At 41.9% G+C, this 128,082-nt stretch overlaps 4 protein-coding genes, 1 long non-coding RNA gene and 2 other non-coding genes across 12 annotated transcripts; 2 read left to right on the plus strand and 5 right to left on the minus strand.

Moving 5' to 3' along the window:
• The first annotated feature begins 17,599 nt into the window (after positions 1-17,599).
• LOC106571619 (caspase recruitment domain-containing protein 8) lies at positions 17,600-32,875 on the plus strand. 5 transcript variants are annotated; one of them, XM_014144930.2, is made up of 13 exons: positions 17,600-17,752; positions 23,866-24,400; positions 25,243-25,716; positions 28,343-28,585; positions 28,719-28,977; positions 29,313-29,491; positions 29,591-29,646; positions 29,765-29,979; positions 30,128-30,384; positions 30,519-30,653; positions 30,738-30,885; positions 31,021-31,047; positions 31,272-32,875. In XM_014144930.2, exons 4-13 carry the CDS (start codon positions 28,580-28,582, stop codon positions 31,586-31,588), a joined length of 1,599 nt encoding a protein of 532 aa, XP_014000405.2. In that variant the 5' UTR covers positions 17,600-17,752; positions 23,866-24,400; positions 25,243-25,716; positions 28,343-28,579; the 3' UTR covers positions 31,589-32,875. The 5 variants fall into 5 exon arrangements, with proteins under 5 accessions (XP_014000405.2, XP_014000395.2, XP_014000410.2 ...); XM_014144920.2 differs by having other exon boundaries at positions 28,343-28,510; XM_014144935.2 differs by lacking the exons at positions 23,866-24,400; positions 25,243-25,716 and having other exon boundaries at positions 17,612-17,752.
• Positions 32,876-38,868: 5,993 nt separating this feature from the next.
• chd1 (chromodomain helicase DNA binding protein 1) lies at positions 38,869-79,271 on the minus strand. Its single transcript, XM_045693707.1, has 37 exons — positions 78,935-79,271; positions 77,207-77,341; positions 70,341-70,524; positions 69,843-69,950; positions 69,523-69,575; positions 69,146-69,292; positions 68,315-68,589; positions 67,399-67,624; positions 67,123-67,223; positions 66,730-66,908; positions 65,457-65,581; positions 64,860-65,076; positions 61,714-61,803; positions 60,676-60,866; positions 58,396-58,584; positions 55,720-55,882; positions 54,528-54,680; positions 53,966-54,037; positions 53,592-53,741; positions 52,615-52,763; positions 51,471-51,567; positions 50,814-50,909; positions 50,370-50,546; positions 49,932-50,092; positions 49,674-49,715; positions 49,446-49,579; positions 48,918-49,056; positions 47,036-47,186; positions 46,606-46,728; positions 44,739-44,876; positions 44,053-44,304; positions 43,136-43,264; positions 42,812-42,990; positions 41,540-41,639; positions 41,315-41,366; positions 40,923-41,163; positions 38,869-40,684 (listed from the first exon to the last, which is right to left on the minus strand). The coding sequence occupies exons 2-37, from the start codon at positions 77,257-77,259 to the stop codon at positions 40,318-40,320; spliced, it is 5,403 nt and encodes a 1,800-aa protein (XP_045549663.1). The 5' UTR covers positions 77,260-77,341; positions 78,935-79,271; the 3' UTR covers positions 38,869-40,317.
• Positions 44,380-44,507, minus strand: LOC123726835 (small nucleolar RNA ACA64). Its single transcript, XR_006758990.1, has one exon. It is a non-coding gene; the product is annotated as a small nucleolar RNA ACA64 (small nucleolar RNA).
• Positions 56,406-56,639, minus strand: LOC123726830 (small nucleolar RNA SNORA53). Its single transcript, XR_006758985.1, has one exon. It is a non-coding gene; the product is annotated as a small nucleolar RNA SNORA53 (small nucleolar RNA).
• Positions 79,272-84,412: 5,141 nt separating the features above from the next.
• On the minus strand, positions 84,413-86,277 carry LOC106571679 (transmembrane protein 217). Of its 2 annotated transcripts, XM_014145034.2 has the most exons (3): positions 86,048-86,277; positions 84,671-85,543; positions 84,413-84,572 (listed from the first exon to the last, which is right to left on the minus strand). In XM_014145034.2, the coding sequence occupies exon 2, from the start codon at positions 85,252-85,254 to the stop codon at positions 84,694-84,696; it is 561 nt and encodes a 186-aa protein (XP_014000509.1). In that variant the 5' UTR covers positions 85,255-85,543; positions 86,048-86,277; the 3' UTR covers positions 84,413-84,572; positions 84,671-84,693. The 2 variants fall into 2 exon arrangements, with proteins under 2 accessions (XP_014000509.1, XP_014000499.1); XM_014145024.2 differs by having other exon boundaries at positions 84,413-85,543; positions 86,048-86,276.
• A 5,907-nt stretch (positions 86,278-92,184) lies between these two features.
• Positions 92,185-111,050, minus strand: st8sia4 (ST8 alpha-N-acetyl-neuraminide alpha-2,8-sialyltransferase 4). Its single transcript, XM_014144958.2, has 5 exons — positions 110,788-111,050; positions 105,540-105,671; positions 101,640-101,897; positions 99,802-100,095; positions 92,185-96,474 (listed from the first exon to the last, which is right to left on the minus strand). Exons 1-5 carry the CDS (start codon positions 110,898-110,900, stop codon positions 96,195-96,197), a joined length of 1,077 nt encoding a protein of 358 aa, XP_014000433.1. The 5' UTR covers positions 110,901-111,050; the 3' UTR covers positions 92,185-96,194.
• On the plus strand, positions 101,745-104,994 carry LOC123726604 (uncharacterized). Its single transcript, XR_006758671.1, has 2 exons — positions 101,745-101,934; positions 103,710-104,994. It is a non-coding gene; the product is annotated as an uncharacterized lncRNA (long non-coding RNA).
• Positions 111,051-128,082: the final 17,032 nt, after the last annotated feature.

Consider the following 128,082-nt stretch of genomic DNA (forward strand, 5'->3'; position numbering starts at 1 on the left):
ATGTAGTGAAAGTAAAAGTTGCAAAAATATAAATAGTAAAGATATCTAAAAAAAAAAAAAATACTGAAGTACTACTTAAGTATTTTTACTTAAGTACTTTACACCACTGAGAATATTGAGTGTTCTCTCCCTCCCTCCACTTTATTTCACACGTACCTGAAGGCCTGGCGCTGTGTTCAATGATTGTCAACAAGAAACCATTACCAGGTAACCAGTATCATATTCGGGAAATATTTTTTACAGCATGATATCAGTGCAACATTGCAGATGTCCTGGTTGTGCATGAAATGAAGGGTGAAAGGAAGCCTACTCGGTGTTGGGGACCGTGGGAGGGGTCATTGTAACGTGGTGCATTGGTGTGAGCAGCAGCACCTATCTCCATGGTTACTGATAGAGGCGTGATGAAGTCAGTGGTTTTCTCTCTCGCTTGACGTGCAACCTGACTTGTCATTTTTCTGTGCCTTGTTGGGAATTGTATGCAGATAGTATTAATCCTTTACCATCTGAGAACTGCTCTAACGCAATCAACCAGTGTATGAATTGGATCGTGTTCCTGTCCTGCTAATCATTCACATGTAATGGGTACTTTTGAGTGTCAGGGAAAATGCGGATCTAGTGTAGCTGTAGCAGTTAAACTTTAGTACGCTGCTTTCCATCTTGTCGACACGAACACACTTTTCAGAATGTAACTATACTTTTTCAAATGTTATCCTCGTCGCCATTGTTCAAACCTACACTTACAACTTGTGCTAAATTAGGATATTATACTCTATTGAATAAACCGGACTCGGGTACATTTCAACACGTCTTTACTCCATGACTGTGTAACGGTGTAACAAGATCCTAGCATTATTTCCAAAAGAAAAAAAGCATGCATCATAAATTAGAAATTACATTTATTTGATGTAACTTCTAATTGTGCTTATCGTACATCATTTTCTGCTTGGTTTCAAGAGAAATGCATTGAAAGAGAGAAATGAAACTACCAAGGTCTAATACATGTAACTTCTACTTTCTGATGTTTTCTAATGTTTTCTAATTTATGATGCATGTATTTTTTTTATTCGGAAAATAATGCTGGGTTCTTTTTACACCGTTACACAGTCATGGAGTAAAGACGTGTTGAAATGTACATCGTAGCCAGACAAATACAGAAACACAATGCTTACGAACTGCATCTCCGAAATACTGTCACATGTGTATTTTATTTGCATCTTGGAACATATTGTACAATAAGCTATAACGTTTTTACCAGGCTATCCATTTATCCCGTTCGCGAATCACAACACACATATAACTTTGATACGCTCGGGGGAATGTATACTGCAAACTTTCACCCAATGACCTTTTGCTAAGCCCCCGTTTTGGGAAACCAGTTGCAGTGCTCCAGTGGATAGCAGCTGTCTTCCAGTCCGACACGTTGGACAAGCTCACGTTTAAAACGCATGAGAGCTAATGAAGGCTGTGGCAAAAACTGCGTTTTCTTCAAAAAAAAAGTACGTTTAAATGGATAAATAATTGAACAATGCATCATGATAATTTGCTACTGTGATTCCTGAACTGCAAAGCCTGTTGGGAGTATTTTTCCAATCCAAAATGTTACTTAAGTAACATTGTTTGCTAGCTCAGCTGGTTAGCTAGCTCTCGGTCTCATTGATCACCAAACGTTGCTAACGCCTGTTATCTACCAGGGATGTGCTTCTCTCCCTTCATGAACAATTCGATACCCATCAAGATGAGCTCTGATACTTGTTAGATTTTTTTTTTTTTGTTGCATGAACATTCATTTTCCATTTTAAATACTGCTGATGGAAGCTCAGGAGCTGGGCCTCTGAGCTGGATCTGTCTGAGATGACTTCTCTAAGCGGTGGCCCTCTGTGTGTGTGTGTGTGTGTGGGCACCTGAGCTGAGCCAGTGGGCTGACAGCACCTACCACCCCATTATCAGATTAGGGGTGGGGGAAATGTATGCCCCCCCCCACACTTTTTTATCTGAAATCACCATTACCCACTGATTAATTTATCCTTTTTGCAGATTGAAAATGTTTTGAGCAAGTACTATGTCAATATTTACACTGCATTTGGAAAGTATTCAGACCCCTTTACTTTTTCCACATTTTGTTACGTTACAGCCTTATTCTAAAATTGATTAAACATTTTTTTCCCCTCATCAACCTACACACGGTTGTCAATAATGACAAAGCAAAAACAGGTTTTTAGAAATGTTTGCAACTTTATATAATAAAAAACCTGAAACATCACATTTACATAAGTATTCAGACCCTTTACTCAGTACTTTGTTGAAGCACCCTTGGCAGCTATTTCAGCATCAAGTCTTCTTGATTATGAAGCTATAAGCATGTCACACCTGTATTTGGGGAGTTTCTCTCATTCTTCTCAGCAGATCATCTCAAACTCGGTCAGGTTGGATGGGGAGTGTCGCTGCACAGCTATTTGCAGGTCTCTCCAGAGATATTCGATCTGGTTCAAGTCCGGGCTCTGGCTGGGCCACTCAAGGACATTCAGAGACTTGTATTGAAGCAACTCCTGCGTTGTTTTGACTGTGTATTTAGGGTTGTTGTCCTGTTGGAAGGTGAACCTTCGCCCCAGTCAGGTCCTGAGCGATCTGGAGCAGGTTTTCATCAAGGATCTCTCTGTACTTTGCTCCGTTCATCTTTCTCTTGATCTTGACTAGTCACCCAGTGCCTGCCACTGAAAAACATCCCCACAGCACAATGCTGCCACCACCATGCTTCACCGTAGGGATGGTGCCAAGTTTCCTCCAGACGTGACGCTTGGCATTCAGGCCAAGGAATTCAAACTTGGTTTCATCAGACCAGAGAATCTTGTTTCTCCTGGTCTGAGAGTCCTTTAGGTGCCTTTTGGCAAACTCCAAGCGGGCTATCATTTGCCTTTTACTGAGGAGTGGCTTTCGTCTGGCCACTACCATAAAGGCCTGATTGGTGGAGCGCAGCAGAGATGGTTGCCCTTCTGGAAGGTTCTCCCATCTTCACAGAGGAACTCTGGAGCTCTGTCAGAGTGACCATTGGGTTCTTGGTCATCTCCCTGACCAAGGCCCTTCTCCCCCGATTGCTCAGTTTGGCCGGGCGGCCAACTCTAGGAAGAGTCTTGATGGTTCCAAACTTCTTCCATTTAAGAATGATGGAGGCCACTGTGTTCTTCGGGACCTTCAATGCTGCAAACATTTTTTGGTACCCTTCCCCAGACACAATCCTGTCTCTGAGCTCTACGGACAATTCCTTCGACCTCATGGCTTGGTATTTGCTCTGACATGCACAGGCAACTGTGGGACCTTTTATAGACAGGTGTTTGTCTTTCCAAATCATGTCCAATCAATTGAATTTACTACAGGTGGACTCCAATCAAGTTGTAGAAACATCAAGGATGATCAATGGAGACAGGATGCACCTGAGTTAAATTTCGAGTCTCATAGCAAAGAGTCTGAATACTTGTAAATAAGGTATCTGTTTTTTATTTTTAATACATTTGCAAACATTTCAAAAAACTGTTTTTGCTTTGTCATTATGGGGTATTGTGTGTAGATTGATGAGAAAAAATGTAATCCCTTTTAGAATAAGGCTGTAACGTAACAAAATGTGGAAAAAGTCAAGGGGTGTGAATGCACTGTATATTTAGAAATTAAACTTTATTTGTCACATGCGCCGAATACAACAAGTGTAGACCTTACCGTGAAATGCTTACTTACAAGCCCTTAACCAACAGTGCAGTTCAGGAAGAGTTAAGAAAATATTTACGAAATAAACAAAAATAAATAGAAAATTAGCACAATAACGAGGCTATATACAGGGGGTACCGGTACCGAGTCAGTGTACGTGGGTACAGGTTAGTTGAGGTAATTTGTACATGTAGGTAGGGGTGAAGTGACTATGCATAGATAATAAACCACGAGTAGCAGCAGTGTACAAAACAAATGGAGGGGGGGGGGGGGGGGTCAATGTAATAGTCCGGTGGCCATTTGATTATTTGTTCAGCAGTCTTATGGCTTGGGGGTAGAAGCTGTTAAGGAGCCTTTTGGTCCTAGACTTGGCGCTCCGGGACCGCTTGTCGTGCGGTAGTAGTCTATAACTTGGGTGACTGGGGTCTCTGACAATTTTATGGGTTTTCCTCTGACACCGCCTATTATATAGGTCCTGGAATGCAGGAAGCTTGGCCCCAGTGATGTACTGGGCCGTACGCACTTAGCATGGCATTTAGACAATTAATATAATGCAGCTTTGAATGTTTACCCTTCTCTCGAAAGTGAATAGTTTATACGTTTGGAATTTTACAGAGAGCTTCTCCTGCTCTGACCAATGAATGCTAAATGATTGCAGTCCTTTATGAAATTACCATGTTCATGTAAACATGACCAAATAGAGTGGTGAGGAGAAGCTCAGTGGACCCTTTGTGTCCAGAAGTAATTTAGCCATTTATTGTAGTCATTGCGATCTGTCGAGTTTAATAAAGTCCAGATAACCCTACGTCAATGATGCCGGTGGATCTCAAAACTGAACTTGGATCCGCATTAAGTAGCAATGATATCCTTCGCCACCTCCATTTTACGGCAGATATATTGTGAGAGCTCCAATCGGGTTTATTTGCTTGGCACTGTCTCAGGATATCAGCCATGTGAACCCATTCTGCAGCTTATCATAATGGCATGCATTACCAATACAGCCATAGACCTACAATATGATGGCATTACTGGCCTAATGGGCATATGCAATCAATGTGCACCTGTAAGTGTTGTTACATAGATGCTGTGTTCACGATGCATGATTAATTCATAATTCATGGTTTATTTGATGTAGTAAATAAATAAATTATTTAGTGATGTATAGATAAGAATTTAAATGTGATGTAACAGGTAAATTAACGTTAGGCCATTGTTTGTGTTTTTATGTTCCATCCCGGAACTAACGTTCTCTGTTGTGTTACTGCTACGGAATTTGTTAATTGACTGTGTGCAATCTAACTTAAGCAGATCTTAGACTAGTCTGAGTCATAATTGTTGATGGCAGAGGCTAAGAAAGACAGTAAAGGGACTTTCAAGGGACTTCAAGGATTCAATAACGTTTTTTTCAGGACAAGCAGCCAACGAGGTATTTTGTTCAACCTATAGAACTTTGTTTATAGTCCCGCCAAGTGCCATTTGTATTGTTGCGCCGAGCGCCATTTTTATTTCTTTGTTTCAGTACTGTATAATTGATCAACGTTACTGTGTTCATTCAAACATAGTTCTCACGGCGTGACGTGGATGCATCGGAGAAAAAGACGTGCAAGGGAATAAACGCCCGTTTCAAGGAACCAACCTGTGTCTTGTCGTGAAGAGAGCTACATGCCCCTTGTCATTGTACATCTGAAGCAGAGAATAGCTGAACTCACAAATCATCTCCATATTGTTGAGATAGCTATATGTTCTCAATTGTAAATGCCAAGAGTGTGCAAATCTGTCATCAAGGCAAATGGTGGCTACTTTGAAGAATCTCAAATATAAAATATATTTAGATTTGTTTAACACTTTGATTACTACATGATTCCATACGTGTTATTTCATAGTTTGTCTTCACTATTATTCTACAATGTAGAAAAATAGTAAAAATAAAGAAAAAAAACTTGAATGAGTATGTGTGTCCAAACTCTTGACTGGTACTGTGTATATATACATATATATACACCCACACACACAGTGGCAAGAAAAAGTATGTGAACCCTTTTGGAATTACCTGGATTTCTGCATAAATTGGTCATAAAATTTGACCTGATCTTCATCTAAGTCACAACAATAGACAAGCAGTCTGCTTAAACTAATAACACACAATGTGTTTTCATGTCTTTATTGAACACACCGTGTAAACATTCACTGTAGGGTGGAAAAAGTATGTGAACCCTTGGATTTAATAACTGGTTGACCCTCCTTTGGCAGCAATAACCTCAACCAAATGTTTTCTGTAGTTGCGGATCAGACATGCACAGCGGTCAGGAGGAATTTTGGACCATTCATCTTTACAGAACTGTTTCAGTTCAGCAATATTCTTAGGATGTCTGGTGTGAATTGCTCGAGGTCATACCACAGCATTTTAAATTGGGATGAGGTCAGGACTCTGACTGGGCCTCTCCAGAAGGTGTATTTTCTTCTGTTGAAGCCATTCTGTTGTTGATTTACTTCTGTGTTTTGGGTCGTGGTCCTGTTGCATCACCCAACTTCTGTTGAGCTTCAATTGGCGGACAGATAGCCTTACCTTCTCCTACAAAATGTCTTGATAAACTTGGGAATTCATTTTCCGTCCATGATAGCAAGCTGTCCAGGCCCTGAGGCAGCAAAGCAGCCCCAAACCAAAATGCTCCCTCCACCATACTTTACAGTTGGGATTAGCATGTTCCAGAGATTTCTGTAAGTCTTTAGCTGACACTCTAGGAATCTTCTTAACCTCATTGAGCATTCTGCACTGTGCTCTTGCAGTCATCTTTGCTGGACGGCCACTCCTAGGGAGAGTAGCAACAGTGCTGAACTTTCTCCATTTATAGACAATTTGTCTTACTGCAGACTGACGAACATCAAGGTTTTTAGAGATACTTTTGTAACCCTTTCCAGCTTTATATAAGTTAACAATTATTAGGTCTTCTGCGCTCTCTTTTGTTTGAGGCATGGTTCACATCAGGCAATGCTTCTTGTGAATAGAAAACTCCAATTTTGTGAGTGTTTTTTATAGGGCAGGGCAGCTCTAACCAACATCTCCAATCTCATCTCATTGATTGGACTCAGGTTAGCTGAATCCTGACTCCAATTAGCTTTTGGAAAAGTCATTAGCCTAGGGGTTCACATACCTTTTCCAACCTACACTGTGAATGTTTAAATGATGTATTCAATACAGACAAGAAAAATACAACAATTGGTGTGTTATTAGTTTAAGCACACTGTGTTTGTCTATTGCTGTGACTAAGATCAGATCAAATTTGATAACTAATTTATGCAGAAATCCAGGTAATTCCAAAGAGTTCACATACTTTTTTCCCCCACTGTATATGTACGCATGATCACGCAGCATCCGGTCAAAAGGGTTGTTAAACCTTGATGGAGATTGCATGGTGGGTTTGCAGTTTACACAGTGTTGTGTATGTATTTGCAGAATAAACTGTGAAAGAGAACAGCACCCTGTCCTTTGTCGATGAGCCATATGAGAGCGGTTACACAGAGATGTTGGTGTTGATGGTGGGGGAAGAGAGATTTGCAAGTCAAAACCACAATTTCCTTTACCCATGTACCATTCATTGCTGAGAGAATGAACTGAGCTATAATCAATGTCATGACACAGGTACACTATATATATATATATATATATATATATACTGCTCAAAAAAATAAAGGGAACACTTAAACAACACAATGTAACTCCAAGTCAATCACACTTCTGTGAAATCAAACTGTCCACTTAGGAAGCAACACTGATTGACAATAAATGTCACATGCTGTTGTGCAAATGGAATAGACAACAGGTGGAAATTATAGGCAATTAGCAAGACACCCCCAATAAAGGAGTGGTTCTGCAGGTGGGGACCACAGACCACTTCTCAGTTCCTATGTTTCCTGGCTGATGTTTTGGTCACTTTTGAATGCTGGTGGTGCTTTCACTCTAGTGGTAGCATGAGACGGAGCCTACAACCCACACAAGTGGCTCAGGTAGTGCAGCTCATCCAGGATGGCACATCAATGCGAGCTATGGCAAGAAGGTTTGCTGTGTCTGTCAGCGTAGTGTCCAGAGCATGGAGGCGCTACCAGGAGACAGGCCAGTATATCAGGAGACGTGGAGGAGGCCGTAGGAGGGCAACAACCCAGCAGCAGGACCGCTACCTCCGCCTTTGTGCAAGGAGGAGCAGGAGCAGCACTGCCAGAGCCCTGCAAAATGACCTCCAGCAGGCCACAAATGTGCATGTGTCTGCTCAAACGGTCAGAAACAGACTCCATGAGGGTGGTATGAGGGCCCGACTTCCACAGGTGGGGGTTGTGCTTACAGCCCAACACCGTGCAGGACGTTTGGCATTTGCCAGAGAACACCAAGATTGTCAAATTCGCCACTGGCGCCCTGTGCTCTTCACAGATGAAAGCAGGTACACACTGAGCACGTGACAGACGTGACAGAGTCTGGAGACGCCGTGGAGAACGTTCTGCTGCCTGCAACATCCTCCAGCATGACCGGTTTGGCGGTGGGTCAGTCATGGTGTGGGGTGGCATTTCTTTGGGGGGCCGCACAGCCCTCCATGTGCTCGCCAGAGGTCGCCTGACTGCCATTAGGTACCGAGATGAGATCCTCAGACCCCTTGTGAGACCATATGCTGGTGCGGTTGGCCCAGGGTTCCTCCTAATGCAAGACAATGCTAGACCTCATGTGGCTGGAGTGTGTCAGCAGTTCCTGCAAGAGGAAGGCATTGATGCTATGGACTGGCCCGCCCGTTCCCCAGACCTGAATCCATTTGAGCACATCTGGGACATCATGTCTCGCTCCATCCACCAACGCCACGTTGCACCACAGACTGTCCAGGAGTTGGCGGATGCTTTAGTCCAGGTCTGGGAGGAGATCCCTCAGGAGACCATCCCCCACCTCATCAGGAGCATGCCCAGGTGTTGTAGGGAGGTCATACAGGCACGTGGAGGCCACACACACTACTGAGCCTCATTTTGACTTGTTTTAAGGACATTACATCAAAGTTGGATCAGCCTGTAGTGTGGTTTTCCACTTTAATTTTGAGTGTGACTCCAAATCCAGACCTCCATGGGTTGATAAATTGGATTTCCATTGATTATTTTTGTGTGATTTTGTTGTCATCACATTCAACTATGTAAAGAAAAAAGTATTTAATAAGATTATTTCTTTCATTCAGATCTAGGATGTGTTGTTTAAGTGTTCCCTTTATTTTTTTGAGCAGTATATATATATATATATATATACAAAAGTATGTGGACACCCCTTCAAATTAGAGGATTTGTCTGTTTCAGCCACACCTGTTGCTGACAGGTGTATACAATCAAGCACACAGCCATGCAATCTCCATAGACAGACATTGACTGGGGCTGTTTTCATGGTTCGGGTTAGGCCCCTTAGTTCCGGTGAAGGGAAATATTAACACTACAGCATACAATCACATTCTAGACAATTCTGTGCTTCCAACTTTGTGGCAACAGTTTGGGGAAGGCCCTTTCCCGTTTCAGCATGACAAAGCGAGGTCCATACAGAAATGGTTTGTTGAGATTGGTGTGGAAGAACATGACTGGTCTGCACCGTGCCCTGATCTCAACGCCATCAAACACCTTTGGGATAAATTGGAACGCCGACGGCGAGCCAGGCCTAATCACCCAACATCAGTGCCCAACCTCACTAATGTTCTTGCGGCTGAATGGAAGTAAGTCTCCACAGCAATGTTCCAACATCTAATGGAAAGCCTTCCCATGAGAGTGGAGGCTGTTATAGCAGCAAAGGGGGGGACCAACACCATATTGATGCCTATGATTTTGGAATGTCCACATTCTTTTGGTCATGTGTAATACATTATTTGTTGTTCATTGTCTACTTCTTAGGTGCATATAATGTCCAAGGCATAACCCACCCCCTGATCGCTGTGTTCACCATTCTATTTCACTTCACATTTGATGATATCTGAAGTGAGATAGAAAGTGAATGTAGCAAATCAGGTTGGTTCCACCAAGCTAATCATAATATTGATACATTGATAATGTAGTCAATGCTCTCTCTCTCTGTGTGACCAACAAGTATCTTTGTTGAGGGGCCAGAGGTGATCTACGTTGCCATGCCCATCAATGGGGCTCTGGCAAAGACCTCACCTCCAGCCTCACCTCTTGCCTGTTCACCAACAGTCGTCGATGGGGAGAACAGAATTTAGTCTGGTTTAGCCTAACTTGTTAAAACTTCAACATAGTATATGTTTGTGTCCCTAACTTCCATTGGTGATATAATATTGACTGTGTGTGTGTGTGTGTGTGTGTGTTTCAGACAGCAGCCTCAGTCATTTGATGGGGAAACCATAATTGGGTAGGTTTTATCTGACCTGTTCAAACTTAAACATAGGATAGGTAATATCTGACACAAAACAGGTACTAACTGCCTTTGGTAACAGAACATGGAGCCAGCACATGGAGACTTGAAAGATGTGATTAAGTCCAGACTGACAGACGGGCTTGATATTGAGGTCTGAATGGAGAGAGACCTGGCACTCAGCATAAACATTTGACTAGACACAACTTTTACTTGTATTGTCTTTTAATTGAATTGAATAGTACAGTATTAGTCAACATGGGGAGGTAGAAACCCTAGCTGTGTTCTAATACTCATACTAACCGAGCTATTTGTGACGTGATTTGAGTATATAGTATGCGTATTGGTCATAGTATGGATATATAGTTAGTATGCCAAAAGTTCCCGGATGTCGTACTAAACCGACAAAATATGAAGTATACACGCAGTGGACACTATTTCCGTACTTTAGGGCCCATAATGCAAATCTTCAGAAAATTGGCGTGGCTTCATTCACATCGTTTCCAGATTTGAAGAAAATATTTGCCAGTATATTAACTATAGGCTAACTGACTACCCAACGTTTATTAACTTGATTATTCACGTCATTCTTCGCTAAATGGTATAACTTTGTCGTGAGTTCTCAATGTACATTCGGGTGCTTTCGTAAATTTGCTCTGGCTATCTACTCCGATTTCAGAGCGCAGAATAATGAATTTACTAGTACTCAACACTCGTTGAATATGGCCGTGTCAGTAAACGTCGCAACAACAAAAAACAACGTAATTAAACGGCTAGGGCGAGTAAAATGGTCAGAGTGGTCTAATTTATGTCTGGAAGTAGCTAGCCAACGTTAGCTTGGGTGCTTGACTGCAGTTGTTAAGGTCAGAACGCTCAAACCAACCGTAAATTACTCCTCGTTCCGAGAGCGAAACGCGGTGAATTTACAAACGGACCATCTGACAACACACTGAATTTACGAGCGCCACTCCATATTGAATTTGAAAACACACCCGAGGTCGTAACATGTCTAACTAGTAAATTTGTTACGCACAGCATCAACTTCCGGTAGACATGCGAAGAGCTAGTACGCTCAACTGAAAGCATACTGTTCGTATACTAAAATGAACTAATAGTATGTAGTATATACTCATTAAGTATGTAGTATACAGTATGAGTATTAGAACACAGTTCCTGTGTATTCTGCACCAGGATCAGGGAACTCCTGTTAAATATGGGACATTCTATTGGCAGAACACTGTTTCTACGGTATCATGTAAAGAGATGTTTATTCTACATTGACCTGATACTACATTTAAAAGTGATCAAAACACTTAGTTTAGAATATCATGTTAAATGTTAGTCAATGTGAATTCATTCCTTGTGTTATTATTTTTCTTTGCATTGTTAGGAATGGCCCATAAGCAAGAATTTCACTGTTAGTGTACACTTGTTGTTTACAAAGCATGTGACAAAAATGTTTTTTTTAAATTTGATCTACATTAATTCATCAATTGCATTCTTCTCATATTACTCTGTAGGCTACTGACCTTCAAAGCTTCCTCCAGCATCTCACCATACATGTGCCTGTAGTTATTGAACACAACCTTGTTTGTTGTGATTGAGCTGGGTGAAACCACACCCTCATGCCAACTCACATTTGGCTTCTGTCATGGCCGCCAGCATTTCTTGTGGAGCAAGATAAAAAAACGAGGCAAAATCAGCAGATGCAGTTCCCCTTTATAATGTTGGTTTTGTCTGTGGTCTTGTGTTACATTTTCACATCAAGCCAATTTGAAAACCTTAAAAAGGACATGGGTAGAAATAAATTAATCCACAGATACGAACATCATTTGATGTACACTACCGTTCAAAAGTTTGGGGTCACTTAGAAATGTCCTTGTTTTTGAAAGAAATGGACAAAACATTGCTTTAAAATAACATCAAATTGATCAGAAATACAGTGTAGATGTTGTTAATGTTGTAAATGACTATTGTAGCTGGAAACGGCTGATTTTTAATGTAATATCTACATAGGCGTACAGAGGCCCATTATCAGCAACCATCACTCCTGTGTTCCAATGGCATGTTGTGTTAGCTAATCCAAGTTTATAATTTTAAAAAGGCTAATTGATCATTAAGAAACCCTTTTGCAATTATGTTAGCACAGCTGAAAACTGTTGTCCTGATTAAAGAAGCAATAAAACTGGCCTTCTTTAGACTAGTTGAGTATCTGGAGCATCAGCGTTTGTGGGTTCGATCACAGGCTCAAAATGGCCAGAAACAAAGGCTTTCTTCTGAAACTCGTCAGTCTATTCTTCTTTTGAGAAATGAAGGCTATTCCATGTGAGAAATTGCCAAGAAACTGAAGATCTCGTACAACGCTGTGTGCTACTCCCTTCACAGAACAGCGCAAACTGTCTCTAAGCAGAATAGAAAGAGTGGGAGGCCCCGGGGCACAACTGAGCAAGAGGACAAGTACATTAGAGTGTCTAGTTTGAGAAACAGACGCCTCACAAGTCCTCAACTGGCAGCTTCATTAAATAGTACCCGCAAAACACCAGTCTCAACGTCAACAGTGAAGAGGCAACTCCGGGATGCTGGCCTTCTAGGCAGAGTTGCAAAGAAAAAGCCATATCTCAGACTGGCCAACAAAAAGAAAAGATTAAGATGGGCAAAAGAACACAGACACTGGACAGAGGAAGATTGGAAAAAAGTGTTATGGACAGACAAATCTAAGTTTGAGGTGTTCAGATCACAAAGAAGAACATTAGTGAGATGCAGAAAAAATGAAAATATGCTGGAGGAGTGCTTGACGCCATCTGTCAAGCATGGTGGAGGCAATGTGATGGTCTGGGGGTGCTTTGGTGGTGGTAAAGTGGGAGATTTGTACAGAGTAAAATATTCTTCAGGGAAGGCTATCACTCCATTTTGCAATGTCATGCCATACCCTGTGGACGGCGCTTAAATGTAGCCAATTTCCTCCTACAACAGGACAATGACCCAAAGCACAGCTCCAAACTATGCAATAACTATTTAGGGAAGAAGCAGTCAGCTGGTATTGTCTATAATGGAGTGGCCAGCACAGTAACCGGATCTCAACCCTATTGAGCAGCTTGACCGTATACACCTGATGTAACAGCGGGGACTGTGAAGCAACACAAACATAGGCACAGACACATGCATTCACACACACACAAAAACATATGCACTATACATACACGTGGATTTAGTACTGTAGATACGTGGTAGTGGTGGAGTAGGGGCCTGAGGGCACACAGTGTGTTGTGAAATCTGTGAATGTATTGTATATTTTAAAAATTGTATAAACTGCCTTAATTTTGCTGGACCTCAGGAAGAGTAGCTGCTGCTAGCAGCTAATGGGGATCCATAATAAATACAAATACAGTCAAGGTCAGCCAACAATGATGAAAAAATATTTTGGATTTCAATGTTTTACAATAACCTTCACAAGTATAAAATGTATCAGTTTATTTCATTAGTAGTCAAATGCCAAGGCACTACATTTTATTTTAAAGCTAGTCTGAAATTTGGGAAGCTGTTACATGGTACATGTTATTTCAGTTCCTGCCTCATGCGCTCAGTTGTCCATCTTCATCATAACCCGAAATATACGTTTTTAATATCCTGTTGTTTACAAATTACAAGAATGCAAACATCACAAAAATTATTGGATGCAGTCTATCACAGTGCTATCCGTTTTGTCACCAAAGCCCCATATACTACCCACCACTGCGACCTGTACAGTGGGGGAAAAAAGTATTTGATCCCCTGCTGATTTTGTACGTTTGCCCACTGACAAAGAAATGATCAGTCTATCATTTTAATGGTAGGTTTATTTGAACAGTGAGAGACAGAATAACAACAAAAATATCCAGAAAAACGCATGTCAAAAATGTTATAAATTGATTTGCATTTTAATGAGGGAAATAAGTATTTGACCCCTCTCAATCAGAAAGATTTCTGGCTCCCAGGTGTCTTTTATACAGGTAACGAGCTGAGATTAGGAGCACACTCTTAAAGGGAGTGCTCCTAACCGCAGCTTGTTACCTGTATAAAAGACACCTGTCCACAGAAGCAATCAATCAGATTCCAAACTCTCCACCATGGCCAAGACCAAAGAGCTCTCCAAGAATGTCAGGGACAAGATTTTAGACCTACACAAGGCTGGAATGGGCTACGAGACCATCGCCAAGCAGCTTGGTGAGAAGGTGACAACATTTGGTGCGATTATTTGCAAATGGAAGAAACACAAAAGAACTGTCAATATCCCTCGGCCTGGGGCTCCATGCAAGATCTCACCTCGTGGAGATGCAATGATCATGAGAACGGTGAGGAATCAGCCCAGAACTACACGGGAAGATCTTGTCGATGATCTCAAGGCAGCTGGGACCATAGTCACCAAGAAAACAATTGGTAACACACTACGCCGTGAAGGACTGAAATCCTGCAGCGCCCGCAAGGTCCCCCTGCTCAAAAATACATATACATGCCCGTCTGAAGTTTGCCAGTGAACATCTGAATGATTCAGAGGACAACTGGTGAAAGTGTTGTGGTCAGATGAGACCAAAATGGAGCTCTTTGGCATCAACTCAACTCGCCGTGTTTGGAGGAGGAGGAATGCTGCGTATGACCACAAGAACACAATCTCCACCGTCAAACATGGAGGTGGAAAAATTATGTTTTGGGGGTGTTTTTCTGCTAAGGGGACAGGACAACTTAATCGCATCAAAGGGACGATGGACGGGGCCATGTACCGTCAAATCTTGGGTGAGAGCCTCCTTCCCTCAGCCAGGTCATTGAAAATGGGTCGTGGATGGGTATTCCAGCATGACAATGACCCAAAACACACGGCCAAGGCAACAAAGGAGTGGCTCAAGAAGAAGCACATTAAGGTCCTGGAGTGGCCTAGCCAGTCTCCAGACCTTAATCCCATAGAAAATCTGTTGAGGGAGCTGAAGGTTCGAGTTGCTAAACGTCAGCCTCGAAACCTTAATGACTTGGAGAAGATCTGCAAAGAGGAGTGGGACAAAATCCCTCCTGAGATGTATGCAAACCTGGTGGCCAACTACAAGAAACGTTTGACCTCTGTGATTGCCAACAAGGGTTTTGCCACCAAGTACTAAGTCATGTTTTGCAGAGGGGTCAAATACTTATTTCCCTCATTAAAATGCAAATCATTTTATAACATTTTTGACTTGCGTTTTTCTGGATTTTTTTGTTGTTATTCTGTCTCTCACTGTTCAAATAAACCTACCATTAAAATTATAGACGGATCATTTCTTTGTAAGTGGGAAAACGTACAATATCAGCAGGGTATCAAATACTTTTTTCCCCCACTGTATGCTCTTGTTGGCTGGTCCTCGCCACATATTCTTCGCAAAACCCATTGGCTCCAGGTCATCTATAAGTCTTTGCTAGGTAAAGCTCCGCCTTATCTCAGCTCACTGGTCACCCTAGCAACACCCACCCGTAGCACGCACTCAATCAGGTATATTTCACTGGTCATCCCCAAAGCCAATTCCTCCTTTGGCCACCTTTCCTTCCAGTTCTCTGCTGCCTATGACTGGAATGAATTGCAAAAATCACTGAAGTTGGAAACATATCTCCCTCACTAACTTTAAGCATCAGCTGTCAGAGCAGCTTACCGATCGCTGCAGCTGTACACAGCTCATCTGTAAATAGCCCATCTAACCAACTACCTACCTCATCCCCATATTTGTTTGTGCTTTTCTGCTCTTTTGCACACCAGTATTTCTACTTGCACATCCTCATCTGCACATATATCACTCCAGTGTAAATTCCCAAATTGTAATTACTTCGCCACTATTGGCCTATTTATTGCCTTACCTCCTTACTTCATTTGCACACACTGCATACCGATTTTTCTATTGTGTTATTGACTGTACGTTTGTTTATCCTATGTGTAACTCTGTGTTGTTTTTGTCGCACTGCTTTGCTTTATTTTGGCCAGGTCGCAGTTGTAAATGAGAACTTGTTCTCAACTGGCCTACCTGGTTAAATAAAGGTGAAATAAAATGTAAAAAAGTGTGGTGCATCGATGGTGCCAGAAGCCTTGCTTTGTTATGATTCTGAACAGTCAGACAGCTAGCAATAATGACAAGAAGCTGCCATGTGGGGAATCGTTGGTGGCTTGTTTCAGCTAGTTGTATCTTGTTATTGATACCCATGTTTTGTTTTGATGTGTTTTGACTGATTTCATGTGAAATGCAAATATGGCTAAAATTAGCCAGCTAGCTAACCAACAGCCGCAACGGTGTGTTTGTGCAAATGTATGTTTTCAATAAACATTTGGAGACGATATAGTTTATATTTGTCAACAACCTAATAAGCCAACCCCATCTATTTTGTCCCATAGTTGCAGGTGTCAGTTTTGTTGCCTAACAATCAACCCCTCTATGCCTTCAAAATATGGTTATAACTATTTATTCAATATCAAAGGTTGTCAGTCCTTGCATCTAGAGCACTGTCTTTGAATTTAAGAGGGGTAACATTTCCCTAGTCTGGAGAACACCGACTTACATACATAATAGAGAATCATTGTAAGATACAATCTAAACATCTGTGAAATAGCTTTAAAATAACCAAATAGCGTGTGCTCAGCTGTTTAAAAAACTTATTCGGGATCAGTGTCCTGTCCATTGGACGGTTGAGCTAACGTAGGCTAATGCGATTAGCATGAGGTTGTAAGTAACAAGAACATTTCCCAGGACATAGACATATCTGATATGGGTAGAAAGCTTAAATTCTTGTTAATCTAACTGCACTGTCCAGTTTACAGTGGCTATTACAGTGAAATAATACAATTTTATTGTTTGAGGAGAGTGCACAATGTTGAACATGAAAAGTTATTAATAAACAAATTAGGCACATTTGGGCAGTCTTGATACAACATTTTGAACATAAATAAAATGGTTCATTGGATCAGTCAAAAACGTTGTACATATGTAACAGTTCTGTCCCTCTCTTCGCCCCAACCTGGGCTCGAACCAGGGACCCTTGCACACATCAACAACTGACACCCCACGAAGCATTGTTACCCATCGCGCCACAAAAGCCGCGGCCCTTGCAACGCAAGGGGAACAACCACTTCAGGTCTCAGAGCGAGTGACGTCACTGATTGAAACGCTATTAGCACGCACAACCGCTAACTAACTAGCCATTTCACATCGGTTACACATACACTGCTGCCATCTAGTGGCCAAAATATAAATTGCACCTGGGCTGGAATAACACATTATGGCCTTTCTCTTGCATTTCAAAGATGATGGCACAAAAAAAATACAAAAGAACAGTTGGATTTTCCTTTGTATTATATTTTACCAGATCTATTGTGTTATATTCTCCTACATTCCTTTCACATTTCCACAAACTTCAAAGTGTTTCCTTTCAATTGGTATAAATAATATGCATATCCTTGCTTCAGGGCCTGAGCTACAGGCAGTTAGATTTGGGTATGTCATTTTAGGCGAAAATTGAAAAAAAGGGGCGGATCCTTAAATAGGTTGGTGGTGTACAAAACCAAAAGTAAAAAGACGCAAAAACAAATCTTGAACACCCACACGAGCAGAAATCCACTTTTTCCGATCTGAAAGACATGGTTAGAGCTAACCCATGATGTTCAACTGGAAGGTTGCTGGACCTAATCCCCGAGCTGACAAGGTAAAATCTATCCCACTGTTCCTAGGCCGTCATTGTAAATACGAATTTGTTCTTAACTGACTTGTGTAGTTAAATAAAGGTTGCACAACGATGTAACTCAAAGTATGATCATATTTAGGACTGCAAATTCGTGGCAATGACATGTAAATTATTTTTGGCCTACGTTTCGTTTCAGGGCTGGGTTTTGGTACCACACACCAGCATGGCATTGTTTATTAATCAAATACACCAGCGAATCGCGCCTGGACTGGGCAATATAATATATCATTTTGGCCACCGCAAAGATGGTCGATAAATTAAGATAGTTCACTCAGGCGTTTTATCATAGAGGAAAAAAATGGTTCCGGTCTACATTTGTGTCTCCCATAGACATAAATGCAATAAAAGCTGGGTTTAGTCTACCTAGTTAATTGAACCTAAAAAAAACAGCGAATGGGGTTTCCTCTTCCGTCTCTGGCTGCTTGAGCCATGGAGCAAATTAAAATATATTTTATTACTTGGCCCCATTGTTTCAATACCTCGTTTTCCTCAACACATATTGGCTCTTTTGTCTACTTTGACCTGTATTTATGGCATTTATCCGACTCATAATTCTACTATTTGTATTAATTTGCATCACAGTCAATTACATACTTTTATTTTGAAGGCAAACTGCAAATTCCACTATTGTGTCTAATCATCTAATTGTGGCTAGCTTCACAACACATAACCCGGTCCGGTCGAGCATCAATAGCCAGATGAAGCTAGCTGCCTGCTTATAACGTTAGCTTTGGGCAACAGGGTTAAGTAGCTGGCTAGCTATTTATTTTCACGAACTGAAGTTCAATTTCAATAGGCGAACAACAAGTGGCAACCTAGCTAATACTTACTCACAAGGATTCCTAAATCATTGTTAAGAATAATGAAAATGACTGCAGTTTCTACTGGTCATTGTTTTCAGGCTGGTGCTAGCTAGATACCAAGCTAAAGCTAGCTACCCCAGAAGTTGCGGTCTGACAAATGATGCTTTATTACCAACGCGGTATTGTAAACACATCGTTCATAGCCTGTGTTGGCTTGTTTGCAGACTTTTTATGTACAGCTTTGACAGTGCTACTGTATCATTTTTGACACGCAAAGACCATAACTGCGTTCCATAGTATGTATGTCGTGAAGCTAATAGCAGTGACGCTATTACTGTGTAACTCTGGTAGGGCAACATCTGAAAAATAGTGCACTTGGTAGTGTGTACTGGTGCTCGACCAGTCGCGAAAGCCAACATCACCCACGACAGAGAACGGTTGATTGTCAGGGGCAATGAATTCCATTATCTTGGCGTTAATGGACTTCGCCTTTGAGTTCTCTCACTGAAATGTTCTTACTCTTTCAAATGACTGCTCAACTTGTTGACTGCTCGATCCACACAGCAGACATTGTGGGCTAGGTTAGGAATGCTGTGTAGCACGTGTAGCGCAAAATGTTACGTGGCGTCATTACGTCATGTACCTACGTTATAGCACGTCAGCTTTGACATCGGTTTTGCACAAAGGGCGTTAAACTAGACATTGGGCCGATACCGATGTTGGTATTTTTAGCTAATATCGTGCATCCCTACTAAGAACACCATTGGACCGTATGATACTCTGAGTCACCTATCTAGCATGACACATTTGTATTGCTCTTTCTAGTGTCAATTCATTCTCGCCAACTAACTTTTCTCAGTCCCTTGTCTCTCACCCCCATGACAATTCTATCTCGTGTCAGCGAGTGTGAAATTTGACTGAAATTACACAACTGACATTTCAGTTTCAAGTCCATAATAAATTCCACAACAGTCTACTGTTGAAAACATACCTCTCAAATGTCTCATTTCTTCTGGGAGTACAAAAATACTGATATTTGGCTAATACTAGTTCATAATCTGCTTGCTCTTCATCCGTTTGCTGAAAGTTGTTGTAGACATAAATGGCGTCCGAGCCAGCTCCTGTGAGAAACAGTGCGACCTTGTGTGCATCGTCTTCTTCAGCCGCTCCTATCGCCGTCAGATAGAGAGTGAAATGCTGCTTGAACTGCTTCCATTGCTCTTCAACGTTGCCGATAAGTTTCAGTTCTTTTGGAGGCTTTAGCTGCTCCATGTCGTTAGCCATCTAGCACTCCAAACGACTAGCTACATGCACTGCATGCTCCGTTAGCTCCGGAGTGGTTATCTTTACCCCAGTCTCGTTAGCCCAGTGGCTAGTTAGCTAAATAGCTAGTTGACATGAAGCCTCTTGGCGCCTTTCAGCATTTTCGACCAAAACTCGATGATGGGTGAGTCAAAGGCGAGTAGTGTCACTCCTGGTACCATGTTGTATCTTCTTGTCTAAAAAAATACTAAAGAAAACAACTGTTCTTTAAAACATAAGTTCCTCTTTATTCAAGTTAACCGGAGCCGTACCAGCATTGTGGCTCGCAGTCGGCGGTCCAATTTAGGTGTTCGATGGGGTTGAGGTCAGGGGTTTGTGCAGGCCAGTCAAGTTCTTCCACACCGATCTTGACAAACTATTTTTGTATGGACCTCGCTTTGTGCACGGGGGCATTGTCATGCTGAAACAGGAAAGGGACTTCCCCAAACTGTTGCCACAACATTGGAAGCACAGAATCGTCTAGAATGTCATTGTATGCGGAAGCGTTATGATTTCCCTTAACTGGAACTATGGGGCCTAGTCCAAACCATGAAAAACAGCACCAGACCATTTTTCCTCCTCCACCAAACTTTACAGTTAACACTATGCATTGGGGCAGGTAGCGTTTTCCTGGCATCCGCCAAACCCAGATTAGTCCATCGGACTGCCAGATGGTGAAGCGTGATTCATCACTCCAGAGAATGTGTTTCCACTGTTCCAGAGTCCAATGGCTACAAGTGCTACTCAACACTTGGAATTTTGCATGGTGATCTTATGCTTCTGTGTGGCTGCACCGCCATGGAAACCTATTTCATGAAGCTCCCGACTAATAATTTTTGTGCTGACGTTGCTTCCAGAGGCAGTTTGGAACTCGGTAGTGAGTGTTGTAGGATTTTTACGCGCTTCAGCACTTGGCAGTCCCGTTATGTGAGCTTGTGTGGCTTACCACTTCGCTGCTGAGTCGTAGTTGCTCCTAGACATTTCCACCTCACAGTAACAGAACTTACAGTTGACCAGGGCAGCTGTAGCAGGGCAGAAATTTTATGAACTGACTTGTTGGAAAGGAAAGCATCCTATGACGGTGCCATGTTGAAAGTCACTGAGCTCTTCAGTAAGGCCATTCTATGGAGATTGCATGGCTGTGTGCTCGAGTTTATACATCTGTCAAAAACGGATGTGGCCAAATTGCTGAATCCACTAATTTAGGGATGTCCACATACTTTTGTATATATAGGGTAGCAGGTATGGGTAGCTGCAGCCCGGAGTATAGGCGAGTGAGTGTAAGGAAAGCTTATCAGCTAAATGGGCAGATTTGTTGCCACTCAAGCGTTTTTGCGTGGCTGATTGGGCTGCACCACGAGTCGATTGTAAGCTGGCGACCAGTGCTCCGGTGTTGTGCATGCCGACTTGAAGTGCTTTCTACTGGGTATCAAGGTCGTGTCGCCATCGGTAGCTAATGTGGCAATTTTTCTCTCACATTTATTTCAAGTAGGAAAGCAGCTTACACAATAAATAATTAATATTGATAACCATCTAGATGTCACCTTGATACATACGGTGCATTCGGAAAGTATTCAGACCCCTTGACTTTTTCCACATTTTGTTACGTTAGACTTATTCTAAAATGTATTAAATTACTTTTCATCAATCTACATAAAATACCCCATAATGACAAAACAAAAACAGGTTTTTAGAAATGTTTGCACATTTATTAAAAATAAAAAAACAGAAATGCCTTATTTACGTAAGTATTCAGACCCTTTGCTATCAGACTCAAAATTGAGCTCAGGAACATACTGTTTCCATTGATCATCCTTGATGTTTCTACAACTTGATTGGAGCCTACCTGTGCTAAATTTAATTGAGTACCGACTAAATGGTCTGAATACTTGTCTAGCTCTAGGAAGAGTCTTGGTGGTTCCAAACGTCTTACATTTAAGAATGATGGAGGCCACTGTGTTCTTGGGGACCTTCAATGATGCAGACATTTTTTTTGGTACCCTTCCCCAGATCTGTGCTTCGACACAATACTGTCTCTGAGCTCTACGGACAATTCCTTCGACCTCATGGCTTGGTTTTTGCTCTGACATGCACTGTCAACTGTGGGACCTTTATATAGACAGGTGTGTCCCTTTCCAAATCATGTCCAATCAATTGAATTTACCACAGGTGGACTCCAATCAAGTTGTAGAAACATCGCAAGGATGATCAATGGAAACAGGATGCACCTGAGCTCAATTTCGAGTCTCATAGCAAAGGGTTTGAATATTTATGTAAATAATGTTTTTTTTATTTTTATTTGTAATAAATTAGAAAAAAAATCAAAATCTGTTTTCGCTTTGTCATTATGGGGTATTGTGCGTAGATTGATGAGGGGAAAAAACAAGAATAAGTCTGTAACGTAACAAAATGTGGAAAAAGTCAAGGGGTCTGAATACTTTCCGAATGCACTGTACAGTCTACTATTTAATGGGGAGGGCATGAACGGCAACAACACCGGGACACAGTGCCCTTTGCTCCCGGCTTGACATGTGCTACCATCCGGCAACTGCATGGGAAGTAGCTATCTAGTAGCCAATATCAGGGTGAAAGTCATACTTGATCACACGCATACAACGCATGAAGCAACAGTACACCCGTCATCAATACTTAAGTCAAAGATAAACAATCGTCAGTTTTATAACTTAAAATGTACAATTATTTGTGTAAAACTAACAGTGAAATACTACTCAGACTCATCCTCTGGCTTAAAAACATCAGCATGGTAGCTCAATGGATGGTATTGCATGGTAAGAAATGGAAGAGGGGGAAAAAAACTGCTCAATCAAAACCGTAAAAGCAGAGTGCTTTTGACACACCCACTCTTTTCCACATGCCCACTACTTTCCTTTTGACACAACCACTCTTTTCCACACGCCCACTACTTTCCTATTGACACGCCCACTACTTTCCTTTTGACACACCCACTCTTTTCCACATGCCCACTACTTTCCTTTTGACACACCCACTCCTTTCCACACGCCCACTACTTTCCTTTTGACACGCCCACTCCTCCTTTCCTTTTGACACGCCCACTCTTTTCCACACGCCCACTTTTGACACACCTACTCGCCCATACTCAGGTTGCCATATTGGGATGCTGCTAGCCCCTTCTCCGAAATAGGTGCGGCACTTCCTCTGAGGTGGGCCTTTAAGGATGGGATGCATAGAAATTGTGCACATAGAATGGATCTACTGCATATCAGACTTGCTTTCAATGAGAATGACAGATCTATAACATTTGGCCGGTCGCCCTCAAAGCTACATACTGGACCTTTTAAAAGTGCAGAGCAAAAAAAAATTTTTTAAAAATGCACTTGTCTTTTCCTACTAGAGCTGACTTTGCTGATAACTTCTTTATTGAGGAACATTTTACTTACTAGGACTGTGATGTCTCACCTACAGATGTAGGATCTTAATTGTATTACCCTATTGTTGCAGGAAATTTCCTGCACAGCAGAAAATACAAACTTAGTGGATTCAAGGTTTAAGCTTCTGTTTGTAATTTTCACTTTATATGTTCCACTTGAGTTGCCCTAAAGAAAATGTATCAACCCCTACACAAATGTAAATTAATTACACTCCACACAATCATTCACATTTCATGTTGCTGCAGGATTATTTTCCTGCTGTGAGAAACGGGTCAAATTAAGATCCTACATCTGTAGCTATCTTAATAAGTCGCTCTGGATAAGAGCGTCTGCTATGACTAAAATCTAAAATGTAAGAAACTGTAATATACTGTATGCAAAATGTGAGTGTGTGTGTGTTGGCAGTTCCCAAATTAATCTGTCTAATGATGAAATTCGATATTGAGACCAGTTGAAAGATTCTAGTATGTTCTACTAACAATACGGATGTGTTCATGTTCTTTGCTCAAATTATATCAGTTTACATGTCATAGACAACTCACCTGTTTGGTTGTTTTAGGGAACCATAATGCTGCCTGCTAAGGAGCTACTGCTACTGGCCACTCTGGAGGAGTTGACTGAGAGAGGAGGAAACCTGGAGCAATTTCAGTGGTTCTTGACTAGCCTGCTGCCCGTATTTCCTCCCATCCCAGAGAGCCAGCTGGATGACCCTGACAGGCAGGACACAGTGGATGAGATGGTGCAGAGCTTCGGCCCTGAGGACGCTGTGAAGATCACACTGAGGATCCTGAGGAATTTAAAACAGTTTGATCTTGCAAAAAAGTTAGAGATAAACTACAGACAAGTTACTCCATGCTCTAAAGGCATACTGACTTCCCCTGGAGCAAGTGGAGACCAGGAGACCTATGATGACATTGAAGAAGGCGCAGGTGAAGAATGTGACGTCATGTGCTATGATGACCAAGTTTGGGGGTCACCACAACCTCACATAAGCATTCCTGAAGGAGAAGATGAAGAATATGAGACCTGTGATGTCATAGACATTACCGCCACTTCAGCTCCACTGCACACAACCATTCCTGAGAGAGGAGCAGGTGAAGTGCATGAGATCTATGCTAAAATAAAACTGAATGGCAGACCTAATTGTATATTAGGTCTGTCATTCAGTTTTATTTTCAACTGCTGAAAAAGTATGACAAATAATTTAACTTTATTTCCAAAACGCTATATCCACAATTTGTTTTACATTTTCATCAGAAATGATTGCATATGGGTATCTTCGTGTGTGTGTAAAATATTACTGTTCTCAGATTTTTTTATTGAGATTTTAGATGTGTATGATTTTTTTTTTTTTTTGCAAAACACTATATATCCATTGTGGAATGTTTGTATCCTGTATATTTGACTGTGATGTTGTCTCACCTGGCTATCTTAAGATAAATGCACTTACTGTAATTTGCTCTGGATAAGAGCATCTGCTAAGTGACTAAAATGTAAATGTTTTGAATGATTTAATTATTATTATTATTTGTGTGTCACAATGTATCATTTGTACATTTCTTTATAAAATATTTAGTTGTTGCATTTGACCTTAAAACATAGCAGAACTACTTATTCCTCTGAGTGAGGCAGATATGTAGCATTTGCAAAAAACATGATTATTTGTCTATCTGAAATTAAACCATCAAGTGATAGACATGGATTTGTTTAAAATCTGCCATTGAACAACCCCATGCAATGATTACATAGTGAAAAAAAACCACACCAATTTCTTTCAGAATTTACTATAACAATAAAAGCTAATTTAACAATATTTCTGAAAATGGATATCTAGCGTTTTGGAATTAAACTCTTCAATAGTTCAACACTGATAATTCAGTAAGAAGACATCTACTGCAAAACAATAACCTGTTTTCACTCTCTTTCTTACTCACAGAAGGCCTTTACCCCAATATAAAACCTCAACAAAAAGGGATGCTGAAACGCAGTCTCTCATTAAACGATCTTCAAGTCAGAACACCATCCTCATCTCGCAGAGTTTCCGGTGACAAAGGAGAATGCATCAGCTTGTTTAGCAGTTCTTTGAGTGCCTTGGACAAAAAGCAGTTGAGCAGCAAAGCCACTGAAATGTGCCCCACAATGCCATCTGTTCCAGATCTGCTCCTCGCTACTCTAGAGATGCTAAGCGCAGAAGAGTGTAAGAGATTTTTGAGTCACCTGGCTCACTCCCTGCTGTCCATATTTCCCCCCATCCCATGGAACCAACTGGAGAACGCTGACACAAAGGTCACAGTGGATAAGATGGTGCAGAGCTACAGCCCCGAATATGCTGTGAAGATCACAGTGGTGATCCTGAAGATGATGAAGTGGTTTGATCTCGCTGAGAAGTTAAGGAATAATTACAGACTAGGTAATACAGCAAGACAAAACAATCTGTGCATTATGAGGACCTTGTTACCAGCAAGCAACATTTGGCATAGGATGTCATAAAAGATTGTACAAACCGTACGGTTTGCAATCAAAAAATATGGAAGTTTGTAATTGTGGTCGATTTATTAAAAAAAATCAAAAAAGATTCGCTCCTTTCCTCAAAAGCAGGAGCGAGAAACACAAAACATCAAAACACCTAGTCAGTTGCACAACCTAAATGTGTCTTCTGCATTTAACCGAACTCCTCTGAATCAGAGCGGTGCGGGGGGCTGCCTTAATCGACATCCACATGTGACTATCATTAATGTGATGACTGCTATTCATTGAATAATTACCTACTACGTTTAATTATTACTCAATTAAATTAATCATGTAACAATTAACTCACTAGGAATTTGGGGGCACCACGGGAAAGTTTATTTAATGAGTTACCGTTTCTCGAATTAACTCAAGAATATATTGATATCATAAGTCATCAATCAACCCTTTCCTCATATCAGTCTCATTCTAAACGTCGTTGACTTCGTAAATCTGCACGAATCCTAACCTAAGTGATGAATCAGCGATACACAAACTGTCTTAATTATTTTTTTACTAACTAAATAATCACACAGAAATACATAAACACACGCACACGGTATAGGTTATTGATTACTAACATAATGCAATGAAAAGTCCCTAGCGGACTAACCCGATATGATGGCTTGTTACACAATGGAAAGGGGGTGGGGAAAGATAAAGAGCGGGAGAGACAAAGAGAGTGGACTTATCGTACATACACTACCGTTCAAAAGTTTGGGATCACTTAGGAATGTCCTTGTTTTTGAAAGAAAATCATTTTTTTTGGTCCATTAAAATAACATCATATTGATGAGAAATACAGTGCAGACATTGTTAATGTTGTAAATGACTATTGTAGCTGTAAACGGCAGATTTTTATTTTTTTATGGAATATCTACATAGGTGTACAGAGGCCCATTATCAGCAACCATCACTCCTGTGTTCCAATGGCATGTTGTGTTAGCTAATCCAAGTTTATCATGTTAAAAGGGTAATTGATCATTAGAAAACCCTTTTGCAATTATGTTAGCACAGCTGAAAACTGTTGTTCTGATTTAAAGAAGCAATAAAACTGGCCTTCTTTAGACTAGTTGAGTATCTGGAGCATCAGCGTTTGTGGGTTCGATTACGGGCTCAAAATGACCAGAAACGAAGACCTTTCTTCTGAAACTCGTCAGTCTATTCTTGTTCTGAGAAATGAAGGCTATTCCATTGCGAAGAAACTGAAGATCTCGTACAAGGCTGTGAACTACTCTCTTCACAGAACAGCACAAACTGTCTCTAACCAGAATAGAAAGAGTGGGAGGCCCCGGTGCATAACTGAGCAAAAGGACAAGTACATTAGAGTGTCTAGTTTGAGAAACAGACGCCACACAAATCCTCATCTGGCAGCTTAATTAAATAGTACCCGCAAAACACCAGTCTCAACGTTAACCGTGAAGAGGCGACTCTGGGATGCTGGCCTTCTAGGCAGATTTGCAAAGAAAAAGCCATACCTCAGACTGGCCAATAAAAATAAAAGATTAAGATGGGCCAAAGAACACAGGCACTGTCTAGAAGGCCTGCATCCCGGAGTCGCCTCTTCACTGTTGACGTTGAGACTGGTGTTTTACTCTTAAAGATTAGCCCCTTTTTTTTCAATTTTCGCCTAAAATGACATACCCAAATCTAACTACCTGTAGCTCAGGCCCTGAAGCAAGGATACGCATCTTCTTGGTACCATTTGAAAGGAAACACTTTGAAGTTTATGGAAATGTGAAAGGAATGTAGAATGAATATAACACAATAGATCTGGTAAAAGATAATACAAAGAAAAAACCAACTGTTCTATTGTGTTTTTTTGTACCATCATCTTTGAAATGCAAGAGAAAGGCCATAATGTATTATTCCAGCCCAGGTGCAATTTAGATTTTGGCCACTAGATGGCATCAGTGTATGTGCAAAGTTTTAGACTGATCAATTCCATTTCTGTTAAATGTTGTATCAAGACTGGCCAAATGTGCCTAATTTGTTTATTAATAACTTTTCATGTTCAAAATTGTGCACTCTCCTCAAACAATAGCATGGTATTCTTTCACTGTAATAGCCACTGTAAATTGGACAGTGCAGTTAGATTAACAAGAATTTAAGCTTTCTGCCAATATCAGATATGTCTATGTCCTGGGTAATTTTCTTGTTACTTACAACCTCATGCTAATCGCATTAGCCTACGTTAGCTCAACCGTCCCGTGGAAGGGACACCGATCCCGAAGAAGTTATAACTATCTTGCTCAAGGGCAGAGCAGCGACCTTACGGTTACTGGCTCAATGCTCCAACCGCTAGGCTACTATAGCATTGCTCATGTTACATCACCGGATTATGTTATGTTCAAGGTAAAATTATATGAAAACATGAAAGTTCGCTAGGTGTGTATGACATTTTAAAATGGTGCTGCTTTTGTGTGTGGTTGACTACCAAATGTTGCCTTTCCCACTCCCACTTACCTCTTATTAAATTGTTGTTGTTACTGATACTTCTTTTATCTGTCTCTCTTGTGATACTACAGGGAGTAAAAGAGCATGGAAAGTGTCACCGAGCAGTCACACATCATCTTTGTTCAAGGGTAAAGAGAAGACGGAGGAGCTTTTTGTTTCTAGGCCCTCTGCAAACAAAAAAATATATACTAATGAAGAACAAAAAACGGACTGCAATTCAAAGAAACAAAGATGTCATGGTGAGGAGGAAAGGGGATGTTTGGGTTCACAGACACAAACATACCTAGTTCTGTCATTGGAACTCATATATGCAGGTAATTTGTTATTGTGTATAAAATATGAATGATAATACATTTGGTCTTGGCATTTAGGCTTTGCTCTTTGGGGTGCTCTCCATGCGAGAAAGATTTTAAATTGTTCTGTTTTCTTTTTTTTCTTTTTATAAAGGGATCCCTGCTGCAGGTCACTCTGATGAAGCTGAGCAAAGAAATGAGGAAAAAAATAAATTTACTCCAATCTGGCAACCTGCTGCCCGGCTTTCCTCCAATCCCAGACAGCCAGCTAAGGTACGCCAACTTAGAGGTCACAGTTGATAAGATGGTGCAGATCCTCGGCCCTGAGGAAGCTGTGAAGATAACATTCAGGATCCTGAGGGACATGAATCTGCATAATATTGCCGATGAATTGAAGAGGGAACACATCAGAAGTAAGTGCAGGTTCTTAGTCAGTGTGTTCAGAGTGCCTCAGCTTCTTGACTTGTCTTATTATAGAATGTTAATGAATATATAATGTTTATGCTCCAAGTTCCTCCTTGATAATGTATATCAGAAGCACAGGTAACACTTCTATAGAGGGTAACTACAGTGTTTGTCATTTCTCCCACCCCTCCCCTCTCAGTAATAGATTTAGAGGAAATGCGATGTTCCTCATGTCATCGTCCTGCTACCTCAGTTGTAGACTAATAACTAAATACAATTTGCACTCTTTGCTATCTGTTTGTAGATTGTCCTCTCTTCCTGTAACCCAAATCTCCCTCTGTAGACCATGCCCTGTCATGCCTTCCCAGTCGTCCTTTATCTAGCGAACGATCAAAGCAAGAGGAGATCGAGGAACGTATTGAAGTTAATCTGTCTCAAAGCTTAACTGATACCAAGGAGCAATTATTAAGGAATGTATTAGGAAAGGTCGACCAAGCCATGCGTATGACTGACCCTCTCCAGGTAATATAAGATCCTCACTGACAAGAAAGAAAGAGAAGTTATAATGCATATATTTTATCTATGGGTTCAATATCTACTGGTATTGTTTTTACATTTTAGACATCTCCTGATAACTTGGTAACAGAGGTATATGAAGAGAGCAGGGGAGCATACCGGTAACTTGTTCTTCTTTCCCATTTATATGAGAGGAAAACATGTTGAAATGGATACTTTTTTAAAGAATGTAAAATGAACATATCATGATGCCACGTCATTGTCATATGCTCGAAACAGGTTCAAGTGCCCCAGTGCAGGTCTGTTCCCAAGTGGTGTAACCGGCCTTGGGTTTGGGATGGAGGGGGAGGGGGAAGTGCTCTATTGGACAGTCCCCTGGGACAGGCGGCTTCTAGCACAGAGAGGCAAGAGGCCTGCGGGACCCCTGTTCAAATTCACATGCCTTAAAGGGTCTGTCTGTCAACTACAACTCCCACACTGTGAGCTTCATTCTAGTGAGTGACGATTTCATGAAAGACATAGTGCTTCAAGACCACTGTCATTCCGAATGACGTCATCATTTATTGATATCTCATCATTTAGCTATTATCATTGATAATCAAGTCAGAGAAATAAGCTCCACATGTTCTCTTTCTTTCCCAGAGGGTGGATGTGACTTCCTGTCTGTAGCCCATGTGATGGATGACAGTTTGGAGTTTATCCGTGACGTTCAGATAACCGACAAACATGTCATATTAAACATCAGTGGATTCTCTGCTTATGGCATCGTCAGGGAAGATGACTCACCCACTGTCCCTATACATGCACTTGTCTTGTTATTCTACAAACTCCCAGTTGTTCCTAAAAAGAGGTCCATCCTTAATGTGTTGTTGCTTCCTAGAAATGTTATGATCAGGGAGGTAGGTGAATAGATCAGAGATGTCAAACAATACTTTGGCTGGAATATGCATGTTTTGGTAACATTAATACTTGGATAATGTGTTATAGTTTAAACATTGGATAACAAAATGTGCTTTTATGAAAACATTCAAAGGTACAGGAGGAGTGGAAGAGAAGGAATGGAGACCAAGAAACCTACATTGAAACTAACACTCACTGCCAACTAATCCCAAAGCAAGAATACACCCTGTCCACTGATCTTACAGATGAACATCAAATAAGACCAAAGGTGATATCTGATATAGAGAGAGAGAGAATGAAAATGTATTTGCACATTAAAATTATATAACTGACGAACTGTATTTTTCACCAGGATGCAGCATTTGTGGATTTCGAATCCTATGAAAATTACATCCCAACATTTCAGTTGTTCTTACAAACTGTTGTTGAACAAGTTGATCTTCTCCTAAAAGAAAAGGATGGTGCAGAGTCTGTGTGGGATAGACTTGTCTGGCTTCCAGGTAACACAAAGTTGCTGTACTAGTATTGCAGTTGTTGTTATTGAATTAGTACATCTTTATATCATAAGTTTTGGTTATAATGGACGCAGTCTTAATATCACCGTTAATCAGACGGTCTTCTTTTCTCATTCGCAGTTTCACCAACAGAAATCATCTCTACAGGTAACTTGATATTCCACTGAGATTTACAATTATAAACATCACAATTTAATGATATCGCAATGATAAACAAAGACATGGAATTAAAGAAATCTGATTCGTAGGGCTCCTGTGTAGTAAAAATAATATTGACTTGAGGTCATAATTTATCTTCGATGTTTAGCATACATCTTGATTTTTTTTTCATCCTAAACTGTATTTTAAAGATAGTATTTTCCCTCTCTCAGCTTCCGGCCCTCTCCCTGTAGGCCCTCCTGCCAATCCTCCTACTCTCTCAGGAGAGGACTTCATAACAAAACACAGAGTGAAACTGGAGGAATGCATGGGTGAATTGCAGCCCATACTCCTCAAGCTCCAGGACTGTAAAGTACTGAACAATGTGGAGCGAGAGAAGATTGACAACATAAGTTCACGGATCCAGAGGAACAAGGCCCTTCTGGACATGATTATGAGGAAGGGACCTCGTGCCCAGGAACAGCTCTACCAGGCCCTAAAAAAAGAGGACCCTTACCTGGTAGAAGACCTGGAAGAGGAGACATCCTGACCATAGATTTGTGTGTAAGGTAATCCAACGGTTGTGCCAAAAATGACTACAACATGTAAATGGACCAGGAGCCTAGAGATCAGGACAGGGTTGCTACGCAGGTGCACTGGCTGCAAACAGCAAGCTTCAGGACTTTGCTATTTAATGGCATTATATATGTTTTAATCTCTGTATAAAATACATATGTAGATGGTAAGTATTTATTTACATTTTCATGTCAGTATTTTATACACATACAGATTTATGCATCAGTCATTTATTTCTATAGATGATCAATGTCGCTGGAATTTCTGTCTGCACACGTTTTTATTGGTCTCATACTGTGATGGAGAGATGCTTGTATAAAAGTTGCATCATTCTTGTCCACATAGAATGTACTGTATGAAAATGATCATATAGCCAGGCCTAGTCTGTTGAATGGCATATCTGTGGACGAGATCAATGCTATGTGGTGGCAGGCAACCTGTACAACAGTGTGAGGGCAATGTTCAGTGTTCATAATGCTCAATAGTGTAAAGTTATATTACATTTGATCTGAGCTACTCCACCTGTGTCAAAACATCCTGGGTGGGTCATGTTTCCATTTGAATAGCAGCTCTATCCTAGCACGCCGTCCCCTCGTTCCAAAAAAAAAGTTCACACATTGATGAGCCGCTTCCGGACCACAGATGAAAAGGGCTCTATTCAATCGGCATTGCAGAAATTGATCTTTACAGCGTGATTGACATTTTAAGGCAATGTTCCCGCTTTAGCGGAGGCTGCATTCACGGTAAACGTTGCATATGTTGGCTCAATCAGAAATTACCTTTACATTTCTATCAAAATGTTATTCGTCACATGCTTCGTAAAGAACAGGTGTAGACTAACAGTGAAATTCTTCCTTACAGGCCCTTCCCAACAATGTAGAGAGAAAGAAAATAGAAAAGTAATAACACGTAAAAATAAATACACAATGAGTAACGATAACTTGGCTAAATACACAGGCACCAGTACCGAGCCGATGTGCAGGGGTACGAGGTAATTGAGCTAGATACAGTGGCTTCAGAAAGTGTCAAACCCCTTGACTTTTTCCATCTTTTATTGTGTGGTACAGCCTGAATTTTTAATGGATTAAATGTTACTTTTCTGTCACTGGGCTACACATAATACCCAATAATGTCAAAGTGGAATTTTTATAAATGAATTTTAAAATGATAAAGCTGAAATGTCTTGAGTCAATAAGTATTCAACCCCAATGTTCTGGGAAGCCTAAATAAGTTCTGGAATAAAGATTTGCTTAACAAGTCATATAATAAGTTGCAGACATTGAATATCCCTTTGAGCATGGTGAAGTTATTAATTACACTTTGGATGGTGTATCAATACACTGTCACTACAAAGATACAGGCGTCCTTCCTAACTCAGTTGCCGGAGAGGAAGGAAACCACTCAGGGATTTCACCATGAGGCCAATGGTGACTTTAAAACTGTTAAAGTTTAATGGCTGTGATAGAAAACTGAGGATGGATCAACAGCACTGTAGTTACTCCACAATACTAACCTAATTGACAGAGTGAAAAGAAAGAAGCCTGTACAGAATAAAACATGTTCTAAAATGTGCAGCAAGGCAAAGTAATACTGCAAATTTTCAAGCATAGTGGTGGTTGCATCATGTTATGGGTATGCTTGTAATCGTTAATGATGGGCATTTTTCAGGGTAAGAAGTAAACAGAATGGAGCTAAGCACAGGCAAAATCCTAGAGGAACACCTGGTTCAGTCTGCTTTCCACCAGACACTGGGAGATGAATTCACCTTTCAGCAGGACAATAACCTAAAACAAGGCCAAATCTACACTGGAGTTGCTTACCAAGAAGACAGTGAATGTTCCTGAGTGACCGAGTTACAGTTTTGACTGAAATCTGCTTGAAAATGTTTGTCTAGCAATGATCAACAACCAATTTGAGAGAGCTTGGATAATTTTAAAAACAATAATGGGCAAATGTTGCATAATCCGGGTGTGGAAATCTGACACTTACCAGAAAGACTCACAGCTGTAATCGTTGCCAAAGGTGATTCTAACATCTATTTACTCAGGGTTGAATGGTTGAATGCTTATGTAAATGAGATATATTCGTGTTTTATTTTTCTTAATTGTTTTACAAATATTATAATTTTTCTTACACTATGACACAATATTTTGTTTAGATCGTTGGCAAAAAAATGACAATTGAATCCATCTGTAATGTACAGTGCATTTGGAAAGTATTCAGACCCCTTGACTTTTTCCACATTACAGCATTATTCTAAAATTGATTCATTCCCCCCCCATCAACCTACACACAATACCCCATAATGACAAAGCAAAACGTTTTTTGGAGCAAATGTATTAAAAATAAAAAGCTGAAATATCACATTTACATACAGCACCAGTCAGAAATTTGGACACACCTACTCATTCCAGGATTTGTATAAATGTTTACAATTTTCTACATTGAAGAATAATGAAGACATTTAAACTATGGAATAACACATGGAATCATGGAGTAACCAAAAAAAGTGTTAAATCAAAATATATATTATATTTGAGATTCTTCAAAGTAGCCACCCTTTGCCTTGACAGCTTTGCACACTGCAATTTATTTCCTTCTTAATGCATTTTAGCCAATCAGTTGTGCTGTGACAAGGTAGGGGTGGTGTACAGAAGATAGCCCTATTTGGTAAAATGACCAAGTCCATATTATGGCAAGAACAACTCAAATAAGCAAAGAGAAACGACAGTCCATCATGACTTTAAGACATGAGGGTCAGTCAATCTGGAAAATGTAAAGAACTGAAAGTTTCTTCAAAGTGCAGTCGCAAAAACCATCAAGCGCTATGATGAAACTGGCTCTCATGAGGACCACCACAGGAAAGGAAGACCCAGAGTTACTTCTGCTGCAGAGGATAAGTTCATTAGAGTTACCAGCCTCAGAAATTGCAGCCCAAATAAATGCTTCAGAGTTCAAATAACAGACACATCTCAACATCAACTGTTCAGAGGAGACTGCGTGAATCAGGCCTTCATGGTCGAATTGCTGCCAAGAAACCACTACAAAAGTACTCCACTCCAAATTACAGATTTTTGGTTCCAACCGCTGAGTGTAAGTGATAGGCAGAGCTGGTGAATGGATGACCTCTGCATGTGTGGTTCCCACCGTGAAGCATGGAGGAGGTGTGATAATTTGGGGTGCTTTGCTGGTGACACTGTCAGTGATTTTATTTAAAATTCAAGGCACACTTAACCAGCATGGCTACCACATCATTCTGCAGCGATATGCCATCTCATCTGTTTTGAGCTTAGTGGGACTATCATTTGTTTTTCAACAGGACAGTGAACCAACACACCTCCAGGCAGGGCAAGGGCTATTTGACCAAGAAGGAGAGTGATGGAGTGCTACATCAGATGACCTGGCCTCCACAAATCACCCGACCTCAACCCAATTGAGATGGTTTGGGATGAGTTGGACCGCAGAGTGAAGGAAAAACAGCCAAGTGCTCAGCATATGTGGGAACTCCTTCAAGACTGTTGGAAAATCATTCCCGGTGAAGCTGGTTGAGAGAATGCCAAGAGTGTGCAAAGCTGTCATCAAGGCAAAGGGTGGCTACTTTGAAGAATTTAAAATAAAAAAAAGGTACACTTTTTTGGTTACATAGTTTGTCTTCACTACTATTTTACAATGTAGAAAATAGTACAAAATTAAGAAAAACCCTTGAATGAGTAGGTGTTTCCAAACTGTTGACTGGTACTGTATGTAAATAAAATAAAATATATACATTTGCAAAAACAAATAAAAACAGTTTTTGCTTTGTCATTATGGGGTATTGTGTGTAGATTGATGAGGAATTTAATACATTTTAGAATAAGGCTGTAACGTAACAAAATGTGGAAATGGTCAAGGGGTCCGAATACTTTCTGAATGCCTATAACTAGGGGTAAAGTGACTAGGCAGCAGGAGAGATAAACAGTAGCAGCAGAGTATATGATGAGTCCAAAGAAATAATTGTGCAAAAAGGGTTAATGCAGAGGTACTTATTGTTGGAGCCAAAGCACAGAGAAAATCTGACGGCACATTTGAATTCATGGGCAATAAAGACAAAACACCAGATACAAAACCGAGGTATTATTTTAGAATCGGAACTCAATTTTGAATCACACATTAGGAATGTGACCAATATAGTTTTTTACCATTTGAGGAACATTACCAAGGTGCGACCGTTTCTCTCTCAGGCTGATACAGAGAGACTCATCCATGCGTTTATTACAAGCAGGCTTGACTACTGTAATGCTCTCCAATCTGGTCTATCCAAGAAAGCCATTAGTCAAGTGCAGCACGGGTACTGACCAAGACCAGACAGAGAGCACACATTACTCTGGTTTTAGAATTCATTTTAAGATTATTATATTGGTTTTTAAATCAATCCACGATTGTGCACCCCAATACATGTCAGACATGCTTTTAAGTTCTGTACCCAGTAGATTCCTCTGGCACAGGTTTTTTAACTATCCCAAAGCCTAGGACCAAGAGGCATGGAGAAGCAGCCTTTAGTTACTATGCCTCCAGCCTCTGGAACAGCCTGCCAGAGAACCTGAGGGGGGACCAAGAGGCATGGAGAAGCAGCCTTTAGTTACTATGACCCCAGCCTACCAGAGAACCTGAGGGGGACCAAGAGGCATGGAGAAGCAGCCTTTAGTTACTATGCCTCCAGCCTCTGGAACAGCCTGCCAGAGAACCTGAGGGGGACCAAGAGGCATGGAGAAGCAGCCTTTAGTTACTATGCCTCCAGCCTCTGGAACAGCCTATCAGAGAACCTGAGGGGGGACAAAACTGTGGACATATTTTAAAGAGATCTTAAAACACCTTCTTAGCTTTGCTTTTCCTTAGGGTGCTTTTTAGTCGTTCAGTTTTTGTTCTTAAGTTTATATTTTCTTAAGTTTATACATTTTACATGTTGTGTTTATATTTTTGTTCAGTTTCAACGGATTACCTGGGCGTTCTTGGGCACAGGGACTATGGTGGTCTGCTTGAAACATGTAGGTATTACAGACTGGGTCAGGGAGAGGTTTCAAATGTCAGTGAAGACACTTGCCAGCTGGTCAGCGTATGCTTCCTGGTAATCTGGTTGGCCTTTGTGCCTTGTGAATGTTAACCTGTTTAAACGTTCTTACATTGGCTACGGTGAGCGTGATCACAGTCCGGAACAGCTAGTGCACTCATGCATGGTTCAGTGTTGCTTGCCTCGAAGCAGGCATAGAAGGCATTTAGCTAGTCTGGTAGGCTCGCAGCTGGGTTTCCCTTTGTAATCAGTGATAGTTTGCAAGCCCTTCCACATCCGAAGAGCATCAAAGCGATCATTTCTAGGATTCGATCTTAGTCCTGTGTTGACGCTTTGCCTATTTGATGGCTCGTCAGAGGTCGAAGCAGGATTTCTTAAGCGTCCGGATTAATGTCCCACTCCTTGAAAGAGGCAGCTCTAGCCTTTTGCTTTGTGCGGATGTTGCCTGTAATCCACGACTTCTGGTTGGGATATTTACGTACAGTCACTGTGGGGACAACGTTGTTGATGCACTTATTAATGAAGCCGGTGACAGCTGTGGTAAACTCCTCAATGCCATTGGACAAATCCCGTAACATATTCCAGTCTATGCTAGCTAAACAGTCCTGTAGCTTAGAATCTGCGTCATCTGACCACTTCCGTATTTAGTCACTGTTTCGTTAAAGCAGTTTGGGCTCTGGCTGGGCCACTCAAGGACATTAAGAGACCGTCCCGAAGCCGCTCCTGCGTTGTCTTGGCTGTGTATTTAGGGTCATTGTCCTGTTGGAAGGTCAACCTTCGCCACAGTCTGAGGTCCTGAGCAGGTTTTCATCAAGGACCTCTATACTTTGCGCCGTTCATCTTTCCCTCAATCCTGAGTAGTCTCCCAGTCCCTGCCTCTGAAAAACACCCCCACAGCATGATGCTGCCACCACCATGCTTCACCGTAGACCGTGACGCTTGACATTCAGGCCAAAGAGTTCAATCTTGGTTTCGTCAGACCAGAGAATCTTGTTTCTCATGGTCAGATTCCTTTAGGTGCCTTTTGGCAAAGTTCAAGCTGGCTGTCAATTGCCTTTTACTGAGTAGTGGCTTCCTTCTGGCCACTCTACCATAAAGGCCTGATTGGTGGAGTGCTGCAGAGATGTTTGTCTTCTGGAAGTTTCTCCCATCTCCACAAAGGAATTCTGGAGCTCTGTCAGTGACCATCGGGTTCTTGGTCACCTACCTGAACAAGGCCCTTCTCCTCCGATTGCTCAGTTTGACTGGGCAGCCAGCTCTAGGAAGAGTCTTGGTGGTTCCAAACTTCTTCCATTTAAGAATGGAGGCCACTGTGTTCTTGGGGACCTTCAATGTTGCAGACATTTTTGGTACCCTTCCCTAGATCTGTGCCTCAACACAATCCTGTCTCAGCTCTACGGACAATTCCTTCATCCTAATGCCTTGGTTTTTGCTCTGACATGCACCGTCAACTGTGGGACCTTACATAGACAGATGTGTGCCTTTCCAAATCATGTCCAATCAATTGAATTTACCACAGGTGGACTCCAAAGGGTCTGAATACTAATAAGGTATGTTTATTTTTAATACATATGCAACATTCTAAAAACCTGTTTTTGCTTTGTCGTTATAGGGTATTGTGTGTGTGATGAGGGGAACAAATTGAATCCATTTTAGATTAAGGCCGTAACATAATGTGGAAGTGAAGAGGTTTGAATACTTTCCGAACGCACTGTAATCCATTTAACACTTTGGGAGGATAACACAGTGGAGGCTGCAGAGGGGAGAATGGCTCATAATGGCCGGAACAGAACAAATGGAATGGCATCAAACATCTGGAAACCATGCCGTTCTCGCCAATTAAGGTGCCACCAACCTCCTGTGCATGAAATTGAAACATGCTAATATCAGGTACTTTGACCTCCATTGTTTATCAGTTAGAAAATGCTAAAAGTTAACTGTTGATGACAGTAGCTAGGTAAACAACCCCAACTTGTGGATTGTATTTTCTCATAGTAAGTTACCAAAAAAGTAATTTGTTATTTGGGTGAATGATCTATTTAAAACTCCTGGTCCATTGTCTCTTAAATCGGTTGAGGGAGAGATGGATTCTGGGTCATAGTTTACGCCATTGTAAAAACTGGGGACCACTGTTACCTGAGATAATCCAGAATTCCAGTATTGTGACATCTGCACCAACACGAAGACCATTCCAGATTACAAGTGAGTACAGTGATTGAGTTTAATGACTTTATAAACTATATAAAACAATGATCTTAAAAATCCATGCATTTTCAGTGTAAATTCATTTTGAAATATAGAGAAAATCTATGTACAACTGAACTGTAACAGCAGCTTCACTCAGTTAGGCTGTTCACCAGAAATACACTTGGCTGCATAGAAGATTTGACATTATTGCCTATGTTAAAAAAAAAGAAAATGATTTCTGTAAAAAGACTAGTTTATTTGAGATCTTACAGGCGCTTGTATTTGATAGACCCCTCCTGTTTTCCACGACATGTTGTAGTAAAACTTGAGCTTTCAACTCGTCTATTCTGACATGTATTCACAACAGAATTCACAAAAGAAACAAATAAACGAAGAAGTCGCTCTAGAGCCCTCAAACTCAACTCTGGACCTCCAAGCTGCTTTTTTTTCCATTCTTCTCCTCTAATCAGGGACTGATTTAGACGTGGGACACCAAGTGGGTGCAATTAATTATCAGGTAGAACAGAAAACCAGCAGGCTCTGGACCTAGTAGGGTAAGAGTTGAGTACCCCTGCTCTAGGGGAATAATGAACTAATAGAATATTTCCCCGTTTACCAAAGTTATTCCGAATAGCATTTATCATTAAAGTTAAGTGTCGTACGAAAACTGACATTTAAAACGGACAAAAAAGCCTGAGTTGATGGGGAAAGGTAAGAGTTGTAATAACAAACCCAAAAGAGCCTGAGAAGAAAAAAGCCCATTGATTTACTATTTTACAATAATTTACAGTAGTATAATTCGTGAAAAGGGACATTTTAAATTGCTCACAAAAAAAATCCTGGTTATTTTACAGCGGAGACAGAAATTAAATAATTAAAGCATGATGCAAAAAGAAAAAAACAGATCGTCAAGGTGGTCACTAGAAACACTGTAAACGAGGTACTTTGGAAGGTGAGCCCAAGTCATTCAGACTGCTTTTTGACGAGACCCTTACATCCACTCTTAGCATGATTATGAGAGAAATACATAAACGTTACTTTTCTTCTTGATTTAAACACTTCTTTAAATAAACGTGAGAACCACATTAAAACGTGAGAGAGACAAACAGTCAATAGCAGGATCCAGTGTCGTGGGTTGGTGAGACAGCACTCGAGGGTATTTGTGTCCGTTGGAGTAAAAAAAGGCGTCCATTTTATAAAAATAATAAAAGAAACTATGCTGAGACACCGACGGCACAGCTTTTAACTCTTAAATACAAAAATATGCAATTTGTCTGCCAACCCGCTCCCACCGCCATCGTTCCTGGGACGTGGTCCACCATTGGAGATAGGACACCACAGATACAGTGCGTAGTACAGCTTTGTTTTCTTCCACAGTCCCCATAAGGCATTTCCTGTGTTCAACGCGTGTCTATGGCTGATACTCTCCCCGCTAGGCTAGCTCCTCCAGCCCAGGCCGACGCTGGCGGTTATGTCTTGCGGCTGCTCCAGATCTGCTCTGGCGTGCTCTTGTGGTCTGACGAGTACTCGAAGGGCGACCGGTGGCCTAACGGCGAGCGTCCGTCGTAGGGCGAGCGCTGGTCGCGTGGTGAGCGTTGGTCACGCGGCGAACGGGGACCGCTGGCTGATGCCCGTTGGTCCATCTGCCAGTCTGCATGGTAGCGGTAGGAGTCACCTCGCGATGACGACTTGTGGTGGCCCGACGAGTAGTCGGAGCCCGAGTGGTGTTCGGAATGGGAGCGGTGGTCAGAGTGGGAGCGCTCCTTGCTGTCCATCCGTCCGTCTCGGCCTGACCGGTGCTCGTCCACCTTCCTGTGCTTACTGTCGCTGTAGTATCTGATGAAGAGGACACCGTGAGCAAGACTGACCAATACAGAAAACCAATATACAGAATTGTTTGATCCACAATGGGACCAATTTGTTAAGCATTGAGTTGCACTAGATTCTGGAACTATAACGCCCCAAAACCTAATCAATAAAACAATAATGAAAATGCCCTGAATTGGCACCAACTTGAAATGAACCATTTAAAACAAAAAAGGGTTCCTTAAAAAAAGTATATAGTTGGTCTTACCTGCTGTCCTGCCGGTCTGACCTGTAGTGGTCTCTGTGGTCTTTGCCGTTGCTGAAGGACGAGTAGGGTCTCTTCCTGGAGTCCCCCCCGCTCCCCGCCATCCTGCTGTAGGGGTCGGAGGTGTGCCTGTCCCGGCTGTCGCGGTCCTCATGGTAGCGCGACGACGAGTGGTGTCTTTCAGAGCTGTAGCTGTCCCTGCTGCTGTCGTCGTGGTGAGAGTTGTCCTTTAGCCTCTCGATGTCTGGGCCAAGAGGACAGGAAGAAGACCCGGGATTAATAAGGCCACACACACACTTTTCTCATTGTTCATTAATATTTGTTTTATATATCCTTCATTTAACATGGTCATTAAGACAACCCCCCCGACAAAACAAAATGGTGTAAGTTCATACCTGCATGTTTAAAGCCATGGGTATTTACAGTGCTAGTGATCCCATCTGCTGCCTGTAAAACAGAGCATCATAAAACACTGCCATTAAAATTCTATTTGGAAAGATAAGAAATGCAATCTATATTTGTATCACTTTATTACCCAGTTAAACCTTCATGAAGTGAGTCAATTGTATTTTCATATCCCCGACACCCTGGAACAGCAACTCATCAGGCCGTATACATACCTGAGCATTCTCTTGTCTTTTCTTGATTGCGTGCTTATACAGTTTATGCAATTTTCTTGCATCAAATTCTGTAAATTTTGAAACAAATATCCACAGGTTTCTGGAGACAAGAAAAAAAGTGTTTTAAGTCAACACTGGTCATTGATACAATGAGCCCGAGCCCCATAACAAAGTAATGGTATGAATGCAGTCAATGGTAATAGTAAAGGTACATAACCAGCTCAGTTCGATTGCTAAAGGACATAAATCGATATGCCCTGAGCTCCGTTTCATAACCCCAGTGTTATGAAACGTTACCAAACTTCTAATCAAGAAATGAACATTACATCAGTTTGCCAAGGCCTGTTCTATTTCCCCAAGGATGGGATGATCAACGGTGTTTGTATTTATAAACACCATTCTAGCCTGTGTCGATCTGGAAGGGATAATCAACGAGGGGCTATGCGTTTTCTGGAAAATAATTCACGACATGGAAGGTGTGTTCCCCAACACCCTAGAACGCACAGAGCCCCAAGTTCATTATCCCCTTTTGGCTATAATTTAACACAATTACCACTGAAATGTGTTCACTTGCAGGTAGAAATGTGTTCACTTGCAGGTAGAAATGTGTTCACTTGCAGGTAGAAATGTGTTCACTTGCAGGTAGAAATGTGTTCAACATCCACTGAGGTAGCTAGCAAGTTCACTAGATAGCTACAGTAGTTGCCTTGGTAACCAAACAGACCAAATCAGTCCTCGTTTGCCATTATGGAAATCGAATTCCACAATGCCAATAATGTTTTCAATTCGACTTTTGCGTTCAAAAGCAGCTCAAACATGTAAGAATGAACTACAGCCATTAAATTGTACTGTGCAAATATACTGTGTGTCATAGGGAAATAATGCACCCTCTAGAATGCTCTTCAAGCCAATCAGAACGAGTATATCAGACATAAACTGGGTGGTTCGTGCCCTGAATGCTGATTGGCTGACAGACATGGTATATCAGACTGTATACCATGGGTATGACAAAACATGTATTTTTACTGTTCTAATTACATTGGTAACCAGTTTATAATAGCAATAAGGCACCTCTGGGGTTTGTGGTATATGGCTAATATACTACGGCTAATGGCTGTGTGCAGGAACAGTAATATCACACCCCCTCGTGCCTTATTGCTTAAATATACCACGGGTAAATAACAGTATCATGTTATTTCAGAGAGCTTGATCTTAAATCAGCAAATTGATTGTAACAAAACGCTGAATGTGAACAAATATCAAGTGCCTTACTTTCTCCACTGTTTGATCTGCTCGGGGTTGGAGTACTCCTTCAGACACTCTGTGATGTGGTCTCCGATCTTGATGAGACACTGGCGTGTGTGCTCCAGCTGCTCGCGTTCCGACAGGCCCTTCTCCGGACGGTCCAGCTGCTTCAGGGCCGCCTTGACCGGTCGCATCCTCTCCTTACACTGAGGGACACAGACAGGACATACACAGTTAAAGGAGAGTCAACATTGGTAAGAAAGTACTTTTGTTACCATCCCGACCCGGTCCCTAGACGTCCCGACTCACTGAGCTGACTTATTTGCATCACTGACACTTTGTGTGACTTACCACACTGAAAGTCTTCTGGTCCAGTTCCTCCGACTCCTCCGAGATGTTCTCTCCCCCTGCTGTGATGTGGACCGGAGTGTCCGAAGTTTTCTTCACCTTCTCCCGTACCTCAGTCTTCACCTCGCTCGGCTACAGGAAAAAACAGTCACAATTAATAAGTGACAATTGTTAAGATGCTACGCAGAGACATTATAAACCATGTAAATAAAACACTAAAGATCCTACATACTTAACACAAAGCACAATAAATGACTAATAGTGCACAAAAATGAGTTAAAACCGCACACGGAAAAAAGACAAGTGACCAACCTTAACTTTAGTGCTAATACATTTTTCATATTTGCAGTGCAACGAACTGCACTTCAAGTTTTTCAGTCCCTTCCAACTATTCACAATGTGGTGAGGTCTTACCTGGTCATGGCTAGAAGGGATACAGCTTTTGTCAGTGTTTCCTCTATATTCATTTGGCAGCAGCGGACTGTTAAATTGTTGCGGCCACTCCAATATAATTTTTTTTTTAACTTAAAATGACCAAAACCAGACAAAGTAGAAAAGATAATGGAGCTATATATTTCCAAAAAAGATATCTATGAGAATTAACAATGACAGTCAGGGAGAATGAAAAATGTAAATAAATGTGACAGCCCCCCCCCCCAATTGATTTTTTTATAATATGTTTGAGTCACTCAGATAGCAAACATGTCAAAGGCCATGACAAAATGTGTAGAATTGCAGGAAATTTGCTTTAAAACAGCAACATTGTCTATGCAGTCAAGATTAGGGCATCAACATTTTTTAAATCAAATGCATTTGAGCTAAGCCTAAACCCTTTCCAAACCTTACATTAATTTTCCTAACCTGCTACAAACAATCTAATCTTACAAAAACTGTATCCCACCTAGTCAAAACCATCTTACCTTCTCCCCTGTGACCTCTTCCTGTTCATGTACCGGATCCACGGGCTTGGTTTCTTTCTTCTCTTTCAGGTCCTTCTCTTTCACCTCGCGGCTCTCTTCTTTCTTCTCCTTTTTAACCTCTTTCTTCATCTCCCTTTCTTTGGGCTCCTTCTCCTCAGGCGGCGAGGGCTCCTCCTCTGGCTCAGGCTCCTCCTTCACCACCACGCGCTCCGCTCGGCCCCTTCTGGGTGGCAGCTTTACTGGGACCACCTCCTGGGAGGTGGAGAGATGGTTAGAATAGCTTGACAGCCTTGATGCAAGATTACCTTAACTGAATTCTATAAGTATGCTTGTGGGCACATGGGTTTAATCACACTGCTATACGGAGCAGGCAATAAGCTTAACGTACCACAGTACTGTAGGCCCAGTTCTCTCTCCCCTGACAACTGATATATCCAAGGTTATTTTCAGACTGGGCCCATTCATTGAGTTTAGTTGACTGATTACTGGGGTTAATTTCATCTGTTACTCATTGTTATTTCATTAAGGGATCCATTGTCTACTATCCACAGCCATAAGGAGTCTCCGATCATAGTTGGAATAGGGTAAAGTTTCCCATAGATGCTGATCTCTGTTCAGTTTGGCGTTTTCCCACACTAATGGTTAAGGTTAGGATTGGAGGAGAGGAATCTGATCGTTCCACATACCTTTTCCTCCTCAATCTCGTCCTCTGAGGACTTGTCTGAGTGGGGCGTAGAGGACGGACTCTTCACCAGTTCGTCCACCTTGGCTGGCTTCACAGCTTTGGTCTTCTTACTCCTCGGTTTCCTCTTCCGCCAGTTGGCCTACAACAACAACAAAAAGGGACTTAATCATTCTTTACAACTAATTGAAAAAACGCTTGGGCCCTTGAAACAGAATGTGTGCTGGGTTTTGGACTTTCAATGTCACAATTGGATGTTTAAAGTGAGTGATTAATCATTCTCCTGGTGATTTATATTTGCCACACTTGGATTTGGATTCTCTGATGGCCAAAGCCAGCTCAATCAGTGGTCCATACATCTATAAAATATGTAATTCTATTTCTATAATATTTATTTTCTTTTTTTCCACCATAGACTTGACACGTTGTTGACGTTGCAGGATGCCAGTACGAGACGATAAAACGGCAGTTTGTCATGACTTACTTCTTGTTTTAGAACTAAAACGGCTCAACTCATCACCTTATTAGGAGGAAATGACACTCTGTCATAGAGACCAGACATGACAAAGACACCCAAAGAGGTCTCTGCTCTGATCACATGGGAGCATCCACAAGATCAACAACATTCCTTAGAGCTAGTCTGGGATTGGTACATCAATTTTTGGACTTGATAGTCAGCGATGCACAAAGTAAAACAGAATATTGGCCGACTTCCGCAACAACTAAGAACGTGAAGCACAAGGCTAAACGTCACTGTTTGTCTTGCAGCTATCACATTGCTGCAGAGTGAAGTGCAGCAGTGCATAAGTGCAGGTACTCGGTTGGGGAGCATAGTCTTGTATCGTGCAGCTCGTTGTACTGGACTGTCAGTTATTGTATCTTGAGCATAGTCTTATGAATTTAAAAAGCTTCAATTCCCTCGCTTTCATCCCTCATCTGCTAACCAAAACAAGTGGCAAGGCGGCCGCTTTGTTTTTAGAATCCCAGACTAACTTTAATTGTGGACTTCTTAAGGTGTAAATTTGAGACTAAATTAAACACTCCACAACTCCTCACACCTGCATATAGCTAGGAATGCAGAATTCATAGTCTTATTACAGAGGAAGTGCCAATGGAAAAGGAGATGCACTAAAGCACACAGACTATGTATTCACCTTATGACGCCTGGCAACAAGGGCACATCCAATTTGTTGCAATTGTTTTCCTCCTTTCCGGTCCATTCAAGCAAAAATATTGTTAAAAAGGAATAAAATTTGTCAAAACGTAAATAACGTGCACATAACTTGAAAGGTATGTTTGTTCTATGTAGAGGAAAATATTTAACAAGTTTGTTTATGTAATATAAGCACTCCGGAAGCCCACATTTGTTAGCATTCTCTTAGGCTTTGACTGGCGTCGTTAGCTAGTTAGCTTTGACTGGCACAACAACTAGCAATTATCCTAATGTTATCGCCATAAAATGTTTCGGCATGGTTTCGGTCATTGATGTTGTGTCAACATTTACCATTTTAAGCATTGAACTTTGATTTAAAAAAATGGATACAACCTGTATGGATTACGACCATTTGATGCAGTCTAATACGCTAACTAGCTAATGACGCCAGTAAAAGGGTATGGGAACGCTAACGAACGTTGGCTTCGAGTGTTTATACTAAGTAAAAAACAAGCATACATTTTTTTCCCTCTACAAAGAACTAACACATCTTTCCATTTTTTGGGCACGTTATTTAAATAGTTTTGACAAAAGTAATTAATATGTTCTTGTTCGTGAATGGGCTGGAAGGAGGAAAACATTTACGTTCGATCAGGAACTGGGTCAAGTGGGCGTGGCACCATAATAGAGTGTGATCCAGCCAGTCATGGACACTTACCGTCCCTGCTTGCCTCTGTGCTTCCTTCTTGGCCAGGTCCTTGCTCAGTAATTTGATAAGATAGTCTGCTCTCGTCTGCAGTTGCTTGGCCTGTGGCTTCTTGTCAGGGTCGTCTGGTAGGAGCTGGTTCACGCAAAGGAACAGATGAGTAAATGAATACAACTATAACACAAAAGCTCTTAACCTTTGGTACGACAGTTTCAGTTCCCCGTGTCTTCTTAGAGTTGGGACAATGGGACAATGAACCAAAAAATTACAGACCACTTATCGATGACATTTAACTGTTAATTACGATAATAGCCTAGAGAAATGTGACGTCCGCTGATATAGGCGATTGTGAACATTGATAGCAGCAACATTCAAAGTAGTAGTAGTTTTTAGAGTAATATAAAAACTGTGGTGCACATAAATGTCATTTCTTCAGACTCACCTTGTGTGTCAGGTTGAGGTCAGGGTCCATCTTAATCATTTCCCAGCTGCCGTAACCGTACTCGTAGATTCCTATGAGCAGGCTAGAGTCGTCCTCCTTGCCCCAATCAATGTCAAAGTGTGCTGCCTTGGAGTGGCATGGAATTGTGTACCTAAGAAAAGAGAAGGGTTTGGATTCAGTAAGAGTAGAAAGTCTCATTTCAAATTAATTGGTCCTAAAACTAGTTATGTAACAATTATATATTTACATTGTAAGTACAGATTGGTTTCATAGTTCTTACAACATTGTGAAAGTCATGTCTGTCCTTTAATGAATAAATAAATGTTGGGGATTTAGATGGGGATTCGCAGACACCTAGGTACTGCAGGTGGTCCGCAAAAATATTAAAATAGGATTTTTTACATTTATTTGTATTTAAATGTTCATGAATATAGTTAGCAACAGAATAAACCACTTTTTATTACATACCTACATTAGAAAAGAGGCGAATGTTATCTCTAATGATGTCAACTCCTAATATTGAGCAAATTATACTAATTGAAGCCAATTAGAGACTCACTGGAGAATCTGAAATATAGTAGGCTTTGAAGAAAACTGTCAATAGGCTGGCTACCCAGTCAATAGGCTGGCTACCCAGTCAATAGGCTATTTTTTTTGCTAATGTATGATGGGGGTTCCTGGGTCACCAGTTTGCCAGGAAGTGGGTCCCCGAGCAAGAAAATGTTGAAGACCCCTGGCCTATGCTATTTAATACATGGGGTGGATTTAGATGGGCCTATGCTATTTAATACATGGGGTGGATTTAGATGGGCCTATGCTATTTAATACATGGGGTGGATTTAGATGGGCCTATGCTATTTAATACATGGTGTGGATTTAGATGGGCCTATGCTATTTAATACATGGGGTGGATTTAGATGGGCCTATGCTATTTAATACATGGTGTGGATTTAGATGGGCCTATGCTATTTAATACATGGGGTGGATTTAGATGGGCCTATGCTATTTAATACATGGGGTGGATTTAGATGGGCCTATGCTATTTAATACATGGGGTGGATTTAGATGGGCCTATGCTATTTAATGCATGGTGTGGATTTAGATGGGCCTATGCTATTTAATACATGGGGTGGATTTAGATGGGCCTATGCTATTTAATACATGGTGTGGATTTAGATGGGCCTATGCTATTTAATACATGGGGTGGATTTAGATGGGCCTATGCTATGTAATACATGGTGTGGATTTAGATGGGCCTATGCTATTTAATACATGGGGTGGATTTAGATGGGCCTATGCTATTTAATACATGGGGTGGATTTAGATGGGCCTATGCTATTTAATACATGGGGTGGATTTAGATGGGCCTATGCTATTTAATACATGGTGTGGATTTAGATGGGCCTATGCTATTTAATACATGGGGTGGATTTAGATGGGCCTATGCTATTTAATACATGGGGTGGATTTAGATGGGCCTATGCTATTTAATACATGGGGTGGATTTAGATGGGCCTATGCTATTTAATACATGGTGTGGATTTAGATGGGCCTATGCTATTTAATACATGGGGTGGATTTAGATGGGCCTATGCTATTTAATACATGGGGTGGATTTAGATGGGCCTATGCTATTTAATACATGGTGTGGATTTAGATGGGCCTATGCTATTTGTTATGCCAAGGGATTTCCGTTTGTATTGGCTGCTATGCGAGTGTAAAACTTGAAACAATTAACTGTTGTGTGATGGAGGAGTTGAGTAAAAGCAGCATGGCTTTGTTCCAAATGGACCCTGGTCAAAAGAAGTGCACTAAAGAGGGAATAAGGGAGCCATTTGGGATGTAACCCAAGTTTGAGGTAAGAGACCGAATGTAGACAGACCTCTTCCTCTCATCAGGGTCGGCAGGAATGGCTTTGTGGAGCGGCGCCAGCTCCTCCTCGTGGGAGATCACCAGCTTGGCGTTCACCTGGACTCCCGAGATTCTGAACGTAGGGCCTTTCACTTTCCCTCTTCTGCCTCCTGGTGGTGAGGCAGAGAGAGGTTTAAAACCAGTGACCAGGGGCATAACACAGCCACTTATTGAGCAACTTAACAGTGGATTTTGACATTGTTTGAATTAGCAGGAGAGAGATGGATGGATAGAGATGGACTGGAGAGAGAGATGAATATATTGGGATGGAAGGATGGATAGAGACAGACGAGACAGAGGGTGTAAAGTACCCAGTGTTAAACTTGGACAGGTGCTAACCGGAGCTGAATACCAGCACCTCATTCTAAACTGTCTGAGCTCCTGTTCCTTTATAGAATATCAGCTCAAATGTATTGTGGAGCTCCTGCACCTAAATATAAAACAGTAATGGCACCCAAAATTAGTACCGGCACCTATTTCAGTCAAACGCTGAAAGTACCTGACGTCTTCTCTGGTCCACAGGGGTTCTCCCTGAGAGTCTTCAGACAGCCGTTGTGAACCGTCTCGGCCAGACGCTTCAGGTCATGTTCAGACTTGTCCACTAGCTCGGCATCACGGGCGATAGCATCCAGTCTGAGAGAGGTTGATTTTTGGTTGGTCAAATATCACGTTGACAAAAGTTGTCAAATAATTGAAACCACATTTTGTAGATTTTGCCTGCAGTTACCTTTCAAGTGGTCCACCAAACTTCTTGTAGCTCTTGATAAATCTATGTTGAAAAAAGACAAAGTTGTGAGGCGCAGTCGAGGTAATGGAAGTGAGTGTATTTTCTACATCCCTAAAAGGTATTGGGGAGGGGACTTTTCAGGGACTTATTCCCACAGGATAGAAGACATTTAACAGCATCACATGTCCCCCAAATCCCTATAGGTGCTATAAAGGGAATCGGGTGCCATTTGGGATGCATCTCATGTGTAGTGATTACCTTCGTATCTCAGCATCGCTGAAGCCCTTGATGTTTTCTCGTGGAATGGTCCGAGGCCGTCCTCGTTTCTTGGGCCTCTTGCGATCCGAGACGGAGTCGCTGTCGGAGCCGGAATACCGTCTGTTTCTACTACGCCGGCTCTCACTGCCGTTAAAGTTGACCTGGAACCATATATCAAACAACAATGTACTATTAGAATAAGGACCATGTTCTCTGAGGGTTTCAATGGGACCACCTGCACATCATCCACTGACAGGGACGGGACTGTTCGGCACAACATATTCATTCAGAAGACAAAAAAAGCTACCAGTCTATTACAATGCTAAGATAGAAAAATCTGGAATGCCAGATTTTGATTCATTGATAAACCCAATCTCTGCATTGTAGAGTACTGCTGTGTGTGTGTGTGTGTGTGTGAGGGAGTGCCCCCTAGCTAACCTGTTTGGCACAGTTCCTCATGCGGGGCAGCAGGTAGATCTCCTCCAGCTCTTTCTGCCTCTCCTCCTCCTCCATCCGCCGACGCTGCTCCTCGGGGATGATGTCGTCCCAGCCCCGATGGTGGCGCTCAGAATCCATGACGATCTCCTCCTCCTCCATCATGGAGAAGTTGGCCACCTGGCAGGGAGGTGTCAGAGTTAGGTTGAGAGGTCACAGAGGCTCAGCGGATTCACTTGTTTTACTCTTATTAGGGCCCGTTTAGTATGGTAAATAGAGAATATCCATATAAATATTTATTTTTTGCCCAGGACTAAATTTAATTTTGCCCTTTAAGTTACATTTATTTTTTATAAAACACTATTGTACTTGTCATTCTTACTAGTGCCGTTCTTTCCATTAGTGGTGATTTTGAAAAAGCCTTTACTTGTGTTGAACGTGACATACCTTGAACTGTGAGAGCAGCTCCTCTCCAACAGTGGAGGGGCCGGGGTCATTCTCTCTGGTCTCCGCTCTCTTCAGGATATCGTCGATGTCCATATCCTGCCAAAGGGAAACCCAAAACAGTCAGTTTATGAAAAACGCATTAACTTTATCGATCCACTGAGGGGAACCTGAATTTGTCAACCAACATCAGACACACAGGGACAATATAGGTCTACATCAGAACAAATGCAACAGAGACCTACAATGATAAGGATTAGGGTTGTCAGGATGTCAGTATCACGATACTCATTGGGGCGGCAGGTAGCCTAGTGGTTAGAGCGATCAAATCCCTGAGCTGACAAGGTAAAAATCTGTCCTCTGCCCCTGAACAAGGCAGTTAACCCATTGTTCCTAGGCCGTCACTGAAAATAAGAATTTGTTCTTAACTGACTTGCCTAGTTAAATAAAGGTAAAATAAAATAAACATTTGTATCATGGCAAGTAAACAAAACATGAAGCAGAATTCTCATCTTGTTGAAAACAAACAGCCTTATGTTTCTCCCCCAAGATATAACTATTTTAAATATAGCAGGTTTTTAAAGTTTAGTTTGCTTTGTGTCCTTTTTTGTCACAAAGAAAAATGTGTAACATGTGATAGTGATGAGGTGAGTGACAAACCTGAGGCTCCTGCTCCTCCCCTTCCTGCTCCTTGAACAGCTCCTCGGCACCAAACTTCAAAATGGCCGACAGCTCCTCCTTGTTGAACGGAGTGGCACTGCAAGTGATGGAAGTTCCAAATGAGAACACAAAAAACCTTGCGGTGGTGTGTGCATGACCGTGAACACCTCAGAAGGATGGTGTGTGTATTTGTGATTAAGCATCTAGAGGGTAGCTATAGGGTGTGTATTTGTAAGAGACTAAGCACACTGAGGAAGTATGCGTTTTGTTGATGTAGTTGAGAGTGTAAGGTGTAACTGGCTGTATGTGTGTGCGTATGCGTGTAAAGCAGCATGTAGCCTAGTGGTTCAGAGCGTTGGGCCAGTAACCGAAAGGTTGCCAGTTTAAATCCCCAAGCCGACTGTGTGAAATTTCTGTTGACGTTCCCTTGAGCAAGGCACTTAACCCCAATTGCTCTTGTAAGTCACTCTGGATAAGAGAGTCCGCTAAATAACAAAAATTGTAAGTGCGCTTGCATGTGTTCTCGCGTGAGTTTGTGGGCTCTTGCGTGAGTTTGTGGGCTCTTGCGTGAGTTTGTGGGCTCTTGCGTGAGTTTGTGGGCTCTTGCGTGAGTTTGTGGGCTCTTGCGTGAGTTTGTGGGCTCTTGCATGTGTTCTCGCGTGAGTTTGTGGGCTCTTGCGTGTGTTCTCGTGTGAGTTTGTGGGCTCTTGCGTGTCTTCTCGTGTGAGTTTGTGGGCTCTTGCGTGTGTTCTCGTGTGAGTTTGTGGGCTCTTGCGTGTGTTCTCGTGTGAGTTTGTGGGCTCTTGCGTGTGTTCTCGTGTGAGTTTGTGGGCTCTTGCATGTCTTCTCGTGTCAGTTTGTGGGCTCTTGCATGTCTTCTCGTGTGAGTTTGTGGGCTCTTGCGTGTCTTCTCGTGTCAGTTTGTGGGCTCTTGCATGTCTTCTCGTGTCAGTTTGTGGGCTCTTGCATGTCTTCTCGTGCGAGTTTGTGGGCTCTTGCGTGTGTTCTCGTGCGAGTTTGTGGGCTCTTGCGTGTGTTCTCGTGTGAGTTTGTGGGCTCTTGCGTGTGTTCTCGTGTGAGTTTGTGGGCTCTTGCTTGTGTGTAAGAACCTAGAGATGTGTGTTTTCAGTGTGTATTTGTCTACCTGGACGGGGCGGTGCCGGTGTGGAGGACCGTCTTGCCCGTGGTGTCCATCCTCTGGATGACTAGATGGTCCAGCACCATCTTCTTCTTGGCCCGCTCAATGATCTCCTCCTCCACCGAGCTCTTGGTCACCAGACGGTAGATGTTCACCTGGCAGACATACAGGTTTCATGTTGGATGTCCACAACTGTAATGCTTTAATTTTAGACGTTCTGTTCCCACTGGGAATGCATGTTTGTTTAGGATATAAGGTGAATGACAAAATCAGAGGAGATTAACAGCAATAGCTTTACAAAGCTATTCAATACAACATGTATTGGACTCATATGACCATGTATCTTGGTCTAGTGCCTGCGGTCATTGGGTATCAATAGAACTTGACAACGGCCTGTTTTCTATTATAATTATTTTGAGTCATGCTGAGACTAAGGTCTCTTTTACAGATGAGCCCTGTATACTGTACACATCAATATACACTACACGTCGACCGATTAATCGGCAGGGCCTGGCAATACTAAAGTGCCTATAAGAACATCCAATAGTCAAAGGTATATGAAATACAAATGGTATTGAGAGAAATAGTCCTATAATTCCTATAATAACTACAACCTAAAACTTCTTACCTGGGAATATTGAAGACTCATGTTAAAAGGAACCACCAGCTTTCATTTGTTCTCATGTTCTGAGCGAGGAACTTAAACGTTAGCTTTCTTACATGGCACATATTGCACTTTTACTTTCTTCTCCAACACTGTGTTTGCATTATTTCAAACAAATTTAACATGTTTCATTATTTATTTGAGACTAAATTGATTTTATTTACGTATTATATTAAGTTAAAATAAGTGTTCATTCAGTATTGTTGTAATTGTCATCATTAAACGCCATTTTGGTTTCTTAACTGCTTTGTGATTGTGTAACAAAACTTGACCTTGAACGTGACCGCAAGTCAACTTCACAAAGTGATTGGTTGCATACCTGTCTCTTCTGGCCAATCCTGTGGGCTCTGGCCTGGGCCTGCAGGTCATTCTGTGGGTTCCAGTCCGAATCAAAGATGACCACCGTGTCGGCCGACGCCAGGTTGATGCCCAGACCACCCGCCCGTGTTGACAACAAGAAGCAGAAATCCTGGACGGGAAGAAGTGAGATGTAATAACGGGGGTGTAAGATGGTTCATTACAGTAGATTTCCAATTACACATTCACCCCATCAGTGAACTTGATTGGACTATTGAGTAAAAGTAGCAGGGTTGGGGTTTTCAACTCAGTCGATTCAGGAAGTAATGTGATTTGTCCCCAACCCTGGCTGTTAGCGCAGTAGTAGATATTATGGTGCATTCATTCCACACTTACCTCAGAGCCCTCGGCGTTGAAATGGTCCAGCGCCTGTTTCCTCATCTCCCCCTTGATGGAACCGTCCAATCTCTACAAAGACAAGACGCATTTAGTCCTCGTCCCAGCAAACTCTCAATGTTCTACAATGTTTAAATGTTTTTGTATTTTGCTTATCTTTAGGGGTTTAAGTATGGTAACTCTAGGAGCTTCTAGGTACTTTGCTTAGATACCACCGAGCTGAATCCTGACTAGGAAAGCACCGTATCCACCATTTTTAGTAAGCCATCGTGCCTTAAGACTGCTCTATACAAGATCTGCTTAAAATAAATCTGTGGTCAACACAGACTTCTTTAGGGAGCATTCAACCCACCCTTAAAGCAGGGCTGCCCAACCCTCTTCCTGGAGATCTACGATACACCAGTATACGGCAAGGGGATAGGAAGAGGAATGTGGTGAAGTCGCCCTTAAAACACTGATCTTGGGTCAGTTTACAATTTCTCTCACTAATGGGTTAAGTTTAGGATTAGGAGAGGAGAAGCTGATCCTAGATCTGTACATAAGGAGCCAGTGAGCTGCTGACCTGGAAGAGGAACTGGCGGCTCTTCAGGTACTCGGCCAGGATGTCCAGCATCCGGACCATCTGGGAGAAGATGAGCACACGGTGGCCACGCTCCCGCAGACGCAGCAGCAGCTTGTCCAGCAGCACCAGCTTCCCACTGCTCCGGATTAGGTGCTGCAGGGGGAGAGGGCAAGGGGCAGGGGGACAGGGAAAGGGGCAGGGGGAGAGGGCAAGGGGCAGGGGGACAGGGCAAGGGGAGAGGGCAAGGGGCAGGGGGAGAGGGGCAGGGGAGAGGGCAAGGGGCAGGGGGAGAGGGCAAGGGGAGAGGGCAAGGGGCAGGGGGAGAGGGCAAGGGGCAGGGGGACAGATTAGAGTGCGTCCATGCGAACTCTGGAAAGAATTCAATGTTAAATAATAAATATCCTGAAATATGGATATTGGACAAAACTCAGCATCACCTTCTTATTAAAGAGGCCTACAGTAACTAAATACAGGTCTCTAACTTCACCACATTCCGTGAGCTAACTCATAAAGGAGTGGTGTCACACAAGAGTAGCACCGATGTAACAGATTTTGCCAAAACATGTCAACTAACGCTGATGAGTGGCTTGTGGCTGAAACACACATTCAGCATAGAGGTTTACACAGCTCTCACTCTTTAAGGCAATGTAAGAATATTGTTCACAAATGTGCCAGCATTTCTATTATATGAAAATAGTTTATGATTAGTGAATGTAGATATTTTGTAAGATTTTTGTCCCTATTAGCTGAAATCATATTTTTTCAAAGCCATTTTAGCTGTCGTGCTAGCTGTTCGGCCTGAACAGATTAAAAAAAACAAAAAAACCCATATAATGCAGATGTCAACTCCCTCAGAGGCACGTGTTGCTAGGCAACCCCCCGTGCACTTGCGGGGCAGGCCTGCTCCCTGCGTTGCTAGTGTTCTTAGGAAAACGTGATGTAGTGTTATTGGAATGTCCAGCAGTTGTTGGTAAGTAATGAATCTGCAAGCATAATATCATTTTTCAAAACCCAAGTCTGAGATGCAGCTACTTTCCCCACATTTACAACTCAATTTAGGCTTCAAGTCAGTGCTCTCACCCCTCCAGAATGCCTTAATGCCAAGGTTTGACAATTGAGTGATTAAAGAGTGTCACACAAATGAAAAGTTAAAGTTTGCATGTCCATTTATTTCCACCCCCCCCCTACTCACCTGTAAGGCCTCCTGTTTGTTGTAGAACTCGCTGTCCTCTGGGGGCTTGATGAGATAGCAGTGGTTACAGCACTTCTTCAGCTCCATCATGATGTTAAGGAAGCCAGACGTGCTACCCTTGGTACCTTTACTCAGGGCCTTGTAGTTCCTCGTCAAGATCCACCTGTTTCACCCAACACACACACAGGCTTAGTAGTTACAAAAAGATAATACCCAAATTCAGCATGATTTCTACCATTTGCAATGTATTTAATACAATTTGTATTCATTTCTGGATGAAGTCATTTGCAAAAGGAGCACTCCAAATGAACTTCCAACTCAGTCAGGATAAACAGGAAACCTGAACTTACGCCTACCTCCTAGGTTTAGTTGATACCCACACTTAAATACCTAGACTTGGCCTAATTTCCATCCAGATGAATTAAGGTCTATTGTATACCATGTTTGAGTTGTTCAATTTTCCTTAGTCCAGTTTAAAAGCACAAATTAGTCCAAGATTAGGCTTCATTTCTGTCCGGGATAAGCCCCTCTGTGTTATGGAGCCATATGCCTGTTTACAAGTATATTGAGGCGAGGTGGCTGACTGGTTTATTTATATAAAAGGTGAAGTACATCTTTGATATCTTTGGAACATTACACACTCCTGATGAAGCCCCCAAAATCCCAGTGAAACTAAAAAGGGGTGTGTTGTCCACCTCCCAGCCAAGCTGCACTGGTTGATTCCCATCAGTATAACAGAGTTGCCAGTGCAGAAGGAGGGCTGTGGAGGCAGGTAGACTGCTCTACAACACCAATGACTAAAACACCTCCGACTGTACAGCCAGAAAGCTGCTGAGAGCCTCTGGGCTGAAGCTGCAGCGTTCGGAGACGACAGCACCAGCACAGGCGCACCCTCCAGAGGTGGATCTAAGAAGTGTTCAAATCTTGCTAAAATGTTATACCAGAGAGATTCCTTTGATGTAATTTATCAATATATTGTGTTAAATGAGGCCAATTGGGTCTAAGCTGTGGAAGTGAATATCTGGAGATGTCTGTGATGTGCATAAACATTGATCTAGTCAGCTCCCATGTTAGTTTCTATTGGTTTCATGCTTCTGGTCATTTGCATTGCAGGATATGGCAGAAGGCAATGATGCAGAGAGTTGACATATTATGATGTTACTTGTAGTTCTGTTCAGGATGAGTAGTATCTAGTGGAACGATAAACCAAAACTTACAGACGGCGACGTTGCCTTCCTCTTACCCAAGCATTTTGCTTACGTCGATAACTTTCCGTGGTTTTTCTACACAATGTTCCTGTAGATTGTTCTAGAACCATTATTTGGTCAACAGTAATAGCCTATACATCATGTTGATTCCTGCTATGAAATTGTCCGCCTGTCCCCCGTTTCGCTATCGGCTGCTGACTTCCACCGGGCGCACGGAGGAGGGAGAGAAGCAAATCAGAAGCACAAGCATATGACCATTCCCAAAGAAACTACTGTTGTAGTTAGAGAGGAGAGTCACAGCTTGTTTCTCACCTTTAAATATTGAGGTCATGACACAACTTTACAACCGGAGTAGGTGTGCCCAGGGAGCGCAGCGCTCCATTTGCAGTGAACAGGCCTACATCAAGTAACCTAGTCCTAGTGTAGGACATTAGCCTACATTTACTAATAGATTAATCAATTAGCCTACATGGCTATCTAGCAACAATATCATATTTAGAGATAGCAATCTAGCTAAGTGTTTTGAGTTCCCACTTCCTCATGTGGTGAATAATATAGCCTGTAGGACAATGTGCACAAAGATGTCTGGAAATTCTCTGAAGAGACAAATAAATCTGATCATTCTGGATCCCACGCTGACCAGTTGCACATAAAAAATATCAATCATGCTTCCTGGATATGTTAGATTAAATAGTTTTTAATCAGTCTACCATCTAAATTATGTTATTTTACACAGAAAAAGTGTGTGTAAAGTGTTACATAGTGTAAAGTAAAATGTATGTTGTTATCGAGTAAAATAGTTCCATTAGTCACAATATGTCTTTTGGTCCACATCGCCCAGCTCTGGCATCTCTCCCCAAAATTATTTATCACTATCGCAAAAAATATATATTTGCCCAATTTGGAATTTTGTTCAAATCACCAACTCTAATATCCATCTGTTTTTACTTGGAGTACTGTTTCTGAATAAGTAGTAATTTAATTTAGACAGATTTTTTGTTAAAATAGGCCTACATTTTTATTCTCACAATGTTACTTACTCAAGTTATCGAATACTAACATCCGTTCGGATATCCGGATATCCGCTTAACCGTGCCCAACCCTAGTAGTATCTATCTGTTCTGACTTATAGTACGGTTTCTGAATGACTACTAATTCTCTGTTCTTGCTCATAGTACTGTTTCTGAAAATAATGCATATCTTTTCTTACTAGTAGTACCGTTACAGAATGAGTAGTATTTATTTGTTCTTACTAGTAGTACCGTTACAGAATGAGTAGTATTTATTTGTTCTTACTAGTAGTACCGTTACAGAATGAGTAGTATTTATTTGTTCTTACTTGTAGTACTGTTTCTGAATGAGTAGTATTTATCTGTTCTTACTTGTAGTACCGTTACAGAATGAGTAGTATTTATTTGTTCTTACTTGTAGTACTGTTTCTGAATGAGTAGTATTTATCTGTTCTTACTTGTAGTACTGCTTCTGAATGGCACTCATCTCCACTCTGAGGATCTGCTCCACTTTAGCAGGAAGAGACTTCTCCACATCCTTCTTGACTCTACGCAGCAGGAAGGGCTCCAGCTCCTTGTGTAGACTGGTGTAGCCAGAGTCCCTACCCTTCCCATGTTCCTCCTCAAATATCTCCCACGAGTGGAACCTGAAAACACAGACATACACACAAACACGGGCAGAAGGCCAGACATCAGCAATGCTCTGAGGACCAAAAGCTCCAGAACAAGGACAATGAAACAGAACATATTTCAACCAGCTTGGTACCTTGATTCCCAGTCACCCCATGATATTATAGAGGACCGTTCTCTGACACACACAGTTAACTCATATAGGACAGTTAGTCTTCACACAGAGCGTTGGGCCAGTAACCAAAAAGAGCCGAAAAGGTGCCAAATCTGTCGATGTGACCTTAAGTGCAAGGCACTTAACCCCAATTGCTCCAGGGGCGCTGGACAATGTTTGGAAGGAGCCTACAGCCTTGTTTGGAAGGAGCCTACAGCCTTGTTTGGAAGGAGCCTACAGCCTTGTTTGGAAGGAGCCTACAGCCTTGTTTGGAAGGAGCCTACAGCCTTGTTTGGAAGGAGCCTACAGCGTTGTTTGGAAGGAGCCTACAGCGCTGTTTGGAAGGAGCCTACAGCGCTGTTTGGAAGGAGCCTACAGTAAACTACTTCCTCCTCTCCACCCTCTCCGAGTTGGGCATCTCCGGCGCGGCCCACGCTTGGATTGCGTCCTACCTGACAGGTCGCTCCTACCAGGTGGCGTGGCGAGAATCTGTCTCCGCACCATGCGCTCTCACCACTGGTGTCCCCCAGGGCTCTGTTCTAGGCCCTCTCCTATTCTCGCTATACACCAAGTCACTTGGCTCTGTCATATCCTCACATGGTCTCTCCTATCATTGCTATGCAGACGACACACAATTAATCTTCTCCTTTCCCCCTTCTGATAACCAGGCGGTGAATCGCATCTCTGCATGTCTGTCAGACATATCAGTGTGGATGACGGATCACCAGCTCAAGCTGAACCTCGGCAAGACGGAGCTGCTCTTCCTCCCGGGGAAGGACTGCCCGTTCCATGATCTCGCCATCACGGTTGACAACTCCATTGTGTCCTCCTCCCAGAGTGCTAAGAACCTTGGCGTGATCCTGGACAACACCCTGTCGTTCTCCACTAACATCAAGGCGGTGACCCGATCCTGTAGGTTCATGCTCTACAACATTCGCAGAGTACGACCCTGCCTCACACAGGAAGCGGCGCAGGTCCTAATCCAGGCACTTGTCATCTCCCGTCTGGATTACTGCAACTCGCTGTTGGCTGGGCTCCCTGCCTGTGCCATTAAACCCCTACAACTCATCCAGAACGCCGCAGCCCGTCTGGTGTTCAACCTTCCCAAGTTATCTCACGTCACCCCGCTCCTCCGCTCTCTCCACTGGCTTCCAGTTGAAGCTCGCATCCGCTACAAGACCATGGTGATTGCCTACGGAGCTGTGAAGGGAACGGCACCTCCATACCTTCAGGCTCTGATCAGGCCCTACACCCAAACAAGGGCACTGCGTTCATCCACCACTGGCCTGCTGGCCCCCCTACCTCTGAGGAAGCACAGTTCCCGCTCAGCCCAGTCAAAACTGTTCGCTGCTCTGGCACCCCAATGGTGGAACAAGCTCCCTCACGACGCCAGGACAGCGGAGTCAATCACCACCTTCCGGAGACACCTGAAACCCCACCTCTTTAAGGAATACCTAGGATAGGATAAAGTAATCCTTCTAACCCCCCCTAAAAGATTTAGATGCACTATTGTAAAGTGGTTGTTCCACTGGATATCATAAGGTGAATGCACCATTTTGTAAGTCGCTCTGGATAAGAGCGTCTGCTAAATGACTTAAATGTAAATGTAACTAAATTTTAGAACAGATGGTGTTAAAACTGTAGCATAGCATACATACATTTTGCTTAGTGCAGTTCCCAGTTGAGTTTTGGCCACATGAAAGAAAAATGCTGTGTTGTTGTCGTCTTACAGTAACGCTATACTATTATACACACGGTTCTGTTATGTAGAATACTGTGATCATTGTGATATTTTCAGACATTGATTCGGCTTTAATCTAACTTTACTAAACGAGCACCATCGGATACGCAGCCACTCCATTAACTCATATAGAACAGCTAGTCTTCACACACAATTCAATCAAAATAGGACAGTCAACACCCCTCCCCACATACACCCGGCTAGGTGACCTACTTTTCGGGCATGATGAAGTGCAGCAGGGACCAGAGCTCTTTGAGTGAGTTCTGCAGCGGCGTGCCGGTGATGAGCAGCCGGTGGTTGGACTTAAAGTCCATCATGGTCTTATAAAGGAGCGAGTCGTCGTTCTTCAGCCGGTGGGCTTCATCCACGCCGATGAAGGCCCACGGCACGTTCCCCAGGAATCCCTGCATAGTGGACACAAAGTGGTAGTTCTACAGCGTGGTGCCAATGGCTCACTGGGTTAGCACATGGTGATGGCCGCACCAGGGCTGGGTCTTCCATGTTAATGTTGACAAGTAAATCACTTGGGCAAAAGCTAAATGACTATATTAAAAGGGATACTTCATGATTTTGGCAAAGAAGCACTTTGTCTACTTCCCCAGAGTCAGATGGACTCCTGGTCTACTTCCCCAGGGTCCGATGGACTCCTGGTCTACTTCCCCAGAGTCAGATGGACTCCTGGTCTACTTCCCCAGGGTCCGATGGACTCCTGGTCTACTTCCCCAGAGTCAGATGGACTCCTGGTCTACTTCCCCAGAGTCAGATGGACTCCTGGTCTACTTCCCCAGAGTCAGATGGACTCCTGGTCTACTTCCCCAGAGTCAGATGGACTCCTGGTCTACTTCCCCAGAGTCAGATGGACTCCTGGTCTACTTCCCCAGAGTCAGATGGACTCCTGGTCTACTTCCCCAGAGTCAGATGGACTCCTGGTCTACTTCCCCAGAGTCAGATGGACTCCTGGTCTACTTCCCCAGAGTCAGATGGACTCCTGGTCTACTTCCCCAGAGTCAGATGGACTCCTGGTCTACTTCCCCAGAGTCAGATGGACTCCTGGTCTACTTCCCCAGAGTCAGATGGACTCCTGGTCTACTTCCCCAGAGTCAGATGGACTCCTGGATAACAGTTTTGTCCTCTGTGTGCGCCGTTTAGCTCAGGTGTTATTGTGTAAATCATTAATTGATTAATGATGTTTATTGCTCTTCAAGGAGGAAATTCTTTCAACTCACAAAGATCTAAGAAACGTGATCTTACCTTATCTTTTAGGAGAATTTCATATGTTGTTAGCAGGATGTTAAACTTGAGTCTCTTGTTCTGAACATGCATCCATTCATGTGTTCTGATCTAAAAAGTAACAAAGGAGGAATTCATAATTAAACCCAGCCTCAACTCAAGAAAAGGTGTCTCAATCTTTAAATAGTAACTTCATAGTAAAACACTCCTCAAATATCAAGTACCAGAAAACCTTATAATTAAACCTTTATTTAACTAAGCAAGCCAGTTAAGAACAACTTCTTATTTACAATGACGGCCTACCTCGGCCAAACCCTAACTGGACAAAGCTGGGCCAATTGTGCGCCGCCCTATGGGATCCCCCAATCACGGCCGGTTGTGATACAGTTAAATAAAGGTTAAATAAATAGTGCCTTAGACCGCTGCACCACTCGGGAGCCCCTATGCAATATCAGCAGTTTGAAAAACCCTCTCATCTGTTCTGAATCATAAATAATCTAAATGGGGAATATTATTGTATACCTCCATCATATCCATCACTGAGGCTGTAGCCTTCCATGTCACCTATCATACTGTTAGAAATGTATGCTATTCTCAACAACACAAACTCCAATGCAAATCAGAGGCAAAAAATAGTTTTATTTGAGAAGGACAAATCAAGATGTTATGCTGGGAGGTAGATGTTCAGTCTCCCGTCCTCAGCTTTTCCCCCCCGAACAAAGGAACAGGATGCCATTTATACCCCCCCCCCCCCACCCGAGCCTGGGTTTGACCAATCAGAAGTCCTTGGAGTACAACTTGGCCAATGGCCAAATAAAAAGTATCCTGCCCCCGACTCAATGTACAGACCAATGAAAACGTGGCACACATTGCCCTGAGTTCAGGAGTGACATTCCACAGATTCCGAACATATGTTGAACTGAAACCCAACTCCTTTTTACAATTCGCTATTGACCATTAGTACTCTAGTTCTCTCATCCTCTCCCGTTGTGTACTTATCTTCAAAATATTCATCACTACTGCTGTAGCCTACCATCTATCATATCCATAACTACCATGCCATCTATCATATCCATAACTACCATGCCATCTGTCATATCCATAACTAACCATGCCATCTGTCATATCCATAACTACCATGCCATCTATCATATCCATAACTAACCATGCCATCTATCATATCCATAACTAACCATGCCATCTGTCATATCCATAACTAACCATGCCATCTGTCATATCCATAACTACCATGCCATCTGTCATATCCATAACTACCCATGCCATCTGTCATATCCATAACTAACCATGCCATCTGTCATATCCATAACTAACCATGCCATCTGTCATATCCATAACTAACCATGCCATCTGTCATATCCATAACTACCATGCCATCTGTCATATCCATAACTAACCATGCCATCTATCATATCCATAACTAACCATGCCATCTATCATATCCATAACTAACCATGCCATCTATCATATCCATAACTAACCATGCCATCTGTCATATCCATAACTAACCATGCCATCTATCATATCCATAACTAACCATGCCATCTGTCATATCCATAACTAACCATGCCATCTATCATATCCATAACTACCATGCCATCTATCATATCCATAACTACCATGCCATCTATCATATCCATAACTAACCATGCCATCTGTCATATCCATAACTAACCATGCCATCTATCATATCCATAACTAACCATGCCATCTGTCATATCCATAACTAACCATGCCATCTGTCATATCCATAACTACTACATCTATCATATCCATAACTACCATGCCATCTATCATATCCATAACTAACCATGCCATCTATCATATCCATAACTAACCATGCCATCTGTCATATCCATAACTACCATGCCATCTATCATATCCATAACTAACCATGCCATCTGTCATATCCATAACTACCATGCCATCTGTCATATCCATAACTAACCATGCCATCTGTCATATCCATAACTAACCATGCCATCTATCATATCCATAACTAACCATGCCATCTGTCATATCCATAACTAACCATGCCATCTATCATATCCATAACTAACCATGCCATCTATCATATCCATAACTAACCATGCCATCTGTCATATCCATAACTAACCATGCCATCTGTCATATCCATAACTAACCATGCCATCTATCATATCCATAACTACCATGCCATCTGTCATATCCATAACTAACCATGCCATCTATCATATCCATAACTAACCATGCCATCTGTCATATCCATAACTACCATGCCATCTATCATATCCATAACTACCATGCCATCTATCATATCCATAACTACCATGCCATCTATCATATCCATAACTAACCATGCCATCTGTCATATCCATAACTAACCATGCCATCTATCATATCCATAACTAACCATGCCATCTGTCATATCCATAACTAACCATGCCATCTGTCATATCCATAACTACCATGCCATCTGTCATATCCATAACTAACCATGCCATCTATCATATCCATAACTAACCATGCCATCTGTCATATCCATAACTAACCATGCCATCTGTCATATCCATAACTACCATGCCATCTATCATATCCATAACTAACCATGCCATCTATCATATCCATAACTAACCATGCCATCTGTCATATCCATAACTAACCATGCCATCTGTCATATCCATAACTAACCATGCCATCTATCATATCCATAACTAACCATGCCATCTATCATATCCATAACTAACCATGCCATCTATCATATCCATAACTAACCATGCCATCTATCATATCCATAACTAACCATGCCATCTGTCATATCCATAACTACCATGCCATCTATCATATCCATAACTAACCATGCCATCTATCATATCCATAACTAACCATGCCATCTGTCATATCCATAACTAACCATGCCATCTGTCATATCCATAACTACCATGCCATCTATCATATCCATAACTAACCATGCCATCTGTCATATCCATAACTACCATGCCATCTATCATATCCATAACTAACCATGCCATCTATCATATCCATAACTAACCATGCCATCTGTCATATCCATAACTACTACATCTATCATATCCATAACTACCATGCCATCTATCATATCCATAACTACCATGTCATCTATCATATCCATCACTACGGCTGTAGCCTACCATGCCCCGGCTGCTAATGTCACCCAGGTAGACCACCACGTTCATGAGGGGGGCCCACAGTTGGATCTCTCTCTGCCAGGAGACGAGCGTGGACAGGGGCACCACCAGCAGGAATGGTCCGTACAGCTGGTGTTCGTGGAACTGGTAGTTGAGGAAGGAGATGGTCTGGATGGTTTTTCCCAAGCCCATCTCATCTGCCAGGATGCAACTGTTCCCCCTGGGGAAAGAGGAGAGGATGGTGAGAGAAGTGTTAGGGGCACCGGCAGGATGATGCAAACTATGAAAAAATATATATAGAAAACAATTATTATACGAAAAATGTTTTGGTCCTAATTAAAAAAAAAAAATCGTCTTTTTTATCTTCAGTAAAGTTATTCTAAGTGATTTTATTGTCTGGTTTCAGATGGTGAAAAGTGAAATCGAAATAAAATTCAGGATGTCTGGGCTTCGAACAGTGATATTTAATATGAATTATGAAACACCCAAATGCTGAGTTTCGCAAAAAATAAAAATTATACGAAAATGATTCTGCAAAAAATTGGAATACAACAACCATGGTGACAACAACAATGGAAGCTCAAGAAGACTATGACGTACTTGCACCATGAGTGAGCCATCCAGTTCAAGCTGTCCAACTGGTAGTCTCGGAGCTGCAGTCCTTCTCCACCGATATAGGACGGCTGTTTCTTCATGGGAATAAACCTCGGCCTCTGTTTCAACACCTGACGAGGAGAAAGGAGAGAGCGTGAGTGGTCGTGCTGCTGCTCCAGTTTCAACTGTTCTGCCTGCGGCTATGGAACCCTGACCTGTTCACCGGACGTGCTACCTGTCCCAGACCTGCTGTTTTCAAATCTCTAGAGACAGCAGGAGCGGTAGAGACACTCTCAATGATCGGCTATGAAAAGCCAACTGACATTTACTCTTGAGGTGCTGACCTGTTGCACCCTCGACAACTACTGTGATTATTATTATTTGACCATGCTGGTCATTTATGAACATTTAAACATCTTGGCCATGTTCTGTTATAATCTCCACCCGGCACAGCCAGAAGAGGACTGGCCACCCCTCATAGCCTGGTTCCTCTCTAGGTTCCTTCCTAGGTTCTGGCCTTTCTAGGGAGTTTTTCCTAGCCACCGTGCTTCTACACCTGCATTGCTTGCTGTTTGGGGTTTTAGGCTGGGTTTCTGTACAGCACTTTGAGATATCAGCTGATCTAAGAAGGGCTATATAAATACATTTGATTTGATTGAGTTTGAAGTTCAAAATTAAAACAAGTCATTGCAACGAGTTAGACAGTTCTCTGTCATTCCAAAAAAGGGATGACCGCTCTAAGTCAACGACTCAAACTACTGCCGGTTCCTAAAACCATCCCAAGTCTCTACAACTGGGTCCTTGCCAGCTCCTCAGTTTTTAAAGGGAATGGATAGGTAACGGAAAAATGACAAACATTGCTGACTTCCCCTCTCCAATCCAATCAGATGTGCTACGCAAGGACAGACCACGAGGGGCTATAAGTGGAGGAAATTGGTTAAGTTAAATAAAAAATACAAATAACCAGGAATTAGGCTAAAAGGAAATCTGTACTCAAGAACAGCCCCCCCCAAAAAATATATATACACGAGATTGTGTCTTATTTAACGAGGCAAGTCAGTTAAGAACAAATTCTTATTTACAATGACGGCCTACACCGGTCTCCTGTCTAAGTGTATGAAATTGTTATTTTCTAAGTACAATTTATTTTGGGACTTAGTTGTGGTCAATTTGCAGTGTAGAGGTTATTATAGTTATGTTCCAGCCCCCGAACGTCCGCTCCGACAAATCTGCCCGCGGCTGAATCTAGTCACCTATACCTGGTCACCCTACTCCTTACCTTGCAGTCTCTGGAGGGAATGGTCTTGGACTGGTTTCTGCGCATATAGTCATCTATGCTCTTCTGGTACTTTCTGGAGATGAGGGCTCCGTCCTCCCAGCTGCACTCGGAGTACGACAGGCCCTGCCACTTGCACAGGTAGTCTGGAAAACCCGCCGCCGACTTCTGATTTGAATGCCCTGGGTGACATTAAAAAACAGAATACATGTTAAAAAGGTGCAATTCCCAATCAAAAAATGTTAAGGCAATACTTTAATGAAATGTTATTTATAGAACTACCACAAGACTGACTCTGCGTAAAGTGGTGTAGTCTGCTCTATACATCTCAATCCTATGTCCCAGCTCCAAACAGTAAAAAAATGGAAGGAACGCCTCGGCAGTAGGACATCTCACCAATTATCCTCTCCACCAGCTGATATTGTGAGTGTAAGTCGTCCATGAGTTCCTGTTGACAGTTGAAATATTCCACATCCTCTGGTGAAGAACATTTTATCCTGGAAAAAGGAAAACAACATTATAGTGAAAAACTCTGGAACTCAAAAAAAACCTCTTCCAACCAATTACAATTGAAATGTACACGTCTGTTTTGTAATATTTGTTTATTATTGATAGTTTATCTTTTTTGACTGATTGACAAACCAATTTCCCCTCACGGATGAATTATCTTACCATTTCTTCTTGTCCGATTCCTTCTTCTTGAAGTTGTCTAGTTTCTTCATGCCCTTGACGTTCTGTAGCTTCAGCGTCTCCTCTGTCTCCCAGGTGTTGTGGATATGGGACCAGCCTTTCCACTTGAACAGGTACTGCTGCTCGCCCGCCTCCTTGTTGGGGTTGAAGTTGGCGTTGGGGTCTCCGTCCGCCTCCACTGCGTACACTGTGGTGGTGCCTCCCGTCGCTGTGGGGGAAAAACAACAACCAGTGTTTAGTATGGGAAAAATAATCATTGATAAAAAAATGTCAAACCGAAAAACAAGCAAGCAATAGATCATGCCAGGTCAGGCCAACTAAAAGAGACCATGTCTGTGAAAGCTGCATCCTCTGCAGTTGGAGAGGGTCAGTTCATGGTCAATTACTCTGATGATCTGGTACAGGGCAAGTCTGGGAACCAGCCTGAGTCTTATAGTCACTGGACTTCTCTTCCACTCTGATGCATCCACTTGAGGGATGCCTCAGCAGCTCTGAGCGCCAGAAGGCTCACCACACAAAGCTCAGAGTAGTAGCCAGTCATCCTCACTACGAGCACTCTGCCTCACCACTTTCTCCCGCTCCTCTCACGCTACAAGCAGCCAGGTGAAATAAAAAAAGCTGGTACTCTGTCCAGATACATTTTTTAAACAAAACATGTTCTAGCTAACCAGCCAAGACAAAAAGAGTTGACTGGTCAGTCAATCTGCAAATCGTGGCTCAAAAACACCAGATATATGCAACAAAAACTCAAAAAACAAAAAAACTATGAAAATAACACTTTAAATAACTAAATATATAAACATGTTCAGGAACTCTGTCCTGGTTGCTACCAGGGCGTCATGGCAACTATCAACTTAGTTGAATGGGTACATTGACTCTTCTGGTTTTTCCCCTTTACCTCCTCTCCTCCCTATCCGCGTCTCCATCACTCGCTCCAGGGTCTCAAACTCATCCTCGTCTGGCGGAGGCACATCCTCCCCGCACACCTCCACCAGGTCGTCAGAGTCAGTCTTCTGCTCCTCGTCCTCCTTGTAGCTGACGTTCTGCGTGGCCTGGCGCCTGGGCCCCTGGTTCGACGACGACTTCTTGCCGTCGTAGTCGTCGTCTGAGGATGAGCCCGCAGAGGGCTTTTTCCTCTGCACATTGCTCTTCTTCCCGTTTCTGGCGTTAGCCCTGAAGGGAGAGACAGCAGAGACGCAATACGGTGAGTTCGGGAGAACTGCTTTGAGAACAGGAGAGTTACAAAGTACAAGACGGTGGTGCTGCAACATATGGACCCAACATATGAGCAGAAATGTCATTCTGTGAGAGTTCTAGTCAATGACTGAAAGGGTGTTTCCTCTCCTTGACCCTTAAAGGTCATTTGATCTTCAAATGAAATTATATTTGTCACATACACAGATTACAGCAGGTCTAAAAGGTGCAGTGAACTGCTTACATGCTAGCTGCCTCAACAATACAGCACATCTTTATAGCCAGAGTGCATTGACCGTCAATTGATGAATTGTGGTGGCTGAGCATCCATTCTAAAAGGATTGGTTTGGATCCAGAAACTGTTACCATACTAGGGCTAAAATCAAACTGATCTATGGGATCAACGGACCTAATTGGTATAAACTTTGGTAATGAACTATTTCCACAGTGAAAGGGCAACAATTATGAGTCTCGATGAGATAAATAGTAATCTGTTGGCATACAACAGCTTTCGAGGGGGGGAAAAAACTCTTACTTGGTTGGAAGCTTCCTGCTTTTGACTTTGTGACTGGGCTCGTAATCATCCGACTCTTCACTGTGCTCCTGTTCCTGTGCTGACGAGTCAGAACCGGAACCACTCCCAGAACCCGACCCAGACCCGGAGGACGATCCAGAACCCGATCTAGAGGGAGCATTATACCAACAGTATAGCCCACAGTATACCAACAGTATAGCCCCAGTATACCAACAGTATACCAACAGTATAGCCCACAGTATACCAACAGTATACCAACAGTATAGCCCCAGTATAGCCCCAGTATACCCACAGTATAGCCCACAGTATACCAACAGTATAGCCCCAGTAAATGTGTTTGATATCACCACTAAACGGTGTCAGAGAGTACAACTCACTTTCTTCTCTTTCCACTCGAGTCGTCATCTGAATCATCACTGCTCGACGAATCCTAAAAAACATCAAATGGAAAACAGATTAGAAAACAAGTCCAAAATAATATGTTCTAGCCTACCTGGGTGTAATGTTGTGCGTTATAACCTATATATTACCAAATCAATGAATGACAGAACTAACTACCACCAAACACCAGGCTATGAAACTGAGTGAAATGTTATTCAAATTTTAAAGATGAAAAATCTCCCATCTTCACTGAAATTCAGCTTTAGAACACACTTTGAATAACGATGGAATTAGAATGATTAATAACGCCACCCACCGATCCACTGTTTGAAGAGCTCTGTTGTTGTTGTTGCTGCTGGAGTTGCTGTTTCCTGAGCATAGCTGACCTTTGAACTGCTAGGATACTGGGGTTGGACTTCCAGAACTGAGATAAAGATAGGAGCGTTAGCTACAAGTCAAGGACAGTTCCCCCGTGGACAAGACAGTTCTTGTTCAACAGAAATACAAAATGGGGCTGTTGACCAGGGTCGTATATATCAATGGTCTGATTTAGGTTCAATTTAGCCTTTCAGATTGCAATGAATAAGATGACATGGTAAGGAGAGACTTGGTACTGAATCAGCTCTTTTACTCTAAGATGCTTGACACATACAGCCCCAGAACTCAGATCTTTTGATTAGATCTCTTATCTTGTTTGAACTATCCAACCTCTACTCTTTCACTTCAACATGACAAGATCATGCCGTGCTAACAGCAGTGAATCAATCTCAAAATTACATTTCACGTAGTTTTAGTCGAATGTCGGTGTTCCTACCTCGGCTCCGTCGATCTTGGCTTTGTTTTCTGGTTCGTTCTTCTCCTTGGATTTCCCAGAGTCGGAATCGGACTGGCTGCCGGAGTCTGAGCCGCTTCCTGAGCCACTTCCTGAGCTGGAACTGGAGCTGGAGCTGGAGCTGGAGCCCGATCCAGAGCCCGACCCGGACTCATCGTCCGAGTTGCTGCAAGCAAACAAATGATTTCTTAGACTAAGGTCAACACAATAACCTATACTTGAAGTGGACTGAAATAAGCGTCTGGATTCTGTAGTCATTTTGGGTGCCGGTACCATTTACATTTAGGTGCCAGAACTCTGCAATGTTTTAAAAAATAAATACAATGTACGCCTTCTAAGAGGTGCCCGTACTTATGCAGTAGAAAATTCTAGGTGTGTTCCTGCCCAAGTCTAGCACTGATAACTAAACACACAGAACTCTTAGGAAATCCTAGAGCCTTGTCTAAAGAGGTTTCAGTTTAGATGACTCAGTTGTGAGCACACTGCCTTCTCTCCTGCGTGCGAATGTGCATATCTCACTCTGCCTCAAAACAACAACAGAAAGCATATGTGGTGCTTCAAACAACACGGCTAAACTTGAGTATGGAGGCCGTTGGTAAGGACTAGGTACAAGCTAAATAACATGTTAATGGTGATGCAAAACATATCTGTACTCTCTATATGAACATGTAAATACATCACTATGCCATATTTTGGTTAACAAAAACAACACTGTGCTGAACAAAAATATAAATGCAACAATTTCAAAGATTTTACTGAGTTACAGTTCAAATAAGAAAATCAGTCAATTGAAATAAATGAATTCGGCATTAATCTATAGATTTCACATGACTGGGAATACAGATATGCATCTGTTAGTCACAGATACGTTAAAAAATATATATTAAAAAAAGAAGGTAGGGGAGTAGATCAGAAAACCAGTCAGTATCTGATGTGACCACCATTTGCCTCATGCAGCGCGACACATCTCCTTTGCATAGAGTTGATCAGGCTGTTGGTTGTGACCTGTGGAATGTTGCCCCACTCCTCTTCAATGAGTGTGTGGAGTCAAATCCAATTTTGTTGGTCACATACACGTGTTTAGCAGATGTTATTGCGGGTGTAGTGAAATGCGTGTTTCTAACTCCGACAGTGCAGTAATATCCAACCTTTTGGCCCAGTGTTGTCCAAGTTTGGCCAGGGTAGGCCGTCACTGTAAATAAGAATTTCTTCTTAACTGACTTGCCTAGTTAATCTAAGGATAATTTTTTTTTTTTTTTAAATAGACTAACAATTTCACAACATATACCCAATACACACAAATCTAAGTAAAGGAATGTAATGTAATAATGTAATAATATATAAATATATGGATGAGCAATGTCAGAGCGGCATAGACTAAGATACAGTAGTATAGAATACAGTATATACACATATGAGATGAGTAAAGCAAGATATGTAAACATTATTAAAGTGGCTAGTGATTTCAAGACAATGTACACAGGCAGCATCCTCTAATGTGCTAGTGATGGCTAATTAACAGTCTAGAGGTCGACCGATTATGATTTTTCAATATCGATTATTGGAGGATCAAAAAAAGATGATACCGATAAAAAAAAGCACATTTTTATATATATAAATTTGTAATAATGACATTTACAACACTGAAAGAACACTTATTTTAACTTAATATAAGACAAAATCAATTTAGTCTCAAATAAATAATGAAACATGTTCAATTTGGTTTAAATAATGCAAACAGTGTTGGAGAAGAAAGTAAAAGTGCAATATGTGCCATGTAAGAAAGCTAACGTTTGACGTCAGAACATTTGAAAGCTGGTGGTTCCTTTTAACATGAGTCTTCAATATTCCCACTTAAGAACTTTTAGGTTGTAGTTATCATAGGACTATTTAATATACCTTTGACTATTGGATGTTCTTATAGGCACTATAGTATTGCCAGCCTAATCTCGGGAGTCGATAGGCTTGAAGTCATTAACAGCTCTGTGCTTCAAGCATTGCGAAGAGCTGCTGGCAAACGCAGGAAAGTGCTGTTTGAATGAATGCTTACGAGCCTGCTGCTGTCAGACTGCTCTATCAAATCATAATTATTTATAATATAATAAAAAACACACAGAAATACAAGCCTTAGGTCATTAATATGGTCAAATCCGGAAACTATCATTTAGAAAACAAAACGTATATTCTTTCAGGGAAATACGGAACTGTTCCGTATTTTATCGAACGGGTGGCAACCCTAAGTCTAAATATTGCTGTTACATTGCACAATCTTCCACGTCATGTCATAATTATGTAAAATTCTGGCAAATTAATTACGGTGTTTATTAGGAAGAAATGGTCTTCATACAGTTCGCAACGAGCCAGGCGGTCCAAACTGCTGCATATACCCCGACTCTGCTTGCACTGAACGCAAGAGAAGTGACAATTTCCCTAGTTAATATTGCCTGCTAACATGCATTTCTTTTAACTAAATATGCAGGTGTAAAAAAAATATACTTGTGTATTGATTTTAAGAATGGCAAAATATGTTCATGGTTAGGTAACTTGGTACAACGATTGTGCTTTTCTCGCGAATACACTTTTGTTAAATCATCACCCGTTTGGCGAAGTAGGCTGTGATTCGATGATAAATTAACAGGCACCGCATTGATTATATGCAATGCAGGACAAGCTAGTTAACCTAGTAATATCAACCAAGTGTAGTTAACTAGTGATTATGTGAAGATTTATCTTATAAAAAACAATCAGTTTAATGCTAGCTAGCAACTTACCGTGGCTCCTTGCTGCACTCGCGTAACAGGTGGCCAGCCTGCCACGCAGTCTCCTTGTGGATTGCAATGTAATCCGCGTACAAAAATGCCTATTACCGATTGTTATGAAAACTTGAAAATCGGCCATGCCGATTAAATCAGCAGACCTCTATAGCAGTCTGATGGCCTTGAGATAGATGTTTTTCAGTCCCAGCTTTGATGCACCTGTACTGACCATGCATTCTGGATGATAGCAGGGTGAACAGGCAGTGGCTCAGGTGGTTGATGTCCTTGATGATGTTTTTGGCCTTCCTGTGACATCGGGTCCTGTAGGTGTCCTGGAGGACAGGTAGTATGCCCCTGGTGATGCGTTGGGCAGACTGCAACACCCTCTGGAGAGCCCTGCAGTTGCAGGCGGTGCAGTTGTCGTACCAGTCTGTGATACAGCCCGACAGGATGCTCTCAATTGTGCACCTGTAAAAGTTTGGGAGGGTTTTAGGTGCCAAGAGAAATTTCTTCAGCCTCCTGAGGTTGAACAGGCGCTGTTGCGCCTTCTTCACCACACTGTCTGTGTGAGTGGACTGTTTCAGTTTGTCAGTGATGTGTACACCGAGAAAGTAAAAAAAAAAAAAAACGTTCCACCTTCTCCACTGCGGTCCCATCGATGTGGATAGTGGGGTGCTCCCTCTGCTGTTTCCTGAAGTACACAATCATCTCCTTCGTTTTGACGATGTTGAGTGAGAGGTTATTTTCCTGGCACCACTTCCAGAGCCCTTACCTCCTCCCTGTAGGCTGTCTCATCATTGTTGGTAATCAAGCCTACTACTGTTGTGTCGTCTGCAAACTTGATGATTGAGTTGGAGGCGTGCATGGCCACGCAGTCATGGGTGAACAGGGAGTAGAGGGGGCTGAGCACACACCCTTGTGGGGCCCACGTGTTGAGGATCAGCGAAGTGGAGGTGTTGTTTCCTACCTTCACCACCTGGGGGCGGCCATCAGGAAGTCCAGGACCAAGTTGCACAGGGCGGGGTTCAGACACAGGGCCTCGAGCTTAATGTTAAGCTTGGAGTTGAATGCTGAGCTATAGTCAATCAACAGCATTCTTACATAGGTATTCCTCTTGTCCAGATGGGATAGGGTGATTGCATCGTCCGTGGATCTATTGGCGCAGTAAGCAAATTGAAGTGGGTCTAGTGTGACAGGTAAGGTAGAGGTGATATGATCCTTGACTAGTCTCTCAAAGCACTTCTTGACGACAGAAGTGAGTGCTACGGGGCGATAGTCATTTAGTTCAGTTCCCTTTCATTTCTTGGGTAAAGGAACAATGGTGGCCATCTTGAAGCATGTGGGGACAGCTGACTGGGATAGGGAGAGATTGAATATGTCCGTAAACACACCAGCCAGCTAGTCTGTGCACGCGGCTTGGGATGCCGTCTGGGCCGGCAGCCTTGCACTTAAAATGTCTTACTCACGTTGGCCACGGAGGAGGAGAGCCCACAGTCCTTGATACCAGGCCGCGTCGGTGGCACTGTTTTATCCTCAATGCGGGCGAAGGTGTTTAGCTTGTCCGGAAGCAAGACGGTGTCCGCGACATGGCTGGTTATCCTTTTGTAGTCCGTGATTATCTGTTGACCCTGCCACATACGTCTCGTGTCTGAGCCGTTGAATTGCGACTACACTTTGCCTGTTTGATTGCCTTGCGGAGGGAATAACTACACTGTTTGTTTTCTGCCATATTCCCAGTCACCTTGCCATGATTAAATGCGGTGGATATTGGCGGAACCTGGAACACGCTGTCATACACGTCGATCCAGAGCATCCCATGTCTGGTGAGTATGAAGGCCATGGAAGAACTGGGACATTTTCAGCTTCCAGGAATTCTGTACAGAACCTTGCGACATTGGGCTGTGCATTATCATGCTAAAACATGAGGTGACTGCATCAGATGAATGGCACGACAATGGGCCTCAGGATCTCGTCACGGTATATTGGTGCATTCAAATTGACATCAATAAAATGCAATTGTGTTCGTAGCTTATGCCATACCAGAACCCCATCATAGGGCACTGTTCACAACGTTGACATCAGCACACCGCTCGCCCATACGACACCATACACATGGTGTGCGGTTGTGAGGCCGGTTGGACGTACTGCCAAATTCTATAAAATTTTGGAGGCGGCTTATGGTAGAGAAATGAACATTAAAATTATCTGGCAACAGCTCTGGTGGACATTCCTGCGGTCACCATGCCAATTGCACGCTACCTCAAAACTTGAGACATCTGCAGCATTGTGTTGTGGCAAAACGGCTCATTTTAGAATGGATGTTTAATCAGCTTCTTGATATGCCACGCCTGTCAGGTGGATGGATTATCTTGGCAAAAGAGAAATGCTCACTAACAGGAATGGAAACACAGTTGTGCACAACATTTTAGAGAAATAATATTTGTGTGCGTATGGAACATTTCTGGGATCTTTTATTTCAGCTTATGAAAAATGGGACCGACACTTTACATGTTGAGTTTATTTTTGTTCAGTAGAATAAGTATATATATATAGTATATTAGATTCAGGCATGTCAAATATAATATTTTATATATATATATATATATATTTTATATATATATATATATATATATATATATATATATATATATATATATATATAATATTTTTATATATATATAATATTTTTATATATATATAATATTTTTATATATATATAATATTTTTATATATATACATATATATATACATATACATATATATAAAATATTATATTTGACATGCCTGAATCTAATATACTATATTTTACGTGTATGAATTCTGTGCATCAACAAGACAAGGGGAAGTCTAAATAACATACAGAACAGTACCAAGCCACGCTGATACTGAAAGTACAAAAACTATTGTTGTCTTCATTACTTTGGCTTTAGTGACCGCGTTGTGCAGTACAACTCAACAAACATCAGGGTGTGAGATATCACAACAACAACAAAAACAATCAAACGGCCCTTGGTGTTGTTAACAAATGGACCATTTCCATGTCTCTACATTACTTATTAGAAGACAGTGGTAGCCAATGGATTGACACTGACGATGTGAAATAAGAAAAGCATGACGACTCAAAAAGCTATGTCGTAAGGAAGCATGTTGTTTTACGTCTCACACACACACACACAAACGGTTTGCTGTTGTATTTGTGCTTTTGCCAATGTCTTGTCTGTGTTATCCGATTTGTCTTGCATTGTTTTTAACCCAGCCCCAGTCCCAACAGGAGGCATTTGCCCTCATTATAAATAAGAAATAGTTCTTAATTGACTTGCCTGGTCAAACAATGTATAAATAAAAAATGTAATATAGTGCCAGCATTAAAAATTACAAATAACACAACTATGGTTTGCCAACTTCCAGGTAATATCTATAAGCACACAGTGGTCTCATTTTATGTTCATATCAACAAGGATGCGAAACAACTTGCTTATTCACTTTGAGCATCCAGTAGAGTGATTATGTTGGTGACAAAACATCGGCTTGTCCACACACACACACACACACACACCTTTGCATCCAATATATATACAGAACAAAAATATAAAACGCAACATGTAGTGTTGCTCCCATGTTTCATGAGCTGAAATAAAAGATCCTATGGCCTCCCAGGCCCACCCATGGCTGCACCCGTGCACAGTCATGCAAAATCCATAGAATGGAACCTAATTTCTTGATTTCCTTATATGAACTGTAACTCAGGAAAATCTTTGAAATTGTTGTGTTGTATTTTATATATATATATATATATATATATATATATATATATATATGCGCACACACATATAATCATCAGTTAGCAAGCTCCAATGTAACGGTTTGTCCTCAATGAAGCTCAAACATGGGATGTTCTCTATTCTCTAGGAACCAAACAGAAGCAAGCGGGCTGAAGCGGGACTGGGACTCGGATCTACCTGAACGTGTCCAATAAGAAACTTTTGTTTCCATTGCAAATTGTTTAGCTATGGTTTGCACTAATGAATACACCCTGGACCAGTTGGTGGTCACAGCACTGTCATATTCCCCAAACCGATGGAGACACATTACCTTGACTCTCCACTGCTGTTGCTCACACCCTCGTCTTCACTTCGTCCAGCCATCTCTTAGAGTCCCAGATATATGAGCTTCTGAGAAAATGTTATAATCCAAGCTGCCCTGGTTTACGTGTTGGATGCAGTTCACCTGTAAAATCAAAAGCACAAAAGTCGCAAAAATAAATAAAATACAATTTTGAAGTATGTACATTCAGTGTATTTAATAGGCATTTTGTCAATAGTCCTCATAACTTTTAATAGCTGCATGTGTTTTAGGTTCACAACGTGACTGTTCTAGATTCACAACCTTGTACAAACTGAAAATCAACTAATTTGCTAAACAAATCCATTAATTGTTTTATCCTTAAATTGATATAAACGTTTCCTGATTGTGGTTTGACTGCTTCCTAGTGACTGTTTCCCCTGCACTGCTTCCCATGTAAGATAGCTAAAAGAAAAACAGTATTCTATAAACCCGGTGTGTTGTTTATAGCCATCTAGCTATTCTAAACTTGTTTAGCCTTATATGACGTTAGCTAGTTAGTAGCTAGCTAAATTGAACTATAGAGCAAATTAGCTAACACATAAAGCCTGCTGGTTTGTTTTCATCCCTGTCACATTAGCTAGCTTCCTACGTCTGAATGCAAACGGTAGCGGTAAGTTACCAAGCTAGCGCTTTTCCGACCGCACAGGCCTGTTGTGAGGCCTGCACAGCATGTGAGTTTCGCGCACTGTCCTGGACAATGCGCCGCACTCCAGATCTCTTTCGCAGGAGGCCCGAAGCAAGATAGTACCACGCCTACAGTATTCTTCTCTCGCATACAACGACAAACAGAGTTGCGCAGCAAGCCAGTAAACTAGCAATGGCAAACCAAGTTCTGGCTGTGTGCAGAAGACAGATTTATTTCTGAGATGTTTAGCATTTAGCGCATAATTTCAGCTGCTAGCTATTGGCGGAATCACACTGATGCTAACTGCCCAGCTATAAACTAATATATAGCAATCCGTCTGTGAGCGTACTACATTTAAATCCATATTTTTCCTTTCTAGCCCTGAAAAGTTGTTTGCTAACCTAGCTAGTTGCTAGCTGATGTTCTAGCTAAACAGTAAACTGAACTCAAGACCACTAACTAGCTAGCACACTGGCCTTGAAAGAGGAAAAAGCAACTAACGTTAAGCCACGTGAAACAATATTTCGCAAACAGTAGCAAGTTATGGACGTTTAACAAAATATTTTCCACTTGTGGCAAATATTTACCCAGTTATCCTTTATTTTTTCGTATGTGGACATCTGAATGACCTAGTTAGCTTACTAGCTAGCTTAAGTCACATTTTAGCAAACAAACCAGCTAGGTACTGTAGCTTAGCTGACAAGCTAGCTAATCTAACAAACCAGGTCATGGGGAAAGTGTTAGGTAGGTTTTTACATCAAACTTGTAGCCAATTGTGATTGTACTATTGTTTCTAACAGTGCTCTAATCAATATATGCAAATTCCCATGACCTCAAACACATTCACATACTCATCACGTTTTATAATCACCCTTTTCCCGCACTCCCAAGCTAACTCCCTCGTTGCTAATAGCTAACAAGAGTGTTTATCAGTCGCTTACTTCCCAAAATCAAGCTAGGTGACAGGCTCCTTGCTTTCTATGGAGTTATTTAACTAAACTAAGCAATAATACCAATATAAGTGCCTAAAAAATAAATTCAATCGGGGTTTGTTTAGTATTTTAGGCTACCTTGAAGCTACGGCGAACTGCCAGTCTGATTCTGCCGTCCGACTTCAGTGGTCCGTTTTTCTTATTTTCTTTGGCTAGCGAACTAGCAGCTAAAGATAGCTAGCTAGCTAGCTCCCGGGCCGGGGAGAGCAGCCCCAACTGATCTTACTAGAATTCGAGCCAAGTTTCTTGATTTCTTCCTCCAGAAGTGTAAAATATGTTTCACTTTTAATTTTCCGTTTTGAATTCGAAACAATATATGATTTAATTGACAGCGATTGTAGATAACATTTCAGCTGCGGGTCCTACTACAGCCGGTCTCCGCCATGACGCCGTCGAGTTCACACTGTAACATTAGCGATGTTGAGTGTGGAAACCCCGGGTAGTGACGTAACGACGATGTTTTGCAGTCTCCTACAACTGCAAACTACAACAGACGAAAGGTGACAGTAGTCGGCCTATTATGTGAAATATAGTTGTAATTATAAAACAGAGGTAGCTAATAGTCCACATGAGAATTAAATAGCATTGGGTTGAGTGCTGGTTAGATTGACAACCTTCACTGCAACGCTTGCTTCAACCAAGCATTTACCTGCTTCAAATAATTTCATCCCAAGTTATCTATTTGGACAAATACTTAAAGTTACCCTCTACATCTCTTATAATGGTCCTCATCACCACATTTTTATGTAGATGATGTAACTGTTTCTAGAACTCCCTCTGCCAGAGGAAAGATATATTCTTGGGTAAATCAAGCCTCCTGAATCTCAATAAAAGGACAAATGCAAACTAACAATTTAACACTATAAAGTAAAATGTTCTACATATTGAATGGTTATGGAATTGAAATGAGTGCAGATTTCAACAAGTTATGGTCAGGGATATCTAGCAGAATAACATGAGATAGGTGGTCAAAATTCAACTGTGGTGGTTATTAGGGGGTGATGGGATTGCCAGGGACCTCACGTTACGATATTATCACGATACTTCGGTGCAGATACGATATGTTTTGTGATTCTCACAATTCTATATGTATTGTGATTTCAATACGGTGATTTTATTGCGATTCCATGGTCCAAACATATTGCTCACCATGTCTGCTGCAGGGGGACAAGAGAGTGCCATGATAAAACAAGTTTTGATCAGTCATAGAAATAAAAGTGATGAAAACATATTGACTCACTATTTTTTATTTTTATTTTATTTATTTCACCTTTATTTAACCAGGTAGGCAAGTTGAGAACAAGTTCTCATTTACAATTGCGACCTGGCCAAGATAAAGCAAAGCAGTTCGACAACATACAAAAACACAGAGTTACACATGGAGTAAAACAACATACAATCAATGATGCAGTAGAAATATATATATATATTTTTTTAAATAAAATTTAAAAAAAAATAAGACTATATACAATGTGAGCAAATGATGTGAGATAAGGGAGGTAAAGGCAAAAAAGGCCATGGTGGCAAAGTAAATAAAGTATAGCAAGTAAAACACTGGAATGGTAGATTTGTAGTTTGAAGAAAGTTCAAAGTTAAAATATAAATAATATGGTGCAAAGGAGCAAAATAAATAAATACAGTAGGGGAAGAGGTAGTAGTTTGGGCTAAATTATAGATGGGCTATGTACAGGTGCAGTGATCTGGGAGCTGCTCTGATAGCTGGTGCTTAAAGCTAGTGAGGGAGATAAGTGTTTCCAGTTTCAGAGATTTTTGTAGTTCGTTCCAGTCATTGGCAGCAGAGAACTGGAAGGAGAGACGACCGAAGGAGGAGTTGGCTTTAGGGGTGACCAGAGAGATATACCTGCTGGAGCGCGTGCTACAGGTGGGTGCTGCTATGGTGACCAGTGAGCGGAGATAAGGGGGGACTTTACCTAGTAGGGTCTTGTAGATGACCTGGAGCCAATGTGTTTGGCGACGATTATGAAGCGAAGGCCAGCCAACGAGAGCGTACAGGTCGCAATGGTGGGTAGTATATGGGGCTTTGGTGACAAAACGGATGGCACTGTGATAGACTGCATCCAGCTTGTTGAGTAGGGTATTGGAGGCTATTTTATAAATGACATCGCCGAAGTCGAGGATTGGTAGGATGGTCAGTTTTACGAGGGTATGTTTGGCAGCATGAGTGAAGGATGCTTTGTTGCGAAATAGGAAGCCAATTCTAGATTTAACTTTGGATTGGAGATGATTGATGTGAGTCTGGAAGGAGAGTTTACAGTCTAACCAGACACCTAGGTATTTGTAGTTGTCCACAAATTCTAAGTTAGAACCGTCCAGAGAAGTGATGCTGGACAGGCGGGCAGGTGCAGGCAGCGATCAGTTGAAGAGCATGCATTTAGTTTTACTTGTGTTTAGGAGCAGTTGGAGACCACGGAAGGAGAGTTGAATGGCATTGAAGCTCGTCTGGAGGGTTGTTAACACAGTGTCCAAAGAAGGGCCAGAAGTATACAGAATGGTGTCGTCTGCGTAGAGGTGGATCAGAGATTCACCAGCAGCAAGAGCGACATCATTGATGTATACAGAGAAAAGAGTTGGCCCAAGAATTGAACCCTGTGGTACCCCCACAGAGACTGCCAGAGGTCCGGACAGTAGGCCCTCCGATTTGACACACTGAACTCTGTCAGAGAAGTAGTTGGTGAACCAGGCGACGCAATCGTTTGAGAAACCAAGGCTACTGAGTCTGCCGATGAGGATGTGGTGATTAACAGAGTCAAAAGCTTTGGCCAGGTCAATGAATACGACAGCACAGTATTGTTTCTTATCGATGGCGGTTACGATGTCGTTTAGGACCTTGAGCGTGGCTGAGGTGCACCCATGACCAGCTCTGAAACCAGATTGCATAGCGGAGAGGGTGCGGTGGGATTCGAAATGGTCGGTAATCTGTTTGTTGACTTGGCTTTCGAAGACCTTAGAAAGGCAGGGTAGGATGGATATAGGTCTGTAGAAATTTGGGTCAAGAGTGTCACCTCCTTTGAACAGGGGGATGACAGCAGCTGCTTTCCAATCTCAGACGACACGAAAGAGAGGTTGAACAGGCTAGTAATAGGGGTTGCAATAATTTCGGCAGATAATTTTAGAAAGAAAGGGTCCAGATTGTCAAGCCCAGCTGATTTGTAGGGGTCCAGATTTTGCAGCTCTTTCAGAACATCAGCTGAATGGATTTGGGAGAAGGAGAAATGGGGGAGGCTTGGGCGAGTAGCTGTGGGGGGTGCAGTGCTGTTGAATGCAGTAGGGGTAGTTAGGTGGAAAGCATGGCCAGCCGTAGAAAAATGCTTATTGAAATTCTCAATTATAGTGGGCTTATCGGTGGTGATAGAGTTTCCTATCCTCAGTGCAGTGGGCAGTTGGGAGGAAGTGTTCTTATTCTCCATGGACTTTACAATGTCCCAGAACTTTTTAGAGTTTGAGTTGCAGGAAGCAAATTTCTGTTTGAAAAAGCTAGCCTTGGCGTTTCTAACTGCCTGTGTGTATTGGTTTCTAACTTCCCTGAAAAGTTGCATATCGCGGGGGCAGTTCGATGCTAATGCAGAACGCCACAGGATATTTTTGTGTTGGTTAAGGGCAGTCAGGTCTGGGGAGAACCAAGGGCTATATCTGTTCCTGGTTCTAAATTTCTTGAAAGGGGCATGCTTATTTAAGATGGTGAGGAAGGCATTTTTTTAAATAACCAGGCATCCTCTACTGACGGGATGAGGTCAATATCCTTCCAGGATACCAGGGCCAGGTCGATTAGAAAGGCTTGCTCGTTGAAATGTTTCAGGGAGCGTTTGACAGTGATGAGTGGAGGTCGTTTGACCGCTGACCCATTACGGGTGCAGGCAATGAGGCAGTGATCGCTGAGATCTTGGTTGAAAACAGCAGAGGTGTATTTAGAGGGCACGTTGGTTAGGATGATATCTATGAGGGTGCCAGTGTTTGCGGCTTTGGGGTTGTACCTGGTGGGTTCATTAATAACTTGTGTGAGATTGAGGGCATCAAGCTTGGATTGTAGGATGGCTGGGGTGTTAAGCATGTCCCAGTTTAGGTCACCTAGTAGCACGAGCTCTGAAGATAGATGGGGGGCAATCAGTTCACATGTGGTGTCCAGAGCACAGCTTGGGGCCGAGGGGGGTCTATAGCAGGCGGCAACGGTGAGAGACTTGTTTTTGGAGAGGTGGATTTTTAAAAGTAGAAGTTCAAATTGTTTGGGTACAGACCTGGATAGCAGGACAGAACTCTGCAGGCTATCTCTGCAGTAGATTGCAACACCGCCCCCTTTGGTCGTTCTATATTGTCTGAAAACGTTGTAGTTAGGGATGAAGATTTCAGAGTTTTTGGTGGACTTCCTAAGCCAAGATTCAGACACAGCTAGGACATCCGGGTTGGCAGAGTGTGCTAAAGCAGTGAATAAAACAAACTTAGGGAGGAGGCTTCTAATGTTAACATGCATGAAACCAAGGTTATTACGGTTACAGAAGTCATCAAAAGAGAGCGCCTGGGGAGTAGGAGTGGAGCCAGGCACTGCATTTAAAAAGAAGATGGAGAACAAGCTATGAAGGAAAAATACTGGAGTTTTGGTCTAGGTACCAACCAGTGCAAAATGAGTCTTGGGATATTGTCAAAGCGATATGATATATCGTCAAAAATATCACGATATGTAATTGTATTGAACCCCCCCCCCCCCATCACTAGTGGTAATACAACGGGTGTGCTTTAATACGGACCAAAAGGCTCGGCCCAATGGCTGTCAAACCTAATTTAGGTCTGGCGGTAACTAAAACGATAGAGGAAAATAAACGAACAAAGATGATCAGCACAACTGTGGAGTATATTATCTTGGGGCCTCCATCCACTATTGTTATTCAGACAACAGGTCACGTGACATGACCTAGATTTCTTAGTGCTCCCTCAGTTCCCCTTTAGTTGTATGTCTGTAGCGGCTTTTGTGTATTGCCCTCTGGGGGAATCTTTAGAAAGTCCATTTAGTTTTGAATTACTTTCATGTTCTAGTCATCAATATGGAGTAACAGGTAGGTCTGGTACTTTTGGGGAATTGGTAATACATTCACTGAACTTTGGCATTGACTAGAGTTTCCATATTTGAAGTGTACACAGACGTAGGTTGATTGAACCAGGGAGTTAAGCCCCACACACAAAGCAGCTCAGTGCTACAATGTCCTCCAAGACATTAAGTTGAGTTTTAATGCTACATTTTTGTAATGCAAATTCATCAACATGAAGCTAATGCTTTTATGAATGAAGCAGTTCTCTTTTCAAAGGGAAGTATGCAGAGATGTTGTTGAATTTCCAAAACTGTCTGCTTAGGTTTCTGAACACAGTACCTTTAACACATTTGGGCGACACAAATACCATAAACATATATTTACTTGACTAGTGGTAGTCATATGTTCGATTATTCTTTTAAGCTAGAAGAAGCTACAAATTCTTATTACTGTGTAATCATTATGTAATCAAAACAAAAAGTAGACAGTAAACATTAATGACTGAACAGACGCATTATTGCAATGAAAAACAGGGTATTATTTTAGATTTGGAGGATACATACATAACACAGAGAACATCAAAGTAAAACAAAAAAACAACATTAAAAATACTCATATTATACTTTCTGCATGTAAGTAAAAGTCCAAAACGTTTTTATTTTCGTATCTGAAGAGACCTGTGAGCAACAAAAATAATCAATTCCGTTAATTAAGACTGAAATATAAAACAGCATCTGGAAGCACTGTAAGGAGTCAGTTTGTCATGTTCACATACCAGTGTCTATTAGGGTCTCCATTTCAAACACTGCTGTCAAAGGCCTTAAATTTCAGTTTGAGCTGTGTCCCCTCATTTGGAATCCCGCCTTTGCGTTGTCGTGTCCCAAGCCGATGCCTCTCAATCTGCACTTCTAGACCGTGTGTGATTACGAGGGCCAGCCAGAAGGGGTCTCCCATGACCCTGCATATCACGCCGTACCACTCCAGTACACTCAGCTCCAAGCCCAGTGCCTGCATCTGCCTCTGGAGCAGGCAAGTGACCACCAACAGAATCACGTCGTACAGCGTCAGCCAGACCGCAAAGCCCAGGATACCCACATGCTGGTGGGCCCAAACTGCTCCGAGCATGCACAGGGTCAGCAGTAGGGTGATGCCACCCAGGATAAGCAGAGAGTAGTAGTAACCGAAGCACACCTGGGGCAGAAGCTGGGAGCCTGTGATGTTGCTCTCCTTGGCTGTGCGCAGATGGCCAAACTCAAAGACCATTTGCATGACGCCCACCATCAAAAAATAGAGTCCTCCTACTATGGAGCCCTGGTAAGGGGTCATGCCACATAGGCCTGAAGACAGAAGTAGCTTCATGGTACAATTACAGTCCAATGGGACAGAGGAGAGTGCGATGGAGAGAATAGATGAAAACAAGGAGACAGATGGCGAAAGGTTAAAGGAGTTCTAGTGGTTGAGTGTCAGAATTGGAAAATAAATATTTAAAAACACAGAGGCGAGGAGTCAGTCAGATTTGTTATCATTCCATCACAATGTCTCATTGAAAGAGGTCAGAACTCTTCTCGCTTAATATTCACAGTGGACGGCTGAGACTATGCAGAACAATCTGTTCACTCCTGGAAGAGAGGGGAGTCCACAACAGCACCTGAAGGGAGGAATCAGAAGACTGCATTATGTTTGAAAACAAAATATTGGAGACTGGCATGACAATGGATTATTATTGCAATAAAACTGATCTCACAGTGACACCAAACATAGGACAGGTAACAGTAGCTACTGTAGCTACAGGATAAAACTGTCACTGAAAACTGCTGGGAGAGAAATCAGCCGTCATGAGGATGACTGTGTGTAAAACAGGCCTGTCTGTTATTAAATTGAAAACTGTCTGTAATGTTAGCTTGCTATCTGAGACCAATATTTTATCCAACTGTATGAAAATATGTGGTGAATGTGTTCAACGTCAACAGAAATAAAAAATCACAAACAGCCCAGGCCCAGCTAGCTACAGTTACGTTAGCTAATTTAACGTTAATAATAAGTTAGTTGCTAATGTTACATCAGTCGATATATACACTGCTTTCCAACAAAGGTGACGCGAAAATATATATATATTTTTACAGCCATAAATTAGCTGTGTAGCTCGACTCACTTGCTGGCGGGACGTTTGTTGGAATTGGGCCCTTTCTATTCACACCTTCTTGTTATTTTTCACACAAAAAAATTGCTAGCTAGTTTAGCAATTAACAGGTTCGTCCGTTGGCGTCGCGGTCCAGATGATGAGCGAGGCCAGCAACCGTTAAAACACCCTAGTGACGCCGCGCGCGCCTCGCACTCGCGGACTTAACGTTAGGCCTTTGACCTCATGAGCTAAACAAAAACATCAAAAAAAATAATAAATACAACATATTACAATTTTCTCCACTTGAGGCATAATAAATACAATATAAAAATAAAAAATCCCCATCAAAATCTCTCTGTAAGAGATATGTATTTTTCTGCATTCGTCTCAATCCACCATATCCTTTAATGTTGGCCTTCCGCATCTGCGATGGAACGTGGCAGAGCTACAGCTGTGTTTGGCAGACCAGGATAGTCCTACTTGAGTAAAAGTAAAGATACCTTAATAGAAAATGACTCAATTAAAAGTGAAAGTCACCCAGTAAAATCCTACTTGAGTAAAAGTCTAAAAGTATTTGATTTTAAATATACTTAATTATCAAAAGTAAATGTAATTGCTTAAAATATACTTAAGTATCAAAGTTGTCAAAAATATAAATAGTAAAGTACAGATACTCCAAAAAAACTACTCAAGTAGTACTTTCAAGTATTTTTACCCTAGGGTACTTTACACCACTGGCATCTTGGCCTTCAAACTAATATGACCCCTTATATGACCCACATATGCTGAGCACTTTTTGGCTGCTTTTCCTTCACTCTGCGGTGCAACTCATCCCAAACAATCTCAATTGGGTTGAGGTCAGGTGATTGTGGAGACCAGGTCATCTTATGCAGCACTCCATTACTCTCCTTCTTGGTCAAATAGCCCTTACACTGCCTAGAGGTGTCTTTTGGGTCCTTGTCCTGTTGAAAAACAAATGATAGTCCCATTAAGCGCGAACCAGATGGGATGGCGTATCACTACAGAATGCTGTGGTAGCCATGCTGGTTAAGTGTGACTTGAATTCTAAATAAATCACCGACAGTGTCACCAGCAAAGCACCCGCCACACCATCTCCTCCATGCATCAGGGTGGGAACCACACATGCAGAGATCATCCGTTCACCTACTCTGCGTCTCACAAAGACATGGCAGTTAGAAGCTAAAATTTCTAATTTGCGCTCAAAGGACAGATTTCCAATAGTCTAATGTCCATTGCTCGTGTTTCTTGGCCCAAGCAAGTCTCTTCTTCTTATTGGTGTCCTTTAGTAGTGGGTTCTTTGCAGCAATTCGACAATGAAGGCCTGATTCACACAATCTCCTCTGAACAGTTGATGTTGAGATGTGTCTGTTACATGAACTCTGTGAAGCATTTATTTGGGCTGCAATTTCTGAGGCTGGTAACTCTAATGAACTTGTCCTCTGCAGCAGAGGTAACTCTGGGTCATCCTTTCCTGTGGTGGTCCACATGAGAGCCAGTTTTATCATAGCGCTTGATGGGTTTTGCAACTATACTTGAATAAACTTTAAAAGTTCTTGAAATTTTCCAGATTGACTGACCTTCATGTCTTAAAGTAATGATGGACTGTCATTTCTCTATACTTATTTGAGCTGTTCTTGCTATAATATGGACTTGGTCTTTTACCAAAAAGGGCTATCTCTGTATACTAACCCTACCTTGTCACAACACAACTGATTGGCTCAAATGAATTGTTAATTGAAATGCATTCCTGGTGCATTCCAGGTGACTACCTCATGACGCTGGTTGAGAGAATGCCAAGAGTGTGGAAAGCTGTCATCAAGGCAAAGGGTGGCTACTTTGAAGAATCTCAAATATAAAATATATTTTGAGTTATTTAACACTTGTTTGGTTATTACATGATTCCATATGTGTTATTTCATAGCTTTGATGTCTTTACTATTATTCTACAATGTAGAAAATAGTACAAATAAAGAAAAACCCTTGAATGGGTAGGTGTGTCCAAACTTTTGACTGGTACTGTATATAGTGCCTTCGGGAAGTATTCTGACCCCTATTATAAATTGATGAAATTGTTATTTTTCCCCATCAATCTACACACAATACCCCATAATGACAAATCATTTTTGCAAATTTATTACAATATGGAAATATCACATTTACGTAAGTATTCAGACCCTTTACTCAGTACTTTGTTGAAGCACCTTTGGCAGCGATTACAGCATTGAGTCTTCTTGGGTATGACGCTACAAGCTTGGCACACCTGTATTTGGGGAGATTCTCCCATTCTTCTCTGCAGATCCTCTTCCTGCACAGCTGTTTTCAGGTCTCTCCAGAGATGTTTGATCTGGTTTAAGTCCAAGCTCTTGCTGGGCCACTCAAGGACATTCAGGGACTTGTCCCGAAGCCAGCCCTGCGTTGTCTTGGCTGTGTGCCTTGGGTCGGTGAACCTCGCCCCAGTCTGAGGTCCTGAGCACATTGGAGCAGGTTTTCATCAAGGATCTCTCTGTACTTTTCTCCGTTCATCTTTGCCTCGATCCTGACTAGTCTCCCAGTCCCTGCCGCTGAAAAACATCCCCACAGCATGATGATGCCACCACCATGCTTCACCGTAAGGATGGTTCCAGGTTTCCTCTAGACGTGCCTTTTACTGAGGAGTGGCTTCCATCTGGCCAGGCTACCATAAAGGCCTGATTGATGGAGTGCTGTAGAGATGGTTGTCCTTCTGGAAGTTTCTCCCATCTCCACAGAGGAACTCTAGAGCTCTGTCAGAGTGACCATCGGGTTCTTGGTCACCTCCCTGACGAAGGCCCTTCTCCCCGGATTGCTCAGTTTGGCCGGCCAGCCAGCTCTAGGAAGAGCCTTGGTGGTTCCAAACTTCTTACATTTAAAAATCATGGAGGCCACTGTGTTCTTGGGGACCTTCAATGCTGCAGAAATGTTTTGGTACCCTTACCCAGATCTAAAAAGAATAGTCACGCACTGTTGCACCTAGGACACTAATCTAGTGAGCACTATTGGGGCTCCGCCCAAGCAAAGCATTTGATTGGTTTGACGTGTAGCAAGTCGTCACTGATTTACAAGTGGTCTCCACCCCTATTAAGGCAACCTGCCTAAATGACTATGTCCGTAGCCATGAAGTGCTTTGAAAGGCTGGTAATGGCTCACATCAACACCATTATCCCAGAAACCCTAGACCCACTCCAATTTGCATACCGCCCAAACAGATCCACAGATGATGCAATCTCTTTTGCACTCCACACTGCCTTTTCCCACCTGGACAAAAGGAACACCTACGTAAGAATGCTATTCATTGACTACAGCTCAGCGTTCAACACCATAGTATCCTCAAAGCTCATCACTAAGCTAAGGATCCTGGGACTAAACACCTCCCTCTGCAACTGGATCTTGGACTTCCTGACGGGCCGCCCCCCCAGGTGGTGAGGGTAGGAAGCAACACATCTGCCACGCTGATCCTCAACACTGGAGCCCCTCAGGGGTGTGTGCTCAGTCCCCTCCTGTACTCTCTGTTCACCCACGACTGCGTGGCCAGGCACGACTCCAACACCATCATTAAGTTTGCAGACGACACAACAGTGGTAGGCCTGATCACCGACAACAACGAGACGTTAGAGGAGGTCAGAGACCTGGCCGGGTGGTGCCAGAATAACAACTTCAACATAACCAAGACTAAGGAGTTGATTGTGGACTACAGGAAAAGGAGGACCAAGCCAGCCCCCATTCTCATTGACAGGGCTGTAGTGGAGCAGATGGAGAGCTTCAAGTTCCTTGGTGTCCACATCAGCAACAAACTAGAATGGTCCAAACAGACCAAGACAGTCGTGAAGAGGGCACGACAAAGCCCATTTCCCCCTCAGGAAACAAAAACTATTTGGCATTGGTCCTCAGATCCTCAAAAGGTTCTACAGCTGCAACATCGAGAGCATCCTGACTAGTTGCATCACTGCCTGGTACGGCAACTGCTCGGCCTCCGACTGCAAGGCACTACAGAGGGTAGTGCGTACGGCCCAGTACATCACTGGGGCTACGCTGCCTGCCATCCAGGACCTCTACACCAGACGGTGTCAGAGGAAGGCCCTAAAAATTGTCAAAGACCCCAGCCACCCCAGTCATAGACTGTTCTCTATACTGCCGCATGGCAAGCGGTACCAGAGTGCCAAGTCTAGGACCAAAAGGCTTCTCAACTATTTTTACCTACAAGCCATAAGACTCCTGAACAGGTAGTCAAATGGCTACCCAGATTATTTGTATTGTGTGCCCCCCCAACCCCTCTTTTACGCTGCTGCTACTCTCGGTTTATCATATATGTATAGTCACTTTAACCATATCTACATGTACATACTACCTCAATCAGCCCGACTAACCGGTGCCTGTATATACCCTCGCTACTGTTATTTTTCACTGTCTTCTTTACTGTTTTTATTTCTTTACTTATCTACTGTTCACCTAATAACTTTTTAACTTAGAAATTGCACTGTTGGTTAGAGCCTGTAAGTAAGCATTTCACTGTAAGGTTGTTGTATTTGTCGCATGTGACAAATAAACTTGATTTGATATCAAGCTATTTTTCTTCCATTATCTTCCCCAGGCTTAGCGTATTAGGGAAGCCTGGTTCTCGACGAGGCTAGCTTAGTAGAAACCCAGCCCCGGAACCTTAAACTCTATGGGAATACAATACTGTAGATAATACTGCCATCGTCGTGGAGACAGAGGACATGTATGTGTAGCCCATGTGTCTGATGCTGTCTGGCCAAAAAGAGTATGGCATGTCATACTCTTTTTGGCCAGACAGCATCAGATACATTATCTACATATAGTAAGACAGAGGGGAGCTGTTTCACTCGCTCAGATGCTTTCTCTGGTGAGATAGTTTCAGCCACTTATGAATTGAAGGAAAGTTGGCTGGTGCACAGTGCACTGTTCAGATGCTGGAATTATTTTGGGATGAATATGTGAAGGTAACCTACTTTTTTAAAGTGATTTGTTTGACAATCAGATAAAAAACATCATGACTGGTGGTGTTCATGGCACATTAAAAGGTAAATTACATCTTTACTATATAACCCATTAAAAATACTGGCCTCTGCCTGGGGCCTCCAAATCACTAAGTCCTCGCCTGCAAGGACATCGCACCTGATCACTGTGCATGTACCTACTTCTTCCTCCTGAGTATGTGAAATATTAATTTATCTTAATGAGTATATTATACCGTGTATAATGTTCTTATCATCCCACCAACAAGGGTAGGCGAAACAACATTGAAGGAAGTGTAGCCTACATCCCATTGATTTCTAATGGTAGGCTTAGTGCTCTAGGAATTACATTCCATAAAAACCAACATTACATTAGGGCCTATTTATTTATGTTTTGATAATTAGAATCTACATTTTGTATATATTTTTTTAATAATCAGGTAATATGTTGCAGGTTATTAGGGTATTACCTTAAAACAAATTGGTTACAATCTGGGCGTGATTGAGAAAGGGACAGGGGCTCAAACTGTGTCGCTTACCGTGCAGAGACGAGCGTCAAACACACTGCCACAAAAGCACAGGCCTTAGGACAGACAGTGCAACGCTGACAAATGCAGTGTTACAGTATTCCCTTTCTCTCAAGCAGCATCCTCACCAAGCCACAAAAGCGTAGAGAGAGAGCGAGAGCACGCTTTCCCAACTCCACGTGAGATCACTGGAGTGAGCCCACCACTGCCATCAGTGTAGCAGGAGATAGTGAGCATCAACAGGGACTCGAACCGTTCTGGTCTCTGGGCAGAGGCAGGGCAACGCCCACATACACTGGGTTACACTGGTAATGTTACAGACTGTGGCCATCATCTTTGTGTATAAGGCATTTGCTATTATGGCCTTGTGATTTGGACAATCATGTAACATGACCTGGATTTTAACCTTTATTTAAAGCTTTTTCATCAAACGGTCCTCTTTTCTTTTAATGTCAGGTGGTCTAGCACCATCCTCAGTCAATTGCTTTCATTCTTGGTGTCATTCTAATTTCGTGAAAAGGATTAAAATAAAGTTTAAAATCTAGGTCATGTGACATAATAGGCCAAAACACAGGGCCCTAGATGGACGTTTAAACATCCATGAATAATTACCCTATCAAATGATTACTTCAATTTACAAGTTTATTAACTTTTCTAAAACGCATTTTCACAAACATAGAAAACTGACATAAAAAAGAAGCTGTAAAACAAATGGTATCAAATTTTACCAAAAAGGATGAAAATCTACCACAACATTCAGCACCTGATCGGATTGACTCAAACTACAGGTGTTACATATTCAACATCAAACAAGAATTGTATAAATTACATATTTATGAACAGTCAAAAACTGACACATGGTGTAACAAAGCAAACGAGGCGTAACAATTTCAGTCATTTCAAAGGCTTGTGGCAGTATTGAAGAAAGTTATTTAACCTTATGTCTCGTTATAATGGTTAGCCTACCATAAATTAATTAACATTCATTGTTTTCCTTATTCAATGTTACCATGTATGTACATTTTCACATTCTGTCTAGGTCATTGTCATTGACAATGGTTCACTTACAAATGACCTGCCACATATCCAATTACATCAGTATTATTCATTACAAAGCAAAGTTTTTGGACATTTTACATAATTTATGCCACCACATACCAGAAGTTGGTGTCTTGCAGTGGAGGCTGGTGGAAGGAGAAGTTAGGAGGATGGGCTCCAGTCTCCACTGGTGTCCAGGGCCCGTATTCATAAAGCAGCTCAGAGTAGGAGTGCTGATCTAGGATCAGTTTTTCCTTTTAGATCAGAAAAACAGTACATGGACAGAGAGGACATGGTCCCAGACTAGCATTACTTCTCTGGGAAGATTTATGAATACGGTCCCAGACTTTCATATATAGGCCCCTAGATACATACAATCTTTTAGCTGTAAGCAACTGGACTTTCAAAATACTGAGAGTAAAAAATAAAAAATAAAATAAAAAAATTTAATTGGCATGTAAAGAAAATGTAATTAAGAATTCCTTGAGCATACAATGGCTCTTCGAGGCAGATCTTTTTGAACATTCGTTAGCATTTGCATGACATCATCCATATTGTGAGATAAATGCGTTACATTCAAGCCTATTAAAGAACCTGGGAAAGGGCAGTTGTCTTGACATTATGTAAATACAGGAAGTTGAAGTTACTACAGGATAGCATGAGCATGCAGCAGTTCAAATATATCAAATATCTAAGAGGTACTTCTGTGTGAGATATGAAAGAGATTCAACAGTGAAACAGACTGATGTTGAATCCTGTTACTAAGAACAATCCTGTTACTAAGAACAATCACCGAAAGATCTGATTGCTAATGAATAATTCATAGGCTTACATAAAATTCCATACCTCTACCTCTTTTCTATCAGCTTTTTTCTTATACATTTTTAGACTTGCAGTGGCTCATAGGCCAATTGATTCCAATGGTATTAGGCTGTGTTTACATTCAGCTCTGTTTAAAGGGGAATGGTAAGGTTTAATTAACTGGATCAGATGAATCAGTTTTATACTCCCCCGGGGGTCATCTGTAGAGGCTCTGCAACCGCTTTGTAACCTCACAACGCACCACACCGCAAGGTGCAATACTTTGCTTAAGTGATAATGCCCGAGAAGCCAGTGTTTGGAGGATATATTGGCACGGGTGCTGTTACGCCCTAGACTTCTTCAATATATCCTCCAAAAACCGGTTTCGAGGGCATTATCACTTTTATACAACATATTCAAATAATGATTAACATATTTTCATTAAAAACATTATTTTGATTAATTTATTCATACAATTTTATCCTTTCACAAGGTATAGTCCCGACACAAATCTAGGGGTTGCTACCCAGGCCGGCTGGTCGTTCGTTCTATCGGTTCGGTTGCCAGAGACGTGACCCAGTCGTTCAGTCTTTATGTTCTGTATCTATGGACGCGACCCAGTCGTTCAGTCTTTTTGTTCTCTATCTATGGACAATCTTTCTAAATGCTCCATTGCCATACTGGCTGGCAATGTTCTTATCCCTTGCTTGCTAGCTAGCCAACTACGGCTAACTTACAGTCACGTCAAAAAGTTCAGCCAGAAAAACAACAAAGTAGCTTCATTTGCATTTGTTTACGCTGTTTTCTAGTAACATTTATTTGGATACATCCATAACAATGAGCTAATGAGGCGCGATTTCGCCTGGCATAGAAAATGTGCTCACTCGTCAGGACACTGTTGTTCAGAGGAGCTAGCCAACAACACAGCTAACACAATCACTTCAAACTGAAGCTGGAAAGACTGCAAACTACCTGCACTTCCTTTCGTTTGACCTTTTTTCAATTTACATTTCTTTGTATATATCCATGAAAATTATGCCAGCTGATTCATGATTTCAACTGGCTGAGAAACGCTGTCTGTCTGTCTCATACCGACTCCCAACACATTCATTACTTTCGGACAGCTGGAGATCGAATTTGAATACTGAAACAATGTTGCAAATGTAGGAGAGACAGACAGCAAGGTTTATACAAATCGTCGTTGTTGAAAACTAAATGTTAGTCTAAAAGAAATGTGAGATAATGTCTCGATGCTTTTTATAGTGGAGATCAAGTATATAAATTGCCTGGCTGGGCTGATGAGACAGTGGATTGCGCAGTTAGATGGAACAGAGTAAATAGGCATTTTAACGTCATAGATTTAGCCGGTGATAATTTGTGGAAAAGACACCGACTGGAATGCGGTTTCAATCAATCAGCATTCAGGATTAGACCCACCTGTTGTATAAAGTCCAATAATGCATACAAATTAATAACAATTGTCTAAAAAGGCCTAACTTGAAGTACGTTTCCATTCCCCTTTAACATGCAAGTTTACAAAAGGTGTGTTCAGATAACATGAGATTAATCACTTTGAAACAGCATACATATTGAAAATGTATAAATTAATCTGACATCTAGACAAATATAAAAATAATTTTGCCCTGAGGCTTCTAATTCCTAGAAAGTTCAGCTGTGAAGAACATAACCTTGTTTTGTAGTGAGGGCAAATAAATTGGCATGAGATCTTTGGAATCAACTTCTCTGGGCACATTCTTTTTTTTTTAAATATCCCAAAATCTAATTTACTGGGCATAACCTGTATTCTCTGCTTTTTCCTACTGACAAAACACGCTATGGCGACGAAAACGGTTGAAACCAGCGGGTGGCCCAGCGAACATGCCCACATTGGCATACATTTGATCATTTTCAAGCCTTAAAAAGGTATTTAGGGAACTTGTTACATTACATCAGAAACACTACTTTCTCATGTCACTCATTTAAGTTTTTATTTTAAAACTTCATCATTGGCAGTGTCCAAGATCAGGTGGACTGATATGGGCTAGTCCTGCGTTGAGCTGGTGTGGGAAAGCCCTGCGTTGGGCTGGCCTGTGTTGGGCTGATGTGGGCTTGGTGTGGGAAAGCCCTGCATTGGGCTGGCCTGTGTTGGGCTGATGTGGGCTTGGTATGGGCTGATGTGGGCTTGGTGTGGGGTAGCCTGTGTTGGACTTGTTGTGGGCTAGCTCGTGTCGGGCAGATGTGGGCTTGCCCACCGAATACCCACATGGGGCCAATGGAGTTAATGTTTGCTGGGGGCCGTCCTATTGCCTCTGACCAGAATATCCCCTTGGACTGTCATTTTCTGTTCATTTCCTGATGATTCCGCATGTTGAATCGCCACCATTGGTCGACACCCAGCAGGTAATCGCTAACACACCGCGTCCACCGCTGCTTTTAGCAGTTGGTCTTTGTGCTTTGTCTACTAGACAACTACTGTAATGACCAATGTAGAAATCCATGGTATTGTAATCAATCTGGTTGTCTCTGATGCTCCATCCAAAGAATTGATTTCCTGATTTCTCAGCCATGATGCTTACAATGCCAAACCTGACATTTATATAGACTAATAATTTTTCAATTACATTCTTTGTTTTGTACCTTTATATTGTTAGTTTAAAAAAAGGCACGCTCACTTTTACTTACTACTTTTGCAATTATTCATAATCAACTCAGCAGTCTTACAGCCTTGTGTGCTTTCTAGCAACGCAAACAAAGTGTCAGTGTGCGCCACAAACTGGCACTCTGTCGAGGAAGAGCACTTTAAGATTCACACTTCGAAGTTGTCAACTTCAGAGCTCCTTTGCTGTGCAGCATTTTCAGCGTTTTGAACTCAAGTGGCATCCTGTGAGGGCCTGCGTTGGAGAAGTATCGATACTTGAGCATGTCGTAGTAATGGTACTTCACCATATTTCCATTTGCGTCCCGCGGAAAGGGCCAGAATCCATACAAGTGAATCTCGTCGCAGAAGCGCGTGGCCAAAGTGTACATCAACAATCCGGTGCTGGGCCGTTTGATATTGATTTTGTTTGTCAGCCAGTACCTGGAAAACAAGAACAAATTGTTTTACTAAGCCTCGCTCAGACTTACAGTAAACATGATTCCATCACTGATACAGATGGCTACAAACATCTCACTGCTATTATCTCTAGTAATCCACAATATAACAGCAGAGTGCCAAGGTACGTATTCCCTAAAACACTCAAAATGGCCCCAATTCTCTGTAGTAGCCTAAATAATGCTGGCGGCAATGTTGTTTTGTGATAGAATAACAGCTCAGACTACTAATTGAATGGAATGACAGCTCCTCCGTACTCAAGTTATATCCACGCCGAAGGCTTATGGGCTGCATCCTCGGAGGCTTCAACACATCAATGGATTCGAAACAGAAAAGGGAAATTTTTGGAGAGAGACTCCCAACGACTGATGAATTAAAGAACAACCGACAGTTTTCAATTCCCAAGACAGATGTGTGTGTCGAGGAGAATGATAATTTGGATTGGATGAAAAAAATAGCACATTCTCATGCCGGGGAAACAAATCCAAGTCCTTATTACTATAGACCAAATAAACCGACATACCTAGATCATTATTTGCCTCTGCAATTGATATTTTTACAATAACACAATGCACTGTCCAGTGAACTGAATATTGAGCCTGAAGTGTACAGGATAAAAATATTATTTGCAGTGGGTCAGTGCCCAGTAAACATGTACACGTCTGGTTCGGCTGACATATGTAATGTGGAGAGCGTTTGCACATTGGAAAGACATCACAGAGATATTAGAATAGATTTTAGAACGTAGACATTTGAAATACATCGTCAATACTCTTGCCTATCTTTAAAAGATGTCAAAACAACATATTCCTGATGTATCCTGTACACGTCGTACCTACATTGAGGTTTGTGTGCTATCTGAGTGGCTAACACTTGATCCCACCCAAATTATCACAGATAATGGTAATTATAAAGGCCAGTGCCGTCCTAAACGTATATATTTGATTTACTTTAAGCCACAATCTTTATTTTTCAGTCAACGGCAGTCTGCTATAGACTTGGTTTGCTATAAAGCCGGGAGATGGGGCTTGAGAAATGTAACCACTCTCCATTTCATGGATACAAGGACTGACAGTCCATGAGGTCAACATGACAGTTTAAACCACATTTTGAAGCTATACACATTATTTGTTTACATAGACAATTGAGAAAAATAACCTTATTGTTTTGTGTCATGATAGACACAATTGAACTATAAAAAGCCATAAGTAATATTCTTCTAGAATCACTCAGTGTATATTTACATAGTGTATATATATCATTCATTTAAACAATAAAAAATGGCTGTACCTATCACAGGTTGGGCCTTCAAATGAAAACCATTTTGATAGGTCTGTCCCATGGACCTGTTAGCCATGTCCCTCCTTCAACCAAACTATATTTAGCAGCGAGGCAGGGCAGCAGAAAGACAGAACAGAAAGAACACAGTGCTTGGCTGCTATGGCAACTCACAAGGACATCAAATGAGCCCATAAAATCAGACAGTCACAACCTGTGCCCCAGGGGGAACTCTGCACGGCTAACAATCAACCCACAAAACAATTAACTAATCAACCAGTCAATTGGACAATTAATACATTGCTGTGAATTTGTCCTGGGGGGAAATGACAACCGTCACAATGATCCTCTCTTTAACTCCTACAGAAAAGCTCGAGCTCGTAAACCGTATGTTCGTGATAATAACAATGTTTCAAAATAAGGTCTCACACACTTTCTCCTTTCAAAGACGTTTTTCCATAATAAGGTCTCACACACGTTCTCCTTTCAAAGACGTTTTTCCATAATAAGGTCTCACACACGTTCTCCTTTCAAAGACGTTTTTCCATAATAAGGTCTCACACACGTTCTCCTTTCAAAGACGTTTTTCCATAATAAGGTCTCACACACGTTCTCCTTTCAAAGACGTTTTTCCATAATAAGGTCTCACACACTTTCTCCTTTCAAAGACGTTTTTCTCATCACTCCTTTCACTGCCTCTATCCTTTCCTCCACGGCTCGCAGAGTTCTACATTGGAATTGAATTGAAGCCAATCATATTTGACATTGTCTTACACCTAGCAATCTATCTGCGTATGAAGACATGAGCACAGATGGAAATGTAGCCTGCTGAGAAGACATGTGGAATGTCATGCTGATTGTAGCGTGGGGAGATGTGATCGGCGGGTTGCCCGGTTACTTTAGCATGCTGCGTGAAGCGGTGCACACTAACACGACACACTGCAGGACACCAGATTCATGGGGATTTGGACACCAGATTCATGGGGATTTGGACACCAGATTCATGGGGGTTTGGACACCAGATTCATGGGGGTTTGGACACCAGATTCATGGGGGTTTGGACACCAGATTCATGGGGGTTTGGACACCAGATTCATGGGGGTTTGGACACCAGATTCATGGGGGTTTGGACACCAGATTCATGGGGGTTTGGACACCAGATTCATGGGGGTTTGGACACCAGATTCATGGGGGTTTGGACACCAGGTTCATGGGGTTTGGACACCAGGTTCATGGGGTTTGGACACCAGGTTCATGGGGTTTAGACACCAGATTGAAATTCATTGATATTTCCCTTTGGAAAAATGTGGGTTTCAATGAGATAAAAACAAACAGAGAATGACATCACTGGTCCATCTCTAGGTGTAAAAATAATGTTAAAGGTTTAGAGAGGCAGGTACTTCAGTCTAGCCTAGTCTACAATCGGTTTGTGCCGTCTTGCCAACTGTCACGACAACGTGACAGTGACCAACAATTTAAAATGGTTCTCTCCCAACACAATTTGCAATTAATGGCACATTGATAGAATGCATTAGACCTCCAGACCTCAGATCTCAGACCTCTAGAGTTCTTCCCATAGAGTCCCTTATTCCCGACATAGTGCACTACTTTTGACCAGGGCCCCTCCATTATATAGGGAATAGGGTGTGTGCATGGCTTACTTTATACTGAGCTGTAAGTTACAACCAATTGTATAATAGGCAAGCATTTAATGGCCCACAACTCTTTATGAACAGCTACCTGACTGTGGGTGTGTGTGTGTGTGTGTGTGTGTGAACATACTGTAGTGTATACCGTATGTGAGAATGTGTGTCAATGTGTGCATGCATATACATTACCAGTCAAAAGTTTTAGAAAACCTAAACGTTTTTTGGTAACTACATGATTCCATATGTGTTATTTCATAGTTTTGATGTCTTCACTATTATTCTACAATGTAGAAAATAGTACAAATAAAGAAAAACCCTGGAATGAGTAGGTGTTCTAAAACATTTGACCGGTAGTGTAGTACACGTGTGGCAATCCTCAACTCACCCTCTCACCACGTGGATGAGCCTCAGTGACGGGTAGGCCGTCCTCACCCTCAGCTTCCTCTTGACGATTAGCTCGTTGACGCTCTCCACGTGCCTCTCTCCTCCCTTCACCATGAAGGCCGGGATCCACAGAACGCTGTCGTTGAGCCCCCGCAGGCGCTGGACGAACCTCTCTGTGTCCGTGGCGTTCTTCAGGCCGCCATACGCCCTCTGGATGACAGAGGGGTTCATGGTGGTGAAGTCGGACCGCAGCCCCACGTCCTCGGCGAACTCGGACAGCGGCGGCAGGTTACAGCTAAATCAACAACGAGTCATTTCAGAAAGGGTACAACCTCGAACAGCGTTGCTCTTTCACAATACCAATAAGCTTAAAGAGGGGGAGAATAAATGTTGTTCTTTGTAAGGGTGGTCAAACTTCAAAGTCTTAACTCCTGGGTCCTGGAGAAGCTTAGTGTTAACGCTAGTTTTTGTCCCAGCCCTGCACTTACACACTAACCTTAGATTAGTTATATCAGGTGTGTTAGTGCTGGGCTGAAACAAAACCTTGTGTACACCCTGTAGCTTTCCAGGACCAGGAATAAAGAGCAATGTTCTAGAGAGGCTAGGATTGTACATACAACACCACTCAATACTCTGCAAACAATAGCTTTGGGCCCTGGTCAAAAGTAGTGCACTACTGTTACTGCCCTACCAAGCAAAAAGACAGTAACTGCTCAAAACGTGTAACTGAGAAAAAAATGCTTTTATTTACCTTGGATTCACAGTAACTTTATGCAGTTACTGCTAACATGACCCCCATTTTCTCCAAAACACAATAGAGGCAGGATACTTGTCCACATGATTAAGCATGTATTTAATGTAACAATAATGACATTAACTCATTTTAGACCAATTGAGCAGTTACTGCCTTTTTGCTTGGTAGGGCATTTTCAGGGATAGGGCTCCATTTGGGACGACATCATTATGTCTGAACTGGGCTGATGGCACAATGGAAATATTGGTGGAAGGTATTTCCTTCCTCTTTACTGTGCTTTTCTCCCACAACAGGTTGTGGTATCGCATCATGAGTCAGACTATTCAAAAGTAGCATCTTTGATCCACGCTAACAGTATGTGCTTCTGGCTTTGTCTGTTTAATATTCACAACAGCCATTTATGAATCATAACAATCTTCTTATCGATGTCATGTCATACAATATGACATATGAACCTAACTGTTATAAATGCTCAGGTAATTTAAATTCGTATCATCTAGTCATTTTTTATGTAAGTATCACTAAGCTGGAGGCAAACCCAAACACCAGACAAGAGAAGAGTGATGCTATTTTTCTGATTTAATTTAATGTGGCCGCATGGGCACATAAACCCAAGAACCCCTCATTAAATGCAGACAGGGGAATAAATTGACCAAGCTTCTGGCTAAGAGCCAGTCTCCTTAAGTGTTGATCCAATATGTGACTTCTATCCATCAGATAATGACAGCTAATATTGTCATTACCTTGAGTGTTTTCTATGAACATATATACATTCTGGAGGTGTTAACCATGGGCTAATGACAGCGGAGGGAAACTATATTATGGCTTTTATGCCCAGGCAAAAAGATCCAACCTTTTCTCATAGAGTGTCAGAGAATGTCTATGCCTTAACTGCGTTAAGAAGTCCCAATCTTGGTAAAACATAGACCAGACATGGTAGCATTAAAGGGATCCTATCATATGATTCAAAATGCATCATCAGTTTGTGGAGCTTGAAAACTTGAACGCTGACATACAGAATATGAACAAAAAAAACTCAAAAGTGTTTGAGTGAACTATCCTTTTAAAAAAGGCAGCAGCAGTACCGTATGACAAAGTCATGGCTGTCGATTTCCTTGCCACATCCGCTGTTGAGAAGCACACCGGAATTGCCCACCACCGCGCACGTTCTGAAGCGCTTGTTTTTGAGCGGAGAGACGTCTGGTAGCAGGCTGTGAAGCGTGTGGGAGACGTTGAGCGTCCGGCGTCTGTCGAGGACGTAGTGGATAGTGTCGCCTGGTTTGAAACTGCTCTTCACAACCGAAACGTCCCTCTCAGCATCCAGGAAACGCAGGACATCCTTCCTGTATGTTAGTCAGAAGAGAAGTGGACTGTAGTGAAGTAAGTCAACTCTTAATTCATGCCTGATTTCCCAGAGACAGATTAAGAGAAGTACCAGACTGAAAAGCATTCACAATGGAGAACCTCCATTAAAAGGGCTTTTTAGTCCAGAACCAGGGTTATTCTGTGTCTCGGAAACCGGCCTAATGGGTTTCTCCATTGAAAGGGCTTTTTGGTCGAGATTTGGGCTTAAGATACCCTTATCCCATAGACCTACTGTATGATAGACTTGTCCCATAGAACCTCTGTATGATAGACTTGTCCTAATAGACCTACTGTATGATAGACTTGTCCCATAGAACGTCTGTATGATAGACTTGTCCTAATAGACCTACTGTATGATAGACTTGTCCCATAGAACCTCTGTATGATAGACTTGTCCTAATAGTCCTACTGTATGATAGACTTGTCCCATAGAACCTCTGTATGATAGACTTGTCCTAATAGTCCTACTGTATGATAGACTTGTCCCAAAGGCATACTGTATGATAGACATGTCCCAATAGTCCTACTGTATAATAGACTTGTCCAAAATGCCTACTGTATAATAGACTTGTCCAAAATGCCTACTGTATAATAGACATGTCCCAATAGTCCTACTGTATGATAGACATGTCCCATAGGCCTACTGTATGATAGACATGTCCCAATAGTGCTACTGTATGATATACATGTCCCATAGGTCTACTGTATGATAGACTTGTCCCATAGGCCTACTGTATGATAGACATGTCCCAATAGTGCTACTGTATGATATACATGTCCCATAGGTCTACTGTATGATAGACTTGTCCCAAAGGCCTACTGTATGATAGACTTGTCCCATAGGCCTACTGTATGATAGACTTGTCCCATAGGCCTACTGTATGATAGACTTGTCCCATAGGTCTACTGTATGATAGACTTGTCCCATAGGCCTACTGTATGATAGACTTGTACCATAGGCCTACTGTATGATAGACTTGTACCATAGGCCTACTGTATGATAGACTTGTACCATAGGCCTACTGTATGATAGACTTGTCCCATAGGCCTACTGTATGATAGACTTGTCCCATAGGCCTACTGTATGATAGACATGTCCCATAGCCTACTGTATGATAGACATGTCCCATAGGCCTACTGTATGATAGACTTGTCCTATAGGCCTACTGTATGATAGACATGTCCCATAGGCCTACTGTATGATAGACATGTCCCATAGGCCTACTGTATGATAGACATGTCCCAATAGTGCTACTGTATGATAGACATGTCCCATAGGCCTACTGTATGATAGACTTGTCCCATAGGCCTACTGTATGATAGACATGTCCCATAGGCCTACTGTATGATAGACATGTCCCATAGGCCTACTGTATGATAGACATGTCCCATAGGCCTACTGTATGATAGACTTGTCCCATAGGCCTACTGTATGATAGACTTGTCCCATAGGCCTACTGTATGATAGACATGTCCCATAGGCCTACTGTATGATAGACATGTCCCATAGGCCTACTGTATGATAGACATGTCCCATAGGCCTACTGTATGATAGACATGTCCCATAGGCCTACTGTATGCGCTGCTCTTCTACATGACATGGCAATGATAGAAGAGTTGGCTTCAGCACATGATAAGGGTTTAGACAGTCTGTTGACAGTGATTGATTCAGTTCTTTTGATGTTGGGGGATGACACCTCTGTTCTATATTTGATGAAAATATGTCACAGTTCTCCGGTTGTTAATGATGAAATCTTAATGGGGGAATGTTCTGTTTTGATTCATTACAGGTCTCCTGTTGTGACAGATGTAAGCATGTATCCAACATGACAGCGACAAACAGTATGGTGTCTCAAAAACATCTAACGCAAAGCAAGATGATGAAGAAAGAAACCACAGTATATGAAGCACCCTAAAATGCTGGTGCAATGTGTTCCAGTCAACCTGCTGCAAAGTTTGAAACATTAGGTGGGCCAGAAAAAAAAACATGAAGATAAATGAGCAAAAATAGCAAAAAAGATAAATGAGCAAAAATGGCCTACATTTTTCACAGCGAGTCAAATAGCAATATCTTGATTGGCTTTGTAATTACAATATGCTGCATGGGGGGAAAAAGGAAGCACGGAAATCAGTCCCAGAACAAAGGCTCGGCTAAATGGGCAAAGAGCCTCTTATGTCATACAGTAATGAGAGTTTTGCAGTTTTCTGTCTCTTTTTCGCTGTCTCAGAGGGCTATGTGTTCTATTGCAGTCCAACGTCGACGATTCCCTAGACACGGAGACAGAGGGGCAGGCCGCTATTCTTAGGCATGGAAGGCACATTTCCACAATAAAAAGAAAAGTTGTCTCACCGCAAATTAAGCGCATACGCAGTTGCGTAGCCAGAAATTAGCTGGTGGGTGGGCCTGCAGCTAACTTCCTTAAATTATAGACATTTTGCAATAGGGCAAAGTTTCAGTTTCATAGCTAATCTCATGCTATTCTACACATTATGCCATGAGGCTGAGAGAAAAGTAAAGCTAAAATAAATGTGTGTTGGCTGTGATAAAGGCACTGGATTATGAGCGGTCTTGTTTGCTAAATGAACAAATGAAGTAAGCTGTGGCATGGTGCATATAGCCATAGAAACACAGTGACAGATGCCTCAATGCAGTCATATTCACAGCTTATCGGGGGTGTGGCTTTCAGTTAGTTATTTTTGGCAACACATCCCGTGAGAGTGAATGTCATCCCAGTTCACCTGTTATGTTATATTTCATCAAATCTGACTAACCCAGTGCACTGTTTGCTATAAATTCTATCTGACGGTGTTTGCATGTTTAGGTAAAACAGTCGGTGGCAAAAAACGAAGACAACCTTCTACAATGACAACCTCCCCAAAGTTACAGTATAATACAACAGTGTTGTAAGAATATAATAAGTATCTCAACTCCTTTATGATATCATGTATAGAAATAGTACACAGACTTCTTCAGAAGTAGTACATAAGTAATATAGACTTATTGACAAGAGTGTTTGTAATGAAAAGGAACGACCTTCGGTATAGATTCTTATGCCATTAAATGCAGTCAAATTAGATGTACGAACGTGTTGACTCTGGTTGAACTGTGTCACCAAAGCAATGAGCTTGAGTTAATGTTGACCCTGACAATGATTCATCCTCCTCATAGTCTCCAGTGGTTTCCTACTGTATCTCTACGTCCCAAATGGCACCCTATTCCCTATACAGTGCACTACTTTTGACCAGGGGCTTATAGGGCTCTGGTAAAAAAGTAGTGCTATGTAGGGAATAGGGTGCCGTTTTGGACGAATCGCATATCGCTGAAAGAAAGGACGTGCTTTGTTTCAGGTTTTTTATACTACTGGACTTAAGACAGGAAGGTTGTCTCTCTTTCTGTGTGTGTGTGTGTGTGTGTGTGTGTGTGTGTGTGTGTGTGTGTGTGTGTGTGTGTGTGTGTGTGTGTGTGCCACTGAGCAGAAGACTGTACAATGGTGGTGTATGAGGTCAGTAATCCTCGGACAATGTGTGCTCTTGGGGCTAGTGGTGTAGAGAAGATCTCCATTGTGTCAATTCAAGCCTCTTTTAATCCAATATCAATAACTGGACAAGTGGTGACTCACCTTATCATGAGAACTAGTGAGGAATTGACCCGCCATCCTTCGACCGAGTGCTGGAAAAAGGAAGGCACACCACTCCTGCTGCTTTTCTCCGAACTATTGACCATAAGTCTTGAAGTGCCGAGTTCACTGTCGCTGAAATGAAAAATATTATAGAAAAAAAAGACTTTATTGTCCAATGTCCCCACACATGAACGAGTACTTGATCCTTGACACACACACACACACACACACACACACACACACACACACACACACACACACACACACACACACACACACACACGTCCAGGTTCTTTGTTTTAATGTGATATGATTTCTCATTGAGGTGATTGCACCAGTAATTACATTGGAATGAATGTCAGAAAAAGGTACTAGAGAGATAGTGGACTAGAAAAGAGGGCTTGATTTGTACAGCAGTACACCCTGAGTTCCATGCGCACCCAGTCTTTTGTCCTTAATATGAAAGCTCTGTTGTTTTCTGAAAGAGATACCGTGAACCCACTGTCAGTTTGACATTGTTTTTCATCCATCACACTGTACAGTCTCTCATAAAGGTGTGTGTGTGTGTGGTACACACACACACAGTTGATTGTCCTTGCTTGGGCTACACCTACTCTTGGCAAGGACAGTTGATTTTGGGAAGGTTATTTATGTAACTTCCTTTATATTTAGAGACGTGCTCTACAGAGAAAGTCATGGCAGCTTTCAGAGTCTTCCAAAAACAAGTGTACTAATATCTTTAACACATATGTACGTGTGATTAGAGTGAAGCACCATTCACAAGAATACTTTTACTTTTCTGAAAGAGCTACTCCCAGTCCATTCGCCTACCTTAACATGTCTATGCATGGTTACCCCAGTGAACAAAGCCGCGAGCCCCAGACATTCTCAAATGTTATATGACTCACAGCATCTGACTCACAGCATCTGCCAGGGTTGCCTGGGATCAATGAGGCACGGTTGTGTGTGAACTGACGATCTTCAACAGATATAAGTGGACACAATGGGAAATACCCTACTGTTGGGACTTAGCTGTTCACACGCATAATGACCACTGAAGTTACTTCCTATTGGTTGTTGCAACCTGATTAAACTAATTGTTTGGCTTAAAACAAAAACAGCTTGGATGTTCAAATGTGTAACCTTTTAGGCTAGCTGCAGTGGTGGTTCAAGAGACAATCATCTATAGTTTTTCTAAATCCTTGTAATACTAATTACATTTTGAACAGTCTTAACTCTCATGAACGGATAGGACAACATCAGTTGATAGATGGGTTGTTGTTTTCGTTTGACACTTCCTGCTTAGATTGGAGAAAAAGGGAACCGCAGGTCTCTTGCGTAGGCTCACAGTCTACTGCTCAGTGCCACACACACACACACACACACACACACACACACACACACACAGAAAGAGAGACAACAGTAGTATAAAGACCTGAAACAAAGCACGTCCTTTCTTTGATGGTATCATCCTACTGACTGGTGATTGTGTGCCGTTCTGGCTCGGACAAGACGGCTTACTTACCTACTGACTGGTGATTGTGTGCCGTTCTGGCTCGGACAAGACGGCTTACTTACCTACTGACTGGTGATTGTGTGCCGTTCTGGCTCGGACAAGACGGCTTACTTACCTACTGACTGGTGATTGTGTGCCGTTCTGGCTCGGACAAGACGGCTTACTTACCTACTGACTGGTGATTGTAACCTAATTATTACAATAATTTAAACCTCACTTCTCTTTTATAAAGCTTAAATGAACCCTTCAGCGTTAACTTTAACTGAGTGGGAATAAATGGGAAGCTCTCCAACTGAGGCTTGTTCATACAAGAAATCACATATTTTCAGTTCCCGGTAAAGATGTAAATACCATTTCTTTGTGTACTCAGAGCATGCGCAGACCAGCTGTCTAGAGTGTTTACGGACATATTCAATCTCTCCCTATCCCAGTTTGCTGTCCCCACTTGCTTCAAGATGTCCACCATCCTTCCTGTACACAAGAAAGCGAAGGTAACTGAACTAAATGACTATCGCCCCATAGCACTCACTTCTGTCATCATGAAGTGCTTTGAGAGGGTAATTAAGGACCATATCACCTCCACCTTACCTGATATCCTAGACCCACTACTATGCACATATCGCCCCAACAGATCCACGGACGACGCAATCGCCATTGCACTGCACATCCCACAAGAACAAGAGAAATACCTATGTAAGAATGCTGTTCATTGACTATAGCTCACCCTTCAACACCATAGTGCCATCAAAGCTCATCACTAAGCTCGAGGCCCTGGGTCTGAGCCCCGCCCTGTGGAACTGGACTTCCTGATGGGCCGACCCCCAAGTGGTGATGGTAGGCAACAACACCTCTGCCACGCTGATCCTCAACACGGGGGCCCCCACAGAGGTGTGTGCTTAGCCCCCTCCTGTACTCCCTGTTCACCCGTGGCTAAACACGTCTCCAAATCATTCATCAAGTTTGCTGAAGACACAACAGTGTCTGATAGGCCTGATTACCAACAAAAACAAGACAGCCTACAGGGAGGTGAAAGCCCTGGCAGAGTGGTGGCAGGAAAATAACCTCTCCATCAACGTCAACATAACGAAGGAGCTGATCGTGGACTACAGGAGACCGCAGAGAGAGCACCCCCCCATTCACATCGACGTGGCTGCAGTGGAGACTGAACACTGGTCACTTTAATAATGTTTACATACTGTTTTATCCACTTTATATGTACAGTATACACTGTTTTCTAGTCAAGGTTCATCCTATATAACTACTGCTGTACACACCTTTTCTATTCATATATTCTCCATACACACCATATTATATATATTCTCCATACATACATACATACATACATACATAACTGTTCAAAAGTTAGTATGTATACCACCGTTCAAAAGTTTGGAATCATTTAGAAATGTCCTTGTTTTTGAAAGAAAAGCACATTTTTTGTCCATTAAAATAACATCAATTTGATGTTATTTTAAATGGACAATTTTTTTTGTTGCTTTTCTTTCAAAAACAAGGACATTTCTAGAGTGACCCCAAACTTTTGAAAGGTAGTGTACATACACACACACATACCATTATATTTGAAAGGTAGTGTACATACACACACACATACATACCATTATATTTGAAAGGTAGTGTACATACACACACACATACCATTATATTTGAAAGGTAGTGTACATACACACACACATACCATTATATTTGAAAGGTAGTGTACATACACACACACACACATACCATTATATTTGAAAGGTAGTGTACATACACACACACATACCATTATATTTGAAAGGTAGTGTACATACACACACACATACCATTATATTTGAAAGGTAGTGTACATACACACACACACACATACCATTATATTTGAAAGGTAGTGTACATACACACACACATACCATTATATTTGAAAGGTAGTGTACATACACACACACATACCATTATATTTGAAAGGTAGTGTACATACACACACACATACCATTATATTTGAAAGGTAGTGTACATACACACACACATACCATTATATTTGAAAGGTAGTGTACATACACACACACATACCATTATATGCTGTACTTTATATATGTTCTGAACTCTGACTTTGTTTTTGGAATATGTGCCTATTGTTTTGTATTGCCAGGTATTATTACTGCACTGTTGGAGCTAGAAACACAAGAATTTCACTGCACCTGCGATAACAACTGCAAATCTGCGTACGCAACCAATAAACTTTGATTTGATACAGATAACTGACAAAATAAAGGAAACATCAACCTAAAGTGTCTAAATAGGGCATGGGCCACCAGAACAGCTTCAATGCTCCTTGGCATAGATTCTATAAGTGTCTGGAACTCTATCATCCATCATTTGGTGTTTTGATGGTGGTGGAAAAATCAGGGCATTTGGTGTCATTACCGACCGCAATTCAGGTTTTTCTTGTTGTGGGTGTTCCCTGATATCAGGAAACGCCCATTGATACCTGCCATTGGTCAGTTCTGGTGTTCTCGACACAGATGATTTGTTGACATAGCAGGTTATGGATAATTGACGTGGCTGGTTAGGAGGCTGAGGTTAAGGTTAGGAAAAGGGTTATGCTTAGCTACAATTGTCAAGAACTCTTGTCCCGACACAAAAGAAACGGCCAAGGACCAATGGCGCGTAACTTGAAATCAAGTAACGCCTACAGTATATCAGAAAACACCCCTAATTGCGCTCCGCAATTACACCCTTCTCATCTCAGGCACAACCACCGACTGTTTCCTTGTTGAGAGTCAAACAGGACATGCGGGTTCACGCCTAGTCGCCCTCTTAGAGGAACAGCAATGACGAAACAGTCAGTGGCTGTATTTGATGAATGTTTTATTAAAAAGTATGGATTTCAGCAAACAAAGAAAGGCACGCAACAACAAAGGACAAACCTAGGTACACAGTAAGAGTTTAAGAATGTACATTTTTGAAAGAGTCAGAGGTTCATTTTAAAAAGAAATAAACTCTAGTCTGCACTCAACTCAGTGGAGGAGTTGAGGTACATGGCAACCTTCACCTGTACTCAGAGCCCCAAATATGGTATCCTTAAACTAGTGATTGAGTCTTGAGGGTTCGTAACACACACACACACACACACACACACACACACACACACACACACACAATGTTGTAAAGCATAAGATTTGATTGATTTTGTTTGCATTCCAGTATTTTGAACAAAGCGAAATCCTATCAACTAAAAAACTATATTTCTCTGTATAATGAGATTTTGTCCCAATGTGTGTGGCTGAGGCTCAGAAGGAGACAGTCCGTCCGCATGCCTCATCGACTCTGGAGCATTCAGAGAGAAATGTGTAAAATCTTTGAAGAATCCACTCACATGCCACAGTCAATATGATACCAGCCAATTAAATAACTAGAAAATACTGAAGAGCAGCACTGTGTCGTTTTGACATTGTGCTCACCGGTTCAGTTCAAACAAAGGAGAATTAAGCGTCCATCCCAATACAATTGCTATGGGCTGGACAATGGCAGAGGTGTCCAATTGCAGGACACTGGCACAGATCTACCAATATACATCTAAACAAAGTCCTAAAAACGAAAATGTATCACGAGGATACATTCATTGACCAAGTCTCAAAGTAGAAAACCTCTGCAGCGCGCCTTATGGTAATACCTGTGTTCCCAAGCGTGTTCCAGCTATTCTATTGGCCATATCGATGGCAAAAGAACGTATCATACCCAGTGACTTGAGCTTCCTGATGTTCTTCACTTCTAGTTATTTCTTTCGTCTTGTAGAAGATCACCAGGATGCTTATTGTGCAAATAGTCCAGCGTTTCCGTGAGAGACGCATCTCGCAGAGTGAGTGACAGAATCCTTAGCGATAGATTCCCCTTTAAAATCCTTTATTGGTTAGATTTGTCCCCCTTCCGAAGCGCTTGTCTCCTTCTGCTGCGCGCATTACCATGACTTACAGCAACTACACCATATCCATCGTATGAAGCCCATCTTTGTGATGGAAAGGCAACGTAGCCAATCATCTCACTCCGTTTTGCCCATGCAAATGATCGGGGTTTTCTAAACCAATGGTTATAGGGAAGGGCGTCAACTTTCACTTTGAAGTTACGTTAGAGATCTATAGCACACTGAGCGTGGCCAGACGTAACATTTAACAGATAGAAAGACCGGTAGACCGGTAGACGCTGTGTAGGCGGAGGAGCTCTGGCCGCCTTGCTGACTATCGCAAAGCCCAGGTCTGCAGCGCATGTGCCCCCATTTTCTGTTCAAACATGGTAACAGTTTACCTTTATCCTGCGGGTATGAAAACATTAGGATGCAGTTAAAACTCCTTATATTTACATTTTAGCTGACGTTCTTAATCAGATAAATTTACAGGAGGGTTATGTGCCTTGCTCAAGTGCACATTAACAGATTTTTCACCTAGTCGACTTGGGGATTCAAACCAGCAACCTTTCGGTTATTGGCCCAATGCTCTTAACCGCTAAGCTACCTATCGACTTCATGAACATACATGACCACTTAAAATGTCTTATTTCCAGGTCTAAAACAGTCCCTGATTAGAGGAGAACAATGAAAAAATACCTTGGAACTGGCTTCAAGGTTCAGAGTTGAATTTGAGGGCCCTATGGCCTAGTACTGGCACAGAATACCACCGACATGTAGACTACACCACTTGGGAGGAAGTCTTAGCATGACCAAATGGAGGGTTAAGAAAAATGAACGACCAATCAGATGTTGAACTGTCAGAATATAACTCTGGATCTCTTGAAGGACACACTAGGAAGTCAGAAATGACTCTAAACATCAACTAGTAGGTTCAGAGAAAGGCCTGGATGGAAGACAACCCTGCTGATGAGAAGTGAGACAAGGATGATGCAAGTGAGAAGATGAGAATAAAAAAAGGGGTGAGTAACCAAGAGAGTGATAAGCTTATTCTATTCAAAGAGACAAATAGAGAGTGATAAGCTTATTCTATTCATTCTTGACAAATAGAGAGTGATAAGCTTATTCTATTCATTAGAGACTAATAGAGAGTGATAAGCTTATTCTATTCAAAGAGACAAATAGAGAGTGATAAGCTTATTCTATTCATTCTTGACAAATAGAGAGTGATAAGCTTATTCTATTCATTAGAGACAAATAGAGAGTGATAAGCTTATTCTATTCATTAGAGACTAATAGAGAGTGATAAGCTTATTCTATTCATTCTTGACAAATAGAGAGTGATAAGCTTATTCTATTCATTAGAGACAAATAGAGAGTGATAAGCTTATTCTATTCAAAGAGACAAATAGAGAGTGATAAGCTTATTGTATTCATTAGAGACTAATAGAGAGTGATAAGCTTATTCTATTCAAAGAGACAAATAGAGAGTGATAAGCTTATTCTATTCATTAGAGACTAATAGAGAGTGATAAGCTTATTCTATTCATTCTTGACAAATAGAGAGTGATAAGCTTATTCTATTCATTGTTTGACAAATAGAGAGTGATAAGCTTATTCTATTCATTAGAGACTAATAGAGAGTGATAAGCTTATTCTATTCATTCTTGACAAATAGAGAGTGATAAGCTTATTCTATTCATTAGAGACTAATAGAGAGTGATAAGCTTATTCTATTCAAAGAGACAAATAGAGAGTGATAAGCTTATTCTATTCAAAGAGACAAATAGAGAGTGATAAGCTTATTCTATTCATTAGAGACTAATAGAGAGTGATAAGCTTATTCTATTCAAAGAGACAAATAGAGAGTGATAAGCTTATTCTATTAATTCTTGACAAATAGAGAGTGATAAGCTTATTCTATTCATTCTTGACAAATAGAGAGTGATACGCTTATTCTATTCATTCTTGACAAATAGAGAGTGATAAGCTTATTCTATTCATTAGAGACAAATAGAGAGTGATAAGCTTATTCTATTCATTCTTGACAAATAGAGAGTGATAAGCTTATTCTATTCATTCTTGACAAATAGAGAGTGATAAACTTATTCTATTCATTCTTGACAAATAGAGAGTGATAAGCTTATTCTATTCAAAGAGACAAATAGAGAGTGATAAGCTTATTCTATTCAAAGAGACAAATAGAGAGTGATACGCTTATTCTATTCATTCTTGACAAATAGAGAGTGATAAGCTTATTCTATTCAAAGAGACAAATAGAGAGTGATAAGCTTATTCTATTCAAAGAGACAAATAGAGAGTGATAAGCTTATTCTATTCAAAGAGGCAAATAGAGAGTGATAAGCTTATTCTATTCATTCTTGACAAATAGAGAGTGATAAGCTTATTCTATTCATTAGAGACAAATAGAGAGTGATAAGCTTATTCTATTCATTAGAGACAAATAGAGAGTGATAAGCTTATTCTATTCATTCTTGACAAATAGAGAGTGATAAACTTATTCTATTCATTCTTGACAAATAGAGAGTGATAAGCTTATTCTATTCATAAGCGACAAATAGAGAGTGATAAGCTTATTCTATTCAAAGAGACAAATAGAGAGTGATAAGCTTATTCTATTCATTCTTGACAAATAGAGAGTGATAAGCTTATTCTATTCATAAGAGACAAATAGAGAGTGATAAGCTTATTCTATTCAAAGAGACAAATAGAGAGTGATAAGCTTATTCTATTCATTCTTGACAAATAGAGAGTGATAAGCTTATTCTATTCATTAGAGACTAATAGAGAGTGATAAGCTTAATCTATTCATTAGAGACAAATAGAGAGTGATAAGCTTATTCTATTCATTAGAGACTAATAGAGAGTGATAGACAATGGGCGTGAAATCTGAGGGGTTCCGATACTGCACCAGGAGCTATCCCTGAGCCAAGAAAAACAGAAAAAAGTCCTAAAATAAAACAAAAAGTGGTGTAAGGTCTTTCATGGTGAAAGCCCATGATACAACTGGAACAATTCGAAGAATAATTGAAGGAAAAATTTCAACATTTCCGAAGAATGAAAATACATGATGAAATATGCTTTATATATAATTGGTTCGGCGATCGTCGCGATCAAACTCTCAAGTGTCATTCAAAATGACATTCTGTGAAATCTATGGATAGGGGATATGGTTGAGATCACCCTCTCAGTATCATACCCCGGTAGTATAGTTACTGTAATACAATGTTTTGTTATCTCTATAGCCCTTCAAAATTATGCCTGTTAAACTATATTGGGCTCCTGAGTGGCACAGCGGTTTAAGGCACTGCATCTCAGTGCTAGAGGTGTCACTACCCCGGTTCGATTCCAGGCTGCATCACAACCAGCCGTGATTGGGAGTCCCATAGGGCAGCGCACAATTGGCCCAGCGTCGTCCGGGTTAGGGTTAGGGTTTGGCCAGGCTAGGCCGTCATTTTAAATAAGAATTTGTTCTAAACTGACTTGCCTAGTTAAATAAAAAATATATATATATTCATGATTGACAGGTGATGAAATTTGAAAAGAGCCAAGAGCGAGTTGAACTGACGTTCTCTTTATTTGAAATCTTTTGGTAAAAATACTTGTTGGAAAGTGAAAACATAGAAACTATATATACAAAACCCCACTCCGATCTGCTCCCTTATTCTCAGAGCGTCTCAGAGTAGCAGTGCTGATCAGTATTGCCTTTAGATCATGATAAATAAGATTACATGGGAAAAGGGAAAGGTGGACACCTAGTCAGTTGTCCAACTGAATGTATTCAACTGAAATGTGTCTTCCGCATTTAACCCAACCCCTCTGAATCAGAGGTGCTGGGGGCTGCCTTAATCGACATCCACGTCTTCGGCGCCCGGGGAACAGTGGGCTAACTGCCTTGCTATGGGGCAGAACGCCAGATTTTTACATGGACATCAGAGATCTGATCCTGGATCAATACTTCTCGAGACACTTTATGAACACTGGCCCAGGTGTAGCCTTGTGGCATGGAATGGAAAGAATATATACTTAATTCATTTTAGGATTTCACATCCTTTTCCACTATTATTTGCCACGGGAAAGAAAATGAACACAAGATGCTCTCGGGAACAAAGAAGGAAATGTTAAACTTTTCACGAGAGACTGTTTACTCCTTACTCATACCAGTGACAGAAAGAGTTGAAGCTCCTTAAGTCTTTTAATTGTTTCTATGGACCTAATGTGATTGCTGATTTTCCCTCTAACTGAGCTCTTTACTAATTAGAGGTGCAGATTAAAATTCTCATCAAACTGATTAAAAATTGATTGGGTAAAATTGAACATGTCCATTGTCTCTCTATGATGAGTTAGGCAACATCAGCTTTTCAATGAATCAAAATGAATCTAAATTAGTCACACTAAATATTTTTCAGGTCAACACAAAAAAGTGGCAGATGATAAATATGTGGCCGAGAAGACCGTTCCTCGTTTATATCATTAGCATTCACATTCCTACAACATTTTTATTTCAAAGACTTCAGACAATATCTGAGATTCAAGTGAATATTAACCAAACAGAGAAATCAAACATGTCTACTTGGTATGCACAGCAGCTGTAAAAAACAAAACAAAAAAAAAATAGACAAAAAAAGAGCAACACTGCTTCCTGACACTAGACAAAGTGTGAAGAAGAAAAGGCGTCCGGACTCCAGACCTGGGTTCAAATACTATTTGAAATAATTTCAAATACTTTAGCTGAGCTTGATTGAGCTTGCCTGTTGCGATGGAACCAATAGAAAAATCCCAAACTGCAAATCCCGCCCACCAAGCACTCTAGGCAGGCTAAAGCAAACGCTCAAAGTATTTTAAAGATTTCAAATAGTTTTTGAACCCAGGACTGCCGGACTCGAGCCAAAATGGCGTAGGCGAGGCAAATCAACAAATTGCGTAGGCAGGAAATATTAGGGAGCACAGGAGCCAGATGTGATCCAAGACATAGATCATAGATAAAAGGTTGCAGCGGAAGGCGACAGAGGAAACGGAATAACATTTGAGATTGAGGAGAGCCAGGAGGATCAGATTAGAAAAGAAAACGGCTATAAGGTTGTAGATGTCATGCAGCTCCAAGCAACAGCAGAAAAAAGTTGTCCAGCTTTTTTAGGCCCTGGGCGAAAAACAGAATATGGCAGAAGAGATGTACACATTGGGAGGTTAAGGAAAGCTCCTGAAGATTGATTTTGAAAGATGAAACAATGAATGGAGAGAAAGAGGAGATGGAGGTAAAGCAGGAGAGAGAGAATCAAATTGCTTACAGACCCGGGTGGGCTGTTAAATTAAATTAAGGAGATGATGGACAGAACAAGTTTAGGGAGAGGGGACAGATGGATAGGAGAGAGAGAGAGAGAGAGAGAGAGTGAGAGAGAGAGAGAGAGAGAGAGAGACAGAGAGAGAAACAGAGAGACAGAGAGAGAGCACAGAGAAAGGTAGAAAAATAAATACCAAATAATAGTTGACTGGTTCCACTCTCACATTCAGGAAGAGGACTGCAAGAGGTGTGTAATTGAACAAACACGGATAGTTGAGAATTAAGTACTGGCGCGTTACGCACCGAAGTAATTCACACTTGGTGAAAGGCTGTTCAGTCCCAGGAGTACATGAGATACGTTTTTAGAATAGAATGTCATCGTTGAGAACTCTTTCTCTTACCCTCAGCCAGTTCCACATGTTTTATGTGTTTCAGAGCTGACACCTGAATCAGCTGATCAGGAGCTTGATGATTAGTTGACCAATTGAATCAGTGAATCAGTGAACCAGTGAATCAAGTATGCTTGTACTGGAATACATGAAGTAAGTGGAACTGGAATTGGCTGGGGACACTAGAGGAGAGATTTGAGAAATACTAGGTTAATACAACCTACATGGAGAGTGTTCTTCAGTGCACTTGTCAAGCTTTCAGCAGGATCAAATTGAGTCATGAGAGACATAAGGCAAATGTAGAGCAGACTGTAGTCCTTTTAGAAAAAGCAACAGCAGACCTGTGTGTGGTGCATGTAGAAAGCACTTTAGAGGTGTTCAGATTACAGTAAATCCAGCACCATTCAGGGAGCCTTTTAAAGGAATCGCCGTCTCACCCAAGCCTCCTAATATGAAACCTGAGACTGCATAAGGCTGTCTGGAACATCATGCATCACAGCACGTGGTCAAGGGAAGCAGCTGTTGTGTTGTGCTATCGGAAGGGAAGCATTTGTTGTGATGTGCTTTCGGAAGGGAAGAAGCTGGAAGGGAAGCAGCAGTTGTGGTGTGCTGTCGGAAGGGAAGAAGCTGGAAGGGAAGCAGCAGTGGTGGTGTGCTATTGGAAGGGAAGCAGCTGGAAGGGAAGCAGCTGTTGTGTTGTGTTATCGGAAGGGAAGCATTTGTTGTGGTGTGCTTTCGGAAGGGAAGAAGCTGGAAGGGAAGCAGCAGTTGTGGTGCGCTATTGGAAGGGAAGCAGCTGAAAGGGAAGCAGCTGTTGTGTTGTGCTATCGGAAGGGAAGCAGCTGTTGCGGTGTGCTATTGGAAGGGAAGCAGCTGGAAGGGAAGCATTTGTTGTGGTGTGCTATCGGAAGGGAAGCATTTGTTGCGGTGTGCTATTGGAAGGGAAGCATCTGGAAGGGAAGCAGCTGGAAGGGAAGCATTTGTTGTGTTGTGCTATTGGAAGGGAAGCAGCTGGAAGGGAAGCAGCTGTTGCGGTGTGCTATTGGAAGGGAAGCAGCTGGAAGGGAAGCAGCTGTTGCGGTGTGCTATTGGAAGGGAAGCAGCTGGAAGGGAAGCAGCTGTTGTGTTGTGCTATCGGAAGGGAAGCAGCAGTTGTGGTGTGCTATTGGAAGGGAAGCAGCAGGAAGGGAAGCAGCTGTTGTGGTGTGCTATTGGAAGGGAAGCAGCTGGAAGGGAAGCAGCTGTTGTGGTGTGCTATCGGAAGGGAAGCAGCTGTTGCGGTGTGCTATTGGAAGGTAAGCAGCTGGAAAGGAAGCAGCTGTTGCGGTGTGCTATTGGAAGGGAAGCAGGTACAGGGAGAACATTTAATAAATAACGGACATGAAACAGGACAGGAACAGCGTCTGGACAGGGGACAAAGTAACAACATCAATGCAGACACAGGGAACAAACAGTGGAAACAGACAGATAAAGGGGAGGCAATCAAATAATGCTAGAGTTCAGGTGGGTCCAATGAAGCGCAGGTGCACGTAACGAAGGGGATAGGTGTGCGTAATGATAGGCAGTCTGGCGCCCTCGAGCGCAGGAGAGGGAGAGCGGGAGCAGGCGTGACAGCAGATGTTGTTGGTGTGCTATTTCTTAACAAGAAATTAAGCTACCCTCTATCAGTGAAATATGGCCAATCTCACTAACTGAGCAAAGTAGCTTAGAGCTTGATCACTGGATGCACTCTGACTGATATCCTACCCCAGATTAACACCCAGCAGTAGGGATGTCTACTAGGCCGATCAACAACACACTGTCTGGCAGATCTAGGTAACTAACGAGCTCTTCAAGTCGCGGGATAAGAATGGTTCCATCTGCTCCCTGGTGACCACTGACTTGAGTAAAGCCTTTGACCATGTCTGTCACAACCTCGCCCTCATCAGGATGTTAGACCTTTGGCTTCGACCATCGCTCGCCAGATGGATAGGCAACTTCCTCTTTAATAGACCCCAGGTGGTGAGGAATCATGCTGTGTCAGTTTACATTGTGGCCTAACTCAAGGAACTCTGCTTGGTCTGCTGATCTATCATGGTGTGCTGTCTGACAGTGTCAGTATAGTGTATCTTGTGGCATACCTCAAGGAACTCTGCTTGGTCCGCTAATCTTTATTGCATACATCAACAGTCCAGCCAGGCAAACAGCAGTCAAGGAATGGACGTTTGTGGATTACCTTAATTTATTAGAAACCAGAACACTAACATCACCTTTCACCATTCAAGAAAAGCTGTCTGACCTAGAGACATGGTCAGTGGGGAGACACATGGTTCTGCACCCTTTGAAGTGCAAAGTGTTCCATGTGCACTCCATCAAGTCACCACCCAAACTACCACCCTTTTCAATTAACAACACAGAACTCCAGAAGGTAGATCCTAGAAATCTTCATCCATGGCAATCTAAGGTGGACAACACAGATGGAGCACATCTATGAAAAGGCCAGCCGACGTCTGTTCATCCAGCGATGCCTTAAACACTTCCACATCCCCAAGGAGGACCTGGTAACGGTATTCACCACCTACATCTGACCAGCAGTGGAATATGCTGCCCCAGTGTGGCATACTGGCTTAGCCAAGAGAGTCCAGAGAAGAGCAGTATGTATCCTCATTGGCACAGACTACACCTCCTACCCAGATGCACCAAACTGGACCTACTATCACTACACACACGTAGGTAATGTCTCTCAAGATCCTTTGCAAGATCTCTTATAGAATCTGATCCATACCGCTATATGCTCCCACTGTTAGTTTACACCAGACCCGCTCCAACGATCATCTGTTATTTTACACTAGACCCGCTCCAACGATCGTCTGTTAGTTTACACCAGACACACTCCTCAACGATCGTCTGTTAGTTTACACCAGACACACTCCTCAACGATCGTCTGTTAGTTTACACCAGACCCACTCCTCAACGATTGTCTGTTAGTTTACACCAGACACACTCCTCAACGATTGTCTGTTAGTTTACACCAGACCCACTCCTCAACGATTGTCTGTTAGTTTACACTAGACCCACTCCAATGATTGTCTGTTAGTTTACACCAGACCCACTCCAACGATCGTCTGTTAGTTTACACTAGACCCGCTCCAACGATCGTCTGTTAGTTTACACTAGACCCACTCCAACGATCGTCTGTTAGTTTACACCAGACCCACTCCTCAACGATTGTCTGTTAGTTTACACTAGACCCACTCCAACAATCGTCTGTTAGTTTACACTAGACCCACTCCTCAACGATTGTCTGTTAGTTTACACTAGACCCGCTCCAACGATCGTCTGTTAGTTTACACTAGACCCACTCCAATGATCGTCTGTTAGTTTACACCAGACCCACTCCAACGATCGTCTGTTAGTTTACACCAGACCCACTCCAACGATTGTCTGTTAGTTTACACTAGACCCGCTCCAACGATCATCTGTTAGTTTACACCAGACCCGCTCCAACGATCGTCTGTTAGTTTACACCAGACCCACTCCAACGATCGTCTGTTAGTTTACACCAGACCCGCTCCAACGATCATCTGTTAGTTTACACCAGACCCACTCCAACGATCGTCTGTTATTTTACACTAGACCCACTCCTCAACGATCATCTGTTATTTTACACTAGACCCACTCCTCAACGATCATCTGTTAGTTTACACCAGACCCACTCCTCAACGATTGTCTGTTAGTTTACACCAGACACACTCCAACAATCATCTGTTAGTTTACACCAGACTGCTCCTCAATGATCAACTGGTACACTCTTACAAAAAAACTTAAAAGGGTTCTTCGCTGTCCCCATTAGGATAACTCTTTAGAGAACCCTTTTTTGGTTCCAGGAAGGTACCCTTTTGGGTTCCATGTAGAACCCTTTTCACAGAGAATTCTACATGGAAAAAGGGTTCTACCTGGAACGAAAAAGGGTTAAATCTGGAACCAAAAAGTGTTCAGCTGAAGAACCTTTTGGACCCTTTTTTCTAAGAGTTGTGAGGGCATTTTCTGTTAAACCTTACTTAATACTTTTGTACTAAAATATCCTTCTTTTAAGCCTAGGCATTGGGCTTGAGATTGTTAAAGAAACTAACTCATATAAGATAGAAAAGTGTGTGTGTATTAATAAGAGGCCTGTTCTAATTGTTCTCTGTGTGTGTAGAATGACCCCATGATGTTTGGGCGCTCAGCCAAGAGTTGACAGAAACTAACTGCTTCCTCTTAGCTTAACTGGTGTTATATTCTGCACACCAGTGATTGAGCTGTTGTTCTGTTTGGAGCCTGTTTCTGGTCGAAAGGTTGTGTAGGGATAGGACATACAGTGGCAAGAAAAAAATATGTGAACCCTTTGGAATTACCTGGATTTCTGCATAAATTGGTCATAAAATTTAGACAAACATCAATAGACAAACAGTCTGCTTAAACTAATAACACACAAACAATTACACATGTTCATGTCTTTATTGAACACACCGTGTAAACATTCACAGTGTAGGGTGGAAAAAGTATGTGAACCCTTGGATTTAATAACTGGTTGACCCTCCTTTGGCAGCAATAACCTCAACCAAATGTTTTCTGTAGTTGCGGATCAGACCTGCACAACGGTCAGGAGGAATTTTGGACCATTCATCTTTACAAAACTGTTTCAGTTCAGCAATATTCTTGAGATGTCTGGTGTGAACCGCTCTCGAGGTCATGCCAGAGCATTTCAAATCGAAATGTCTTCATAAACTTGGGAATTAATTTTTCCGTCGATGATAGCAAGCTGTCCAGGCCCTGAGGCAGCAAAGCAGCCCCAAACCATGATGCTCCCTCCACCATACTTGTAAGTTGGGATGAGGTTTTGACGTTGGTGTGCTGTGCCTTTTTTCTCCATACATAGTGTTGTGTTCCTTCCAAACAACTCAACTTTAGTTTAATCTGTCCACAGAATATTTTGCAAGAAGCGCTGTGGCACATCCAGGTGCTCTTTTGCGAACTTCAGACATGCAGCAATGTTTCTTTTGACAGCAGTGGCTTCTTCCGGGGTGTCCTCCCATGTACACCATTCTTGTTTAGTGTTTTACGTATCGTAGACTCGTCGACAGAGATGTTAGTATGTTCCAGAGATTTCTGTAAGTCTTTAGCTGACTCTCTAGGAATCTTCTTAACCTCATTGAGCATTCTGCGCTGTGCTCTTGCAGTCAACTTTGCAGGACGGCCACTCCTAGGGAGAGTAGCAACAGTGCTGAACTTTCTCCATTTATAGACAATTTGTCTTACTGTGGACTGATGAACATCAAGGCTTTTAAAGATACGTTTGTAACCCTTTCCAGCTTTATGTAAGTCAACATTTCTTAATCTTAGGTCTTCTGAGATCTCTTTTGTTCGAGGCATGGTTCACATGAGGCAATCCTTCTTGCGAATAAGAAACTCAAATTTGTGTGTTTTTTAGGGGACAGGGCAGCTCTAACCAACATTTCCAATCTCGTCTCATTGATTGGACTCCAGGTTAGCTGACTCCAATTTGCTTTTGGAAAAGTCATTAGCCTCAGGTTTCACATACTTTTTCCAACCTATACTGTGAATGTTTAAATGATGTATTCAATACAGACCCCTGTACCCTCTAACCCAGTTTCGTCTCTCCTTCTGTACACACATACACATACATAAGATCACGTGTTTTGCAGAAGCTTGCATAAGATAGCTTAACTATATAAGGCTTCCGTACTCTTTGTGCGGGGTGCTTTCAATCCATTCACTTGTGGGTGGTGCGACCAGCCTCCTTATTATAATACGTTTTTAATAAAAGTAATACCTAGATTGATTGTTGACTTTGCCTCTCCTCATTATTAGTTAAAGGTAGAATTTCCACCACATAGTCTACACCAGAGTTTCCCAAACTCAGTCCCGGGGTTCCCCCTGGGTGCAGGTTTTAGGATTTTGCTTAAAATACTCCAAGTTTGATGATGAGTTGGTTATTTGAATCAGCTGTGTAGTGCTCGGGCAAAAACCTAAAAGTGAACCGGGGTGGCACAGGACCGAGTTTGGGAAACATGCATGTACAGTCGTGGCCAAAAGTTTTGAGAATGACATAAATATACATTTTCACAAAGTCTGCTGCCTCAGTGTCTTTAGATATTTTTGTCAGATGTTACTATGGAATACTGAAGTATAATTACAAGCATTTCATAAGTGTCAAAGGCTTTTATTGACAATTACATGAAGTTGATGCAAAGAGTCAATATTTGCAGTGTTGACCCTTCTTTTTCAAGACCTCTGCAATCCGCCCTGGCATGCTGTCAATTAACTTCTGGGCCACATCCTGACTGACCCATTCTTGCATAATCAATGCTTGGAGTTTGTCAGAATTTGTGGGTTTTTGTTTGTCCTCCCGCCTCTTGAGGATTGACCACAAGTTCTCAATGGGATTAAGGTCTGGGGAGTTTCCTGGCCATGGACCCAAAATATCGATGTTTTGTTCCCCGAGCCACTTAGTTATCACTTTTGCCTGGATGGTTGGGAGAAGTTTCTCTCGGAGGATGTGTTGGTACCATTCTTTATTCTGTGTTCTTAGGCAAAATTGTGAGTGAGCCCACTCCCTTGGCTGAGAAGCAACCCCACACATGAATGGTCTCAGGATGCTTTACTGTTGGCATGACACAGGACTGATGGTAGCGCCCACCTTGTATTCTCCGGACAAGCTTTTTTCCGGATGCCCCAAACAATCGGAAAGGGGATTCATCAGAGAAAATGACTTTACCCCAGTCCTCAGCAGTCCAATCCCTGTACCTTTTGCAGAATATCAGTCTGTCCCTGATGTTTTTCCTGGAGAAAAGTGGCTTCTTTGCTGCCCTTCTTGACACCAGGCCATCCTCCAAAAGTCTTCGCCTCACTGTGCGTGCAGATGCACTCACACCTGCCTGCTGCCATTCCTGAGCAAGCTCTGTACTGGTGGGTGCCCTGATCCCGCAGCTGAATCAACTTTAGGAGACGGTACTGGCGCTTGCTGGACTTTCTTGGGCGCCCTGAAGCCTTCTTCACAACAATTGAACCGCTCTCCTTGAAGTTGTTGATGATCCGATAAATGGTTGATTTAGATGCAGTAATATGAGGATATGAGGATATTACTGGCAGCAATATCCTCAGCTGTGAAGCCCTTTTTGTGCAAAGCAATGATGAAGGCACGTGTTTCATTGCAGATAACCATGTTTGACAAAGGAAGACCAATGATTCCAAGCACCAAATCAAATCAAATCAAATGTATTTATATAGCCCTTCTTACATCAGCTGATATCTCAAAATGCTGTACAGAAACCCAGCCTAAAACCCCAAACAGCAAGCAATGCAGGTGTAGAAGCACGGTGGCTAGGAAAAACTCCCTAGAAAGGCCAAAACCTAGGAAGAAACCTAGAGAGGAACCAGGCTATGAGGGGTGGCCAGTCCTCCTCTGGCTGTGCCGGGTGCAGATTATAACAGCACATGGCCAAGATGTTCAAATGTTCATAAATGACCAGCATGGTCAAATAATAATAATCATAGTAGTTGTCGAGGGTGCAACAAGTCAGCAACTCAAGAGTAAGTGTCAGTTGGCTTTTTCATAGCCGATCTTTGAGAGTATCTCTACCGCTCCTGCTGTCTCTAGAGAGTTGAAAACAGCAGGTCTGGGACAGGTAGCACGTCCGGTGAACAGGTCAGAGTTCCACCCCCCTTTTGAGGCTTCCAGTGTTTTTCGAACTCAATCAGCATGACAGAGTGATCTCCAGCCTTGTCTTCGTCAACACTCACACCTGTGTTACCGAGAGAATCACTGACATGATGTCAGCTGGTCCTTTTGTGGCAGGGCTGAAATGCAGTGGAAATGTTTTTGGGGGATTCAGTTCATTTGCATGGCAAAGAGGGACTTTGCAATTAATTGCAATTCATCTGATCACTCTTCATAACATTCTGGAGCATATGCAAATTGCCATCATACAAACTGAGGCATCAGACTTTGTGAAAATTAATATTTGTGTCATTCTCAAAACTTTTGGCCACGACTGTACACTATACCCAGACTGAAACTGAATGTTTCCTTTGCAGTGCCATCCCAGCCATGGTTGGCCTGCTGTTGATCTTGAATATTATTGTTCTATTTTAATCTTTCCTTGGCTTCATCTGTTCTTTATTGTGTTTGAGTTAGAATTGCCCAATTTTTATTATTCCAATGTAAATTGTTCTCACAATTCAGCATGTTGCTGTCACTTGTGTTCTGTAAAAAAACAGTAAAAAAAAAAAATCTCTCTGTCACAGGGTTGTCCTTTGTCGCATCTTGAGTTGTCCCAGTGGTTATCATACTGGTGCAGGTCAGGTGTGATTCACCAGAGCAGAACTACAGTATGATCATCCTATAGGGCTTTGTTCAGGAAGTAAAAACAAAAAGAGCATTCTGGCTCCTATCTTGATTAGTTATTGATGTACTCACACTACACTTTGGTCCTCATTTACTAAAGGCTGCACCTGTTCTTTTCAAGGAGGAATGAAAGCTATAAATAAATTGGCTTTATAAACCCGTAATGTAAAGTTCTAATCAATGGCTTTATAAACCCGTAATGTAAAGTTCTAATCAAACCCGTAATGTAAAGTTCTAATCAATGGCTTTATAAACCCGTAATGTAAAGTTCTAATCAATGGCTTTATAAACCCGTAATGTAAAGTTCTAATCAAACCCGTAATGTAAAGTTCTAATCAAACCCATAATGTCAAGTTCTAATCAATGGCTTTATAAACCCGTAATGTAAAGTTATAATCAATGGCTTTATAAACCCGTAATGTAAAGTTCTAATCAATGGCTTTATAAACCCGTAATGTAAAGTTATAATCAATGGCTTTATAAACCCGTAATGTAAAGTTCTAATCAATGGCTTTATAAACCCGTAATGTAAAGTTATAATCAATGGCTTTATAAACCCGTAATGTAAAGTTATAATCAATGGCTTTATAAACCCGTAATGTAAAGTTCTAATCAATGGCTTTATAAACCCGTAATGTAAAGTTATAATCAATGGCTTTATAAACCCGTAATGTAAAGTTATAATCAATGGCTTTATAAACCCGTAATGTAAAGTTCTAATCAATGGCTTTATAAACCCGTAATGTAAAGTTATAATCAATGGCTTTATAAACCCGTAATGTAAAGTTCTTATTCTTCTTTTGATTTTTTTTCTACCTTATTTCACTACATCTGATAATGATTTCCTTACTCAAAATCACTAGTGCAAACTTTTACTTTGTGCAAATGCAAACGTACAGTATAGTTAATTAGGCCCTCATCGACCCCATTCCAGTTAAGTGACCAAACGAGAGGGTGAAACAGAAGAACAGGTCAGGACAAAGAGAGACACACTCAAAGATCCAGTCCAATACAGTTTTAAATTCACCCTATACAACCACACACTGTATTTACCCTGACTAGATAGATAAACAACAACAGCATAAGGCAGTCAAAGGGCACACATTTCCTGAATTCTTAACCAGCTGAGCACGATTGTGTATCTTGCAATTCTCGCCCCCAGAGTTTATGTAACCCAAGTAATTACGATGCAGCGCATTTTATCTCCTCCGGTTTCAATGCACACCCTAAAATGCTTCATTATGTGGACTCTGACAGTGGGTTGCTCTAGGCAATGTTTTTTTCTGACACACTGTTTATCTAATGTGATTTATTCTCCTCATTTGTTTTTTTTTTTATGTACACTTTGCTCTATTAACATTGTATTACCATGTTGTGGTGTGTTTAGTATTTGCTATGGAGTTGAGAGGATGTGGTTGTTAAAGCTAATGGTGCAAGGACTGCTCCACCATCCACTTGTGTAAAACCACTGAACTGTATTACAAAGCGATTACTAAATGAACATGAACAACATGTGATACAATGTTGTTATTACAGTGTTATAGTCATGTATCACGTATCGCCCTAGTCCCTGTTTAGTGCACTACTTTTGGCTCTACGAGCCCTGATCCAAAACAGTTCCGGTATACGGGGAATAGGGTGTAATTTGTAATGCACACTCAAACCCGTGGCATGTTTAATCAACATCCATTTACAAAAGTTCCATGTAAACACTGTTTCATTTCAGAACTGGAGAACTACAGTGTTTATGCCTGACAGACAACCTTAAGGTTCAGCTTATGGTTTTTCCTCTACCTCACTCTTAGCTCTTTGTCCAGAATTCGCCCTCTCTGACTGTAATCAATCAAGGGTTTGAGTCACTCCCGGCCACTCAATCCCCACTCATCACTCCTCTGACACTCTGTCCGTCACATGCCAACACTAGAGGAGAATGGGGAGGACAACTTCAGTCTGTGTGTCCAAAATGGCACCTTGTTCCCTAGTGCTTTATGTTTGTTCAGAGCCTTATGGGACACAGCATGGACTGCATGTAAAATAGTATATCTTTTTTTTTCAAAATGGTAATGTAAATGTAATGTCTATGTTTCCTTAAGATGAATAGTTGTATTTTTCCAGACAGAATTGAGAAGTTGAGGGCATCTTTGTCAATGTGATTGTAAACAGGTATTACAACCACCATCCACCATCTGGATCGTGCCTCTACTTTAGTTTTTTTGGGGGGGGATTGGATAGACCAGCGTTTATCTTAGTCAACAGACCGGAAGTTCAACATTGCTGCTGTGTTGGGAAAACACAAGTTTTCTTTTTTACCATTTTCAAAATGGTGAAATAAAGCTAAATGACATTTAATTTGTACTAATGCACCTGTTCCCTAGTCTAGAAAATATGTGAAGAACAAATATTGAATATCATCATGGGGTTACCGAATAAAACACAAATAAATGTGTCCCTCTTCCAGAAGAGTCCTGCTGTCTCTCACTAGAACCAGCTCAGCGGTTCTGTTTTTGCACCTGTTACCAGTGAGTACAAGGCTCAGTTCAACATCTCTGTTTCTCTGGACCTCTAGGGTCTGGCGAAGACTCCCACTTCTCTGCTGATGCAACACCACTTTGCACGTCATGTTTGTTGACATCAGTTGGTATGGTAACAGCAGCTGTATATACACAGTACAGTATCGGATGCAAGACACTGTGAAGCAGTCCCTAATGACACCCTATTCCCTATATAGTGCACTACTTTTGACCAATAGTGGTCTGTGTAGGGAATAGGATGCCATTTGTGACACAGCTGTCTGTCGTAGCACCCCCTCCAACCCCACAGGTTAGGCTGCTCTTCATCCCCCTGATTGGAGCCCTCATCCCACCATTGCACATCAGGGGGAAGTTGTTCCGTTCTTCTTCAGGCTCCCATCTTGTTTTTTTGGGGAACAGTGAAGTGAGCTGTCATTCTCTGTTAGAAGTGTTTCTCTTACCCATAACTCACTTGACAGTAGCACAGTGTCCTTGACTTGTGTAATCCCCTCTAGAAAATGTCCAACTACCATAAGTACCTT

This window comes from Salmo salar, chromosome ssa01, assembly GCF_905237065.1.
Source record: "Salmo salar chromosome ssa01, Ssal_v3.1, whole genome shotgun sequence".
Lineage (NCBI taxonomy): Eukaryota > Metazoa > Chordata > Actinopteri > Salmoniformes > Salmonidae > Salmo > Salmo salar.

Coding starts and splice junctions, on each gene's coding strand:
- st8sia4 (XM_014144958.2), bottom strand. CDS start 110,900: ATGCGTCTCTCACGGAAACGCTGGACTATTTGCACAATAAGCATCCTG. Junction 101,898..105,539: donor TCACTAGTTCTCATGATAAG/GTGAGTCACCAC, acceptor ACTAACATACAG/GAAGGATGTCCTGCGTTTCC. Junction 96,475..99,801: donor CTCATCCACGTGGTGAGAGG/GTGAGTTGAGGA, acceptor CTTGTTTTCCAG/GTACTGGCTGACAAACAAAA.
- chd1 (XM_045693707.1), bottom strand. CDS start 77,259: ATGGCTGGACGAAGTGAAGACGAGGGTGTGAGCAACAGCAGTGGAGAG. Junction 70,525..77,206: donor AACAGCAGTGGAGAGTCAAG/GTAATGTGTCTC, acceptor GTTTGCTTGCAG/CAACTCGGACGATGAGTCCG. Junction 65,077..65,456: donor ATGGCTCACTCATGGTGCAA/GTACGTCATAGT, acceptor CTCTTTCCCCAG/GGGGAACAGTTGCATCCTGG.
- LOC106571619 (XM_014144912.2), top strand. CDS start 17,705: ATGATGTTCAACTGGAAGGTTGCTGGACCTAATCCCCGAGCTGACAAG. Junction 17,753..28,342: donor CTAATCCCCGAGCTGACAAG/GTAAAATCTATC, acceptor GTGATACTACAG/GGAGTAAAAGAGCATGGAAA. Junction 28,978..29,312: donor GAAGAGGGAACACATCAGAA/GTAAGTGCAGGT, acceptor CTCCCTCTGTAG/ACCATGCCCTGTCATGCCTT.
- LOC106571679 (XM_014145034.2), bottom strand. CDS start 85,254: ATGAAGCTACTTCTGTCTTCAGGCCTATGTGGCATGACCCCTTACCAG.